Below are 144,179 nucleotides of genomic sequence, written 5' to 3' on the forward strand. Positions count from 1 at the left end.
AATCGCATGCCATTCAATTTATGCATCTAACATGTGGTCAACTATAGCAGGATTTCACTTTTTTATAGAATCCAGTTCACGCCTCTCAAATTCCTGGAAATGACGTGAACATAAAATATAGTCTATACTATGGCTTAACTTTTGTCCCCCTTTTCTTCTACTTCTAAAATCTATCTTGTGTCTGGTTTTTTTTATTCTCAGGTCGTGGATAGTTGAGTGCTTTGCTAAATGTTGCATCATTTATTTATCTACTTTTCCCGCTTCCAAGACTTTCTCAATAGATGGAGCATCAGTTTCCACTAATTTTTATGCTCGTTTGTTAATCATTTCTACTTTCGCTTTCCCATCTCCTATTTCCTGCCCTATGTTAGGCCACCTTTTAGTATTGGTTGTAGTTTTTGGAGTTAAATTTGTGTGCGCGTAGCAGATCAAAATCATTGGCTTTAATTGTGACAGTAGGGGGAACTAGAATGATATTTTGAGTGATTTTATTTTCTATTGATCATAGATGTGTACAGATTTGTCAAGATCTTTCGTACAAAGTTTAGGGATAATGACATTATCAAAACTTTTGTAAAACAAAAAAATTAGCTAAAAAATATTATTGTATACACAGAACTGAATACATCTCTAGGCAGATGCATGGTTTAGGTTCTGAATAGGGAAAAAATAAAAATTACATTACTATTTGAAACATTTGAGCTTAGTTCTAAAAATGCCACACCAGTGCTAGAATGGGCCAACTTTGCTACTTGAAAATTGGAAATGTTCCGAGTTGAAAGATTTTGAACTTTGTTCAAATTCGTAAATGTTTTGTTATTTGAAATTGGCTCGTAGGTGTGTTAATTTGTCATCTTAGTTTAAAAGTATGTTTGTTATTGATGGATATGCTGGTCCCTAGGACTATCACGGTGTATGTTGTTCCCTTGGTTGTATTTTACATATGTTTCTCACATTATGAAAATCATACCATTTTGTGAGGTGTCACCAATAATCGGCTTAAAAATAATGGCATCCCTAACACTACAAATTAATTTAGTATATAGCCCTAAGAAATCTCCAATAAATAATATGAAATAAATCATGTCCCATAGAGCTAACATGAGTGGAGGGTATCTTTTAACATAATGGCAACTAAAACATTGTCAAGAATCATAGTAACTAATAGATATCCCATTTACAGTAGCGGCAAGTATTTCATTTAAGATGAAATTCTCACAATCTCTTTAAATGTAATTTGTTGTAAGCCGCTCTAAAAAGTTGTGGTTAGAACAAATCTAAAAGAATCAGCCATTGCGCTCAAAACCCTAAGGAATCTTTAAGAGATTGTAGTGGATGGAAACCCCTTCAGAATTTAAGGTATTATAGTCGAAACTTCATTTATATATGAACATAGTGATAGAGTATCATTATTCATTTAGAAAAGAATTTTTTGGAACCTTCTTTAAATGGTAGTTAGAGATGCAAAATTAATTAATTAAGGTTAGAAACAAATGATTAGATTAAAGCAAAATGAATAAAATAGGGTTAAAAAATCTTCTTAACATGGTAGTTAGAGTAAAGTAGAATGAAACAATTAGGGCTATAAACAAACTGATAAAAGAAAAAAGGATCAATTAGGGTTAGAAACAAACAGTCAGTCATCGTAAAGTAGAATGAATCGATTAAGATTAGAAACAAGCAATCAAGAAATTAGTCATATTTGAACCAAAAATCCTAGGAAATGATCTCAAAAAGAAATCTCCAACTTTCACAACATATGTATTCAACTGCATACATTTAAAAAAAATAGTCCGTCAATGCCTGTTGTGAATGCTACAAATGTTCTGCAAACAACCAACAGAGACAATCCACAAATGGTTGTTAAAGAAAATAAAACTTTTAGTTATATACATGAGTTTTTGGACATAACACGTTTGTCCATATAATAGTATTAATTAATAATTAAGAATAATATTTAAACAAGAGATGCAATGCGTCAAAGTTCATATCAATAATTGAAAAAAGAAGAAAAATAAAGATTTGTAGATAGAAAGTAAGGATAGAAAGAGAATTGAAGGACAAGTAAAGGTAGAATGATATAGAGAATTGAAGGGAATTTAAAAAATATTAATAATTATATTATTTTAAGAAATATATAAATAACAGTAGAAATTATATTATACGAATACTCATTTCTACCAATTCAATTAGTTGAAATATTTAATTTTAAAAAGTATATTGTTGATTACTTAATTCAGACTACTAAAATCTAGGAAGTTTGAGGGGTAGTATTAGTTTAACAATTTGTAAAATGGTATTAAAAAAATTAAAGCAAGATTGTAAAATAGTAGCTAGTAAAACATAGTGTAAACTTAAAAAAATAACATTTTACAATTGACAAAAGTAAACATTAATGTAAAACTAATAAATATATTTAAAATAAGAAATATACAATATTTAACTCTATATTTGAACTTGGTAATAATTAATATTGATTAGAACCATTTTTTTTTGTCAAAGTGGTGTGAGGTGGACAATAAAAATATCACTTTTTCAAAATCTAATGAACTTGTCACAAATGTGGAAAAGATAAAGTTGTAATTAATGCATTTATGATAGAGTGTTACAAATGTAGAAAAGATAAAGTTGTAATTAGTGCATTCATGATAGAGTGTTGGAAAATATTTGTATTTTTGTTGGAGAAAATTGAACTTTCTCTTACCAAAAATAGAATAGAATGGTCCATTATGAATGAAAAATGTGATTAATAAAATAATGAAAAATTAGAAAAAGATGTAAACATTTGAAATTTCTTTTAATCTTGTAAATCTTATGAATTGATTGATCAATTTAATTGAAAAATTGAATTAAAGACAACAGTATTTGTTATATTTGTTAAATTATATTATATTATATTTTGTTTGCAATATGTTTTTGAGTAAATATTGAAACACTAGGGGCCCGTTTGGCAGCGGGCATAGGAATTGGGAATAGGCATCTGTTATTCTAGATTCACTATTCATGCATTTGTTATTCCGGATTCACTATTCTTGGTCTGTTTGGTTCACCCGGAATTCAATAGGGAATATGTCTATCCTCCATTTGGTTGTGCAATCCTGGAATTGGAATAGGCTTATTTATTAAGTTATTTTTTTGTTTCAATTTAATATTTATTCCCTTTGTCATTTACATGAGTTGGTTAATTTTTTTAAATTATTTTATAGAACGTAAATTATTTCGTTTTACATTTTATGAAGTTTAGTTAAAGAATCATGAATAGTTAGGCGCAATAAAATAATCATGAAACTAGTACAATTTCTTCATCGTTTAGTCATAAAACTAGTTATAAACATAATTTTGAGCCCACAAAAATAATGTAGTTTCCTTGATAAAAAATAAGTTCAAAACAACAAAATAGTATAAATCATACATTCTACAATTGTCCAACTTTTACGCACTCCTTCCCCATGCAAGTGAAACAATGCATAAACATGTTTTCAATCTCATTAATCTTGCACAATTTGCAATTATTTGTTTTAATTTAATATTTAATCCCTTTTTCATTTTATTGAGTTGGTTAAATTTTTTTAATTATTTTATAAAATGTAAATTATTTTATTTTACATTTTATGGAGTTTAGTTAAAGAATCATGAACAATTAGACACAATAAAATAATCATGAAACTAGTTCAATTTCTTCATCATTTAGTCATGAAACTAGTAATATACATAGTTTTGAGCCCACAAAAATAATGTAGTTTCCTCAATCAAAAATAAGTTTAAAATGACAAAATAGTATAAATCATACATTCCACAATAGTTTGTCTAACTTCTACGCACTTCTTCCCAATAGATTAGTGCGAGTGAAACAATTATAATGCACAACATGCATCACAAAAACATGTTTTCACTCTCTCTAATCTTGCACAACTTGCAATCATTACTTTCATGTGTTCTAGATTTGGCTACGAATGTTGTTAGGACATCATCAACCCACTGAAAGAAGTTGCAACCACCACCACCCTGTAATACCAAATCTATATTAGTAGTTGACATAATTTATTTCTTCCATAAAATATAAACATACATCGAAAAAATAGTAACAACCTTTTGACTATTTCGACAGCACAAAAATCTACATTCCAGATTAGTTGTTGTGTGTGAAGTCTTCATTGCTACGGGGCCAGTGCGACACTCACACATTGGCAAATTTAGGTCCATCAATGCTATAGAAATAATGGACATACCAAACACAAAAAACCCATTCAATTAGACATTCATTAAAAAACAAAAGCATTGGCAAATTTAGGTCCATCAATGACCATATCAAACACAAAAACCCCATTCAATAGACATTCATTACATTAACAAAAACATCAAAGTGCAACATTACTTAATTCATATAGTGTAAGTACATAAAAGTAAAAAATATCTTTTTAATAAGATTTTATCATAATCGAATATATATATCTTGAGTACATTTATAACCCTCATGCAAGTAGACTGATGGATGATTACTAACATTATTTAAAATTGGACTAACATCTTTGTCAATTCAAACTGCATATAGAAATTCATCTCCAACGAATAAGAGGACACAAACCTATGAAAAAAAGAATTTTAAATCTAAAAAATCTCACTACTAATCAACCTCTAACTAATTTGAACCTTCAAATGTGATATAGATTTATAATCAAAACCAATCAACTGAAAGATGAAAAACAATATTGATTATGGGTGTTTCTTAACAATCTATAAATAGAAAAATCAGTGCATTTATCCAACAAAACTGAACTTAACCAAACAAAACTTCAGTTCAGCCCCATAAAGAGATTGCCATGCAGCAATTACAATATATTAATAGGATGAGTAAAATCAGTGGTAGAGTAAATAGTCAGGAATGTCAAATGAAGATGAATGGTGGCCAAGAACAATGGGAAAAAGACTAGTGCAATACAACACACAACAACATGTGAAAAAGAATTTGGACCTGCAAAAAAACATGAGCTGGGAAGATCCTTGACTCAAAAGCATCAAATAATACTACAGTTGCTCCTTCGGAAATCATGAAAATATGAAAATAAGTAAAATTTTATAAGCTTTTGTAGTTAAATGAAATATTTGTTTATTTAGAAAAGTGTGCAATTTCAGGGACAGGTGACTACTAGCACATACCTGCCCAGTAAATCAGCCACTGATCCAGGTCTCCCTTATTTTTGCTTTCAATAACTTTAACTGTAGAGTAGACAGGAAGGAAAATTCCTACAAAATAGCTATACCGTGAAATAAAGATGAGAGCTCCCTAACAAATAATGTCATTCAAATGCATCCAACAACAAATTGAACACAATAAAAAATGACAACAGTCTAGTTAACCTTCTATTCAAAACATCAAAAATCTGTTTAGTAGTTTATTAAGAACTGCTGATTTAGACATCAAATAATTTATTCAACAAATTTTAAACTCAAATAATAACTTTCAAAAATTACATAGCTAAAGTCATGGAGTAAGTAAAATTATTTTACTTTAATGTGATACGGAACATATGTCGAAGAGGAACCTTAGAAACCTACAAAAAGAAAACAAATCAGTCCTTAAAATTAAGTCAATTCCAATGTAAATGATACATGATGGATGTTATCATTGTATAGAAGCTACGAGATTACCATGTATGCCTGATGTGCAGTAAACAATTGAAGATATTTTAATTTACATACAATAAAATACCAAACAATTAAAGAAAAAGCATAAAGGGGATATTAATGCAGGAAAAAAGTAAAGAACGAATCTGTGATCGACCTTGGCTGTAGATTTCACACTCATATGGATCAACCATGCATTGAACAATGTTTGGAATAATCATAATTGAATAAATATATTTTTAAAGAGTTTGACAAAGCAATAACAATATCAAAAAGGCTACAATATCAAAAATAAATTACAATATATCATATCTGGAACAGCAATTCAATAAAAATGTTTGGCACCATAACAATTGAAATAGTTAATAATAATATGTGGCAGTTAGCATAAATGTTGGTTTCCAGCAAAACATTATAGACTCGTTAAGAACTTCAATCTAACAAGGTTTAACATGACTCTCTAGCATAATCCAACACCTTTATATTCCTCCAAACTTATATCGAACATAATCCTCTCTCACCTCTGCATCCATTTCTAAGAACCAAACAACTCTTGTAGGTTCATTCATAAAAGTGTCACATGCCACATTCATAGTGTCACACCCAAGTTTGGGGATAGCTTTCAGGGCAGCTAACACATTTGTAACATCCTTCTTAGTATCCTCTTTATCATCCCGAATAGTGTGAGGCTTACTTATTCCCTCCTGTATCATCTAGATGCTTTCAGATATTGCATCCAAAGAAGCGGCCATGCTTGCCTTCTTCCTCTTTTGCCTCCTTGACGATGGTATGGAAGGATTGTTTCTAGTGGCTGTAGTGGATTGATTTGACTGAAGGAAATCTTCATCTAAATCAATAGCAACATTCACAGGGGTATGGAAACCCTCATCATCATCTAGATCAGCAGCCTCAGCAAAAAGATTACCATCTTCAGTATCTTGTGGTGTTGCCGTTGCATTTCCTTTCGCCATGTCATTCCCCACTATGACTGCTAGATCATTAAAATAGCTGAATGGCTGCCTTTTACACACTTTTGCAGTCTTGAACTCCTTTCTCTACACATTGGCATATTTAAATTATTAGATATTTTTCTAACATTAGAATTCAAAAATATCTTGAACAATACGTTACCTTCAACAACTCATCCCATACGCTTTCCTCAACATCCATGAATTGCGTTGTCTCGTTCCAAGCAAACCCACTTGTATTGCGCAATTCTTTCATTACTCTATACCCCGCTTTCCATGTTTTTAACTTATTTTTGAAGTTTTCTTTTCCAAGGTTTAACTTCAACTCTTCATTAAATTTCTTCTCTATGGCAGTCCACGCTTCTTTGCGAAAACCACCTTCAACTTTCCTTCCTAGTTGAACTTGCTCTAGGAGAAAATCCAAGAGTTTCCTTTCCATCTCCCTAGTCCATATCACTTTTGGACTTTTAGAAGTACCAACAACAAGGGTAGATACAGGGGTAGCAACGGGTGTATAAACAGGGTGCATATGAACCTCCTCATGTATGCTTGTCATTAGATTTGTGAATGAGATTTTTATGTCTGATATAAGCAATTGATATAATGCTGCAAAACTTACAATAAATAATGAGTAAATACAAACAACAATATATGTGAAAATACAAACAACAATCTGAATTTAGCAATCTCATAATACAAACAACAATCTAAATTTGGTATACGTGTAAATACAAACAACAATCTAATAATACAAACAATAATCTAACATAACAAGATAGTTATGGTAAACTAGATAACAGTAATAGATTGAATATCACAATATTACTGATAAGAAAATTTTAATATATTGAAAAACAAACTTCAAGTTTAAACATTTCTTGTACAATTTACTAATGCTTTTTATTAAATATGCATTTGCTATGGTTTCGAACATCATTAGCATTGGGTATGAGACCATCAATCAATGGTTTATTGGCTATTACCTCAGCCATTATATTCTACTATAGTAAATATTTTGTTGTTGGTACATATCACAATACATGTCAATGCATGGGTTATAGAAGTAGCCAAGCGTCCAAGTCACAAGAAATCAATTTGTAGAAAAATAATGCCTCGCAAGCCTCAAAGAACAGAGCAACGAACTAGAACATATGTCATGAATTGCACTTTCTTGTGTGTAGCCACTATTCTTTCCCAACACTTGATATATTTCTTTAAAATGTTTTACATTATGTTCCATAAAAAATGGTCAGATTGATGACAAGTTCAGAATTCAATGACGTGGAAATCTGATGACAAGTTCAGAGTTCAAAGATGTGGAAGATTTCAAAGACATGGTATTTCCACATGCCTATGACAGTTAGTTTGAAACCTTTAGATGGAAAATTGTGAGTACTCTTTTATAAAATTCCACTGGTCATACCAAACAAGATATGGATCACTTGTGACAAGATATAATCAATAGCATAACCAAGTAATAAAAAACATTGAAGACAGGGTACAATCAAGTTAAAGTTATTGTGTCTTATGTAAAATAAGCCCAATTACAGTGTCTACCCACACATTGTTATTATCATAGACTGGGTCTCTTTTGGTACCCACTTTGATTCCAAGGTAAATCAAAGTATAAACAATCTTATAAATTCAGACATAATATAACAAGGTACAATCATCTATCCTACTATCATAATGGCTGAGTTGAACTTTGGAGATACATGAAGCTCTTTAACAATATTAATAGGCTGAGAAAATTACCACTTCGATGAAGGTTGCAAATGTTCAAATTGAATCTTATTGGAGTTTATTTGCAAACAACAATATATGAGACCATCAACAAACAACAATGTATTGGAGTTTATTTGCAAACAACAATATATGAGACCATCAACAAACAACAATATATTGGAGTTTATTTGCAAACAACAATATATGAGACCATCAACAATATATGAGACCATCAGCAAACAACAATATATTGGAGTTTATTAGCAAACAGCAATATATTGGAGTTTATTTGCAAACAACAATATATGAGACCATCAACAAACAACAATATATTGGAGTTTATTTGCAAACAACAATATTTGCAAACAACAATACATAGAGAGAGATAACAACAGTTGATATCTTATATATATATAGAGAGAGAGAGAGATAACAATAAGAATTCGAAGACATCAAATATAAACAAATAGATAATAGTAGACTGAAACAAGACTTACATAGTTGAATGAAATTAACATTAATATTCCATTTAGAGCTTGATGCAAGTGATGACATAAATATATTTGATAAATACAATACAATACAATGTAGCATCATATTTGAGTCAAATTTAAGTCATATTCAGAGTATTCCAGCAATTCAAATTTGAAGTCTCTATGCAAGTAAAAATATCAACTAATGGCGAGATCTATAGTCCTCCCACATCCTTTGTGCTATTTCGTCTTGAAACTTTCCCCAATCATCTCTATCGCACTGAGTCATCCCATAAGTCTCAAGATTTGGCACATTTATCCCATCACGATCATCATTCTCTTCAATATCCACATCGAGTGGAACACCGTCCTCTATGGTAATGTAATTGTGTAGTATGCAACATGCTAACACAATGTTTGTTTGAGTCATGATACTATAGGACGTTGCATGCCTTAGGATAGGAAAACGTTGCTTCAAAATACCAAATGTGCGCTCAATCACATTCCTAAGTGAGGAGTGTCGGTGGTTATATAACTCATGTGCATCATTGATTGGATTTGCTTTGACAAAATCTTTTAGGTGGTACCGCGTACACCGATAAGGGGTAAGAAATCCGAGAACATTTGGATAGCAACAATCAACTAAATAGAATTTTCCTATATAAAAGGAAAAAGAAGTTAATAGATTGGAAATAACATACAAACTACAATTTACAATAGTGAGTATATAATCATTAAAAATAGATTTTAATATACCAGGGGGGACTAGTAGTGGATCTGCTCTTGATAGAGCTGAAGCAAGAACACGACTGTCTACAGCTGACCCTTCCCAACTAGCATGAACATATTGAAACTTGTAGTCAAATGAACATACACCCATTACATTTTGTGATAGGTTGCCCTTTCTATCACAGTATTTTACTTGGTTGTCCACATCAATGGTAACTGGTATATGGGTTCCATCAATAGCTCCAATACAATCCTAGCATAGGAATTATTATTGTCAAATATCTAACAATATGCTAAAGAGTCAACCAACAAAATTGATTTTAGTTTAGGAGATTTACCTTAAAGTACGGATCAAAATGATCCTTCTTAACTATTTCTAAAGGAGTAGTTGGAGAAGGGGGCAAAAATTAATTGCTGTGGAGTGATATGATAGCCTTCAAGACCTTGTGGAAGTAGCGACTCACTATCTCTCCTAAGTGACCAAAGTTATGGCCAATCTTACGATTCCTTAAATTGTGGCCGAGGGTATGAAGGAACATGACTAGTTGTTCTTCCATTTTCATGTTTATCGTATCTTGTATGCTCCCTTTCTCCCTTAGAATATTAGCGAGTTTGAAGAAAGTTCCTCTACTCATGCGTATTTGGTCATGGCAATCTATCTCATTGGAATATATAATTCGTTTATAGAAAAGACAAGAAGCTCTTCTTCGCTTACGCCTATGTATTCTAGCCTCTTTGAAAGACACTACTATGAATACTACTTGGGTGGCAAGTAGAATAGCAAGTATACGCAAGAGGGTGATCTTCCTATCAATGCTTCCCTGAACTTCTATATCATTAGCAGGATCCATTGAATAACCTGTAACAACAATTTGAATTTAGCAATATGAATTTAGCTAAGCAATTTTGTGAGAACTCAATGTGCATATTGGCAGAATTTTCAGAAGCATAAGTAATTCCTTACTAGCATACTAATGATACTTATCAAAATACAACATGATGCATGAAGCTTATAACTCCATTAATATATAGTTATAACTCCATGAATGCAATAATCACAATGTTAGTATCTGATACAACATATAATTATTTTCAAAAATATATATAAAGACCTAGATGATGCAAAAGGAATTGAAGTCTTTAGGTTGATCTACAACAACCCCAAATGTGAACCAATGATTGACATGAACTGCTCGTATGAATCACAGGCCAAAAAGAACCAGATTTCAGCTCCTAAAAGTGCATACAACCTGTATGAATGAGATGCAACCCTACTAGAAATTATCACATTGCCTATCTGAGGCAATTATAACCGTAAGTGGTTGCTATTATGTCGGCCTCTTAATGATCAAAAATCCTTGGGGACATCGCCTTCACCTCTTCCATTTAAAAGCCTTGGATTTTCTACTGACACAATGCTTCTTACAAGCTTATAAAATGAATTACAATTAAGTTAACCATTCCAACCCTCACAATTTAAAATTATCACTATTGTTACCAAAATCAATTAAACATTCTTTAGCATAGCCCTAAACCATAAGCATCAATAGTGTATACACAAAGAATACAATACCGTACATATCATATTGTAGCTTATTGACATATCTTCTATGCATATATAATCATACCCTAATATTAACATATAATTTTCTATAAATGTAACTCTTCCACCTCCTAGTACAAGTGTTAATCCTTGAACTTCAAAAAATCAAACAACCAAATTGTCATAAAAATTTGATAGATAGGAATGACTAGATCATATATTAATATGACAAGTACTCAAACAGCTCCAAATAGATCCAATTCAGAGGCATCCCCTCTCAATCCAAACTAAAATAGCCAATTAAAAAAACAAGATTTGTCCACGACTGGTATCCCCAAAAAGCAGAAGGCACTACACCAATTTCTTCTAAATACATGTAACTAGTGAGACTATGAATTCTAAGACTGCAATGAAGTGTTGAATATCCAAGAAACATTTCATAAGATTTTGATAATATAACTCATATAAATACTTTGTCTGACTAAAGATTATTGAAGGTGAAACTTAGAGAAACTATTAGGAACCAGATGGTGTGAATTAAAAGAAGGCAAAAAGAAAAGAAAACCATTATTCTACAATCGAGTCTTTTCCATCACTTCGACAAATCATCAATCTCCTTAAGTTGGACATATGGCAATCTACCTACACCTACGGTATATTAATTTTGGCTCTTTCTTGCAATTATTGTTAGGAGGCACATCTAAATTGTCCAATTCCTCAAAGAACAAATCATGTCCACACTCACCCATTGAACACATAAGACAGTCTGGTCTTCTCTTTACTTTTTTCTACTTTTCAGCAATAAAGAAAGTAATAATGCACATTAAAACCACAAGAGTCTGACAGCTACTAAGCAATCAGTAAAGTGTAGACAGTTGAACAACACACAAACTCAGATTTCGCAAATTGTTTAAATTAAATCTGAATGTCAATTCTCCTCTTCTTGCTTTTAAGGTAAGTTCATTCCTCATATTTTTATCTTGTACTTACTTTTATATATCAAATTTAATATCATATCTTGTTACTTATCATTTACTTTATCATTGCATAAGTTCCTTACATACATTTTACATTTTATAATTGCATTTTTGTTGTTAAAGGAACCCATCCCAAATAATCCTATCCTTTGATCTAGATCTTGCATAATTAGCATCTCTCTATCCTTTTGGATTATGTTAATCTAATTTGGGTTTGAGGGTGAACCTTCAAGGAGATGTATATGTGTATATGTACATATGTATGTATGCATGCATGCATCCATATATGTATCATTGGTGAAAGATGTTGATTTTCTTGTAATTGTATTAGTAGAGTACTCATTCATATTACAAATCATAATCATAATAATTATTGTTAAACAAAAAAATAAATAATTAAATATTATATAATATGTAAAATAAATAATAAATTATGCAATGATTTAATGACTTGAAACATAAGTCAATTAGATCAATTAGGATACAATTAGTATAGTTATAAGATGTCCAATTTTCATTGTCCATAATACAAAACATTATAGTTTTTAAGGTTTTGTTGTGCAGATTATTTTTTGCATCTATGGTTGAGTGATAAGGAAATAGAAAAAGGTTACTAGAAAACCGAGACAGAGTAATATAGGAAAGGAAAAATAAATGGTGCACCAAACAAGACACAACAATTATTTAAAAAGAAAAGAAAAGAATGGGGAACAATGAGATCACATTTAAGATTTCGAAACAAAAAGTAAAACGAAAAATATAAAAATATAATAGTTCATAAGAACAACATATAATGAAAATAAAAAATAATTAATATTGCAAATATAAATAATGCTATTAAGTTATAGATAAAAGGTTACCAATTTTATTACAATCTTATTTTAACTAATAAAAATTGCTACTTAAACTTAAACATTCTAATTTTAATCCTAAAATTCATTCTTTTAATCTATAATCTAGTACTAAATCTTAAATATAATTTTTTTATAACATCATTATGTCAACACTAAACTCTTATTCTTATCTTATTTTGCCATATCCAACTTTATACTATGTTTAAACTTATGCATGACATTTAATTTATTAATTTACATCTTCAAGAGGTTGTACAATAATTATAAATCTTAAAGTGAAGGTGATCTTTATTCACCATCCTTGGAAAGTGATCGATTTTTATAATAAAACATTGGATTGGATTAGTTTGGTTCAAATGCTAGGTTAGACATTCTAACCGCAAGGTACCTAATTTGGATGCATTATGTGTCAAATTGAAAATATAAATCTATTGTATCGTAAGGATGCCAAAATTGTGAGGAATTATTTTATGAGTGGGGAGAATCATGAATTGGAGGGACGTTAGGGCCCATTTAAAAGTTTGTAATTTCTGTGTGCTACAAAGCTCAAGGTATACATGGGTAGTTGCCACTAATGAAAAAGAGTTTTATTTGTTCAAATTATCACATTCCCAATTTCACATTGCAGTTGATTTGGGTAGAAAAAAGCCAGAGGAAAACTTAATTGATTTTTTGCCATGAATGCATGGATTTCAAGATGGAAAAATTAGAAAATTGTGTGCGCATTAGGGCGGTGAAGCATCTTTTAGGTTAGAATTTTACATAAACTAAACCTAATTGATTTTGTAAACTAAACTTTGAGAAATACTCTGTCCGACTGGGAGAAGTTTAGGCAACAACAACAAATAGGTAAAGGCAAGGATGTGCACTAGACATCTGCAAACGCATGTCACCATTCATGGCACCAATGAAGCTTTTCATTTAATCGTTATCATTCAAAATTTCAAAAATATCTGCTCTGATTCAAAGGAATTGGAGAAAATCCCAAATAACTATGTGCGATTACCTTGAAATCGTGTAAATTCTCAGACATCATCCCCCACTAATTTTGTTACTTTCCATTTACAAATTTTTCCAAAAAATGTTGTTTGATAACTTTCTGAGCTGGATTGAAGAGTAAAAATCTTGTGGAAAGGGATTGTTTACGGTTAGTTAGACATTTGTAATAGCTAGATTTTTAAAAATCAAAGTTACGTACCAGCTAACAAATTAAAATATTTATTTGCATCTAATGTAGACTGTGATCTTGGACCATTAATCCCAGAAAAGAAACCCAAAAATGTAGTTGTTGTAGCCCACCGGCCATCCAATCGAAAGTTTAATAGCTACCAAGCAACAATTCCGTTCAAAATAGATAAACTCAGAAAAAATGTTTTGAGTTCAGGTCCCTTGCCTTCCGGTAAAACCCAATAAAAAATCCCCAATGTTTTATCAACGGTGCTTAGCATACAACACAATGTAAACTAAAATGTTTTAAGTTTAGGTCCCCTGCCTTCCGGTAAAACGCAACAGAAAATCCCCAATGTTTTATCAATGGTGCTTAGCATACAACAAAATAAAAACTATGTACACAAATTCACAGAAGCATCTTGTACAAATCCCACAAATTTTCATTGTATGGAAATAAAAAAGATATCAAATCTTATGACTGCAAGAACATACTGCTAGATTCAGCGGGAAGAAAGGAATGCAATGGAGACTCTATGTAACGCGTCTCAAAATGTAACTCCGACGCAATCTGCTAAGCACGGTGGAGATTGGGGTTCTTCGACAATGGCGAAAACTCACTCCTTCATGCGAAATAAAGCCCAAATAAAAATGAGCGCCAATTTCCCAAAAAATGAACGCCATATTTTTTACTTTTTACGAACCCGAAATATTATGTTTTGTAGAAAAGTAAATAAAGAATAGGAATGGACATTTGCTATTCCACCTATTTGGGTGGAATGGCAAATGCCCATTTTTTGGACAAAAGTGGCATATATATTCTTATTCCGAAATCCCATTGGACGCACCCAAACGAGGAATTGACACTTTTTAAAATTTACCAACGCCTATTCCACTCCAATTCCGGGCGCCAAACGGGCCCTAGGTAAATATAAAACTCAAAGTTTCAAACGTAAGGATTGCAAAGTGAAGTGGGGTGGACGTACACAGTCCATAACCTCTGAGGGTACACCAGTAGTGGACGGCCGGGTTTGAGAGAGTTTGGAATTATGTAAAATTTCTACAATCTGCAGAGGGAGTGAATATAAGGATTTGATCTCTTGAATTTAACAGGTAAATAGCTTGTCTTCAAAGTCTGTTTTAATATTACTGAAAACCTTATTTTTTTGTGAATAGGGTTTCATATTACTTTTTTGTGCATAGGGTTTTGTATTAGTATTTTTTCCCTTTTGGATTGCTGTTGAAGGACTTTTTTTGAAAAATTCGGATTGCTGTTGAAGGTGATATTGTCCTTGGAAGGATCTTATCTTCGCCTGTTGCTGATCAGCTTCATGGAGGCTTTTGAAGATTATCGAAATCGCTCTGAGTGAAGTTTACAGTTTCGCTGATCAGCTTCATAAAGTGCAGCTTAACATTATCGGTATCGCTCTGGCCGGTTCCGACGGCTTTTGAAGATAAAATGATAGGACTTATGAGCCTTAAAGACGAGGAGCGCGGTAGGGCCGAGGGGCTGTTTCTTTCGTGCAACGAGCAGCGACCCGATGAACTTACGCGAAGGTTAATTGACCACGAGAATTCTCATGGCATTGATGTAATAGAGTACACAATACTGTTCAGTTACGTCTTTGATAATCTTCAGAATCTTGATCATTCGATCATCCAGCGAGAGCTGTTGCCTTTTAAGCTCAGGTTCGTGGAGTTAGGTTCTCCAATGAACAAGGAGTTATGTTCTCCAATGAAGAAAGATTACGCGCTTCTGATGTTTGCACAGCTACCTCAGGACGACTTTTTTGACGAGTCCAGGCAAAAGATAAAACTCAAAATTCTCTTTTATTGGTGGCTGAAGCGACCTGAACCCGCTGTGCGCGTTGCAGAGGCTTACGGTAATTTTGTCCAAGAAGTGCAGCAGAAGGCAGGAGGCGAAGTGCAGCAGGACCTAATCGATATCGCTCTGGCAGGTGAAGTTCCGGCGGCTTTTGAAGATTTAATGATGAACTTATAATGAGCCTCAAAGACGAGGAGCGCTGTGGGGCCGAGGAGCTGTTGCTTTCGTGCAAGGAGCAGCGACCCGATCAACTCGCTCGTAGGCTAATTGACCTCGAGAAGTCTCATGGCGATGATGTAATCGACTCATAGAGTACACAATACTGTTCAGTTACGTCTTTGATACTCTCGGGAATCTTGGTTATTCGATCATCCAGCGAGAGCTTTTAAAAGCCTTCCATGTTCAGGTGCGTGCAGTTTGGTTCTCAGATGGAGAAAGAGTACGCACTTCTGATGCTTGCAAAGCTACCTCAGGACGACGTTTTTGACGAGTGGAGGCAAACGATAAAACTCAAAATTCTGTTTCATTGGTGCCTGAAACGACCTGAACCCGCTGTGCGCATTGCAGCCGCACGAGCAACAGCTAACAGTAATTTTGTTCAAGAATTGCAGAAGGCAGGAGATGAAGTGCGGCAGGACCTAATCAATGTCGCTCTGGATAAAGATCCAGAGCCTTTTGAAGATTTATTGATGCAACTTATGAGCCTCCAAGACGAGGAGCGCGGTCGGGCCGAGAGTTTGTTGAATTCGTGCAAGGAGCAGCGCCCCGATGAACTTGCCCATACGCCAATTGACCTCTTTAAGTCTCATCGCAATGATGTAATAGAGTGCACATTTGTGGTGGAACTGTTCAAGAAACTCTTTGATACTCTTGCAGATCTTGATGATTCGATCATCCAGCCAGAGCTCTTGCCTTTTATGTTCAGGTGCGTGGAGTTCAGTTCTGCAGCAGAAAAAGAATATGCGCTTCTGATGTTTGCGCAGCTACCTTAGGACATTGTTTTTGGCGAGTACAGTTAAACGAATAAACTCACCACACTCCTTTGTTGGTGCCTGAAACGACTTGAACCCTGTGTGCACATTGCAGCCGCACGAGCAGCGGCTAACAGTATTTTTGTCCAAGAATTGCTGCCTCAAATGCTGGAGATGATCAATCACAATGAGGAGAAAACAATCGATTAGCTGACACTAAGCCATTGCTCTTGGTGTTGTCAGGAGATGAATTTGGCTCTGAGAATGTAGTTGGCTCCATCCTGCAGATAATCCGCGAATCTGTCAGAGAGGGAATAAGGGCTTAGAGAATAAGGTAATCTGCCAGAAAGTTCAGGAAAAGGTGATTAGCAATGAGGTTCATCGTCATCCTTGTCAATAAGCTCCCAGATATTGAGAAAAGTTTATATCAGAAGTTGTCGACGTCATCAATCAAATCTTTGAAATGTTAGGTACAGATGTGTGCATTGCTGCCTTAATAGCGACTACTTTCTTTGCCTATGGCCAGCCCTATGTGATGAAGGCCCTCACTGAGCAATGTTTACGGGCAGCTGAGGAAACTTAACAAGAAGCTGAGGTAAAAATACGGAAACCTGAGATGATGACAAGCCTGCCAATTTTGCAGCTTATTGAAATACTCTTCTTTATTTTGATGGAACTTCTTATTCAAGAAGTTGGGAGCTGCAGCAGTAATGATGTAAATCGGCTGTGTTTTTACCGGTTAGCCGTTTCTGTTGGGGAGAATACTATTATGCCTCTTGCATTTAAGTTCATTCCTTTTTATTCGGTCCTGTCTGATTGGCATAAACGCTGTGCTATTCAGGTCGCCCATGCCATTGGCATCGCTCTTACCGAAACTGCCAGAGGTAGTTTTGAGGTATGTATCAAGTCCTAGTTGCCTCATTGCCAGATAATACTCGCTGTTTATTATTTTACTGGTTAATGTTAATACCTTGGATTATTGCATGTTGCCAAGAGAGCTGAGTTTATGTGGAACAAAGCCAGTCTCTTATCAGAGTTCATTAAAAATAAACGAATTAGATTTGTTGAACAATCGTACCCAGTAGAATGTTGCCAATTAAATCATTGTGTCTTGTTGGTGCTTACAAACGAGCCACTGTATGAATAGAGGTATTCACAACCAATTCAGTGTACAAAATGTGAAGAAACCAAACTGATTGAGTGCATCAATCAGACAGTAGGCACTTTAATCAAACCAATTGCAATGGTTGGACTGTGTCTTTTAAGAAGGTATGTTACTTTAATCAGATCAACTGATGGAATATATGAGTTGGGCTTACTGAATTGACAAATTTAATTTAATGGTGCATTGCATCAGTTGGTTACCCTCACCTGATCCACTCTGTCTGTTTGGGGTATAGTGAACTGTTCCATTTCAATAGCATCGACTTTAAATTATGTCTGTATCTTGATGGAAAATTACTGCAATTGATTCATGCTGTATATACAACTTTTTTCGAAAGGTAGATGTTATAAATGGAAATCTGGTTTTATTTGTGTACAGGTGAATGTGGATCTTCAGCCAGTTGTCAGTATGCTTTTGAATCCTGTACCCCATCGTTATCAACTGCCAAAAGTTTCAGTCCTAGATGCGCGCATTGCGGCTACAATATTGACAACTTATTATCTCTATGATCAGACTCTTACGGTGTGGACCATTGCCAATGAATATTTTCTGACAATGGATACAATTAGACACAACGAATAGGATTACGAACGGCCGATTTGCCTCGTCAGTAGGAGGCTTCTATCTTGTCTGATGAGATTGCTTCTGGATATTGATGACGATCCTGCCTGGAGGGTAGAAAATGCTGATGACGAAGTTAATGGCTTGTCTAGCAATTATATACTTGGTCAGCATTGTTTGTTCCTGTTAGCTCAGAATCGTGAAAGAAACACATATTTTGCAAATTCTTTTGGTGATATATGTCCTATTTATTTGGCCGATCCTGATTGGCGTAAACCTCATGCTGCTCTCATCACTCTTGCCCAATTTGCTGAAGGTTGTGGTGAGGTAATTGTCAGAGAAAACTCGTAGTTTTAATGATTATTAAATATTTCATTAGGATGTCTGTTGCCAATAGAGAGAGTCAGCTTTATGTGTAACTATGCCAGTATCTTATCAAAGTTCATTCGTAAAAATAAAATGAATCAGATCTATGGAAAAGATGTACCATTTAGGATACCGATAACTGAATCAATGTGTCTTGTGGGCACTTGCAAATGAGCCACTTTATCAGTTGAGTTATTTGGTAGTACATTGTGTGAATCTCCCAAACTAATTGAGTGTATCAATTTTTACTTTAGTGCATTTTAATTGGATCAGTTGATAAAATATATGAGTTGGGCTACTTAACTGAAAAATTGTGTTGGGCATTCTTGAATGACGGATTGCATTCAGTTGGGTACCCCAGCTGATCCCCTTTGACAGTTTTGGGAATTCGATAAATTGTGTATCCAATTACTGCAATTTTTGTTCCGTCATGCAGTGTGCGCAATTTGTTGTCATTCTAGAATCAGCTAATAATTGCTACAATAATAAGAATTCTTTATGGGGCGAATGATATTCATATAACTGTATATCTGTTTTATTTGCATACAGGAGATGGTAAGAATTCTAGACCCTGTCAACTTGGGTTCTAACTCTTTCCGAATACTCAATGTCCGTGTGCAATGGGCAACCCTCAAACTTATCAGTCAGCTCTTAACAAAACAACACCCAGATTTATGACATCAACAACAATATTACCAGCGAGTTCGGCCTGTACTGATTGGAGCAATGAATGATGCAAGTGATACCGAAATTCAGGTCAAATCAAACCATATTTCTATAAACTTGTGTTTCTTTGTCTTGAAGCAGAAGAGCTTAATACGATACTAATGATGCCTTAATTAGATAATTAGTGCCCGAAGTTATTTGCGTGAATATGATTGCAATACCACCTTGTTACTATATACATAGCAGTCTGCAGATAACTACAGTGGGGGATATGTACGTTTTGATCTTGTCAATAATTTGTTGTACTTTCTATTAGTTAACGTAGAGCTTTATTGCTATAAATTATCATCTGGTTCTATTTTAATCTTGTAGCATGAAAATGTTTTATGCCCCTCAGAAATATGAAGTCATGTTTTCCCTCGAGTTAAATTTCTTCCAGTTGTAAAATATAATTTCGTTATTGCATATAATTGCCAGAGCATGTAGTAGTTACAGATTATTTTAGGATAAAACAATTACAAACATAACACTTGCATTCATATGTTTGTTTCTAGACTTTTCTTCATAGATTCGTAGGAAATAGGTGTCAATGAAGTTTTTCTGAACTGTAAAGCTATGTTCTGTTGTTGATTATATTTGGCCTGTGGCATCAGTGATTTAGTTTTATATTTCAAGCTTCTGAGCAAAATATTCGCAATGGTAGGTTTTTTGGCAGTAGTTCAAACACAATATGACCTATGTGAAATCCAAGATGTGCTGCAGTGAAAACAAGATTTCCCATTGGCTTGCAGCATTAGCATAAAGTAAGACAATTGAGTGCCTTTTTATGAATTGTTAGTGCTTTTTATGCTATCGATATTGTCTGTAAGATTCTGAGTTTTTATGGTATTCATATGATCACTATAATCCGATTGGGGGAGCTCACTGCTATTTTCATATCTAATAATAATTATTAATCCTTTTTTCTTGTTAAGATTATGTGTAATATCCCCTTTATCTAGGTTCTGAGGATTACATGATTTTCTATTATTATTTAATTGCAAGAGCCTTCTCCCTGAGAGATACTTTACTTCTAATTGAAGATTTGTGTTTTGCACAACATAAATTGGTAATATCCCTTATGTCAGAAATGATAACATGTATATAATTTAACCTTTAGAATGCCAAGTAATGCCAAGTAAGGATATTCAGGACTGCAACATATGAATTTTATCAATTTGATATGATGAAGCATCTCTCTTGGTGTCTCTGATACGATCATGAGAATCATGCAAAGGTGATCTCTGATATGTATGTTATACTTGATCTGCAATGTGATTAATCTTGTTGTCACAAATATAGCAGCGTAAATAGTACAACCCTTGCTGTTTCTGATGGCCTTGTAGAAGTATACAATGACAATGAGGTTTTTGGTCTGATCAGACCATCCACCTGAATTAATCGTTTATATATATGGCGATGTATTTGATGCTGTTCCTCAATGCTATCTTCGAGTGTGTCCCACCATCCAAATATGGATCAGTATAAATTATTAAATAGAACTGATTGGATGATGATCAATTCATAAGTCCAAGTTTCTTTCCTAGGGATGTTTCAGGCCTGATGTCCCAACTCTGCAATTCGCTGATTGAAATAAATAAATTTGATATTTGATAGATTGCCTTGTTGGCAGTAAAATTTGAAGGCTGAAAGACCTGCTGAAATGCTGATCATAAGTGTTGGCTAAGTTCTAGCTAAAATGTATTAAAAGTTGGCTAAACTATTTTGGTCAATCCCAATTTTTTAAGATTTATAGCATAAGAGATAGAAATCATGAAGAACAAATGTTGAGAATTTAATCAAAACCTAGTATATTTTGAATTTAACAAAAACTATATTTTGTGACCTGCTTCCATTCTCTCTGATCTTTTCTCAATATTGCTGTGTTAGTTCTAACATTCATTTTACCTTGTGTTATAATTAGTAACTTGTGGATCACCAATTCTTCGTGAACTTGAGTGGAAGCCGAGTTTCGTGCATAATAATGAAAGCGAAGCTGAGTTTCGTGTATAATAATGAAAGCTGACCACCGTTTTCTTCTACATCTATACGGTGATTTTATGTAAAGTATGCATTACTATGCAGATTGCATGATTATCAATGATTAATAAAATTTCATTGTTCAAGAGTTCTGTTTTTTCTTTTTTCTTTTTTAATTTGCAACTTTGTGTTCTTTCTTTACGCATGATCTTCAATTTATTTTGCAAATTAGTTGTGAAATTCTAATGATGTCAGAGTCTGTCAAGCCCGTTGTCCGCATAGGCTTGACTTATTGTGTGGGGGATGGATGAATGAATGAAAGATTTTAATAACGTCCACGAGGCCAAAACAGCCTTTGGGACCACCTAGAAAAGTCCAACGCTCGGAAAATTGGGTCTTCCAGAACTATTTCCTTAAGTCTATTCTTCGATTGTGAATGTTGACCACTAAGTTTGCTGACCCATCAAGCTTGTTAATTTATAGGATCGCTGCAAATGTACTAACAATTGCCATTGTAATTCATTGTGTTCCAAATGCAAATAAAGGCTTATAAATATGAGAGGAGGAGACATGTCTCATGAAGAGACATGTCTCTACGGTTAAACATCGCTAGTTAACATATTAATATAATAGTAATATAAATAACCATATGTAATATAATTCATATAATTATATATAATCTATAATATATATAATATATATTATATTATTATAATAATATATTATATTATTATAATAATATATTATATTATTATAATAATATATTATATATATATCTATATCTATATATATATATATATTTATCTTATAAATGATTTACCATCAACAAGGTATCTCATGTTAAAATCAATCCGACAGAAGTACAACCTTAACAAAGCTATGTTTCCTCGAAAGGAGTAACTAAGTTGCCCTTTTCTAGAATATCACTATAGTTGGAGTGGATGTCATCATAAAATGGGCATTCCATGATCAAATGTCGCTTTGTCTCTGTTACATCCCAACATTTTGACCTAACTTTAAACTTGTTCATAACCGTTGGATTTAACGAATTATTCTTTCATGATCATGTGAAATAGTTATTTATTTATATGTGTTGTATTAACTGTTATTGAAGATGGTTGTTAACCATTAACTGATATTAGATGATTGGCAGTTGCTTGATTAACGATTATTATGTTTATATGAATTATTATGGAATTATTATTATGGCAAAGTGTTTTCAGAGGTGATTGCAGGAGAAGATGAAGAGGGGGGAAGCATTGCTAAATGAGATCATCGGAATGGGATGTTCGCTTAGTTCAGTGATCAGGATTAGTAGGTATGACCTTAAACTTTTTTGGAAAGGACGCAACGACCTGATCACAGGATACATTTTTGGGACTGCATTAGCTATTAAGAAAATAATCTATAAGAAAACATAAAATAATCTAAATTAAAATATAAAACATACATCAAGAGATTTTTTATTGATCTTCATCATATTATTATAATAAATACTTACATATGTACATATAAATATAAAAATGAAATGACACCAATAAATTATAATAACGTAATTTAATGATGTCACCCCATTGATATGCTTACATGAATGTATATAAGTATATATTATAATAACAATTGAAAATTATAATCTTCCTAACTCATCAACTTTTTATTTTATTTTTCTTTCCCTCTCTTTCATAATTGATTTAATACTAGGAATTTTGAATCGGCTATAATCTTTTGTAACCGAAGTAAGCCAAGTAGTCCTAATTGCTCTCCATATATGGAAGATGTGAGGGAGAGATGGGATCACCTTTTCCCTAGTGCCTGAACTTCTTCCTACCGTGCTACGTTCTAGATTTCCCTTGTTTCATTAACCAATTCGACCATGCATTTTTACGTTTGCATCTTGCCATTTATACATCTGCAATTTGCCATTGAAATGTCTGCAATTGCCATTAATATGTTTGCAATCTGCCATTGATACATCTGCAATTTACCATTATTAAAACCTTGTTCAGATTGTGTGATTTCAACTTAGCCGAGCAAGTATTTCCGGCAAGGATACTGAGGTTAAGCACTGAAGAAATGAGAGGGAGCCAATTAGATTGCAAGTTCCCCAAAAAATATATATCAGGTCATGAGTTACCTTTCTATGTTTTTGCATTCATATTCTACTGCAGCCAGCTAAGCTTAGGAGTCTCTTTCTCTATGACTGTGATTATATTATGCAATTTGTTGAGTTTTCCCTGAGAATTATATTGAATTTTATTTTTATTTTTATCGTATCCTGAACCATCTTTAAAAGAAGTTGAGTAGTATCTCTTAAAAAAGAGTCTCAAAATGTGTAAAAACCTTCATGAAGTTACTGATAATAATAACAAGTCTTATGCCATCTCAAATTATGATAAAAGATAATAAGAGTGGATTGCTCATAACCTTTTTAAAACACCTGGGATTCACTGGCAATATAGCCATGATATGGTGAAGAGGTGTAAAAGGGTAGAGTGCTCATAATTTTAATACACTCCGGAATCACCAAATGTGTAGCCAACTATGGTGAAGAGGTGGAATAAATCTGCAAGAAAACAAAAGAGAAATTAGACAAGAATACCTCAAATGAAATATATCTAATAGCGCATGCTCATCTCTGTATTGAATCCTGTTGTCAAGTCGAGTGGTGGTGATTGGGTTGTTGAACCCATTGAAAATCCTTGGCCAAGGTAGTTTATAGGCATGTTTGCCGTTTAATGATCACTTTGTGTCAGTAGTGCCAGTTATGTAAGCATGTCCGTTTCATAATTGAGGGGACAATCAAAAAACCAGGATGCTCAGGTGGTTGGACTGAAGAACATCCCAAGCCTGATCTCGAGGTAGGGAGGGCCATTCTAATTTAATAGAATATGTGGGGATAAGTATGGTTTGAGGTTGGGTGGTTAAGCTTATGTTAATGCTTCTCCTCTCACCAAAGCTGAGGCTTGCACAACCAGCTAAAGACCCTCCGATGATGCTTGTATGTTCTTTTCTTTTCTTGTTAAGCATTTACTTTACTTGATTATTAGTTGATCATGAATACAGTTATGATAGTTAGTCGTTAATCTAGTTATTTCAGTTGAACATGATATAGTTTTGATAGTTAGTCGTTAATCTAGTTATTTTAGCTGAACATGATTATAGTTATGAATAGTTAATCACTGATCTAGTTATTTCAATTGAATATGATTACAGTTATCTTCTGTTATTTGTTAATCAGCTGATCGTGAATATAGTTATGATAGTTGTTAATCTATTTATTGCAGCTGATTATGAATTACAGTTATGAATAGTTAATCGTTGATCTAGTTATTTCAATTGAATATGATTACAACTATTTTTTGTTAATTGTTAAAAGTAGTTAATGTCATGTGAAAATGATTCAATTATCTATTTATAAATGCTGGGAGTTTTTAGTTTGTCACAGTCTCCACTACTCCTATATGACAAAATAAACAAACTCTCTCTTTCCACTCTTCTTTTGGTATCATCCATCTCCCAGTTTCATACCTCAACTAATGTGAGCTCATTCTATAAGTTGTGTTATGATCATTTTGGCTTTCTAGCTGATATTTTCTCCACTGTATGATTTCTCCCCATGATTTCGCGTTGGATTAAATTCTTTAATATAATAATCTCGTTTGCATCCATTTTGTTTTGACCATATGAGACTCCTAAATTTTTCTTTCGTAAAGATTTTTTATTCCACCAATATTATCTAGGCATTCATGTATACTAACGTTCCATTTTCCCATCCACTTAACATATTGTTTCATATACATGTCCTTTCTTCTATCCAGGTTTTCCTCTATGATAATTTGGACCAGCAAGGTTTTTCCATTTTTTTAATTTTCTTTAAAGAGCATAATAACCGAACCATAGCTGAAGCCTCTATAAGAAGCATGCCTGTTCTCGCCAATAGGATCCCATAGGGAACCGTTGATTAAATTTTGAGGCTACTGGTGATTAGATTCTTTTGGATTCTTTCTATTTGTCTCCATTTCTGATTTGACATGCTGCTGCCCCAAATCTTGCACCCATAAAAGGGTCATCGAGATGATCAACAACCTAAAGAGCAACCTTTTGGTTTTCTAGTCCCATAATTCTGCATTCCTGCATTGATTCTAAAGTGAGTATAATGCTTTCCATCCTCCTTGAGTTCTTCTTGCTCTACATGTTTCCTAGTTGAGCTTGTTGTGGAAGTTGATGCCAAGATACTTGTATTCCTCCACAATCTCTAAAGGACTACCCTAAAAAAGAGAATTGTGTCTTTGTTTCTTGTTTCCTTCCAAAGAGAAAATCATTACTTTTGTTTTGGTAGTGTTCACTTGCATCCCAATCGTATGGCAAAAGACGTCAAGCACTTTCAAGTGTTTCCTTAGGTCATCAACAGTTTTAGCAATCAGAATAAGATCATCAGCATATAGGAGCATCTTTATCACATAGTTAGCTAGTTGAACCCCATCACCATTATTTTTGTCTAGAAATTCCTCCAACTTACGATATATAGCCCAAACAAGGTAGGTGAGAGGGGGCATCCCTATATCACTACTAGAGCATTTCTTACATCCCCTCCATGGTTCTGATTTTGGTCATGACCTGCTCATAAAATCTGTGTTTCAGCTCTAAGTTCAATTGGGATTTGCATCTCTTCCATTCTTAGCCAAAGTTTGTCTCGTGGCACCATGTCAAAGGCTTTTTAAAGTCAACGAAGCATTGAAAAGTCTCTGCTCCTTACATGTTCCATATTTTTTCAACCAAGAATCTTAGTGTAGCAGCATGGTCGATCGTGGAATGCTTTGGTTTGAAACCGCTTGCCTCTTCACTCTTTTATGTTATGATTCTGCCCATTTGCTGATTTTGCATTCCACCATGCTGCCCAAGAGCTTCACCAAGAGGGGAGTGATCATTTTGGTCTGATAGTTTGATGAGTTATTTATGTCTCCACTTTTAAGGAGAGGGATCGCCATGTTAGTTGTCCAATTTTTGCGAAAGCCCTCTTTGTTGACTTCTTTGAAGATGTGACATATATGAGGTGCTATGATGTCATTTCCCCATTTTAGATATTTGGCTTGTAGCCCATCTATATCTTGTGCCTTTCCCCTTGCCAGTCTCTCAATGCTTTGGAGGATGTTGTAACAGCTGGACTTTCTACAACTACTTTTTTCATTTATCTAATCCGATTTTGAGTTTACATTGTTCAATTACATAATCAGCTGAATCTAAAATTCTAGACTAACTGTTGAGATCAATCTAGACTAAATACTGAAGTTAAACTGAAATTAAATCTATTCTATTTACTGAATTTAAATCTAATCTAAATTTTGAGACTAAATCTAATCTAATGCTGAAATTGAATCTAAATGCTGAAATTTAACCCTAGTCTGAATTATTGAAATGAGAAGTTGCATCTAACATGCTAAAAAAAAACTAATTATATTTCTATGATAACATCTATCTTTTTCCAAGAAAAATCTTTCAGTTGAAAAATAAAGAAAACTAACTTAAAAGCAAAGATACGTATTGATTTACTTGAGAGACTTTTCCAATTAATTGACCAAGCGCTGACTTTGGTGAGAGGAGAAGCATTATCGTAGGCTTAACCTCCCAACCACGGACCTTTTTACTTATCCCCACAGGTTCTAAATTAATAGAACGGCCCTCCCTACCCTGAGGTCAGGCTTGGGACGTTCATTGATCCAGTCATCGGAGTACTTAGGTGGGTTGAGGTCCCAAGAGCTATTCGGTTGAATAACTGAAGCATTAGGACAACAACGCAATCATTTTGTTGTGGCAAGTCTGCCTATTATCGCCCTGGCCAGGGATTTCAGAGGTGGGTTTTTATAACCCGATCTCCACCACTCAGCTTGACAACTAATTATCAAAGTGGAATTACATGAGTTATTTGCATTAGATTAATTTGTGTATTATTAATTATTGATATCATTCTTGTTTTTCTTTTATCAGATTCATCTACACCTCACACCATCAACAGATCTTCAGATCGGTGTCTCCTCAGTGCCTGAACCATTACATCTCATACCTATTTATAAGATTATGACTTTACATCCTATGAAATTCCTTGGTATTCAGAATTGATCATTATTACTGTATGTTTGTTTGAGAATAGAACATTTCAAGACAAAATCTATAGATTAAGACATATATGGTTTGATAATGGTATAGTCTATATTCAAAAAGTATTTTTAAAGTGATGGCAATTGGTAATAATAGACAATGAATATGATGAGAACATAAAAGCTTTAATACTTCCATAGTCGGCTTTTATTATAAACCCCAACTACTTCATTAGCAACCATGTATACAAGTTCTATTGGCATTCTCAAATAATCTGAGCGTATGGTAAACAACAAGACTCAATACTGTGCACGTAACTCTTATGTTTTGAATCAACCCGACTCAGAAAGGACAAAACGTGATTGAAAGTTGGAAGATAAAAACAACATAACACATCCTTACTTGGCTTTGGATATACAAACGGGTTACTGTATCTTGCTTGGTGGCCTCTTCAGATTTTAGCTGGAACCAATGATCAGTGATATGCAAAAATAATTTCGTGGGAGCTCAGAGGGTATAATACTGTGGCTAGACAGGGTAATGTTTGCAGGTGATAAACGTATTTGCAGGATGGTTGACGGATTTTGTAGGGTGATAAACATATTTGCAACAAGAGTTTTGAGACGGATATCTCAGGGTGCCTGAAAGACGACAAGGCTAGCTTATTTATTAATTCGAATTTGACCTTACGGCTTCTTGCCGTTACAAGACTCATTTCGACTTCAAGATTGGAAAAGAAAGAAAGAATTGAAAAGAGGTGGAAAGATGAATGGGTCAGTTTTAATAATATCATTTTATATTATTTCATTATCTTATTAAGGTTATAAGTATGTACACACAAGGTGGCATTATTGAACTATAATTTTTAATGTAAAAGTGCCATCTTGTGTTTATATATTTATGATTTTAATTAAGCAAATAAAATAATGTAAGGTGATATTATTATTATTTGATAAATTAAATTAAGGTAAGAATTTTGTTTATATTTATTATTATTTTATTTTAACTTTAATTTTTAGCTCATGTGGATTCCACTAAGAAATTTGTTGTCAAATTCAAAATAACTTGCCATAGCGATTTTTAGGTCAAACCTGTCATTTCTGATATTGGATCTTATGACCATTCCATTCCGATGACCTCATTTCGTAATGCTTCCCCTCTTTCTCCGGTCTTTATCCTGCAACCTTCAAAACAATCATTCTCGCCAAAACATCAATTCATGATTCATAATTTGTTAGATAATATCGTTAGGAATCTCATCATAAATACTAACTGAATGAACAACGGCTAAAACCTATCTTCATTTCACATGAACACAACGGCTAAATTTAATTGACTTAATTTCATATAGTAATTAGATTGATGCAACGTCTTAAGATAATTGCTTCAATTTCACATGAACATGAATAAATAAAGCAACGGCTATAACTACCATGATGAAACAACGGCTAACTTCACTTGAACATGAAAAAAATTATTTTGGTTCAATGGCTATATTTAGCTTAAAAAATTTTAGGGCAAAAATTGGGATGTAACAGATGTTTTCCATGGTGAAAATTTCTCTTGTGGTCTTAATTACCAGAGGTCTATGTCTGTCTTAATACAAGCCATTGGGACTCGGTAATGTTGTTATCCATTTGCTTTCACTTTTGCTGTAGCTCTTTCCAGAACTTCTTGGGATTTTGTTTACCTATGGAAATCAGCTCCATTCTTCACTTTCTCACATAGGATTCCTTTTTTCTTCTCAATAGTTCTCATACTCTTTTTTGTTTCTTTTTGCTAGCTTGGAATCTTTATCAAACCAAGGATTGGCAGGAAAGGCATTTAGTTCAAAAGTGCGCTCTTTTATCTCTCTCTCTCTTTTATTCTTGTGATGTAATCTTGAGAGCATTTAATATAATCAACGAGACTTCGCCCATTGTAAGTTTTGCATATAATAAATCCTGATTTTGGCCACATTTTCATACCGTTATGTATGGTCATGTTATGCAAGCTGCATAAGCTCAATAATTTTGTCCATAGTGATTGATATTGCCTTCGCTGCCCCCAGATGCTCTTCTCCAGTTCTGATCATTATCTTTCTCTAACCATAACGGATCCTTTATTTCCTTGTAGCTACTCCTCAAATTGAAGGCTTGGTTATTTGCTGTCCTAGCATTGAAGTCACCAATTAATAGAACTCTCCCCAGTGCATTAAAAACAGAGATATCCTTTTTCAGCGATGTGTAAGGGTTCTCGTGATCTAATTTTTTCTTCTTATATGTTTTTAATCCTTTCAATGCAAAGTAGCAAGCTACGACCCTAATTGTAGCCTGGTTTTCAATGATTTTCAGTCATAAATACTGTTTGTTTAGGTTTTCCTTCTCTAAACTTATGAATCTGCCCCGAGTCTCCTCAATTAAAATAGTGATTCCACCATGACCTTTGCCACTATCGGTTCTCTCGTTCCAAACTGAAATTTTTTGTATCCTTCGAACTTCGACATTTTACATCCATCATGTTTATGTGTCTCCATCCATCATGTTCATGTGTCTCCATGGGTAAGATAATGTCTTTTCCTTAAGGGCCCCAAACTAGGTCCTCTTCTCCAAGGGTAACCTCTACAGTTCCAACTGACTATATCTAAGTATTCTTGAGGGGCCCCGAGTTCCTATTTCTTATGTTCCACCTTTTCGCTGATACAGGCCTTACAATTTTGTAACCATGCCCACTTTTAATTCTCCCTTGCTGCCTTTATCTTTTTCCATTCTTTCCTTCTCTCTTCTTGCTAAACAATGGTGAGGTCTTTCTCGATATATACGTGTGCCTTTGAGGAGCTGTCTGTTTCTCAATATCATGTTCTTATCTTCTATATTCTTCAAACTGTCCCTCACATGTCTGCTCCCATAATCCTTTGACCCTTTACCAATCTTTTCTGCATGTTGGATTACTCCTTACCACTCTAAGTGATCTTTAAGGATCTCTTACCAAATCTTTTGTATTCTCCTTTTCCACATAGTCTTTTAGCCTTTTAATGATGATATTCATTGCCCTATCATTTTTGTCTTTCTCCTCTCGGATCTGCCTCCTCACTTGTTTTTCTATGAACTTGGTGTGCTTGATGGTCCATGATTTGATGATTTCTATTTGTTCTCTGAGCTGGTGACCTTTTTACGCATGCTTGCCATTGCGATTGTATTTCTTTAATTTGTGGATCCTCTCTTTCCTCCTTTACTTTGCGTTCCTCTGTTATTTTTATTTCATCAATTGCCTTTGTTAATAGGATCAGCTTGTATTCCCCCTTTTCCATATTAAATTGTATTTTTTGAACTTGTTCTCTAAGTGATTTGCTTTCATTTGTTAGCTTCAGATCGCAGTTGACAACTTCTTCCAACCTACTGTTCTCCACTTGGGCTCTTGATTCTAAAGCCCGAAGCCTCTCTTTCATGTAGTTCAATTCACTTATAAACAACTCTAGACACCATGTTAAAGATGTTGAAAACGGGCTATATGTGCTTTTTTGAGTCCTTTTTCTGCAGCTTCTACCCTATCTGCTTCCTAGGATTCTTTCTCATGGTTTTTTGAAATCAGTGCGACGTGGGGCTCATTGTTCACTTCCCCTTTAGCTTGTCTCCGCTCGTGTCGTTCAACCATCTCTAGTGCTTTCAATATGGTTCTTGGAATAATGTAAGCCAAATTTCCCCTTCTTGCCTGTTTGGTTAGTCGAATCTTCTTGCGTCTTAGGATTCTTTTGTACGACTTTGTGTTAACGTATACACATTTCTCTCTTGAATCTGGTTTATTAGGTTTATCATCCTAGCGGTGGTCTAGCCTACAAGATACCTGTGTATTTGCATGTGAGGCTTGAGTATGGAAAGTAGGGTTCCAAACCATGATTTGAGAAATTTTTGAAGGCAATCCCAAAAAAATAAAAGGGATCAGACCTGCTTTTTGTGTTAGCACTCCAAGCATAGGATTCTGTTCTAGTTTCTCTCCTTGAATCCCTGTATTAGGTTGTGTATTGCCTCTTGTGCTGATGTTTGCCTCTATCTTATATTTTACTCCAACTATTCTTAAATCTGTCTCTGAACCTGTCATCTCAATATGGTAATTATTGTCTATTGTTGCCGTTGTTTCCAACCCTATCACTTCAGTCTGATAGATGGTGTCCAATGTGAGTGCTGCTTCTAAACTTGTTATCGCCGTCTGATAATTAGTGTCCATTGTTATCGTTGTTCTTGAACTTGTCATCTTCATAGTTTGATAATTGGTGTCCATTGATGCTGCTTTGTTGATTTTATCTGTTAACTGAGAAAGAATCATTTCCCCCCTTTCTATCTTATTCTATGCAGGTGCTTCTCATCTCTACTGATTAGGTTTTGTTCACATCCGCTTGTTTTGTTTTAGGTTGATAATGCTTAATTCGTTTTTGAGGAGAAGTAGAATAAACCCAAAAACAAAAAAGAAAAGAAACGAATGCCAAATGGGAAACAGATTGGAACCTTATAGACAAACTCTTTCCTTGATGAAAACCCTTGACCCCTTGCCTACCAAAAACTTGGTTTTCCTGCTTGCTTCTGCTTGTTCCGGTTAGCCTACTTGCTTTGCTTTTGTGGGTTTGCACTGGTTCACCTACTGTAATGATTATCCCTTTTTCTGGAATATTGGCGACTATATCCCCATGAGATTCCTCATCAATTTCCAATGGCAAAATCTACATGCTGACCATTGCATGTTCTAATTGGATATCTTTTTGGACGATTAATTTTTATGAGGCAATAATGCCAAAGGCTTCTGTATTATACCTTGCATATGTGATTGTTGATTGGATTATAAACACTGAATGGATGCTTAACCTCGTAATTGTAGTCTACTTCCCTGTGTACATGTTTCCTGTAGTTATGAAGATAGATAGATAGATTTTTAACGTTTGCAAGGCTAAGAATAGCCTATTGGACAGCCTTCTGACTAAACCAGCTTTAGCAATTCATATCTTTTTTTGTCCAAGCTGATGATGAGCCCTCCTAACTTCTCATTGTACTCCTTGTTGAATAAATTGTGCCAAGAGCTTCTAGATATAATATCGACAAATTTGACCCTGATGTCCTTGGGTGCATCATATTCTAACATAAAGTGTTGTTCCATTTCCAACTTCCCAGCGTTGCAAAATGTGCGAATTCTCTCTTCCCAAGACTTTTTTAACCTCTTCCATTGATCGGTCTCACATCGAAGTTGATGAGAGTTGGTTTTGAGCTACGCAATGAGACTTTTAGCTCTCCAAGAAATGTTAGCCCCTATGTATGCCTTTCGGAGTTGATCACATGTGGGGTTGAACTCGCTGATATAATAAGCTTTTTTACTTCCAAGTCCATTACCCCGAATCTTCTTATAGAATTTGTCCATAACAAAGAGCTTTGGTTTGTTTATCATTAGCGGGACACATTAAAATGGATATTCCATTTGCCCATCCACTTGATTTTTTGTTGCATCTATGTCTTTTTACGTTTGCACAAAGTATCTTTAAAGACCATTTTAGGCCATCTATCTTCACACATTTTTTTAGTTCTTTTTAGGTAGCTAATGAGGCGAACCATAGCAATTGCCTTAATAGGTGCAGCCCCTACTTCACTTAACATAATATCATATGAGATGGTGTTCTTGATTTTAAACTTGTTTGTGATCCAACGCTTCTAAATCCTCTCAATTTGTTTCCACTAAGGCTGAAGTATTGATGGCCCATATTTCGCATCCATAAAGAACAACTGGTAGCACAAGGAGACCAAACAAAGTTTGATTAGTTTTCCAATCCAATATCTCCGCCTTCCGACACCTATTTTGAAGCGCATAAAATGCCTTCCACCCGCCCAATAATCGTTTCTTTCTACAACCTTCCTAACTTAGATTTTTGTTGAAGTCTATCCCAAGGTATTTATACTTTGTAACATCCTCAAGTATGCTGCCTTCAAAATAGAACTTATATTGATGTTGTTTTTTGTTTTTCGAAAAAATCATGATTTTAGTCTTGTTGATATTGACCTACATTCCAACCATTTTGCAAAGGTGCTCAAGAGAGAGTAGATGTTCTTGCAATCCACAAGTAGATTTCGCAACCAAAATTTGATCATCTACATAAAGGAGCAACCTTATTAAAAATTCACCTAACTGGATACTCTCGCCATTTTGCATGTCTAACCATTCCTCAAGTTTGTCAATATATAGGCCAAACAAAGTAGGAGATAATTTTGACTTTTACCTCTCTAGATACACTCTGAAATGCCATTTGAAGTTCTAATTTTGACTTTTACCTTTTCATACATTCTATGAACAACAGCTCTAAGATTCATAAAGATCCCCAATTCTTCCATCCTGAGCCAAAGCTTGTCCCTAGGGACATTATCAAAAGCCTTTTTAAAATCAACGAAGCAACAAAAAACCTCACACTTTCTCTCCCACATTTTTTCGATGATATGCCTCAAGGTGATACAGTGATCAATTGTTGAGTGCTTTGGCCTAAAACCAGCTTGCCCCTTTGCGCGTTTATGATTTTCCTCAGCCTATTTGCTGATTCTATTTTCTAACATGCTGCCAAAAAGTTTTGCAAGCAGGGGGTTGATCATTTGCTTCTGTTCCTAACTTCCTTGTTAATATTCAATCAATATTTTCCTTTGTTGTCTAGCCTGTATGCTCGAGTTCAATCGTAAATAAATTGGCGATAATGGTGAAGTAAAATGCCGATTCAGATAATATAAATTGCCACTCTCTAGTCTTCTCCATATTGTAAGCTTCTTTTCCCCATATGTAATATTTATTATAATGCATTTGAGTATCAGTATTAGGGATATTAAAGTTTACCATATATTCTTATTACATTATAATAGTATTTGATATATAATCAATTCATACATTTTGTTGATTTATTTATATAATATTATTATAATATTACTTTAATAATATATTATATTCATGTATTATATTATTATTTCAATAATATATTATATTAATTTTATTTATAACATTTTATATTTTTATATCTTATTTCTAAAAGAGGATGACCCAATAAGATGTATCTACCAAGTTTGGTGTCATTTAAAATTTGTGGGATTAATTGTAAACATTAGTTTTCCCTTAGTTGTCAAGAAGAGGACAAATATGAATTGGAATGAAAGTTTCATGTTGAAACTAAATGCTAATAAAAAACAATAAAATATTTCACGAACTAGGTTGCTAGCTAATTCAACACCTAGAATTAGGATGACAACAACCAAATTTAAATAATTTTCTATAAAAATTATTGTAGAATGATATTGAAATAGTATCTTGTTCAAATATCTTTCTAAATGTTGAAAAAATATTATCATCTTGGACTGCGCTCTACAACTTGCTTGGTTGTACGCACGGTCTTCGTATGAGGAGGTCTTTCGAATGGCGTAGGGCCATCCTCCATCTAGATGTTGAAACTAGAGCCCAGAAATCCATGAAAATAACCAACAAAAAAAAGAGACAAAACTGAAACAAAGAACACCAGAAATATCCTGGAAAACCCTTCGAGAATGAAGGGAAAAACTCAGCCACACAACACAAAAATATCTTTATTGATAATGAAAATAACCAAGTGTACAATGCCTATCGCTTAATGCGATATTTATAACCATACGAGAGACTCTTCACATTATAATCAAAGGTCTCTTGAGATTCTCATAACTTCTATGACTCTTCGAATATTCATGCCTCAATGCATGAGAATGACACATGTCATTTACATTTAATGTTAAAACTTAAGTGTCCTTTTCAGTTGAACGTAACAATAACGGTAATAACGTTCATATTTCCAGAGATAAAGATCTCTATTGCAGCTACTATCTTCAACACTCCCTCTTAGCCAGAGAGAGATCTTTAGCACACAAGACTGCAACCAAAATGTTAATGATAAAATCTTACAATATATCCTATAAGATTCATGAAAACCTGTAACAATTAATCACATTCATGGAATCACTCAACATGAAAACCTGTAACAATCAATCACATTCATGGAATCACTCAACATGAAAACCCGTAACAATTAATCACATTCATGGAATCACTCAACATGAAAACCTATAACAGTCAATCACATTCATGGAATCACTCAACATGAAAACTTGTAACAATCAATCACATTCACGGACATTCACGGAATCACTCTACATGAAGACCTGTAACAATCAATCATATTCATGGAATCACTCAACATGAAAAGATTTGCAAGACTCATAGCTAAGCCTTTGTTCACGGACTCTCTCAATGTGAACTGTCATGAAATCTCTCAACATGACATTCAACTCCCATCACGGAATCTCTCAATGTGATGACATCATGGACTCTCTCAACATGATGTTCGCTATCGCATAGTGAAAGAGTTTTCATGGCTGATCTTACAATCTCATTTATTCACACTAGAATAAAAACAAGACTTGGTTCCATTTAAGTCTCAAATTTTACATATACCACAAGCATCACAATTATAGATGAGAATCAAGAAGATTTCTTAAGCACTTCCTTTAATTATGAAGCCCCCCTCTAAAGCTGAAATCTCCCTCTAAAGCTCAACATCTCCCTCTAGAGCTATAATCCTTATCTTGTTGCATCCTGCAGTCAAGAGAGATTATTAAAATCAATTATCAATGCTAAAAAAATCTCTTTTGAGCAATATAATCATAAATACTCATCTCTTTGTGATCTAATTTCATACATTCACAAAGAGATTCAAGATACTGCTAGCATTATAAGTATACTTATCTCTTTAATTTCATGCAATACTTATCTCTGCCACCTCATGCAATTTCCTTTACTCACAAATTCCCACATGCCACTGTCAATTTGGGCATTGCACAACCCTCACAGAATTCTTCTTGTAACATCTGCGATGAACAAACTCATATAACATCAATGAAAAATAATAAAAATAAATAAATAAATATGACTCTTAATTGTCATGTACAGTAAAGAAAACACAATAGAGCCTCCTTGATGAAGAGGGCAAACGACCATGCTTCCCGCAAGATGAGTTTGAATAACTCAAGGTCGTTTCCCATTTGCATAAGCTTGAGATTGTGATCAAAATAGTAGACATGGACTCTGCCTCCAGAGCTCCTAGCATTGGAAAACAACTGCATCTTCTCCGTTAGCGTCTCTTGCCGCATTCTCAATTTCATCTTCTCTTGCTTTAAAAGATTATGACTTTCTAGTTCAACAGAAGAGCTTGATAGATAGCGAATCTCGGCATTATATGATGGCACCGAGAAAGACTTCACCTCTATCAACTCCAGTTTACCTATAATACAATGTTGATTGCATATGTAGACACTCTCCATAGCTCAATAAAACTTTCCGCCTCCTCTCCCTTTCGCTGAAGATTAGAAAAATGAACTTTTAATTTCTTTAGAGAATAATATTGCTTTTTTGTGAATCCCATCACACAAAATACTCCATAATTATGAGATGGGAACCACGTGGCACAGAGGAGCGATTAATAATAACCGTCTAAAGAAGTGATTGAACTTTAAAAAAAATATCCGACCATATATGTGAAAAGATAACGGAAGGAGAGTCAATGCATGAAAATAAAATAATGCTTGATGTTGCCACGAAAAATGTGAGTTGGAGATGACACTCGTTCATGCATGAGCATCCGCAATATGAATGCTGAAGAAGATAATAAAGAAAAACCATTACAGGTATGAAGATAGCAAAGACTAAGCCATTTCCTTGACATCCCAGACAAGGGTAAGGAATATCAAAATGAGGCCAATGTGACTCAACAGGAAGCAAACTAACACCATAATATACAGTGCATTTACATGTGAAAGAAGTTAATAAAGCTTCGCAAAGCCAATTAGACAATGCTATGCAGACACAGTTAGCAGCTTAGAAGATACACATTCAAGATCAGTTTGAAATAGAAATGTATGAATTCATTAAGGGTGTTGCATCTATCCATGATCCTATGACTATAACCCAAGAGCATGTCGAGTCAACTGTGCCATTGTTTGGCGTTGAGGTATGCATTTATCATGACAATGTGTAAGTTCAAAACCACCACTATGCCAAGATTGCACTATGACTAATCGCAAGTTACAGTCCAAAGCCTTGGGCACCAACTCTAAAAAGTATTAGCCTATACCCATAGATCAAACATCGGAAGCATTTACCCTAAAATATATAAGCGTAAGATCCAGAATACAAACTTTGTCCTGGCCTCAGAATCTCTTAATCGAGTAAAAATTTGCTTAAAATGACCTCTCTATACTTACAAAACATGGATGAAAAGAACTTTCAAATCAAAACACACAGCTCTTCGCACCAGAAAAACTACAGAGCACGAATTAGAGCCGCTGACCATTAAAATCCATACAAAAAAAAAAAACTGAATACCAAACCCAAATTAGATCACTTCGATAGCATTTTTAAATAACAACTCTGATACCATGTTGAAACTAAAGCCCAGAAATCCATTAAAATAACCAACAAAAAAAAGAGAAAAAATTGAAACAAAGAACACCAGAAATATCCTGGGAAACCCTTCGAGAATGAAGGGAAAAACCCAACCACACAACACAAAAATATCTTTATTGATAATGAAAATGTTCGAGTGTACAATGCCTATCGCTTAATGCGATATATATAACCATAGGAGAGACTCTTCACATTATAACCGAAGGTCTCTTGAGATTCTTGTAACTCCTATGACTGTTCGAATATTCATGCCTCAATGCATGAGAATGACACATGTCATTTACATTTAATGTTAAAACTTAAGTGTCCTTTTCAGCTGAACGTAACAATAACAGTAATAATGTTCATATTTCCAGAGATAAAGATCTCTATCGCAGCTACTATCTTCAATACTAGAGTGCTAGCTTGCAATAATTACAAGGACAATCCTTTTTTCACCTACCCATGAGAATTTTTTCACCCATAGGTACTTAACACAAGAAATACTCATTATTTATGTTCAAGACAATGCTCAGCAAGTTGCAGAGCCATCAAATTCCATTGTTTAAGCTAAGATTTCAACCTCCTCTGCTTGTGTTTTCATTCCTAATAACCAAATGGTTAAGGCCATAGAATAGGTAGGCTCAGAAACACGACCAATTTCTTGCAATCCAAGACCTAAAGAAACTCACAGTCAAATACATTCTCAATTATTGAATCCATAACAATTAGAATAGAAAACTAGGGTTTCGGTTCTCCTATATTAGGATGATCTAGAAGGGCTTGTTTATCATTTTCTTTGAAGACCCTAATGCTCAAAAACGAGTTGTAGAAAGACAATTTTGGAAAATTGGAGACTCCAATTTGAGAGCCATTCCTTGGCCCCCAGATGCTATTAATGAAGAGATCCTAGTGCTCTCATCGCCATGTTGGATAACTATCAGCAATATTCTACCTTTTCTTTGGAATCTCATTCCACAAGTGCTCAAACCCCTTGGCAAGGTTATTAGGATTGATAAATCCTCCACCCATCTCCCGCATATAGACAGAAGGGTTTTTATTGCAATTGATCCTAGTAAGGACAAGGACATTCCCAAAGAAGTCTCCTTAATTCAAGGACATAATCACGTCTTCTCTAGTCCTTTTTGGGTGGGCTTAATGCATGTTTCTTGTGTAAAAGAGGATATATCAGAAAAAAAATTCTCTCTAACCAAGAAGTTGTTACTATTTAATGGCAATAGAGAGCCCTTGCATACCAAAGACCCTATTTGACCTTTTTAGCATAGGGGCAAGGTTAATTAGCAACCTTAGGGTAATGTTCCTTCCTTAAATGTGGAACCTCTTTCCATATTTGATAGCCTTTGTGCTGAATTGGATGCTCTTCAACAAAAATTGAAGACATTGAGCATTAAAGACTCGAAAGATGCCTTTGGGGCACCCTTGGCCATTGAACTACCCTTGCCTAGCTTTGGGACCCACAATCCAAGCCTAAGCATCGCACAATGAATGCTCAATAGATTGTCTTGAAGAAAATTAAGAGATTATGAGGTCACAAATTTCATAAGAATGATGCTTCCCCTCCTAGTCTTCCCTCCTGGAGGAGATTGAAGCCATTTTGCAGACTCCGTGTAGCTTCAAGCCTTTGATTATGTTGGATCTTGGATCATCTTTGAATCCTCCACATATAGCTAATGACAATAGTCCAACCCTTAACCAAGAGCATGTGGTGAGGGACTAGATGCTATCAATAAAACGTATGATGTTGAAGACAAACTGAATAATTTGATATGGTTATCATCTCATGAGCTGGCTTGGACCTGCCCTCTTCCACTATTCCTAAGGCTGTTCCTTCCCCCAGAAAGCTTGCCTCAGTTATCAGGATTCCTAAATATGAGAAGGAAGATAGCCTACAAAGAGTGGTTAATGAGGACTCTAACTTGCTCCTAGATCTTGTCAACAAACAAGAAGAGGATGAAGTGTTTGTCTTCAATGCAAAAAAAAGGATCAAGAAACCTAGGAGAGGTTCAATTGGAAACTCGGAGATGCTCTCCAAAATGAAGGGGTTAAAGATGGTAAATCAGGTTTGTACAAGAAAGAGAGGAAAACCCTCCAATTCTTGCACCTTGAAACTCAATAAGGTGCAGAAGAGGAAGCTGTCTAAATGCTTTGAGAGTTTCAAATCCCCAATGGAAGTGGACCCCAATTCCTCTTGATTTGATGGCCAAATACATATCCTAGAATGCAAGAGGCTTGAAAACACGATATAGGAAGTAAGTCTTTAAAAGACTGCTTAGGAACCATTCAAATATTAATTTTTTGCTGCTTCAAGAGGTCAAGGCTATAGGGTTTCAACTTGATGTGGCTTTTAAATGCATTTGGAGAGATGCAAAATCATTCTCTACTAACCACACTAGAGGCAAAGGAGGTGCAATAATTCTGATCAGCCGTAGGTGGAAGAACTCTGTAACGGAATGGGGCGTATCACCATGTAATATAGTTGTATGAATCACCCTAAAAGTGAATGACAAAGAAATTGGAGTATGCTTTGTCTATGCTCCTAATGACTATAACAATAGAGCCATCTTGTGGAATTGAATGTTGTAGATGAAAGATAATCCTTGGATTGTGGCAAGAGGCATCAATATGGTTCAAGGCAACAAGATAAAGCTAGACGATATAGAGTATAGTGGAAAGGGGAGGAGAATTTTTTTGGCTCAAATTTATAAATAAATTTAAACTATATGATCCTCTTGCAGGAAGAAATGATCATAAAGGTATATGGTTCACCTGGACAAATTTCCAGAAAGGTGCAAAGAGAGTTTGTTGCAGATTAGATAGATTTTATGTTCATAAAGATACTTTCAGTTTTCATATATCTGAATAAGGTGCTCGTGTACTAGTATACCCCTTCACCCTTTCTGACCATCATCCTATTGTGACCAACATCTTCCTTGTGAACCAACTTGCACAGAAGCTCCAAATTCTCTAGGTTTTCCCTCAACACCTCCTTGCTTAAGGATGAGGATCTCAATGCAAGTATTCTTATGGTCAGGTGGTATAATCATTGTGTTGCTAATTACCCTGATGCCATTAGGACATGGGCCACCATGACAGAAAGATGGAAAAAATGTTCCAAATTGTGGGGAGAAAAAGAGCCAAAGATATGAGGAGAGATGAAACGGAATTGCATTGTGTGTTAGTAGAAGTTGCCATGCAAATTGATCCTTCTAACAGCAATACCTAGAATGCTTTAGTTGTAGCCAGAGACTCTTTGAGGAAGTTTCAAAACATCAGAATCCAGGGAGCTAAGACAAGAGCTAGGGTCAACTGGCTAGAGCATGGGGGCAAGGGGTCTAAATACTTCTTCTAATTGCTTAAAAGTAAGGAAACAAGAGACAAGATTGAAATGACAGCAAAAGATGGGAGGATGATTGTAGATCAAGAAGGGACTTTGAGAGTATTTGCAAAGTTTTATGCAACACTTTTTACTTCTAAGGGCAATAGACTTGATATGGAGACAGAGAGAAATAAGATTTGAAGTCTCATCCTAGAAAAGGCATCCCTGAAAGATAAGATGATGTTGGAGCCACCCATCTTAAAAGAAGATATTGTCAATGTAATTTCCCAAATGAGTAATTACAAAGGCCCTGGACTTGATGGGCTCCCAATTGAATTCAATAAAACACATATAGAATGGAATTAGCAGGACCTCCTATTGTTATACCAAGATGTTATTAAAAATGGTCATTAGGTACAAAAATCAATGCTAGGTTGATTTAATTAATTCCTAAGGATGGAGATAAAAACTGATTAAGAATTGGAGACCCATCACTCTCCTTAATGCATCTTATAAAATCATGGCCAAAATCCTAGCCCTAAGGCTTAAGGATGTGTTACCCAAAGTAATTTTCCATACACAAAGTGGTTTTGTAAAAGGAAGATACATCCTTGAAAATCTCATCAGTTACTGGGAAGCAATGGAGTGGGCTAAAGCATCAAGACAACAATCCGCAATGTTCTTGATAGATTATGAAAAAGCCAATGACAAAGTAGAGTGGAAATTCATCAGTATGATGTTTGGATGTCTTGGACTTCTTGAAATTTTCAATAAAATGGTCCTTACCCTTATGGCAGATGCCACAATAGCAGAAGTTAATGGAGCTAGATCCAATACCTTCCCTATGACCAAGTCTATTAGATAGGGATGCTTCTTGTCCCTATCACTCTTTGTTATAGCCGCTAACAACCTCTACTATATTATGAGAGATGATACCATTTCCCCCAAAGTCAAAGGCATTAGCCTCCCAAACTAGGAAGAACTCTCTATTGTCCAATTTGCAAATGATACTTCACTTTTGGTTGATTTGTCAGAAAGTAATGCATCGAACCTCATGTTCAGGTTGGAAACCTTTTGCTATGCCTCTAGTAGCAGGATCTCAATTGCAAAGTCTATTATCCTAGGCTGGAGTGATCAGCCTTCTTATTGGTTCAGTAAATTTGGTATCTCTTAGGGGGCCCTAATCAATTTGATAAGGTACTTCGGTATTCCCTTCTCCATAGCTCCAAATCTTAACTCTGTGGGGTTGGATCAAAAGTAAAATTGAAAATAAGTTAGGGAAACAGAACAATAATTATCTCTCATTTGCTGGTCGAATACAAGTATGCCAAAAAATATTGTCAGCATATACTATATGGCCTATACTACTCATCTTGGCTCTTCAACCAGGCCCATATTAACTATGTTCAAAATATTATCAGAAACTTTCTATGGTCAGATGGGAAAGGAAATAAAAAGAGACATCTTGTCAAGTGGGGTGGTGTGTCAAGAGAAAAGAATCAGGGGGGTTAGGATTGAAAGATTTAAAATGGCGAGGTATTGCTTTGGTTGTCAAATGGATAGCAAAGTCCACTCAAGGAAATGAAGCTCGAAATTTTTTAATTCGAAATAACATAGCTAGAGTCGCTCCTCAACTAGGTAAATCCTGAAAGGAACTACACATCCATGATCTTCTCTTGAGGGGATGGAAAGTAAAAGTGGAGGGACCTGCAGTATATGAAGGCATTTGGAAAGGATGGGAAAATGTAAGGCATTGGGTGTTTGGGAAATATTAATAGATGGTAAGTTTAAGATCCGTGGAGAGAAATCACCGTAGTGGAATATAGAGAGGGATGGAACACCTCTTGCATTCCTTTAAGGCTTCTCTGCTAAGTCCTAGGCCAGATTGGGAATTCCCAAATTTAGTGACGTTAATTGATGATAAGCTTATTGAGTGGAATGTTCTGGTAGGTAGACATATCTGCATGAAGAGTTGAAAGACAATTGTGTGGGGCTCTGTTATGTCCTATGAATTCTAGTTCATCATGGTGTTAGCAGTATAAGTAATTCCATTTACTATCCATATATGATTCTTTTTCTTCTCTCCCTCTTATTGTTTTGCTTTGTTAGGGTTAACAATCATGATTGCATAAGTAGAGATAGATTGTAGTTAGAAGCTAGATAGAAGTGTTGCAAGATAATTCATGACAAACATTCCATTGGGGGTTGTGAGTTTCCCAAATCATTTTACCTGAGTTGTTTGTGCCTACAAGCAATTTGGTTAGCCTTTACTGCGCTCAAGTTAAGAGCTTATTCTGTCATAAACTTCTGATCTAAGAAAGACATATTCATTGCACATCATTGCAAGTCCTAAGGGAGCTGTACCTTGTAATTCAAAAGGCAGTGATATAACACATACACTGATCCATTTGTTGGTGACGTCCTCTTGTTTCTCCAGAACATTGGGCATAAAAGAGTCAGGTTATAAACCTTAATAGGAGAACAAACTGTTAACCAACAGTTTTTTGATGTTTGACTTGTTTTGAATGGCCCGATTTATTAAATAGAAGATCTAAACGAGCCTCATATCGTATCATTTATACTACTACTTGGTAAACGGTTAGTTTGCATGGCACTGTGGTAATCTCATGTTACAAACTTATATATTATAGTTAATAGAAAAAAAATATTGTTTTAATTGTTCTTAAAAAAACTGGATTTCTTAGTTGGGAGCAAAATGCATGCTTGTCATCTAAAAATCAGTTTTTGTGAATTGCTTGTAATCTATATTACCTGAAGATGCGTGTCCACCCCTAAATCTCGGGTTTCAAAAACCGTCCTAGTGTCATGGACAGGGGGATGACAACAAACATTCCAAGTTGTCTTTGTTAGAAAGTAAAGTCCACCAACACAACTGAGGGGGTGGGGGAATTAATTGTGTGCTTAAATAACTTTAAATAAACATTATCAAAACTAAAACATGTAGCCAAAAGATGCAACAACCATAGAATGAGAAACGCACACAATAACACTAGATATGTTAACTAGGAAAACCTTTGATCAAAGGGAAAACTCTGGTGGGAATGATGTCCACAAGATAATGTGCTAATATAAAAGTTCCATGTGAAAGGATGGATTCTGTTAGGATCCAATTCAATACAATCAGTACATGAAGTTCTTGTTAGGAGATGTTGAATCCCTGTTAAGAGATTCCAACCAAATTAGGAGTTGTTCCAACTTTGTTAGGAGTTGATAGGAAGTCAGTTGAACCTACTGTCCAAATTGCTTTTGAACTGTCTTCACTAAACAATTCTTAGGTTAACATAACCAAGATGTGAACTGACTAAAATAACAACTTTGACAATCCAGTTCCTCTGAAGTTCCAATACATCACCAATACCATCCTCTTCTTTGATTTCACACAAATTCACATCCAATCTCGCATAATACATTTACATTACAGTGAGACACACTAGAAACTTAACCACAAGGAAAACATCTTTCCTTTATAGCAAGTCCTAACATAATTAATTGAGTGGGTCCTACGGCTTTCCCAATGTACAATGAGTAATATATTACCACTTTATAAAAATACAATACACGTTACATTATACTATAGACTTCCCACAAAGATATTAACAAAAGTTGGCTTCTTGGAAATAACATGCTAAATATCCTTCACAAAACTTCACAGAGTGAGAACTAGATTCTGTCATTTCAAACACAGCATCATGGACCTGTCTTCAACCAAAATCCAAGCCCGGTGAACAAGATTTGACCTTGCCAAACAGATACAACTCAAATATTAGAACTTCGTTTCCTGTAACTTGCTTTGATAATAGTTTTCATTGAGATATCAATAACTCATGCATATCTTCATAACTCTTTCCGCGAACATAGTTGTAGTATCCAAACACAGATTTAAATGCCAATCTAAGAGCGCATAACATAACTTGCTAACCTCTGACCTCATTGAACAAATCTTCCTCTGCAACTCTAACAATACCAACCATAAAGTTGATATGTTGACATCATTGACAAACCAAGTCATGAATGCAATACATAAGCACTCAATCATTTCTTCAACTGTCCTTACAATCTCCCCACTCAATCATACCATCAATATTCATGCTAGTAGTCCCACCCAAGCAAGCAAATTGGGTGGTCAACTTGTTTCCAATAGCCTTTGACTCTCCCAATGGCCAAACTGTCCTCCAGTCGTCTCCAGGACTGATTGAATTTTGTGGCAGAAAAAAAAAAATTAAATAAAAAAAGATTATTGAATGACAATTATTTTGCTGTTCGCAAGCCCCAACACAATGGAAGGAGGTTAATGTTGAGTACTAAGGGATGGATGTTTGAACAAAATATCAGATGGGCTTATAGGCATGTTCAAATGAAAAGGATGTTATAGAAGTAACAACACACTAAATTATTGTGTTCTTGAGCATCACTTAGCACTTTCTCAAATTCCCTAAGGCCTTGCACTCCCACATGTAATGAATTGTTCCCTAAGTCTTTGCACTTCCTCACGTAATGAATTAAATAATATCTGCCTATGGTTCAATTGCTTCTACTTCGTGTCATTCCTCTTTGAAATACTTACTAGATAAATTTGACAAATACAGCAAAAAAAAAAAGAGAGTTTGAGTTTGAATATTTCCAATGTTGAGGAAATCTTTTTGGACAGAAGATAAACGCTTGATGAGAATCAGCCTGAAATCCTGAATGACTGTCTTAATAACCAAAAACACACTCGCTTTTACTTCATGCCATTCCTCTCAGAAATATTTATTAGAAAAAATTAAAAAATACAGAAAAAACAAAGAATTTGAATTTGAATTTTTCCAATGTTGAGGAATATTCTTTGGATAGAAGATAAACACTTAATGAGAACTAATGATCAAATCAGTCCAAAATTCTGAATGATTGTCTTAACAACCAAAACCCATCTTTCATATCAGGATTACAAATTGATTTGATACTATGCTCGATGATTATTTGATAATTTCAAAATATGTTGCTATGATGAATGTAATGCTTACATTGTTATGAAATTATGAAATTCATGAGTATATTTGAAAATTCATATATATATAGTTATCCTCTGCTCCGACCAAACAAATATTTCAAAAACTCATCTCCCTGTCCATGTGTCCTGAATACTCAGGGTAGCATAGCTTGTAATTAATAATGGTACATATGAATTTAGAATCTTGATTGGTGTAATAAGGATCCCACTTATGAATTTATAAATCTATAGTATAATCACTATAATGAAGTATGTATTTAGTGTGTATAACTTGTTGAGAGCCCTTCAAAGTTATTGTGGATTGTTTTTGCTTATTATATGAAGTTATTTGATAGCAGCATCAACAATCATCTAAGCTTTGACATTATCATAGCTTTTAAATAATTTTTAGAATTTTATATTTATGCAGGCAAATGCAGTTTCATTAATACTTGACATCACTAAAAATTGCACACAAGATATTTTGAAACTTTACTTGATCGACGCATCATACAATCTGACTAACCTTTGGCATGTAAGTTCCTAAATATTTGTTTCCTTGGTTATATTTTTGACATTTTAAGTGAATATATAACAGTATTTGTTTTCTCTTCTCAGGACAGGAATCCAATGGTGCAAGATGATGCTTTGACAGCTTTATTTGCTCGTTCAAAAAAATAAGGTTTTATTTAACCTTTTAGCCAATGCATTCTATTGTCATTTATGTGTTGTCATTTTCTTAACAATGTTAGGGTCCTTGCAAAATGCATCATACTACTTAGAGAATAACTCTCCAAAATTATCTGATAGTCATTTGATTTTAGATTCCTTAAATACTAAGTTAACAGATTCTCTCCAGCAACCCCCAAAGTCTGGTTCAATTCTGTACAAAGTCTGGTCCTTGTCAAATTCTCTCCAAATTCTCTTGCAGAGCTACGAATTTCCTGCAAATTCTGTCAGAGGAACCCGGGCAGAATTCACAGTGAATTTTGAAGAATTTGCTGCCCAGCGGCCATTGTTTTAAAAGTTTTAAAAAGTGTTTTTTTTTGCCGAATTTGACCTATTCAATCCTACCAGCCCTAAAGTGACCGCTAAAAGGACCAAAAAAGATGGTTTCTATGTCATCTATGCATTTGTGAATGAAAATGAAAACTCACTTATAGAGGAAATCCGAATTGATAATATGTGATATCCATATTAACGATTATAGAGGAATGTCTTTAAAAATGATATGATATTTTTGAATCTAGGGCTTAAAGTTTGAATCTCAACTTTTGATCTAGCCTGGCTAGAAATCCTCTAACCAATACAAAATAAAAATTCAGATAACTGCACTTGTCTTTTGACAACTACTTTCATTCTCACCTATCCCCTTGATATGGAAATATGTTCCATGCATGTGACCAAGCAAGTATATCATGTCGTATGTATGGCTAAATGATGCAATTAATATCCTGTTGAACTGAAACATAGATATGGTTGTGTATTTTGCCATGTTGCTTTACTATTAGCATAGTGATGTATGAACTTATTTGTTGTTTCATACATATACACACTCATTTTGAAAAAACATATGTTTTTGTACTGAAGAACTCAAAACGAATCTGAACCCAACCCCCAAAAATTTTGGATGAATTTTGAACCCGAACCTCAAACCCGCATCCGTACCAGAATTCAAACTGGCAACTTAGCTTAAATATGTAGAACAGCTCAATATTTTTGTTAACAAAATACACCCATGCATGTATATAATAATTATCAAGGAGAGACATAACATGGGACTCATCAATTGAGTGTATATACGAGACAATGACATAATTGTGAATCATTTCAATATCTTCCCTTATGGATACTTCTATGCTTCATGGTTACAAGTCTTAGTCTTAAAGATGACCAAGTCCATATATAGCCAAGAAACAATGACATTATTGTGAATCAGATAAATACCCCTTCTCTGCAGAAAGAAAAGAAAATCCCTTCCACTTTTTCCCCTTTTGGTGATTTTTTTTTTAATATAAATCTCTTGCAGCCAAACAAGTTTCTCTAGCTTTTTCTCTCCAGGAGAGTTCCTCCCAGCTAGAAGCTCTGTATGAAATTCTTTGAGTTTTTATTCTTTCTTGTATTCCCCCTCAAACATTCCAGTATGAATAACCTATTCATTTAACCCTCAAGTTCTACATTTTCCTTTTCCTCAATAATGTTCTTACAAACTTCTATACTCTACATTCTCAATTTTTGTTTCAAAATAGTACCTTATAAAGAATTTCTTTCTTCCCACCAATCACGCGACTATCTACCAGCGAAGGCTCCCTCCACCACATATTTGAAAATCTAAAAGAAACCATTTTTTTGTCTTTCACTATTCTTGATTTCCAACATTACTGGATAATGGTCAGACAGAAACTGAGAGAATGTTTGACTTGCAGAAGATCTTATCCCTCATCCATTCTTGCTCAACCATAAAAGGGTCAAGCCTCTCTGCTATATATGCAAAATCCATTCTACATTTGTTCCACATAAACAACCTGTTCTTTGACATAGTCTACAAATTCCATCACAGCCACAAATTCTTGGAAGTCCAACATTGCCTTATTAATTCCAAACAAACCCCCATTTTTCTCCTTAGGATCTAATTAAGCATTGAAACACACCCTGTAATAACATTTCCTCCTACCAATTATTTTTTAGATATTATTTCCTGCCAGGTCTTCCACTAGTTTTGCTGATAAAAGAACAGAAAAATATATTAGAAAAAGGACAAAGACGAACACAAGATTTATAGTGATTCGCCCTATAATGGGTACATCCACTTTCAGGGATTTAATTCTAAACTACTATACATTCAAACAACTACTGAATTTATAATACAGTATCATCTCCAATAAAAAGGAATGTCTATCAAAAGAGGCAACTTCTAAAGTCAGTTGTCAAAGACATCCTTGAGAGAAACTTGCTAATATGGGCTTCGCCGAATCCAACAAGGAAACTTGCCAATTTGGGCTTCACTGAACCTAACAATCTCCCACTTGGAGACCGAATAGCTGCTCAGAGAGATTCCCCCACTGCAGGTTTATTGTCAAAGCTGAATAAGTCCAAGAGAAGATTTACAGAATTTAAACTTCTCCTTGGATAAACTTTCATCAGCATATCAGCTAGATTCTTCTCTGTATCAATTTTCTCCAGCTGCAGTTTACCCTTTTTGATAAATGACAAATAAAATAACAATACAACCATATGCTTTGACCAATTGTGAAAGGCAACATTCTTGGCTAAGTGAATGGCACCATTGCTAGCACACAACAGAGGAAAAATTAATGACTCAAACCATAATTCACCTAACAATCACTGCTACCATACCATTTCCTTGACTCCCTCAATGAGAGGAATGTATTCAGCCTCAGTAGAAGATTGTGCAACTACCTGTTGCAACCACGAGACCCAGCTGATTGCTGCCCTAGAAAAAGTAAACACATAACCGACAGTAGAGCATCATTTATCCAAGTCTCCAGCCAAATTTAAATAAACAGCCCCTGTAGTTGAGTATCCTCACCACCAAAACATAAAACATGATGTGAAGTAATTTTCAAATACCTGAAGATTCATTGTACTGCCTGCAAATGTGATTCGCCTGTATTACTCATAAATCTTCTCACAACTCCCACTACACAAGCAATATCTAAACGAGTACAAATCATGACATACATGAGATTGCCAACTGCCGATGAATATGGAGAGAACTTCACATGTTCTTGATCCTCTTCTATTTTAGGACACATAGCTGAAGATAAGCTGAAATGTTCTACCAAAGGAGTAGTAATGGGCTTGGCAATCCTCATATTGAATCTATCTATGATTTTCAAAATATATTTTTTGTGAGATAATTTGAGTTGTTTCTTATTTTTATTCCTGATTATATGCGTCCCAAGAATCCTCTTTGCTGCTACTAATTATTTCATGGAAAATCGTTGAAATAGGTGTTGATTCAACTCATGAACGATCCTCACACTAGTTCTGACAACCAACATATCATTAACATAGAGTAAAAGAGCAACTAACTCACCATTAAAAAGCTTCTTGTAATAACACACGGGTCTATTTCACAGCAAGTGAAATGTTGTTGAGTCATGAAGCTATCAAACTTAATGTACCACTGCCTCGGGGCTTGCTTGAGCCCATACAAACCTCGCATCAATCTGCTATATAAATGTTCTTGACCATGTTGTGCAAAAGCTTCAAGCTGCTCCATGAAGAAAAGCTGCTTTGACTTCTAATTTCTCAAGTTCAAGATCCCAAACAATTGCCAAGCCTAACACTACTCGAATGTTGTGCATTTTCACAACTGATGGAAAAAAATCTCATTAAAATCAATGCCTTCTTTCATGAGCAAAATCCTTCACAACCAATCTGGCCATGTAACATTAGGACGCCATCTTCCTCTTTTAGTGGTTTTGGATTGACAGAAGAACCAAATCCCTTGTTTTATTTGCACATAAAGACTACATTTCTTTGTTCCTTGTTCCCTGCCTCCATCCATTTCACTGAATTCACTTAGATGTTTAAAAGTTGCAGGCTCTGCCACATCAGAGAGCAACGATTCTTATTCATCGAATTTTGTTGGTTTCTTTCTCTCAGGTAGATCTTCTTAGTTGAAACCCATATTTGGCTGCAAATTACCTTGTTCTACATTTTCCTCATTACTTTGCCTCTGTATATCAGATACCTGTTGCAATTAACTGCCCTGCGACTGTCCGAGAGCTGGGAGAGGTGTAATTGAACATAAGTGAGGTTGCACAAGGTTTTGAATTGGCTGCATAGAGAGTGGAAGAGGCAACATGCAAGAAAGAAGAGGCTGCATGAGATTTGATGAAGGGAGCATATCATATAATGGCTGTGTAGACATTTTTAGATGGCTGCGAATTCACTTCAATAGGCTGCTCATTAACTTAAGGCTGCGTAATAGTGTAAATAGGGTCTCCTATGTTTGAAGGATGTACACTAAGAGTTTGATTTTGGGCAGGCTGAGTATATTATATTAAAGGCTGGGAGAATGAAATAAAAGTTTGCCTGACATTGCCATTATTAAACAAATGAACATCTAAATATTCATTTGAAGATGTTCCTGTTGCTGCAAACTTGGAAATTTGTTTTCATAAAACAGAACATCCCAGCTGCTAACAATCTTTTTAGCGACATGATCACATAGCCAAAAACTAAATTGATCTTCTCCACAATCTAGAAAATTACACCTCTTTGGTTTAAAATCAAGCGTCATTTGCTGTTCCTTATGAATATGCACAAATGCTTCACAGAGAAACACATGCAAATGGTGATAGGAAATTCCTTTCTCAAGCCATCACTCCTCTGGAATATCAAAGTCCAAATGAGATCAAGGAAAAATATTGATTAACTAAACAACAGTATTACATGTCTTTGCCCAAAACTCTCTTCCCGAACCAGCATTAGAGAGCTTACTGAGCTCTCTTCCAAATTGTCTGATTCAATCTCTCAGCTACTCCTCTGGCTCTTTGATTTAAAACCAAGCTTTGTTTTCTGTTCCTTAATAATATGCACAAATGCTTCACAACCAAACACATGCAAATAGTGATAAGAAATACTTTTCTCAAGCCATTGCTCCTCTAGAATATCAAAGTCCAAACGAGATGAACGAGCAAGATTTATTAAATAATCTGCAGTATTACATGCCTCCGCTTCAAAGCATTCTTCCCAAACCAACATTAGAGAGCTTAAACCAAGCTCTCTCCAAGTTGTCAGATTGAATCTCTCAGCTGCACCATTTTCTTGAGGGGTGAACAAAACCACTTTGATTCATCAAATGCCATTATCTGCACAAAAGTTGTCAAAGTCCAAAGAGCAATATTCGCTCCCATTGTCAGTCTCGAGACATTTAATTTTATGTTCTTTGATTTTCTACAAGAGTTTTAAACATTTTCAATTTTCAAAACACCTTTAATTTTCTATTTATGGTATAATTTTTAACTCTGTGAGTGCAACCATCAAGAAAAGTAACAAAATAATTTGCACCACCAAAAGAGGTTACCTCCTTGGAATTGAAAACATCCGAGTGCACAAGTTTTGAGGGAGCAGTTACCTTATCATGGCTCTCCCTCAAGAAGTTGGTCGGACTTTGTCGCCACAAGGGCAATGCTCACTCAACTCTAAACTGATTTCATACTTGGAAGTTTATCTTGTTGAAGCATAACTTCAAGCCCTTTCTGGCTCATAAGAGCAAGCCTATTATGCCAAATTTCTGAGCTCTTGTCCACAACTGTCATTTCAACACCCACTTCACAAAGCCATTCTAAAATGCAAAGATTAGCTGACTTCTTTCCCTTTGCAAGCACTGCAATTCCCTTGGTTACTTCCAAGTATCTAAAGTAAATTTAATATTACACCTAGAAGCAATGAGCTGGCTCACATAAATTAAATTTCCTTTCAACAAAGGAACATATTTGACATCCTCCAAATTCCGTTTACTTCCATTTTTCGAATACAAAATTATATCACCCTTACCTACGATTTCACATTCTTTATTGTCACCAAGAACAACCTTACTAAATATACCTTATTTGAAATTTGTAAAATCCTTCTGACATGAGTAGCATGTAAACAAGCACTAGAATCAAGCATCCACGAATCTGCAGTCATGTCACCAACAACCAAGACTAAAACACCATCATCTTTTTCAGCTATAGTGTTTGGTTCATCAGTAATGACTTTGTCTTGGGCTTTTTATTACAAGGTTGCATGGGATCGGCGGTACTTGGGTACTTAGGGTATGGGGACGGGTATGAGTATGACTATTTTTCAAAATAGGGGAGGGGGTACATTGGGTACATCAATTTTTTTTTTTAAAGTGTAATTTAATAATTATAAAAAATCTGAAAGTATGCATCATGATAATGGTTTTTCAAAACAAGAATAGTGATAAAGTTTGCAAATGTAATGCATTGTTTTTGGTTTCACATTTGCTATATGTTTGTTATAGTGATACATGATAAATGTTTAGATGTATAACAGAGAAGGTAATTTTTAAACATGAACAAGAAGATCATAAATTTTCTAACGACATATTGAAAATGATAAATTTCTGACTTGAACTCTGATAAAGTTTGCTGTTAATCAATATGGTATCAAAGTTTCTGATTATGTATTGAATTAAGCTTGATAAACAATAAAAAAAATTCAGAAATCTAAATCCACGTCCTTAGCTATGATGCGCTCCACTATGTACCAGGTACTTGAAGTATGTGTAGCCGGTACTTGGATACGTAAATACGCACCCCAGGAGTGTGGGTATGCATACCCATGCAACCTGACTTTTTAATAATTCCAACAATTTCTCTTAATGTCACCTGGTTTGCCACAAAACCAATTCACCATTTCTTCTTCTAGACTGCAATCTATGTAGATTTTGGCCTCCTATTATTTTTGCCTCTTTCTAGACTCCTCCCTCTATTATCAGTATCTTTGCTTGTCTTCACTTAGATTCACTCTCGATGTCTGGAGAATTGAGCGACAATAGAACATAAGAAATAAAATGCAGGGAAAAGAACTTGCCGCTTATTATTCATTATAAGAAATTACAAATATGTAGTAATTTGAATTCAACTAGATCCGATAATTATGCTAATACACATGAAACAAACTAATACAATCGAGAACAAATTATATATGACTGACAACTAGCAAGAACTATATGACAACTAATTGACATTTGTGGATAGATAAACATGTTGAGCAACTAATCCAATCTGGTGACTTATTCATTTATGTTGGAACATTAATTCTAACACTGGAAGCATCAACAACCATATTAAAATTATCTGTGAGGATAAAAAACACTCTCGCAGTGACAAGTTCTTTCATGCTGGGTAAGAGTATTTTCAAGTGCAAGTTATTGAATGCTGTTTCCTTAAATCTCGGTGTAGAGGCATATTCAATATGAATTTATGAGATAAGTGAAAACAAAAGAAGATATTAAGTCATGACATGATTCAGAGGACTGAAGTTGGAAATACAAATACTATATTGGAGTTGGAGGTTTCCGATGAGAATAACTCTGTTATCAAAATCATGGCTACTCTGGGTGGCAATTGTCGATTTGGAAAAAAACAAGGGAACACAAAAAAGAGATTTTAACACAAACACGAATGCTTTATTCATATCCCAAACCCATTAAATTATTGCAAGCATACATCCTGTACTTCATTACAACTCTTTAGAACTAAGCTATTCTCAAAAAATAGCTAGTAAATCATTCACTTTCATGCATCCAATATGAACTTGTATATCTCATAAGTAAACAGTCATAAACAATAGTAGCGAAAATTTGGAATTAATCGTGATTAATTTAGAGTTGTGCTTGTTGTTAGTTCCCCTCCCCCCCAACCTGAAAATCAGCCAAATTAGTCAGCAAAATTAAGTAATTTGTAGACTAAAAACACTTTTTAGTTGGCGAATAAACTGGGTTAAAATCATGATTAAGGCTAGGGTCCCATGGAGGGGGGCTTCCTTTAAAAATGAGCGGGTGGCCACTGAGATTTTTTAGGAATATTTAATGGCGAGGGATCCCATAAATATATAATTTTTTTTCAGTTTAAGAAATTTAGGCCCTAAATTTAAGGAAAGCTCGTGGTTCCATTAGTTTTGGAGTGAAAATACCCTAAGATTTTAAATTTATTAATTAGTTTTGGTGGAAAAATAATGAACAATTGTTGAAATGTGGCAACAAAATCCCTTAAGCTGGTTGGGCTATTTCAAGCCCCAACCCATTTCCACCCGCTCCCAAAAAATAGAGCCCAAGTCCCTTACAGGGTACCCCTACCTAATTGGTGAGAAAAACATGCAGCTTGCTGGTGGTACCAAAACACCTTAAATGGCTCCAAAAAATAATCTGTTTTTCCTATTTAGTAGTACCGGGTGACTCTGTAGTTATAAATGAAGAGCATTCGATTCAACTCAACATTCGACTCTGAGCATTCGATTTAGAGAATCAAGAAAGAAAGGCCCACTCATATCAGCTGCGTGTCATCATTTCCAGGCATTTTGTTAAAACTAACCCATCAAGAGCATTCTTCAATACTTCATCCCCTTCTCTTACATTTTGAAGTGTTACTTTTAGTCTTTTATAATGTGCTTCCGAGTCTCTTTGGAGACTCAGTAATATGTCTAGCCTTGCTACTGAAATTATCATCATTTCTAAACTTCCAAATAGCTCATAACAAAAGTGAAGAAATTAAACTCCAAAATAAATTACAACCTTTACTGCTATTGTGAAAGTATCCAGAAATGAAATTTATGATATGATAGTTACTAGACAATACTAGACCAAAGATCCCTCAGACTTCTTCGGCAAAAATACATTCAAAGAAAACATGCTGAATTGACTCCCAACATTTGCCGACAGAGCATAGATGGCATTCATCTTTTGGATCTTTGAATGGATGTTTATGGAGAGAAAACCGCCAAAGAAAGCACTGGGTTTTGGGTTCTATGGGTCTACACTATAGGTTCAGCAGTTGTTTACTCCAAGACTAATCATACAAGTTGAGGCCCCACTTTTTATCTAGGTGCTGAAAGATGTCAATGCTATGGGGAAGGAGGCAATACAAAAAAATATTCCTAGAAATACCACTTCTTGTCTCTTAAGAATCCTTCCATGCTAGGTAAGAGAGGGGAGTGCAACTCGAGACCTCATTCTTACAAGGGGCCCCAAGTTACCAATGAGGTAAGCACTTTATTTGTTTTTACTCTTTTCTTTAATTCTATCTCCTAACTCCCCATACGCAAATATGAACTATAGTCCCTATATCTGTAGTGACCCTCCCTATATCTAATTGGCTGTTGAAAAATATGTTTTTGATACCAAAAACTGCTGTAAAATCTTGTGCCCCATTTACTTGGGTTCGAAGTTGTTTTGTCCTCACAATGATGATGTGTTAACTGCATTTCTTCCGTCCTCCGTCTCTGATTACTCCTCATTGTGCTTCTTTCTAGCTGTTTGTGCAGCCAGAATAGTGCTCTACATCTTCGTTGATTTAGTTTTAATATGATTCACTCTTCTATGCCTCTTTTTGTCTTGATTGATTAACTTCAATTAGTCTTTCTTGCCTGGATTACATGATTCTTAATGTATATCTGCTTTCCTTCTTGTAGAACAAAGTGGTCTGGTGTGTTATAAATACTTAACTATATATGTATACCTACTCTTGTCAGGCTCCCACAAATTACAAGGGATCACAGCATCATTAAAATTAAAGATCACAGCTCTTGAACTTATACATTGGCAATTCAAATGATCTGAGAATTTGGAATATTTCTTCATGCTGAAAACTTCAAGATATAGTAACATGAATTTGAGATTTAGTAATTGTTGGTTCAAACAACATATCATTTAGTTATTTTGTTTTGCTACTATCAAATACACATTCTGTCTAAAAATTGGGGCCTGAAAAGATGTACAGATGCAGGGGTTAAATTTTTTTCAACAACACAACATAAATTTTCTGATGAACTCAATCAAATAATTGTACAAGTTAAGAATCTCCAATGTCGAATTAACCAGCAATAAACTTAGTTTAAAAATAACTTAACTTACTACTATTTTTCTACTCTCTTGCACTCTCCTTGATGATGAATCACTGTGTATGATCCGAAATGTTGATGATAAAAATTTCTACATAATCAAATTCCAAAATACTGTTTCTACTAGAGTAACCTAAATCACTGCGATTTAGGCGATTTGGCGATCCAACTAAGGCCAAGTGGTTCATGGTGAGTTGGTGAATTGGTTCACCAATTTTTGGCCCGGAAATTGCCAAAATCGCAATTCATGGCAATTCACCAAAAATCACCAAAAATCGCTCGAAACTGGCTTGAAAAATTGGCCACGGCAAGCATGAATTTGTAACTTAAAAACATAAAAATTAAAACACTTTTAAAATGTTTTATTGTGTCTTTCCTCTTTCTTATAACCCTAAAGGGCCTTCTAATTGTTTAGTATGAGAAGAAGAGAGGAAAAGTGAGAGACGAAGAGAAAAGAGGAACCATAGGGTTTCAAACAGCAAGAAAGAAGAGCATCAAGGAGATCTTGAATGATCTTGTATTTGTTCATTACAACCTCCGCATGACTCCTCTCTGATCATTCTAGAGGAGATTGATCCAGAGTCAAAGTGGCTCACTGAGGCTACATATGCAACAGTCTTCACTGAGGAAGACCATGAGTGGGTTGACTAGGTAGATATAGAGGCAGAGGTTGTGGCCATGGTAGAGGACGAGGCTAGAGCTCATTCAGGCAGTGGTAGATGCACATGTGCACGCACATAGCACGACACAGATACAGGCCCTAGTGATGTTCGTGCACCCATCTCACATGTGGGGGCTATGGCTCAGCGGTTCTCTAGGACCTACCTTAGACGCCTTTGTAGAAAGCATTCAGAGGCTGAGTCTGACCCTGAGGCTGCAGCTGATGTTGAGGATGATGATGAGCCTGAGGCTTGAGCTAGAGCCTTGTTTTTTCATTTTGTTTACACTTTGACTTAATAGATAGACATGTGTTTCCGAATTCTTCATCATGGATCTTTATCTTACATACATTATGATTTGATGTCATTTTGATTTGGTTTTATGTTTATTGTTATGGATCTTCGTCTTACACACATTTATGATTTGACAACATTTATAATTCTATAATCTATATATCTATGTCATGACTCATTATGATCCTATGATCTTTATTTACTTAAGCTACAATTTACATTTTACCTATGTGATGGATTTATCAATTAGGTTTCTTGTTTATGTATGTTAACTTCTATTTGATGATGTTATAGTGTTTTTTAGTTATATTTAGTTAAGGGTGCATGAAACAAGTTTTAAATCGTTAAAATCTTTAAATTTCAAGGGTTTTTTCACTTTACCAATTCATAGCGGTGATCAGACGATTCATAGGCGATTCATAGGCGATTCATGATTCGAACAAGCCTTGCCGATTCCGATCCGATTTCGATTTTTGGTTCTTTGGTTTCTACACTTTAATAGATTGTGGAAACCTAATTACTTTAACTTAATTTACCTTAATGCACATACACAAGACAGTATAGTTTAGAAACACGGTAGTTGCATCAAGAGCAACAATAACCAGCCTAGCAGCAGTAGTGCAATACAAAGAATTTAGTCAATTGTTGAAAATTTGGTGTGCTATTCACATGCAAATAGTTTATGCAAGGTTTATGGTGGAATGCCTCTCAATTAAAATAAAGTAATTTCTTGTTGTCTTACTTCAAGTTTTTATATTTTTTTGTAAATTTGATTTTTCCAAATTATCCTTCTTTTCGGGTTTGCCGATTTTTTCCCAACACGACTTATGCTTCTATGATATAAACTAGGCTATGCATGCACAACATCAAAATACAACTATTTTTCATTAAAAAAAACTTGGAATATTTATTTTGATGCCATCGAATTGCATGGGAGAAATTGTGGAGCAGAGTACTAACACTGCAAGTGGCGATGGGATTACATGTAGATTATCAAAGAATCAGTTATCTCGAGACTCCCCTTGATGCTAAGACTCACACTTTGATCCAATAGGACTTAACCTGACCCTGAAAACTCACAATGCAGCTTTCCATAACTAGAGTCTCATAGACTCAAATAGTGTACTTCTAGTTGGCTGTGAAATCGAAATCGTCTTTTCTTTGACGGTCTAGCAAACACACCCATTTGTGTTTATGGAGTCTTTGACAAGTTTACGCAAATTCTTTGTAAGGAGATTGCACACAAACAGTGAAGGTTAGCAAGATAGTCAACTATGTATCAAAATCAAGTTTGAAATTTGCATGGAAAGGCTCCTTTGCTAGATTTGTTGATGTATGTGCTGAATGATAGAGCGTTTCAGTGGCATGACATATTTATTGAATGATGAATCCTCAAGGTTTATAAAAACAAAAACTTTTCACCTTTAGAGAATGACGGATATGCCTAGGCGTATCCACTGAATGAGAAATGTTAGCTCCGCTTCATTGTATCTGCAAAATCAGTTTTGAACAACAACAACAAATATATCCAGGCATATCCAATGGATTTTCAATGTATTTGGTGAATGACAGAGCGCTTCTGTGGATTTTTTCGGCAAATTCACAAATTTTCTAGAAATTGTGATTGAAGCTTTCGGCAAATCTGGTAATGCAAGTAAACTTTCCGAGGCATATCTGTTGAACCACATGAAAAACCACTGAAACTTACAAGCTTTCAAAAGTGCTAAAAGCTCCAAATATGTTAGTTTCAAACCTGTTAAGTAGGTCTCATTGGGTGTGCCAAAATGTGTGCAAGAAAATGTGTAACAAAGCAATGGAAATAACTAATAAAAACACTTTGAACACAAGTTCAAAGAAACATACAAAATTAGATAGAAAGTGACGATAAATAACAAGCATGCAAACCATAATAAAACCCCATTGTAGCCTCTTTGTTGCAATGATTTGTCCAAGAGAGTTTGATGGTATGTGTGCTCACAACTTTGACAACATAACATTACCCATCTTTGCTCAAGCTTCAAGCAAGGGATAGTGGAAAATGGCTTCAAAAGTTCTATGCCAATGAAATCTCAAAATTGCACAATGTCAACTTGCATAATAAAAATGGAATTGTAGATGTATTAGTTGCAAGGATATTTTCTTAAGTCTTGAGGAGGTCAGGGAATTCACATTGATTAAGGGTGGTTGAGGGGATAGGAAGAGAATTGCCTCTATGGCAATTTATGTCTCAACCCCAGAGTCAAGTGATAGAAGGGAATAAAGAATATCAAATTCTTTAAAGGGGACAAGATATTAGGAGCATTTAAGGATGACCCATGTCATGCCTTTTGGGATAATGAACGAATGAGAAAAAGTTTGACTTTACTTCCCTAAGCCTTATATACCAAGGAATGTGCACATTTTAAGTGAAGGGTTAGGCTTAATGATTTAGTTAATTAGAGGGCAAGTGGATAGGTTGGAAAATGCAATTGGATGGGGAAATTTAAAATTTGAATTTCTTTAAATTCAAAACAGAGGGAAGTGTTTTAATTAAATAGATGGGTTTATTTAATTAAAAGTGATTGGACTTCAGATAAATTAAATTGATTAGTTTACCTAAAGGGATTGGAGAAATTGGAATTAATTAAATAGGCAAGCTATTCAAGTGCTATAACTTTAGACAAAATAGGAACGGAACATTAATTAAATAAATTGATATTAAACTAATAGGATAACTATAGAAGAATGGTTCAAATGACTTTAATATGATATTTTTTCTAATGATCAGATTTGGGTGTATACACTATGTCCAAAAGTCTTTTTGCTAAACATATTGGCGCCTGATCTTTCAAATCATTCAAGGACAGCATCTGAGTCTTGTCGATGTAAGTTTTGTTCGAGTTAAACATATAGAATTGAACACCCAATGTTTCTAAGTGAAACAGTAAATACACAACTCTCTTTTGAATAAGGTCATTTCTTATGCTAAGGTTGCTAAGTAAGATCATGACATGACTTCAAGGTTCCTTCTATCATAGATAATCATTAAGTGAAATGTGATTTGCTAGAATCACCAAGTGGACTAACGATATTTCTCAAGACTTGTCAATTTGATTTCTAAAGTTTTGGCTTAATAATGTGCACTAAAAATATAGTTTTTCAGTTTCGCTACCCTTGAACTCTCAATTTGAACTTAGCTTCTACTTTTTCTTCTAGCTATGAATGCAAGAAAGTGTGAATGACTCAAATGGTATTAGACATAACTTTGTTAGCGACTCCCCCCACTTGGTGCAAACTTTCAAGGTTTACTCATTTGGTTTTGAAATCAATATTTCCTCTTCAATCCCATCAAAGCCAAAGATTGGATATTAATTGAAGTTAAGTACTTTCAATTACTAGCTCACCACACAAGGCACACTTATAATCAACTAGAGGCTAGTAGCCTAGTTTTGTATTTGAGTCTTGCAAATAAACATTCACAATTTTTTCATCTAACTAAACATTTTCTTAAAGAAAATTCTATTCTATCTCAACAGCTTGAAACTAAATCTATTCTAAGTGAGGATGAAGCTAACCATGCAATAATTCAAACTTGATCACAACTAATCACCATGCAAATTACAACAATTACAAATAGAGGAAGCTTTGACATTATCTTTGCAACAATTCTCTAACAACCTTATAAATAAGAGGAGCAAGCCTTATATAGGGAGCTCGAATACAATGGATGACCCATATCAAATTAGAATCAATGACCCTTATTGAATCCTACAAACCCTAATTAGATTGTCACCCCATTGGCCTATGAGATTCAAGTATCCCAAAATGCGGCAATAGAAAAATTACAAAGTAGTGACAACCTACTAATTGGCAGCAATAGTGAGCCAATCCGAATTAACTATCTAAATTAATAACCAATGAGAAATATCAAATCATATTAATTTACAATAATTTGCTAATCACCTGGTTTTACTGTTGAACACCAAAGCCCGAATTTGTTGGCTTGGAAATCCTTTTTGTATACTCTATCACTACATGAAATTTGTTCACCCATACTTGTCATTGTCTATGGGCTCATATTTTGTATCATTGTCACAAAATTATGTCTCATGGCTGGATTCTTCATTTGTTCCTATGTTTCTGTAGACATTTCAAGCATGCTTGAAAAGATACACTTCAATTCGAACTTTCTTGTGAGTGACCAATCTTATTGGAACTATTCTGAGACTTCAAAATGTCTTCTTTAAAAGATTGTGAAGTTTGGGAACTCATTGAAGTTCTTGTATCCATGTCATCAAATGGAGATGATGTAGCATGATTTTGGGCGCAGTATGTGGTAGACAATTTAATCATTTAATGGAGAGTTCATTGGGTGACATCCTAGTAAACATGTAAGATGATGTCTTGTCCATTTCAGGAGTCATTTCCCTCTGCTTAAAGAAACCATGGAGTCTAGGGATGTTGGTCATCAATCTTTGCATGTTCCTGATCATATCTGGATTTCCACTAAAGATCCTCAAAATTTCAGCTGTGCATCATTGAAGGGAGCATTATTTGCAAGTCAATCTGTAGAGAAATTGTTTATATCTGACTCTTGATGACCAACATTATTGTCTTTTGAAATGAAATTCACTAAAGGAGCTGATTGTGGAACCTTTATGTAATTTTTTGTCGACATTTGGGCAGCTTCTTTCTTCGTTATCTCTTCAATATGAGGCCCATTTCTATTAGATTGCATTTCCCCTTCCACTTCTATATCTGCTCTAGCTTCTCTCAGAACTTGCGCAATTGTTTCGTCTTTAGGAGAAACCTCGACTGCTTTGCTCAAGCTAAAACTGCCAATGGTCTCTACAACAAAGCACCTTTTTCATAATCTCTCCTATAATGTCGACTATTTGGGACTACTGAAACTTCAGATTCAAATGACCCTGAAAATATCTCCCACCAAGATTGATTCCGATTCCCTATGATTTCTTAGTCTGTTGCCTACAGCCATAGAAACACCCATTTTCGATTGCCAATCAACTACCTTATTAGCTTCTTTATAGCAGCGACTAATCGTAAATTCTTTGAATCGTAAGAGGAGTTTCCAAACATCCCCCAAAACGTATTGAAGGTTCCAGACAACAATTTTTTGGGTCAACAAAGCCAATGTGATTAGTTGAGAATCCCCTTCTCTATGAATTCTTTGGATCCCAATTTCCACAACCATTTTTATACCTTTAGAAAGGGCCCAAACCTCTACTATGTTATTTAAACCATCCGACAACTTGCAATAGGCTACTTTGATAATATATTTATTCCAGTCTCTCAACACATACCTGACCCCTGATTTACCTTGGTTGCCTTTAGAAACTCCATCGAAATGAAGTTTAACAAAGCCCACTTCTTACGCCTACCACTGAACGTTTATTTTGAGATCTTGTTTAGATGGTTTCCCAACCAAGGCACTCTTGAATGTCATTATTGCTGGTTTCCAATCATTTAGCATGTGGTTATCATGTGAAGTATAAGTGGATGATAATGATTTTGACCTTGAAACATAGGCATTGACCATTTCTAATGTATATTTGTCAGCCACTTCACACACTTGATGAAGGGTGCTCCCCTTAATACCATAAACACATAATAGAAATAAAGGAACAATAGCAATTGTGAGAAAAACATAGGGGCTTCTTACTATCGCCGCAAATGCGAAATTATAGAATTTACAATTGCAATATGCTAACCCACATGGGCACCTTCATTACAGTAATCTGCAAGACAATGTTGCGAACTAACACCCAGAGTTGTCCTAGACAATGTTTAGGCCTTTCTTAGATAGGCAATTTTATGCTTCCCGGGAAGGTTCTAGATACTCAAACTTAATACTTAGGGCCGACTGGCCCTAACAATACATATACAGTAGGCCAAATACACTTTTAACAAATTATTTTAGAAATTTCGGGTAGCCCAACTTCAGAAGGCCGTAACTCTCGAATTGTTGCTTTGATTGGCTTTTATAACCACTTTTCGAAAACACCAGCTCTTGATCTACAGGCTCAAAATTGCACAAGCACCCTTTCCATTGAGTTTTCAGACCTCATCTGGGGCCTCTAAGGCCTTCAAAACTGAGTTCAAATATTTTTCTCCAAAATTTTTCACTGAAAATCCGCAATAACTTCTCTAATACTTAAGTTGGAGCAATGTTATTTTTATGGTGGGCTTATAATTCTGAAATGAATCTTCAATGTAGAAAGTGAGAACATTTCGAGCTTGTATGACAAACTTACTAAAAATAGCAAGCTCCCAGAAATAGTAACCCCCTGTCTACTAGTCCTAATTAAAATAGAAAAGATTAAAAAGAAATATTTTTGGGTGATGCAAGATTGTCCTCACACCCAGGATTCTCTTGCATCAGACACCCAGGGTAATTTGAGAAGTGATTCTGTCACATCTCATGTGTTTAGAGGAAAACTAAGATGGTTAACCTCCTCCCTTGCTAGCCATGATGAATCCTCTACTGGTCTCCCTTTCCATTTCACTAGGTATTCTTCATAAGTTTTGTTCTTTGTACTTTTGCCAACACGACTGTCCAGTATATCCTCAATCTCCTTTGTAGCCGAACTAGTTGCTGAAATACTCCATTGTGCTTCTGTAACTTCATCTCCATCACCTCCTTCATAATACTCTATCAAATTTGAAATATTAAATATTGGTGAAATATTCAATTCAGCAAACAATTCCACGTCATATGCATTTCTAGAATCATTCCTTTTCACTATCTTGTACGGTCCAAACTTATTCATCTTCAACTTATTATATGTACCCACTGGAAAATACTCATTTCTCAAATGAACCATGACTTCATCTCCAATCTGAAATTCCTTATACCTCATTTTCACATCTGCCTTAGCTTTATACTGTGTATTCATATTTAGAATGTGCTTCTCACCTCCTCATGGATGTTCTTAAAATGTTCAGCAAAATCTTCTGCTTCAGCACTACTTATCTATCCTTTATCTAACTGTCACAATTCATAAGCATTCCTAGGACTGCTCCCATATACAATTTGGAATGGTGACTTACCAATAGTCCTATTGATAGAATTATTATATGCAAATTCCGCCTGTGGTAGAATCATATCCCATCCTTTTGGCTTGTCTCCAACCAAACATCTCAGCAAATTTCCCAAAATCCGGTTCACAACGTCTGTCTGTCCATCAATCTTTGGATGATGCGATGAACTGAACTTCAAATCCATCTTCAATTTTTTTCCACAATGTACTCCAGAAATACTCAACAAATTTGGCATCTGAATCTGAAACTATACACTTTGGCAGACCATGTAGTCTCACCACTTCTCTTAAAAACAACGTTGCCACATGAACAACATCACTATTGTTCTTGCAAGGAATGAAATGTGCCATCTTTGAAAACCTGTCAACCACCACAAAAATAGAATCATGCCCTCGCTGAGTTCTTGGTAATCCAAGAACAAAATCCATGCTGACATCCTCCCATGGCTTCTCTGGTACATGTAATGGCTGATACAACCTTGTATTCTGCATTACTCCTTTTGTCATTTGACGTGCTCTGCAACTGCGGCCAATAATAATTCTCAGCAACCAAAGCAATGGTCTTATCTCTCCCAAAGTGTCCAGCCAATCCTCCACTATGCTTATCCTTGATGAGATTCTCTCTCATTGAACTTCTTAGAATGCACAACTGGCTTCCTTTGAACAACATACTATCCTAGATCATGAAACCCAACCACTTCGTCCTGTCAAGTGTAATAGGTTTTGTACAAGCCTTCCACGCTTCACCAAAATCAGGATCATCTGGATACAAATTACTAAGTTCCTTGAACCCAACCACCTCAATCTGCATTTTTGTCAGCAAAAGTTGTCTTTTGCTAAGAGCATCTACAACTCAATTAGACTTCCCACTCCCATGTTTAAAAAAAATGTATAACATTGCAAAAATTCAACCCTCTTCAAATGCTTTTGGTTTAATTTTCCTTGACTATTCAAATATCGCAAAGCTTGATGATCAATATACTCCTTAGGAAGAAGATAGTGTCTCCACCTCTTCAATGCTTGAACTATAGGATAAAATTCCTGATCATAAACAAAATATTTTCTTTTTTCATCATTCAACTTCTCACTGAAATAAGCAACAGGTCTACCTTCTTGGCTCAAAATAGCTCCTATTGCAGTACCACTAGCATCACAATCTACCTGAAACACCTTGTTAAATATGGAAGTGCTAAAACTCATCCCTAAATCGGTCAGTATATTCTCTTGTATCAATTAATTGTAGTCGAATGAATCCCTCACTCATCTTGAGCGTAATTAATTAGTCGTAGATTAATTTATAGGAATTTCTTTAAGACAAACTTCTCATGATAAACATTTTTAGAGCTTCTCATTTACATGCAACACTAGTTACATTTATTTTCCTTTTAAGTAGATATATGGATTCCAGTTGCATTCTTACATCTTTCTTCAGATCTATCAGCTTGACATTGATGCACTAAAAGCATCAGCAGGCTACTCAATAACTTTTTGTTTCAACAGATTAAAACTCTTATATACTCCTATAGTCCACTTAAATTCTTTCCTATCCCCTCTCATTGTTTCAATCAAGGGTCCACAAATACTGAAAAAACCTCTTATGAACTTTCTGTAAAAACTAGCTAGTCCATGAAAAGATCTTACCTTCGTTCTACTCCTTGGAGTAGGCCATTCAAGGATAGCCTTCACTTTCTTTGGGTCCATTTTTAGACCTTCTGCTGAGACTACAAATCCCAGGTACACCAACTCCTTCACAAAATTGCGCTTCTTCAAGTTTATCAGCAACTTCTCTTCCCTCAACTTATCAAACACTTTTCGAATATGAATCAAATGCTCTTCAAATGTTTTACTAAATATCAAAATATCATCTAGGTAAACAATGACAAACTTATCTAGAAACTCCTTCAGTACCTCATTCATGAGCCTCATGAAAGTGCTTGGTGCATTGGTTAGCCCAAAAGGCATGACTAACCACTTGTACAGTCCTTCCCTGGTCTTGAAAGCAGTCTTCCATTCATCTCCTTCTCTTATGCGAATCTGATGATACCCACTCTTCAGATCTATCTTTGTGAAATACTCAACCCCAATCAAGCAGTCCATAATATCATCCATCCTTGGCAATGGAAATCTATACTTGATTGTGATTTTGTTGATAGCGTGAGAATCTGTGCACATCCTCCATTCTCCATTCTTCTTTGTTGCTAATACTGCTGGTACAACACATGGACTCATACTCTCTCAAATCAACCCCTTCTGCAACAACTCATGAACTTGTGTGTTCAACTCTTCACTTTCTGTTGGTGTCATTTTGTGCACTGCCTTGTTTGGAAAACTGGCTCCTGGAATCAAATCCATCTAGTGATTGATCTTCCTCATTGGAGGTAATCCATTAGGTAGATTATCCAATACAATGTCAGAAAACTCTCCCAACATATCTGCAACTTCTGCAGGTACCTCCTCTACATCTTCTTTACCATCTTTTGGAATTACATCAAAACACATATGCTCATGCTTCATACCTTTGAGAAACTCCTTTACATCAACGAAACATATTTTGGCAGCACTACATACCTTTTCTTCTTTCTCCTTCAATGGCTTCAACTTATGTTTCACTCCATCCTTGGTTAGAGTGTAGGTATTTGCTCGCCAATCTTGTACAATATGTCTGTCAAACTACCACGGCCTACCCAACGACATATGACATATGTGCATAGGTATGATATCACACAATACCTCATCTTGGTAGCTTCCAATCTTGAACTTCACTGAACAGTGCTCATTGACCATGACGTTATGGTCATCTTGCACCTAGGCAATACGGTATGGACGTAGGTGTTTCTGCCTCTTTAGCTTCAACTTTGTGACCATATTTTTTGACACTAGATTGTCAGTGCTTTCACCATCAATGATCACATCACAACACTTATCTTCACATTTGCACCTGGTACGACACAAACTCTTCGTTGATCAGGTTCATTCTCACCACTCAGTATGACTCTTCTATTGTCTATGATTTCTCCTCTTTCAACATCTTCAGAATGTCATGATCTGGCATCTTCGATCTGTCCTTCCTTGGCACTGGGAACATTTAAATGCTCTATCCCGTTCTTCTCCGCAGTGAAAACATTTCCGATGGAAGCCTCCTCTTCCAGATCCTCGTCCTTTTCCTTTTCCTCTCTGATCTCTATTGTTCTGATCATGGAAATGATTGGGATTATTTCCCCTCTGGTTGTGATTGCTACCTCCAGCCTCAGCCTTGTTCTTTTGATCATCATTTCGACCGCCATAAGATTGTTCGCTAGATCTTCCAACATGACCTGTTCCACTATTCTTGTTGTCAAACTTCTTGCTTAGTTTCTCCTCAATGCTTAGGGAAAACCGGTATGCCTCTTCAATACTGGTCATTCGAACCAAACTCAGCCTGTCCTGAATATTTGGCCTTAATCTATTAAGATAACGGGCCACTTTCTCCTTATCAGCTTCTGCATGGCCGGTTCTAATGAGAACTCTGCAGAGCTCTTTGGTATACTCTTAAATAGATTTTTCCACTTGCTTCAACCCTTGCATTTTCTTCAACAAATCAAGTTCATAATCCACGGGAATGAATTGTGGCTTCAATTTAGCTATCATTTGATCCCATCTGATGATTTTGTCCTTTCTCCTTATATTTCGCTCTAACTAAATCTCCTGCCACCAGATCTTTGCATGTCCCTTCAGTTTCACCTTCGCAAACTTGACCCTATCAGGATCCTCAATATCTTCATACTCAGAGTACTCCTCCAATTCATTGATCCAATCAATTAGCTCCTCTGGGTTAAGATTTCCCCAAAATGTGGGAACCTCAAACTTAGGTCTTTTTCCAATCTTGGAAATGGCCTTAAAAAACCTCTCTTCCTCTGGGTTTAGACTGCCTCTGCTTCGGCATTTTCTTCTACTGCGTTCTCATCCTCACTTTCATCTCTTACTGCAAGATTTATTCCTTTACGCATTTGTTCTACCAATGCTTGCATTCGTCTTTGGAGGGCTCTAAAACCCTTAGGTGTAACACCTACAGCTCTTTCGCTACGCTCTTTTCGTGGAGGCATTTTCGCGCATCCACTGAAACCTTAGTGCAAACTGCCTCACAATCGGCAATCTGTCTACACGCTCAGCCCAAAACATGGTCCTGGTGCAAACTGCCTTACACTCGGCAATCTATTCACACACTCAAGAACTCTAGCTCTAATACCACTTGATGAAGCTACTCCCCTTAATACCATAAACACATAACAAAAACAAAGAAACAACAACAATTGCGAAAGCAAAATAGCGGCTTTTTATTATCGCCACAAATGTGAAATTACAGAATTCACAATTACAATATGCTAACCCGCATGGGCGTCTTCATTACAGTAATCTGTAAGACAATGCTGTGAACTGTCACCCAGAGTTGTCCTAGACAATGTTCGGGCCTTTCTTAAATAGGCAATTTTATGCCGTTTTGGAAGGTTCTAGACACTCAAACTTAATACCTAGGGCCGACAGACCCTAACAATACATATAGAGTTGACCAAATACACCTTTGACAAATTATTTTAGAAATTCGGGTAGCCCAACTTCGGAAGGCCATAACTCTCGAACCGTTGCTCCGATTGGCTATTATAACCACTTTTTGGAAACACTAGCTCTTGATCTACAGGCTCAAGATTGTGCGAGCGCTCTTCCATCGAGTTTTCAGACCTCATGCGGGGCCTCTATGGCCTTCAAAATTGAGTTCAAAGATTTTTCTGCAAAATTTTTTATCGAAAATCCGCAATAACTTCTCTGATACTTAAGCTGGAGCAATGAGACTTTTATGGTAGGCTTATAATTCTGAAATGAACTTTTATGTAGAAAATAAAAACATTCTGAGCTCATATGACAAATTTACTAAAAATAGTAAACTCCTAGAAATAGTAACCCCCTGTCTATTAGTCTTGATTAAAATAGAAAAGACTGAAAAGAAAATATATTTGAGTGATGCAAGATTGCCTTCACACCTAGGATGCTTTTGCATCAACACCCTACCCACAAATAAAAACTCCCTTTGATGTAGGAGCATCCTGGGTGATAGTGCAATCATGCATCACCCAAAGATGTTGCTATTTTTGACTTTTCTAATAAGGTTGTTTCAGTTAGAGTTTCTATTTGTGGAAACTTACTATTTTAAGTTAGTCATTTGAGCTCAAAATGTTACGATTTCACAGGGGGTGGTTCATCTTGTATATATCGGCCTGCCAATTGTGTTTCATCACAATACCATTTGAAAGGACCACAATGCCTTTGACAACTTCTCAAAACTTCACAAATGCTCCAACCTCCTTCAAAGATTCTGAAGGCTAATAATGGTTTGTATATGCAAATACAAGACTCAATTTCCCAAGGTTCCTACTAGGGGTTTGAAGGCCTTTAAATACCTAACCCAACCCAAAAAGTTCACTCGCCAAGATTCAAAAGCCTATCTCATTGATAAGCTTAAAATGCTGATCAATCAGGCCTGATAGCAATTACGTCTGTAGAGAGGGAGATTAAAAAATTTCTGAAACGTTTTCCCAATGTACTCTAAAACAAAATGCAGATTTGCACACCCATTTGACCCCTCACCAACATATCAAAAAGTTAGTATGTCTTGTTTTGGACCAACCTACTCCATTGGCTGAATGTGATAGTTTTAAGGCCTAAATAAGGCCACTGTTACAAAGAAGCTGTGTGCAAATCTTGTCACCCAACTGTATAAATTGGTACAAAATCTTGTTTTGATCCGAATTAAAGGATTCCTGCATCAATTTGAGCCTACTAGTTGTCTAGACCCGAAATCCCCAAATGAACCTTCAAACCCTTCCCAAATCTATGGCTTTTTCAATCTCACCCTTACCAGACAAATCTCAACCAACAAATTGTGAATTCATCTTCTCCTTGGCATAGAAGGTCACTTGCAATAATAGAATATAGGCCTCCAATGGTCAAATATGCTACTGCTACGACTATATAAAATTTTTAAAATCAAACTAATAGGGGATGTAATATAACTTGTCATAGGTGCCACATCATAAAGTACCCTCTCATATTCACCAAGTGCAAAATCCACAAACGCTTGCTCTCCATTCAAAATGTTCTGGCCATCACTCACCAATGTTGCTCTATAAGGCTTAGGGTGTTCAAATGTCTTCAAGTGTAACTTCCCAACCATCTCCCTTGAAACAAGGTTCTCAAAAGACCCCGAGTCAATGATCGTTTTGCCAATCTTTCTTTGGCTTAGGCAATTAGTTCTGAAAATGGAAATCTCTGGCTTACTTTGCTGCAATGTTTCTCCATTCCTCATGATAAGGAAATCTCCTTCATTATAGGGATCTTCCTCACTGTCTTTACCCTTATTCCCATTTCCCTCGCTTCTTCTATTGATGCTTGTGCCAAAGCAACTTTTTTATCAAACTTTTTGGTGTCTTTATTAAGGCATTTGTAAAAAGGATGCCCTTTCTCTCCACAAGAATAGCACTTCCCACTGAAACTACTGGTTCCTCTACCAATACCAAACCTACTGCCACCTCTTTGTCCACTTTTTGACTCAACCATAGGCTCCTTTCCTTTGTCTAGGTTATTCTGACCCTGATCTTCATGAAACTTACCACCTCTACCCCTACTTGATTGATTTCTTCCTCCACCTTGCCTCGTCTTTTCCTTAACTTCTCCTCATCCCTAATGGCGAATTTATAAAACTCCTCAATTAGGGGAATTCTTAGGGGCATTCATGTACCTTGTTACCTTTTCTTCTTTCTCCTCATCATGAGCAACTCTTATATCCAATTTGTGAGATTATTCAGTGTACTTTTGGATCCATGTCGTTTTGTTTTAGACTTTGCATCTTCTTATATAACTGGACCTTATAGTCTCTTGGAAGGAACTTTTCCCTCATCCTACTCATCATTCTCTACCATGAAGTGATCTTTGACAACATTTTCTTCCGCCTTTCTACCTGTAAGCAATCCTACCAAAGCAAGACTTGACCATTCAATCTTGATTTTGCAATCTTAACTTTGTGCTCCTCCTTCACATCCTCAAAATAAAAAAAGTTCTCCATTGCACTAAATCAGTCAATGAGCTCCTCCTCCTTAATTTTCACATCATACATCGGAATGTCTGATTTTCCCTTGCAATCTTCTGCCTTATTGGCTCTGATCAACTTTGCCATCCTAGCATCATCAGGATCCAACTCCTCTCTAGGTGCCCTTTCCTCTTCTTGATCTTCATTATGATTTCACTCCTCCTTCCTTCTCATTTCTGTCCTCATATTCTCCATTTCTGCCTTCATCTTCTCGTTATCTCCGGCCTGCTATGCCACAATTTTGGCAAGCTCTATATTGGTCATCCTTGGAGGGATTTCTTCAGACTCTTCTCCCAATGTATCAAAGTCTTCTCTCTTACACATATACTTTATTCTTCTTCCCAAAGATACAAATCTGATACCCAGTATGATGCAGAGTCAAGATTGAAAGGACCACAATGCCTTGACAACTTCTCAAAACTTCACAAATGCTCCAAACCCCTTTCAAGCTTCCAAAGGCTACTAATGATCTGTATATGCAAATACAAGACTCAACTTCACAAGGGCCCTACCATGGTTTTCAAGGCCTCCTAATACCTAATCCAACTGAAAGACTCCACTTACCAAGATTCAACAGCCTATCTCATTGATAAACTTAAAATGCTGATTAATTAGGCCTAATAGCAATTAGGTGTCCAGAGACAAAGATTAAATGTTCTCTCCCAACTTTTTCAAAATGTTTTTTTAAAAGAATATGCAGATTTGAACACCCATTTTACCCCTCTCCAACAGATTAACAGCTCAGTATGCCTTGTTTTGGACCAACCTACTCCAATGGCTAACTGTGATAGATCTAAGGCCTAAGTAAGGCCACTTTTATGAAGCAACTGTGTGCAAATCTTGTCACCCAACCCTATAAATTGGTGCATAATATTTTTTTGATCTCAATCATATATCCCACATCAATTTGAGCCTACCAGTTTTCTAGACCCAAAAACCCCAAATTACCCTTCAAACCCTTGCCAAATCTAGGGCTTCTTCAATCTCACCTCTAAAAGACAAATCTCGACCAACCAACTGTGGAATCACCTTCTTCTTGGCATATAAGTTCAGTTCCAATCATAAAATATAGGTCTAATATGGCTAGATATGCTACTGCTGTAGACAAGCAACCAAAACGTGTTCGTTCAAACACATGTTCATCATGGTGATCAGAAAAATCTTCACACTTTCCTGCAAATTTGTGTTATTCTGACATCACACATGTTAGGACATGACCATTTCATGGGGATCAGGCTATTACATCCATGAAATGATCAGTCTTCAACGAAAAAATTCAAAACTGGTTAGAAAATAAAGCAAACTCCTTAACCCTGTCAGCAACTTATTGAATAAATGCAACAACAATGATTTAAAATCATCCACAAAGGTTATGTAGAGACTTATTGATGTCTTTCAATAACTACTAATGTAAGGAATGGGAAATCAATTAACTACGAACAAGGAATTTGCAAAACAATCAACTTTAATTGCAATTTCATGAGCCTGTCCATACAAATGCTGATTCAATGTAATGTTCCCGTTATAAAATAAATAATAAATTAAACTTTGTAACGGGCTGATTGATTTAATTTATCTTGGACCCATTTTTATTTTGTTTTCATAGTTTGTGTCGCTGTCGGCTATCTTTGTACACCCTCGAAAAGGTTTCTCCGAAGGGTATTTAAGCACGGCTTGTATGAAGTCTGTAGGTATGCTTTGAATTGTATTTTTTTGTCTTGCGAATTCGTGTTGGGGATTCTCTATTGTTTGCCATTTCGGAAGTGAAAGATCTTTCCTATTTGGCTCGTGCGGTTTCGGTGGTATTCAATTCTCACCCTATTCCGTTGTTGCATTGTACTTCTTCGCTCAAATTTGGAAAGCCGGAGCACCATCATATTGCGAATAACTATTGGTTCGATCTATTCTTTGTTTTGTGCACTTCCATTTTCGTGTCTATTGTTTGTGGGTTCCATCAACATTTTGTGTTTGTGTATGAGCAACATCGTGTTTCCGCACTGCTCATTCCTCACCCAACCATCCATCCATGCTGTTCTTCGCCTCCTTGTACGGCTTGGGCTTTCAAATCTCCCATTTGGGCCATCGTACAGCCGATTACAATCATCGTACAGCCTACGGACATCACCGTACGACATTCCCTACTAACCGTACGAGTCCCTAGAATCACTGTACGACTTCCTATATACCATACGACATTCTCCCTTACCCTATACGGACTCCTGCTGTGCACCACCGTACGGATTCCTGCTGCTAGCTTCATTTTGTGTACCGTACGACTAATCCAGCGTACGGCTAGTCGGCCTACAACCAACAAGACACTCACCATACGGCCATTGACTTTGCCTCCGTACGCTGTTTTCCTATCACTGTAAGCCATCTTCCAATTCACTGTACGACCTGCATTGTTCAAGCAATCTCTAGAAGTAATGCACGTTTTTGGAATCGAAGGGACATTGGATTATTACAGTGGTATCAGAGCGCTTTGATCCTGCTAGCTTGTGGACGGTGAATGAGAGTTTATAGCCGGAAGAGAAGGTCACATTCCATTGATTGAATGGCTGATGAATGGGAACCGGTCGGTGCTGAACTTGTGGCACTACTGAGGGTACTTGCTCGGAATCAGGCACAGATCATTGATATGCAATGACTCATGGAAGAAACTCTCAAGAAGTTGACGGAGAACAAAATATCTAAAGAACAAAATGATCACAGCGTGGACTCGGTGTCAGGTAAATCACACCCTCAGCCAGTACGCTCTCGTCTTTCCATGCCGACTTTCCCACCACGGATAGAGGCACATCACGGAGAGACAACCAACCTTCGAAGAGATGAGAGAAGACTGGAAGAATGCAAACCTTGAAGAAGACATTTCCTACAAAGATTACACAGATTTGAGAATGAGATATTCGAGAGGTGGAAACAGAGGGTACTTTAACGATGATTTCAGGAGAAAGTTGAGTAAGGTGAATCTGTCTCCATTTGACGGATCGGGTTACATATTAGCGAAAGCGTGGGTAATGAAAGCCGATACCTACTTCTATCTGAATCTTATGCCAGAAGAAGCAATCAAATTTGCCACGTTACACTTGGAGGGAGTTGCGCACTTATTTTGGCACCATAGCACCATCACATTAGGGCATGATCAAATAAAGACTTATGCAGAATTCACGGAGAGATTGATAAAACAATTTGATGGTAAAGACCCGGAGCTCAATTTCAAAGATTTGGCGCAACTGAGACAAATTGGATCGGTAGATCAGTTCATTGCAGAATTTCAAAAACTCTCTGTGTTGGTCACAGACATTTCCGAAAGAAGGCGGGTAGTGCTCTTCATGGACGGACTGACAAAACCTCTGAAAGGTTGGGTGAAGGGGTTCAATCTTGCTACCCTGTAGGAAGCAATCAATAAAGCATGAAGTATGGCATTGTCATCGACATCATCCTCATCCTCTCGAAGCTACTCACATTCTAAATTGCTGATGTTCCTGAGGGACAAACCTCCGCCCAAGAAGCCGTCATTGGATGAAGCTACGTGACAAGAACTCCGAAGGAAGAAATTGTGTTTCAATTGCAAGGTACCTTGGGAGCCTGGCCATCGATGCCTCGGGAAAGGGAAGATCCATTATATTGAGGTTGTATCTGATGATGAGGATGAACACGAACATGAAGAAATGCCGGTCAAAGATGTCCAACCCCACAATGACACCAACGTGGTCAATCTAAACTGTACAAAGAAAATTGCCGCTTTGGTACAGTACAGAGGATCCATTGCCTTGGCTGGCAACCCAAGGTGCACAGTTTTTCGTGTACAGGGCACTTTTCAAGGACAAAGAGTTACGGTTATGTTGGATAGTGGAGCTACTCTAAACTTCATAAATTCATCCTTGGTAAAACAAAGAAGTCTTCCTACGGAGGCACACGCAGGCTTTCAGGTCAAGGTAGCCGGAGGGACTTTCTTGCCCTGCATGCACCTTGTTCCTTAGCTGAGTATCACAATGGCGAACCACACGGTGACTGAGGACTTCTTCATAGTTGACCTGATTGACATGAAAGTTATTCTTGGCATACAGTGCATGGAGGCCCTTGATGAATACACTCAAAGTTTCAAACGGATGGACTTCACTTTTGTGGTTGACGGGAAAAAGGTTGTCCTCCGAGGAATGGCTAATGAAGGTCCGAAGGAAGTTTCTGTGCATTGGATGGAGGCAATCTTGCGGCATGATGATGTTGCATGGGTTGTGCATTGTTTTATCTCGGCGGAACCTATAAAAGGGCATCGAACACCTCTATAGGATGATGAACTTTAGGATATTTTAAGGAGACATGATAAAGTTTTCATGGATATTCCTCTTGACGTACCATCTCATCGAGGGTTTGAACACACTATCGACTTGGAATCAGGAGCAAAGCCAATCATAACCACACCGTACCGCCACCCCAAGAAATTCAAAGATGAGATCGAAAGGATGATTCAAGAATTACTTGAGAAAGGATGGATCTGTCCCAGTTCTAACCCATTTGCATCATTTGTGGTGTTGGTCAAAAAGGACGGAATGATGCGCATGTGTGTGGACTATCGCGCGCTGAACGAAAAAACAATAAAGAATAGGTATCCCATTCCAAGGATAGATGAGCTGTTGGATGAACTGTATGGTGCGATCTATTTTTAAAAAATAGATTTCCATTTTGGATACCATTAGATCCGCATGAGGGAAGAAGATATGGAGAAAACGACATTCCATTGTCACTACGAACATTATGAGTTTCTGGTCATGCCATTCGGATTGACCAATGCACCTGCTACATTTCAATCGTGCATGAATCGTATCTTCAACAAACAATTGCGTACGTATTTGTTGGTATTCTTTGATGATCTTATTTGTAGCAGGACATGGGAAGAGCACTTGAAGCATCTAAAAGAAGTTCTAAGTATCATGGAGGAACAATCCTTGTTCTCCAAGTAGTCCAAATGCGAATTTGGTATGACAAAAATATTGTATTTGGGGCATGTTGTTAGTAAATACGGGGTTCAAGTGCATTAGGAGAAGATTCAGGCTATCCTCGATTGGCCTCCCCTGAAATCACTCACAGATTTGTGAGGATTCTTCGGACTGTGCAGTTACTACAAGAGATTTGTTAAAGGATTCTCTCAGCTCAGCGCACCTTTGACGGATTTGACAAAGAAGGGGTCATTCCAGTGGAACAAGAAGGCACAACTCATCTTTGATAAGCTGAAAGAGGCCATGAACACTTGTTCCGTACTTGCACTACTTGACTTCACTTGGCTGTTCATTTTGGAGTGTGAAACGTCTGAGGAAGGCATTGGAGCGGTATTGATGCAAGATAGACACCCCATCACTAATGAGAGCAGGGAGCTTAGGCCAACAGAACGCCTGTATTCCATCTATGACAAAAAAATGTTAGCCATCGTACATGCACTAACCAAATTCCGGCAGTATCTGGTAGGTGCCAAGTTTGTCGTTCGTACGGATCACAATACTCTGAAATATTTTTTGGAGCAGCGAGACTTGAATGAACGGCAACAAAAATGGGTAAGCAAAGTTCAAGCTTTTGATTTTGACATTGAGTATGTGAAAAGGAAAAACAATGTAGTTGCAAATGCCTTGTTCAGAAAACCCACCATTTGTTCACTAGACTAGATTTTAGCTGATTGGAAGGCACATCTGCTAGTAGAATATTTCAAGAATACATTTGTTTGTGAAATAATGGATGGCCACACCCATGATGATCGGTACAGAGTGGTGGATGATATCATCTACTATAAAGACTATATATACTTGGTGCCAGAATCCAAATTGAAGCAGAAGATCTTGAAGGAAGTCCATGACTCACCTTTGGTTGGACACCCTGGTTTCCTCAAAACTTATAGAAGTCTTTGGGAGAGGTTTTCATGGAAAGGACTAAAAGGAGATGTGTTGCAGCATGTAAGAGAATGTATGGTCTGCCAACAAAACAAGTCCGAACATACTCTTCCTGTCGGGCTGCTACAACCATTGCCAATTCCCAAACATAAATGGGAAAGTATATCAATGGACTTCATAATAAGTCTTCCCAAGGTGAATGGAAAGGATTGTATCTTCATGGTGGTTGACAGATTGACAAAGTATCACATTTTTTCGCCATCCCCTCGGACCTTCAGGTTGCACAAGTTGCCGATCCTTTTTTTAGAGAAGTCTTTCGTCTGCACTAGTTACCTCAAAACATCGTCAGTGATCGGGATGGACGATTCGTCAGTATCTTTCAATCAGAATTTTTTCGGATGGCAGGGACAAAATTATCCCCAAGCACGAGTTACCACCCATAGACGGACGGTCAAACCGAGATTGTGAACAAATGGCTTTGAAGGCTACCTTTGGAACTACGTCTCGGCACAATGACGAGTGTGGGTAAAATGGATCCATCTGGGGGGAATATTGCTACAATACCACTTATCACATGTCTATCGGAATAACACCATTCAAAGTTCTGTACGGGTACGAACCCGTTTCCTTCATCGACACAGTTTTAGGTGACATTCGTGCTCTAAGGGCGAAGGACTGGCTTTAGGAGGGATAGGACATACTGAGGAGCTTGAAAGAAAACCTACAACATGCACAAAATCAACAGAAGATGTATGCCAACAGACGCAGGATAGAGAGGAGTTTTAAAATGGGGGATCTGGTCTATCTCCGGCTCTAGCCATACTGACAGTCTTCATTGAAGGGAACAAGAAAGGAAAAATTGAAGCCACGATTTTATGGTCCCTATCGCGTGGTTCGTCGCATTAGTGAGGTAGTGTACAAACTAGAACTTCTGGAGGGGAGCCATATTCATAATGTCTTCCATGTTTCTTGTCTGAAGAAAGCCATAGGGCAAAACGTCACAGTTGCTACCGACCTTCCGCCACTCAATGAAGAAAGGAAGCTCATTTTGGAACCTGCCGAGATCCTTGAAGTACGTGAAAAGACCCTATGGAACTGCACTGTGAAGGAGTACTTGTTACATTGGCGACACTTACCGTTGGACGATGCAACGTGGGAAGGCGAGCACATCCTCTAGCACTCGGCATTGCATTTGCTTGAGGACAAGCAAATTTTGGGACGGGAGGACTGTAATGTTCTTGTTATAAAATAAAGAATAAATTAAACTTTGTAACGGGCCGGTTGATTTAATTTATCTCGGACCCATTTTTATTTTGTTTTCGTAGTTTGTGTTGCCGTCAGCTATCTTTGTACACCCTCGGAAAGGTTTCCCCGACGGGTATTTAAGCACGACTCGTAGGAAGTCTGTAGGTATGCTTTGGATTGTATTTCTTTGTACTACGAATTCCTGTTGGGGGTTCTCTGTTGTTTGCCATTTCGGAAGTGAAAGATCTTCCCTATTTGGCTCGTGCGGTTTCGGTGGGATTCAACCCTCACCCTATTCCGTTGTTGCATTGTACTTCTTTGCTCAGATCTGGAAAGCCGTAGCACCATCATATCGCGAATAACTATTGGTTCGATCTATTCTTTGTTCTGTGCACTTCCATTTTCGTTTCTCTATTGTTTGTGGGTTCCATCAACATTCTGTGTTTGTGTATGAGCAACATCGTGTTTTCGTCTATGTGTTTCCGCACTGCTCATTCCTCACCCAACCATCCATCCGTGCTGTTCTTCACCTCCTTGTACGGCTTGGGCTTTCAAATCTCCCATTTGGGCCACCGTACGACCAATTACAATCACCGTACAACCTGCGGACATCATTGTACGACATTCCCTACTAACCGTACCGGTCCCTAGAATCACCGTACGACTTCCTATATACTGTACTACATTCTCCCTTACCCCGTACATACTCCTGCTGTGCACCACCATACGGATTCCTACGGCCAGCTTCATTCTGTGTGCCGTATGGCTAATCCAATGTATGGCTAGTTAGCGTACAACCAACAAGACACTCATCGTACAGCCATTGACTCTGCCTCCGTACGCCTTTTTCCTGTCACCGTACCTCGTCTTCCAGTTCACCATACGGCCTGCATTGTTCAGGTTATCTCTAGAAGTAATGCACGTTTTTGGAATCGAAGGGACATTGGATCATTACATTCAATCCATACATCCTGGTGCCCCTATTCCTTGACCAAACTATATAGAGTAAATCTCAACCTCCTTGACGGATCCTTGTCGATTGGAAACCATTAAAATTTTTTTAAAGCGCATAAATCTTTTTTTCTTCCAAACTAATTAGCCATTAGAATTTGAAAATTTAAGTTTCTAACTCTTAGTTCAAGGCTTTATTTGATTAAAAACTTATTCAAAGTGCCACTAATCTTTGGCTAGGAGCTAATTAGCTCATCTTAGACTCTTCCGGCCAACTAGAACCCAATTAGATCCCATTTAGGAAATATTAACCTCCATTACAATCAAATTGGTCATAAGGTCCTTACAAAGACCTTTAGGACTTTAGACCTTTCTATACAGCTCACCATTACAAATAGCCATGACAGGCCTTAAAACATCCCAATTTGAGGTCTATTTCCATGTCCTTTTGACTTCACGTGATCAAGTGCCTTTCTAGGTGCTCCTACACCACTACTCTATGTGGTATCCTTAATGGATTTAAGATATCTACCATTATGGCATGTCCTCGGGCATCACTACACTCCACAATGAATTTTTGAACCATCATTGTGAGATTGTCACCTCACAAAGAAGGTAATAGTGTACAAGTGTCTTATTATTGTGAGATCATCACCTCACAAGGCTATTCATATCATAAGTTCAAGAAAAATCACCATAGATTATCTCATGTGGTGTTATCATGGTTTCACACACATAACATCCACCATGAATCATATTAGAGGGTGGAATAAGGGCTTTCACCTCAAACTTCTATCTTACAGAGAAGAACTCATTTAGATATCAAACTTTTGACCTCATTCAAGTTTTCTTTAGATGAAGTGTTAGACTCCCTCTGACTCTGATATTGACCTTTTGAAATATCTGGCTCCCTGAAGCAATATGACCAAAATTCTTGTATGATAGATCCTCTAGTTGCTCCCTCTGTCATGGAAGAATGTGCTGCTTACATGGTCCCAAACATGGAATATATTTTTTAGTCAATAAGAAATTCTGGGCAAATGTCCTCGATTGAGGATCATAATGCAAGAAAATAGCAATTGAGAGACTCGTTCAAACTTGTAAGTTGCAAGAGGATGCAATAGACTCTAAAAACAATGTCCTAGCATGAGCAATGCAGTTTATTTTGATAACAAGAAGCCGCAAAATAGTGGTGTTTGCTCTTGGAAAGGCTTCTAAGCCTTTGCAACAAGTGTGAGATTTGTATTTGCTTCAAAACACACATTTTTTGCTGTATATAGACTGTGTATTGCAAAAATACAGCTTAGAATTTCGTATAAGGTATTTTAACTCCCGATGCAAGTGATGGAATTGCTGTTTTTGACAAAAATTGTTTTTTTTTTTAATTGCCCATCTCAAGTCTAAAAAGACATTGTCTCCACGTTGTTTTTTGGTTACGTATTAAAATGAGCTTTGGAATAGCCATTACACATCCATATGGGCTTTTGAAAGCCACATGCAAATCATATACTATGCTTTAAAAGAGTTGTAATGTCTCTCCAATTCACCGCCATACATATTACGGGCTTTTAAGGCATTAAAATGCCATATAGAAGAAGCAACGAGCTATTTAGTTCGATGTGCATATGCAATATTTAAAAACCTTTGCTTATTACTAATGGGCTTTTTTGACATATTTACAAGTTGAGAATGCTCAACCATGCCCTTGACGGGCCTTATCATTGCCTTTGCAAGTCAATTAATTGTTACCCATGAGCAATGGACAAACTTCTTAGAAGCAATGACAAGTCATTTGAAATATGCAATGACTTCTGAAATCACCACTTTTCCTCTTTAAAGTTATTTGTCTCTAAAGTTATAATGATGGGATTTTAAATTACATATGCAAGTCAAAAACATTTATAAACTCGTACTTTGTAAGTGAACTGAAAAAGCCCACCAATAAGTATATGTTTAAAAACATCTCTCTGACGCGTATTAAGCCTTATAAAGAAAAAACATCTAATAATACTTAAAAGGCCCAGTAAAATATTAGAATCTTTATATAAATTCAAATATTCTCTTGCAAACATGGATGGTGGAGTTTTAATTCCAGATTGCATGTAAATGATATACAAGATGTCCTGTAAAGACCGACAAGAAGCCCACTTATGCAAGATATTAAACAAGGAATGAAGATATGTGGTCAGGCTCATAATGCTGACCTTAAATATACTTAGTTCTTCAAAAGCTCTTGAAACACAACTTTGATTAACGTCTAAGATAGCTCAAAATGAGTGAAATGCAAAATGCAAGGGCAAAACCAAAACCAAAAGCAAAACAAACAATCTAGAAAAATCAAGAAAAGAGTCAAATATTACCAAAAATCAAGTTCTTGCAATTAGCGAAGAAAAAACTGTCATAGGAAGAAAGATGAAGGAAAGCTTGACATAGACCTTCTAAAACATTGTTCGAAAGACTTGAAGTTCAAGACAGTGCAAAGGATAACTGATTGCCTTATTATATTGTCATTTAGAATATCAAAACTCAAAGGAAACTCCTACAAATTCATCAGAAAATTGTGTAGGGTTATAACTTATACCTCAATCGCCTCCAATTCATGATTTGCAGTGGTCTTGAAATCTCCTCTAATGATGCTATTATCTTCTTCCAACTGATTAGGAACTTGGATTTGCTTCCACTTGTATTTTCTTATGGTGTCAACTATTGATCTTGAGTACATTCTCCTCCTGATTTACAAATCATGCTTTGCATCAGCCCTATAGTCTGTTATGTGGGATTTGGAGGTATCTATTTCCATGCTCTCTCGATCTTCTACTCAGGATCAAAATTTCCTCTCGCCTCATAAGATTCTAATCCATAGTACTCAAATTATTCATCTACTAGTGATGGACAAGTCTCAAATTATCTTCCTTAATACCTTACTTGGATAACTTAGCCTCAAAATCTTAGAGTTCCGAATCCTCAGTTCAACTGGCCATTCCTTGTCCATCCTCGTTCAGCAAGCATTCACTTGCTCTTCATTGTGTTTTAAGGCTTTCTCTTTGGTGACATAGGTTCCATCCTTATGAATTGGTATTTACTATTTATAAAGCATCCCTAATAACCTTTGCTGATAGTACAGTTATGATCCTCTTGTCAATTGTCTTTTTTTGAGGATTGTAATTCTTTGCACACTCAAGGACCACTCAAGGACCAACTCAGTATGCCGCAAGGTGGCAGGAAAAGAAGCTGCTTTGCAATTCCATTCCTAACCATCCTCCTCGTCATTCTAAATGGGCTGCCTCTTGACATTCTCTCTTTTACGTGGAGCATGTTGACAAGTCCAATATAAGTATCCCCAATCTGCTTATGCTTCCTGGTGAACTTAGACTTTGGCATAATATTTCAGCTTCATTCCTCACTTGCACTTGTCTTTCTTTCCTTGAATTTGCAGCCTTAGCTCCTGACATGCCTCCTTCCATCAAAATGAACAAGTAGTTTTGCTTTTAAAATTTTGAATGTGTAGAATTCTTTCTTTGAAAAGTGTCCCACCTAATCCTAAGTTGATCAAAATTCTATAGCTTTTCCTTTTAGGATGCCCTAACTGCCCAAAACAACTTGAATCGACATACACTTAGAATTTTAATCCTGAATTCCTTTTTCTCGCAAATTTGATTTGTTAAATTAGCTTTAGGTTGAAATCAGATTTTATTCACGTGATGTTGATCATCTTAGCAAAATTGTCACTTTGGATTATACAGAATCTTGATTGTTGCATCAAGATCTTGAAATTAATAGACATCATGAATTAGAATTGAAATGCAGCCATGCAAAAATCTGGAAGAATGACAAGTTTGATCATACATACACTCAGATTTGATGATCTCTACACCTTCCACACTCAGAAAATTGGATGAGAAAAATCTGCATTTTTAGCCCGGAATTGCTGCTTTCCGAGAAAGTTTACCTCTTCCTTATGATGACCTGCTGTGATGTAAAAGACTCACTGCCTTTGTATGAGAAAAAATGCTGCTCAATTTGATGGAATTTGCAGCTTAATGAGAAGAACATCATTGAATACAGCAGAGGTAATTCGCTGCTATTTTGCAGAGCTAAATTTGTTTTTGAAATGATGTTGAAATGAAATGATTTTGTCTCCCTTATATAAGCGACCTAGGGCTGAAGAGGCATGTTTATAGAGGGGAGCGACCTAGGGCCGAAAAATTAATTAAATTTGAATCCTCTTACCTCCTACAGAGGCCAACTTGGATAAAGTGGTGAAATGACTTTGTTTTGTTTAATTAAATTTCATCTTTGCACCCCTTATTGCATGTACTGTTAATTTCTATAACCCAGATACAGACTAACTGCTCAGCATATTACACAGAATAGAATGAAGAATATTTATTATATATATGATTTGTAACAGAAAATACTCTGGGTTAATTAACAGAAACAATGGAAGCAAACTCTGAATCTGAACCATTAATGAATAACATAAATCTGCATAGTTAACCCATCGTGGGAAAGCCTGTAACTGTACGTTTATTCAGCTTCAAGAGCAAAATCTCATACGATAAGTTACAATATTGTGATATTGCTATCAGGTTTTAACTGTGTAGTATTTAGGTCAAACTCATTGACCCATGTATCATGAGTAGTGATTCACACGTGTGAATCACTACTCATGATACATGGGTCAATGAGTTTGACCTAAATACTACACAGTTAAAACCTGATAGCAATATCACAATTTGCCTTGCTGTGGAAATATCTCCTACTTATCAATTACAATATTACCATAAATTCTTTCAGCCTTTCATTCTACTCTGTCATAACACTTACTCCCCCTCTTAAAGTGCGAAGGAACTCTCTTCCTCTCAATATGCCAAGGAACTCTCTTCCTCTCTCCTCCTCAATATTAGTCTAGAAATCATCTCTTCCTCACAATTGTATCAAGGAACACTCTTCCTCACAATTTTACCATGGAACTGTCTTCCTCTTAGTATGTCAAGGAACACTCTTCCTCAACACTCTTCCTCACCCTTGACTTAGGGATGCTTTTCTAAATTCAGACATTATGTCTATATGTAGACATCTTGCATAAATTATGGCTACTAAAAACAAGTTATGATTTCTTTCTAAAATAAGGGAAGAGTAAACTAAAGTTTGAACTTCCTTATGCATTCTAAAAATAGAAGTCAAGACCTAAAGAAAGAACTCTAATTGCAAGTAACATGCAGACAGCTTTGAAGCTATAAATTTTTTTTTAACACTATCTCTTAGTAAGGAAGGCGTTCTACACAACACCTACTTATCCCTAATATATAAAATCTTGCCCTTCATCAGAGCCTTAGTCAAAATGGCTGCAACTTCAATGTTCCCTTCTGCACACAATCTCTCATGAAGTAGAACTTGATTTTCTTCCCTATTTGGTTCTCCACTATCAATATACATGAACTCGAGAGGTGGAAGATGAGTGAAAAGTTGGAACTCAATGTTGAAAAACGAATCAGTATTGAACTGAAACAAGAGAACTGATAGCACAGTGATACAGCAATGCAACAATAAATAGGTCATTGGCTCAACTCCTAATTGGTCCATGAAAAATGTAATGTAGTATTGAAGTTCAGACGAGTAAAGCCATATTAAGGTAGGATCCCCAAATTCTAGAATGTGGCTCACAAAGAGTTGTATATGGTTATCGATTAACTATACTTATTATATAGAAATCTTTGAAAAGTTTAATATTCCCACGTATCTAAAATGTGACTCAGAAAGACGTGTATTAATAGAAATCTTTAAAAAGTTTAATATATCCAAACATTTAGGGAGTGGCTCACATAGAGGTGTATATGATTATCAATTATACTTAATTATGTGGAGATCTTTGAAAAGTTTAATATATCCAAATATTTAGAGCGTGGCTCACAAAGAAGTGTTTATGATTATCAGTTGTACTTATTATATAGAATTTTTTGAATAGTTTACCAGATCAACAGAACCACGGTAAGCTAAGATCCTGAAACACCTTCACTGTTGCTAGAAAAGAGGTTTGTATGGTTATGAATTGATGTTGTAGAAAACGTTTTACAAAAAATGAAGTCACAATTGGTTGTTATTCCTCTTCCTTAGAAAGCCACATTGATAACGTTTCAATCAATTCATCTTTCGTATCTTCATAGCTACTTTTTAGCTCCAAGCCAATGGTAAGGTTTGTACTCGTATTATCGTGTGAACTAAATGATTTTGATCCACATAAAAGATTACAGCGAATTTAGTGGAGTTGTTTCCAATTCTATCAAAGCAGATAACATGATATTGGTTTGAAGTTGCATAATTTTTGTTTTCCATACTAACATGTGATCTAATTGATTCAAAAAAAAATCCAGCGAACTTAGTGGAGTTGTTTCCAATCCTATCAAGCAGATAATATAATATTGGTTTGACGTTGCATGATTTTTTTTGGGTATTCTTTCTATACATGGTAGGTGCAATAGAATGTATTTGGAGCGTAGTTGTCAGCCCTTTCTAAAATACTTAGTTCGACATCCTTTGCCAAATCATTCGTCTGACATATATGAAGAATTTATAAATGACTGCCGCCAATAAATGTTGATTATTTTTGTAAGATTAATTTTAGCTGATTGGTATTTACAAATAACTACAATGTTGTATTATATGATTTGCAGGCCTTTTATGGTGCTGGCTATATACTGATGGCGCGGACTGGAGATATACCACCAGTAGCTCGGATTGATACAATTGATCTTGGAAGAGAATGTGTTATCTGCATGTCAAAACAAAGGGACATAGCAGTTGCACCCTGTCGACGTATGTGTTAAATATTTTTAGCTTCTTACCAGTAGAGCGGCATAGAAATAAATGACGGATAAAAAGAATGGAGAATGAAGAATGAACAAGTGATTGTAAAGATGCGTCCTAGAATAGAAAATCAAAATTATCAAGATTTCATATTGCTTTCTTCTTTGCCGGGGAGTAAGACTCCAAATTTTTGCACTCACAGATTTTTTATTCTTTGTACACATCATATAAGCTTTTTACAATTGTCTTATTAGTACTTGCGAGTAGGCTAAGTACTATTGTGACACCTTTCATTTTAAAGTTCTAGTATAAAATTGATAAATTGTGTATAATATAGATGACGTTATTTTACTTTATAATTTTTACAAAATAATTTTCTATAATTTAATTAGAACCGATTTCACTGACAGGATTTTATATATTTAAAAGCATGAAACTTTTTAAAAGATACTTTTTGAAAGATATGTTTTTCTATTTATGATTTATTAATGTTAAATAATTTTAAATATACTATAATTTAGTTTAATGTAATTAATGTCATTCAATTAAAATGGTAAAACAATAATGTATACTTTAATTTAATGACATTTTAATAAATATTATTTTATATTATTATATTATAAAAATATTATTGTTTTGATCTTATAAGTTCTTTATAATATAATATTAACATCTGAATAGAAAACATATATCAATAAGCATATTTATAAACAAAATTAAAATATAAAATAATATTTCTTATAATTAACAATTGATAATTATTTATATAATAATAATAAAAATATATTTATTACTATTATGATCAAAACAATAACTATATGATACTTTTATTACTTTAAATATTTAATATATTATAATAATAAAATAAATTAAAATTAAGTTTATCATAAAACTTAAAGGCAAGTACTAAGCCACTCTTTCTCATATTATGAGTGGTGTAAAACTTGTGATATATTTGCATGGTTTGCAAATGTTTTTTAATTTTTAATTTTATTTTGTTAAAGCTGTTCAATTTTAACTCCCATTCAATCATATCTATTACTGGTGGATGTACCCATAATCTAGTTATAGATAAATGTCATGAACCTTAATAATGATAGATATTAGATAAAGGCTATTAGATATACACTAATATGATCTTGTAACACCCTTTCTAAATAATAATATTTAATATTAGATTGGAATATAAATACATAAACACCACGTTGATCTTTTTTATGAATAATAGAAATTGTAATAGATAATAATTATAACTAATTAATTAAATAAGGGAGTCCTATGATAATTATAATATCTAATGTTTGTTAAATACATTGATAATTATTTAATATATATAACTTAAATATGTAGTAAATATAAATGATAATATTGAATATATATTCTTTTATTTTAATACTAAAACAAAAATACTCATTCTAATGTAGCTAACAATAAATATATTTTAAACTACTATTCTAATACAAAAATAATAGTCATAATCAATTATATTAATAAGATGAGATAAATTTATTAATGTCCAACGAGAGACCAACAAGGGTCTATGGGACCAAAAATTTACAGAACAAGAATCAAAGAACTAGCAGGCCACCAACTAGTGGTTGAGAAAGCAAACAAAAGAGAAAAGAAAATCAGATACCAGATGTAGATTAAGGTTTCTTCCTAGGCTGGAAGAAGTCTAGCACTGAAGGATACAGATCTAGACCCAAGTGAGGGAGAGGATGTAGTTGTGTTTTTGATCTATTGGTTGGCTGACGTTGAAGAAGTTGAAGATGAAGATAAGCCCTGCAGGATCACATAGATCTGGAGTGAACAATGGTGGTGGTATCTGAGGGCCACTTCACATCCCACCCAGAGGGCAGGGGTGAGAAGAAGTCTGTAATGAGTTGCTTTGCGGCCAACTTTATGGGGAATATAAGTTGCAGGGTGTGAGCATGATGTTGCATCGCCTCCCAGAGATAAAGTGTCAAACATCTTTGATCTGTATAGATGAAGGAGGTCAATGAGCTGCACGCTTTGAATAAACAATAAAATCTTCCTATGATCTTGTAATAAATAGGGCAATGGAAAATGAAGTGTAACCTAGTCTCGGTCTCGGCCAATGTGCATAGCCTACAAATACGGTCCTCTCTATCAATGTGGTCGTCTGTTTGGGCTTGCAGACAGTGGGAACCAACCCTGAAAGATCCTAACATGAACCAAAGAGCATGCCACTAACTCTGAGATAAATATCTATGTCAAGCAATAATCCCATCCTGCATGTCTAGAAAGTGCTCAGCATAGAAAGCCATCCTCAGGCTTAACCCCCCAGGTGGGTTAGTCCAAGTCGTATCAAGGTACTATTTGTAGATGTCAAGTCTGACCTGCTCGTTCAACTTATGTCTAGAAGGGAGAAGATGAGCAAGAGAGTCTAACGAGAATCAAAGTGGGGTAGGCGATCAATGTCTATCCTGGAGCTTAGAAGGGATGTGGCCTGGGCATACCAACAGTGGGCTCTCAAAGAGGTGTCAGATCTGGCAAGCGCAACTGAGGAGCAATATGCAAGGTTAGAGTATCTGTCCCGACCATCAGTGGAGTCCGCAAAGCAATGAAGATGGTGGAGAAACCATATCAGGTCAAAAATAGCCCCCAACCTAAAATCATGAGCTCCGAACTCAGCTAGAATGATACTATGGGAGATGGAGTGATGACATCTGATAATCCATTGAAGAGAGTTTGAATACGCTCAATGGAGGCCCAATTCGAATCAAGTAGTGATGGTCCCCAAATGATTGAACCATATAGAACAGTAGGTATGACCAGAGAGTCCACGAGGGATAGCTTGGACGAGGTGTCCTAGAAATGGTGTTTGAAGCACTGTCTCTCAATCATGGCAAGGGAACCCATCCCTTTGTTGATCTTGGGTTGAATGGTGGGTCTCAAACTAAAACAAGGATCATAGAACTTTACCTTGAGGTAAGTGTATGAGGAGGCGATCTCAATCTCTTGACCTTGGAAGTAGAAATGTTAAGTGTGAGGTCTTCAAGAAATTGAAGACCATGACTTGAGTCTTCCCCAAGTTAACCACAAGTTGTCTTGAGTCACAAAAGGAGGCTAAGCTCTTAAGAGTTCTTTCGAGGCTCTTGGGTGAGGAGGCAAGAAGAATCACACCATCCACAAAAGAAGGATGGAGACTAAAACCCAATGTAAGTAACAACCATCACCTAGAAGGGACGAGTCTCTAATAAATCCCTCAAGCTTGTCGATGTAGATGCCAAAAAGAGTGGGGGAGAGGGGGCACCCCTACTTCACCCTGATAGTGCTCCGAATAGGATCAAAGAGCCCTGCTGGAGTCTTGAGTCTTCCCTCAATCCGCTCATAGAGTCTCATAATGGTCGTCAAAAGAATCTTTGATATCCCAATGTCTCTGAGCCTCTAAAAAAGGGCTACTCTATGTACAGAATCAAACACCTTACGAAAGTCCACAAAACAATAGTAGACTTTCGTAGAGTGATGACAAGCCTCCTCAATGACCATCGATAAGGTCAAGATATGATCTATAGTATGATAATCCGCTCTGAAACCAGCTTGACCTCTAGCCCTGTAGTTCATCCTGTCCAGTTCCCCTGAAAGAATAGTATTCAGTGTTGTAGCATAAATTTTGGCAAAGGTATGCCCAATCATGATGGTCCTATAATTGTTGGGGTTAGAAATTGACCCCATCTTATAAATCAAATGGATCACATGCCTCAACCAAGCCTCTAAAAAATTGGTACAAACCACTCTATTAAAGAGATAGGTGAGATAGGAGCCAATCACTGGGCTATCGAGCTTGAGTAGTTCCACCTAGAAGCCATACTCATCAGCAACTCTATTGCATCTCAAAGTTCCGATGGCCTTGTAGATGATGGAAGCGCTAATGATATGGCAGTGAGGGGGTGAGATGAGGTGGAGAGGCGGCTGACCTAGGATGTTGTAAAGGGTGACGATGTGGGAGATGAGGGAGCACAGGTCAATGGAGGAAGGCGGGGGTGGATATTGTGGGAACAAGGTGCACCAAAAGAGCTTCAAATCTTGGCGAAACATATCTATAATGATCTACATTGTGAAGAAATTTAAGCGCGTTTCTTTGCATGAAGATACTGACAATAGGAATGCCAACAAATCAGCGATAGCTAAAGGAGAGGTCTAAAAGGTTAAAGTCAAGCAGTGGTAAAAGGCTTTGCAGTCGGCATCAAACCAGGGGTTCATAGGGCGCTTGGATCTAAGGATAGGGTGGTGGGGGGTGGAAAGGAAAGATGACTCCTAGATGGTTGTGGTCAAGAGATCAAACATGGAGGAAGCATGGTTACACTTAGAGAAACGTATAGGCAAGAGGAGTCGACATAGGTGGAAAATGAAGAGGTCCCCATCACCCTCAGCAAAGCGGAAGTGGAAATGGCTAGGGGTGCGATCCAAAGCGATCAGGGGGTGGAGGTGTGGGTAAAGGTGTGGAGTGGCCTTCCCCATATATATTAAATAATAATAATGACATAAATAATTATCCAACAATGAATTGCAAACTAGTAATATTTAAATTAATCTCATCTATAAAATGGGACCACCCAAATTTAAAATAAACTATTCAAGGGGTCACATCCCTTTTCCTACAACACACACATCAAACACATATAAATATTAAATCACACAAAGTAAGAAATGTGTATTGGATATTACATGGCAAATAGAAAGAGTGAGAAAAAGTTAAAAACGAAAATTAATTAATTGCCGATATATAAGAAAGATGAATATTAAAGTCAAAGTCATTTAAGCCATAAACTACACCTTTTAAGGTATTCATCATCCTACATGGACAACAATGTCTTATAGAAAAGGATTATAAAAGGGTTAATAAATGTTAAATTTACATTTTCTATAAAAGAGAGCCATATGAGTTTTAGAAAGCAATTAAATATTGAATAAGAAGGGGCACACTTGGAAAATAACAAAGGTTAAGCACCTTATGGCATTTTTTGTCAAAAAGGGTACGTATATTCTTACTATCGCTATTTAAGTTATTAAAATTTCTTTTTAAAACTAACATAAATAGTTTTGATTAAATAAAAATAGGTTTTGAAAGGACCTAAAAACTTGTACAAAAAAATCAGAAAGATCTAACAATGAAGGATCTTAATACAACTGTGGAACACCATCCAACAAACTAGAGGGACACACCAAAGTTCCCAACAAGAGGGCTAAAAACTAGCCCAAAAAAAACCAAAGGCCATTAAGATTTACATCTTGGTCCAGTCTTTTGAGAATGTAAAGACATATCAAACAAAGGTTTGGAGGATTTGACTTTTTTTTTCCCTTTTACTTATGTCCATCCATCCTTCACCTTTTCAGGAGCCAACTGCGAATCCAAAGATACACTTGAAGAACTAAGGTAACTGCAAGATTATCCATAGGGGCAAAGGGGTAGCACCACTACTAACCCCCAAAATCCTTGCAGAAGAAACATGGGCCTCAGTACCCACATCAACAGGAGATAAGACAACTAAATCAATACCAACAAATAGTTAGTAAAAAGGGAATTTTGTCATATATATTATTTATGTTATAAATGAGTATGAGGTGTATTAATATTATTATTGTAAGGTAAACAAGGTAGTTAAATAAATTGGTAAATATATTTAATAAGTTATATGGTGTACAATCATGTGTATTTGATGTTAGTATTGGTAGCATGATGCATATAAAATATTGATATTATATATTTTATAAATACTATATTTTTATGTGTAATAAATTTATAAATATTTTATAGAACTATCAAATTATGAATGTAGATATGAGATCACGTCTTACCTATTATTAAGGTATCTTAAGGTGGGAGTTTGTGAAGATAGAGTAATTCGAGTACAGTAGGGAGAAGATTCCCAAAATAGGCTTTGTTTATGAGGGAGCCTCTTGGAGTTTGTTTCTATTTGATCACAATAGTTCTACCATCTTAGGAATAAACTTAGTAATAGGGAAAATGAATAGAATTTCTTAAAATATATATGATAGAGATCTCTTGAAATATTACATATAAAAACCTAAGTATGTTTGAAACCATGAAAGAGAAGTTCTAGAACAAATCAAGTAAAGGTCCTAAAAGGGATCATTACAATAAATTCTAGAAAGAAACTCTATCTATTTTTTTACAATCAATACCTTAGGTTGATTAATATAAACTAATAATGGATATAGAAGCCAATCACATATATACAATACCTAGGAAACTCCACTACGAGGAAAAACTTGTAAATGTTGGATCTTCTATTCAACCTAAGTGAAAACATTCTGTTCAAGAATATAATGGAGTTCACTACAACAATTTTACATATATAGAGCCCAACTTCTTTACCTAATTTGCAAGAAAATAAACTTCCATTGCCTTTGTTGACTTTAAATAATATAAATTTACTCTTGATTTTATACAACCTCACAAACTCATAAATATCTCATTAAAGAATAAAAATATTATAGTTATTGCAAAACATCCCATTGGAGTTGCTTTAAAGAAACCTCACTTTCCTACCTTAAGAAAATAAAAGAAACTCTCTCTCTCTCTCTCTCTCTCTCTCTCTCTCTCTCTCTCTCTCGCGCGCGCGCGCGCGTGCACACACACACACACACACACACACACACACACACACACACACACACACACACACACACACACACACACACACACACACAGAGCGAGGAAGGTGTTCTACACAACACCCAATTTATCCTTTAGGAACACAAACTTATTCTTCACCAAATACTTTGTCGTTTGCTCTTTGTTTGTTTGTAGAAATGTGTGAGAGTGTCATTGTCCCTTTTTTTCACAATCTTTGACGAAGTGGTACTTTATCTCAATGTGCTTGGACTTGTCATGAAACACTAGATTCTTGTAGAGTTTGATGCAACTTTGAGTATCACAATAAATGACTATAGGATCTAGCTTATGGTCAAGGAGCTCACCTGAAAGTTTTTGAATTTAGATAGCCTCCCATGTAGCCATGCTATATACTAAGCGTCTGCAGAACTTTGTGAAACTACTTTTGTTTTATGTTGTACCAAGAGACAATCCCTGATCCCAAACTCAAATTGCACCCTGAGGTGCTCTTCCTATTAACGATACTATCTGCCCAATCTACATTAGTAAACTCCTCAAGCTTCAATCCATCAACTATAATAAATTGTGCCTTAGAGGTATCTCAAAACATGCTTTACATCGATCTAGTGCACACATTTAGGTTCCGCCATAAACTGACTCAGAGATTTCACTACAAAACTATTGGTAAATAGATTTTTCACTACAAGTGCTTCACAAATGACCATGCTCACCTTATGCGTAGTGACAAATGCTCCAATAGTTGGATAAACTGAAACAAATCACTATCAGATTATAATCTTCCTTTGTATTTGAGAGGGGCAATTCCCTCATATGATAGAGGTATTTGATATTTTTGCATACTTTTCACAACAAGTACAAAAGAACATAAAGCAAAACTAAAGGATAGAGACGAAGGAAACCTCAACACTAGACATACAAATAACATATGAGATTCCTAAGGACGAGAGTTTTAACGTGGTTTTTAGCACATAACAAGTCTCAATATGCAACAATGAAATAAATATAGCATATCTGAACACACGAGGAGACAAGTTACTATCATATTCAAGCCTAGGTACCAGGACACGATTACTTTAGCAATTACAAAGTCATTAAGATTATAAACTAAAGGAATGCATGCATACAAAAACATATCACTAGATTGACATATGAAAAATTGGCAATAATAAGTTTGTAACACATCTTAACATACGAACAAAATGCGTTCTCTTTGCAAATATACAGGTTCAAAAAGCTTGAGTACAACATATTAGATCAAAAGTTTCTCTAAACTTCTCCATAGTTTCCCCTTGAAAAATGTTCTTCCCCTATTACATTACATAAGCCTTGTTACAAACTTTACTATATAACTATGTCCTTTATGGGTTAATATCTAGCTCTTTTTTACATGTTTTGAAAAGATTAATTACCTCAAGTTTTTATGCAAAAAGAATTGACCTAGACAATTTGAAACTCATACATTTTGGAAAGATAGACAAAATAATTTATCTTGGGGAAATACTAGAAAGACTTATTCATTCAATAACAAGAACATGTTCTTGAACTATATCTATATCTGATTAGTCTTCCTATTCTTTTGTTGCCATAGTTGTCCCTTGACAATGAAGAGGTTTGCAAGATGGTAGGATTGAATCTTGCACACTTTTCTTTGACAACATACTTAGTCAAATATACAAAGGTGGTGTCTTTATTAATTGACATCTATGGATAGTTATCTATCTACAAGCAATTTGAATTTTAGAAAGAGTGACTTTAAGTATTTTCAATGGTATGAAGACTATGTTTTCCAGTTCTTTTCTTCATTCTAATACATCCCATCCAGAAATAAGAAATCTCCTCGATATTTGGCATCTTTAACATCTTGAATATTGAAACTTTCTAAAAGTATTATGTAATGACAGCCCCTGCAAAACCAATGCCATGTCAGCAATCTCCATAAAATGCGAAAAATTCAACTTGAGTCAAAGTTAAGGAATATTGACCAGTCAACAGTATTTGATTAACTATCATGAACTTTAACAAAAATGATACATATACATATATGCTCAAATATTAAAGAAACTATAATTTTGTTACCATTTTGAAAGAAGCTCCATAACCTATCTAAGAACACAAGGGCAAGAATATTGTAGGAGTGCTTTACCACCCTACCACAAAGTTTTTAAGCTTCCCCGAAATCTTTCCTAACATGAAAGATACCCAGCCTGACATCGAGGGAGACTAAATAGGTAAAACCAAGAAAAATAATGGAATTGTGCAACACATTGTCTACAATTCAACTAGACAAATAACACATCTTTGCAAGACAAGTAACACAAATTTTGATAACCAAATGCAAGATGATATATTTTAATCATTTACATAGGAAAATTAATTAAGCTTAATAGGTTTCTTCTTATAAATCCATTAGGAAGGCATATCACACATTAAGGAAAACTCTTTCCAAAAATTAGGACTTCACCTCATAATCGTAAGGTAGTACAAGCACTCTCTTAATGACTTATAACTCATTTCAATTAAATCATGTCAGAATAAATCTAAATATTGGCTACACTATCAATACGTAGTTATCTCTATGTGCAATATTACTAGATATCTAATCCAATGTAGGCAACCCTCTCAAAATAATTATTTATTTCACATGAAACCAGTCAAGTACCTAATATAAATGTGCATCCATAATGCTCAAGGTGCACCCATTATATAATATTTTTAATCACATAAGATCATATTTGTCCTACATGTTCTCCTCTAAATGAAAGGTCTACTCATTCAATACTTTCCATCTAAGTGGAATTTTGACCAAACATAGAAAATAGATATACATAATAAAACTCAGCCCAAAGCAGCTTAATGACCATATTACTGGCAGGTAGAAAAATACATCAACCAAAATATTATTCCATCCTATTTTATCCTACAATAATATCATAGTTGATCACACATCATCAAGGATAACTATTGCAAGATAATATAACTTTCACATATTACATTGTCACAGAAAGCATATCATGACACAATCACATTGTATTAAGTAGACAATACAAAGACATTCTTCATACACATGCTAAGATAATTTCAATATTCATTTAAGATTACCAACACCACTTCACTAGTGTAAGGAAATACACAACTTTCTCATTGAAATGTGTATAATTTAACAAAATTTCCAATTCATATCCTTGGAAGACAAAAGACCACACTTTTTAAAATTACAATCAATCACTTCAAAACCGAATTACATCTACAACCCTCATAGCTCTTGCTAACTCTCTATAGTTTAATGTTGTTTCAATTTTATACCTCTTGGTTTGAAAAGAAAATGTCATCGGTGTGCATATACTGATTACAATTCAGCCAAACATCCATCACACAAATATGAAAGTAAACCTTCCATTATAGGATAAGATGTGTAATAGATTTATTCAGTGCCTGAGAATCTCAATTTAAAAAACCACATTGTAGAGAAGAACTTCACATTTCTTAAAAGATCTAAGACTTGGAGTAAGATAACTGCAAGACAATATATTTTGAGTTCAACAACATGGATGATAATTCTTAATTGTCACGTTATTTATATGAAGAAAATCTCAGACTGTAATACTCGTCAAAAAAACAAAACCAATGGTTCTATTTAATATAAGTTTCTTTGTGTTTATTGGTGGCTGACAATATCTAGAGCCCAAACAACCATGTATTACATTCTACTATAGAAAGATCACTATAGAAAGATCACTATAGAAAGATCACTAGTAGAGAATTTAGTCTGTGCACTGAAGGTTGTCATTTTTCCTTTAAGAAGTAAGCTTTTAATTAAGATTTAGAAAATTATTTTATACAAAAAAATTGTATTTGGCGTGACACCTTCACAACACCGATGCCTCAAATAATAGTCAACACAAATGGTCATGGTCAAAAGTTACATTAATTTTACAACTTCTTAGCACAAAAGAGAGAGCTTCAGACACTTAGACAATATTGAGAAGTTAGACAATATTGAGAGACTATTCATCCAATGGTATTTCATCAACATTTGAATGAAAATGTTTGCAAAAGGTCCTTAGCACAACCCTTACCAAACACAACACCAATAACTAAATTAGAACATCTCAAGGGCCAGACTTCCATTCTAGTTAATGCCATGGAATAATGGCTGCAATTTTCCACTATATGAGGACCTAAACATTTGGAATGCAGAGGTGCTTATTACATGCAAGCATCCATAAATAGAATCAATCGACATCACGTATCATTAAGTGAGCTCACTGTAATTTTGCTAAGGCAGGGTGCAACGTTCATTCATACCTCATCTTTCTAGAAGTTTTGTGGTTTAAATGCGCATTGATTTTTCAACCATTAGAATCGATTCCTCAAGGAATAGGTGAAATTGCATACAAGTTGATAGAATAAATGAAAAGATGAAAGTTTATAACACATGCCACTCAAACCAACAAGATTATCAAGATGGGTCCTCACATTCAATTGGAGTTTTAGAGATAAGCATAAAATTTAAATGCAAAATGTCAGATATGGGAACCTGGTATGACCGACGGTAACAACAGCTCAAGTTCATTTGCCCTTCTTCTCCAACTCTCTAGTTCCCAGCTATCTGTTTCCCATGATCATATTCCATAACCGCAGATCTTTCCTATAGATGGTGTTTTTCCACTGCACCCAATTCTCATTACTCTGACCTTATTGAAAATATATTCAAATAACTACCTTTTCAAATCCCCTACTTGATTCTCCAAACCCACGCTATGTTTGGGTAGTTTTCGAATATGTAAGACTGCAAATGACGATGAGGGTTGCAAGCATAACAAAGACTCGCTCACCCATTGTCCCAAATTTTGATTGCCTAAGAGAAGCGTACCGATACCTGCATCAACAGGCCTACAGAGAAGCGTATTAACAACCCCTTTCGCATCTCCTTGAACAAGCACTAGAACAATGACAAAAACCATTTTGTTAGCGTATCGGGGGTGAATAGGGTTGCCACTTATTCATCAATGACTCTTGAGTGAAGTGGAAATGGTGAGATATGGAAGTTGGGAGGAAATTTCTTGCGCTTTCTTTTCCACAATGAATTGAACACATTTTGCATGCGAGCAAGAAAATTTTTCCACCTAAGAGGCCTTTCTTCCCGCCTTTCCCTCTCCTCCGTTCACTGCCTAGGAAAACCCCCCAATTATAATAGTCTGTGAGATCTTTTCATTTAATTTTTTTTAACAATATTTGTAACTGTTTTTTTAAAACTTCTATTATCGGTTTCATCAGTTGTAATGCATACCTAAATTAGTTTTGCTTGAATCTAATTTAAGCAATAACTTAGTTGTTTTAGTCGAGGTTGCAGTTCAATACCGAGTTATTCGGTATGTGATGGAGTGGGTTGTGATATATTATAGGTGCTACCCATGGTACAAACCCATCAAATTCTATTCTTTGAATGATACATCTCTCCCTTTTCTGTGCTTTTTGATTTTCCTAGACATGCTTATGAGATTAACTGCAAACCATCATTTATCATAAAATGACATATAAGTGTGACATTGTGTCAAACCTTCAATTGCCTTTTCTCCAATTATATACTCAAACACATGTTCACTGGGATAATTTGTACCAAAATATCTGACTTAGATGCCTTGTGCATATCTGCTTTGATAGATATAAATAACTTGTCTAAGAGCTTCCATATGAGACCATCATTTCACTTTGTCCCTTTATGTTATCTTCGAAGTTCTCTATTAAACAACTTGAGTGTACTCTCTAAAATTCTACATTTTGCAAGCACATCAACAAGGATATTTCTAAACCTTGATGAAGATTTGTGGCCTATTTCAAAACTCCTGTGAAAGATATTATTGATGAGAGATTCCCACTCACATATGTTATTGAACTATGTAGTAGTGTCATTTTCCCTAAACTCTAGTTTCCAACAATGCTAATCTCTCTTTCAAACATAGATTGTAGAAATATAACGGACACATGTGGGACATGCTACTAGTAGATGATTAGATGAGTTAAACGTCACACACAAAGCTTCATTATGTTGGAATAACAATAGGAAAGCTAAACTTTTGAGAGGTGTGCAGGGGGGGGGGCGGGGGGCATGCGCGTGAATCAATAGTTTACACTAGGACCCATAAAACTTTCACTACACATCCATCTCATACATTTAATCAAATAAACTAAAATACCATGTAAAGAATGTATATCTAATGCATGTAAGGAAGTAAACATTCACACATTTAACACCAGATATGATCACCCATAAACCCTCCAATGAGAAGGTAAAAATGAGGTGGGGATGACACCCACAAATCTTCACTACTGCAGTAATAAAGTGTATCCAATGAAGGTTACAATGTTTTGACCATAAACATGATCTACCCTGTGAAAGATCTGCTCTATTAAAGGCTTACAAAGACTGTTAGATCTTACCTTGTTAAAGGATTTCAACACCATGTTAGAAGTGTGCCTGGTTAAAGGACTTTAACTTACAATTAAGTAAGCACCTTGTTAAAGGATTTCATATAGCCTATTAGGACTACTCTGTTAAGAGATTTTGACTGAAATCACCCGTTAGAATGTCTCAGTATTGATCTTGTGGTTAGCACTTGATTTCTTGATAATAGATCACCTATAAACTGATGTATCTTCGATCCTTCTTGATTAAATGTCTCTTTGCTGTATCCTTTTCCTTTCCTCTATTATGCTCTTAACTGAATCCAAAATGCAATCTCACTTCATAAGTCCTTAGCCACCATGAATGCTCTGTTTGCACATGCAAACTATTCTCCTCGCAACATAGATAGTTTAGGGTTTGTACTCTTTAAAAAGACTTTGGTGACTTAAGGTTAGGTATGAATTTACGACTGTGATTCATCCATGTTTTTGCTTAAACCTTCACTTTTTCTAATTGGTTGCATGTAATTGCATAGGGAATCCAACTTGAGATTCGTCCTTATCTCCAAAATACTGAATTTCATCTTGAAATCGGCTCAAAAATGGTTTACATAGTTGTTTGTGCCATTACAAACAAATATGTCAAAAAAATGTCACTTGGCGTTCGAAGTCTCTGATGCTCAACATATACTAATCTTTCTGCTATGACTCAGCATCTGTATTAGTCAGCATCCATTGTTTACTCGGCTCCTGTGTTACTTGGCATACACTGTCTACTCGATACTTGAGTGACTTGGTACACAAGTGGCTCAACACTTACTATTGACTCGACATGCTCTAAAACATACACTTTGTGCTCAGCATTTCAAGGTAAACTTTAAGAAACCCCCCTCCAGAAAAAATAAAATATTATTGGCAAATCTCTAATTATTTTGAAAAACCAACTTATTTTTATTGGTGAATCTCTCAATTTTTTTATTTTAAATATTATTTATATTGGCGATTATTTTGGAATCATAAATTTTTAGTAGAAAATATTGGTGAATCTCAATAATAATAGGAAGTTCGCTAATTGTCATGGAATATTACAAATCAAAATTGAACATATTTTATCTCATTTAAATTATGAGGATAATTACATTATGTTTTAAATCAATAGTGAACACTAAATATTGGTAATATATCCCTAAAGTAACTAATAATTGTGATAATTATTGGTGAATTAATTTTAATTTCTTCGATAATGTATAATATTTAGGTGAATAAAATCTAATCATGTATCGAATATTGTGGTGAATCTTTGAGTTTAAAATTTTGAATAAAATAAATTATTGAGCGATTTTAAATATTTAAAAACTCAATTCAATAAAAATGTGGCGATTTAGGTTGCAATAAATATTAAATTATTAGCCAATTAATGGCAATTTTTTTTTAAAATTCATAAAATTACGAATATTCACTACTAAAAAATACCCTACAACATGTACTCTTTGTTTGGCATGAACTAAGTAAATAACTTAAGTGTGTTGATACTCACTTGTCAAAACCAATCTGATATCAACAATCTCCCCTTTTGACATGAGTATCAAAAACACTTGAGTATACATTAATATCCTTCTCCTTAGGAGCATAATCATATCTCTAACTTGACTTATATGCAAAACTTCAAAATTTCAAAATTTTGTAAGAACTTAGATACCTCAAAATCTGATAACTTCCCCTAAGTTGATATGTTTGTTCTATATCCAAAATTTTGTACCCCTGCTGAGTAAATATGCCTCAACTGATACCCTTTGACTTCATACAATTTTGTGCTTGCTCTTCCCTTAGCTTATTTTGTCTTTACTTTGTATATGCCTCAACTGATACTCTTTGACTTATGAAGTTTTGTGCTTGCTCTTCCCTTAGCTTATTCTGTCTTTACTCTGTCCTTTTTCTTGCTTTTTCTGCCATTCTTCTTATCTCCCCCTTTGCTTGTTCTCCCCAATTTCTCATTCGCCTTATATCTCTCCCAAAATATATACCTCCCCCTTTTGACACTTATGTCAATGGGCTATACACTTATTGTGTGTTTGTCCAAAAAGCATTTATGGACATCTAGAATTATCTTGAGAGCTGCATCCTAGTTCTCACATGGTACATCTAAAGACTTGATTTGGATGGCCATCTCGACAACAAGGTGGACTAGGCCATCTAATGTAGAAAGATTGGGGTCTTACTTCAATAGAGTTTCAACATAACCTAGTTCCTTGTGCAAAATTTCCATATGGGGGGTCAAAGTAGTCTGAATGCTAATCAATTTGGACCTTATATTGGCCTCATCTACTGAAAATGCAGCTACTTGCCTTTGGGTTTGAAGCAATGTCCTGAAGTGCTTCTCACTCTGAGCTGGTGTCACTGGAAGTTTTGCACCTAATGAACTTATCTAACTTTCTAAACTTAAAATGTGATTTCTGGTTTCTTAGGTGAAGAGTGTTGGATTACACAATTTAGTGTACAATGAAAAAATATTCTCAAGTACCTTCTTCACATCCTCAACCTTAGTTGCCAATGCAACATGTGTTAGTGCTATGTCACTTGATATCTTTTCATTGAAATTTCTCTGAAATTTCTTTTCTGACCATTCTAGCAATTTTACATTTGTATCTAGGTCAGCATCACTCACCTTTTCCACTATGTTTGTCAGCTATTCAATTAGTTTCTTGGTCTCATTTGGAGTCAACAAACTGAATGCATCTAAAAAGATGTCTTTAATATCCTTTAGTGCTTGCTTTTTCCTGTTCTCCCTTCTAAGCATTTCTTGATGCTTTTTCCTTGCTAGAGCTTGAATATGCCCATTTTTTCTATGGTCATTGTATCATAATCATACTTGGGAAAAATTATTTCTTCATCAAGGCTCACATCTCCATATTGAATTACCTCTTCAGCTTTTGATGAACTTGGGCTTAGCACTGAGATCTGCAATGGGGTTGCATCTATGCTCAGCTTCTGAAGAGTTTGAGTGGAAGGAGTTCTGGATGATGGTAAGGTTACCAGGGCTTGTATAGCTTCTTGCTCCTTCATTCTAGGTGTCTTCTCTATCTCTTTAGGCTTGCCTCATTTTGTCACAATGACTTGTGATGCACCTTGATCTTGTGTTGTAGGTGCAGATATGTCTATCTGACCTATTCCTTACTGTTCTTCAATAGTGGTTTGTGTTTCCACTATATCCCTTGCAATTTTCTCAACCTTTTTAGATGTTGCATCGTGTACTTTTTCCAAAGGTTGTACATGAGTGACTTGAGGGGGCATTGTAGGTGGTTCTTGTGTATTCACCTTCTCCCTTTTAATATCAATCATTGTCTTCTGTAGCTCATCCACAATTACCAATACAATATTAGTACATAATTGTGCTTGCAGTATAGTCTAATCAAGTATTTTCTTAAGGTCTTCCTCTACGAGGGGATTGATGTTCTGAGCTGTGACATTATAAACATCCTTAACCGTTACTATTTGAGCGTTTTCACTTGTCACATGTTGAGGGTTGACACTTGGCAATTATGTGTCTTGTACACTTTGTTCTTCATGCTGCTCTTCCGTAGCTATTTCCTTGTCATTTATTTGCATCTCTATTCCTTCCTCAACAATGTCACCATGATCATCTTCTTCATCATCCTTCACTTCAATGGGTTCTTGTTCACCTTTCTTGACTGTAGTCAACCCATAGGTGAGCTTCCACATCTATGTGGACTCCTTAACTACATCCTCAATATTATTTTGTAAAATGCTAAAGGCTCTATATCTAGGTGTAAACTTAACATCATATTTCTTCATAGCCTTAGCAATCCGTGCCTTAGTTCAGGCATCACTTGTGCTAAAGATGTTTCTCTAATTTGTCTTTCCAAGTTTAGACAATAGCTCCATTTTTGCTCAACTTTGTCATATAAACTCTTAGGCATTAAATTGGTAATTTCTAGTGGGGTAGTCTTAAATTTTTCCATCATTGCATATATGGCCTCTTTGACTTGTAATTTTTCTACTTTAGCAAGATTATCAAAGTCTATATGTGAAAATCTTGATAAGTCTGCACTATTCTTAACATTTTCACAAAGGTTTTCAAGATCTGATAAAAGGATTATGACTGACCACTTTAAATTGGCTGTTATCATCTGATTCTATTCTTTGCTCATCAGAATCTTCTTGTGCCACATATTTCCTTCTTGGGCTTTTTTGCACTTGGCCTCCTTTCTCTGCTGGTTTGGTCTTTTCTTTAGCCTTTTGTGTTGTTGCATGTGTAGTAGCTCTTTTAGTAGGTGCAATAGGCTTGGCTTGACTTGACAATTTTCTTAGCCCTTTCCATAGGTTGTGCCTTAACCTTTTTCTTCTTTTTTTTTAGTGGGATTAGGTTCTTCCTCGACTTCTTCTACCTTGGTACCTTCAGCTACTTTAGTCTCCTCTTCCTACTGGTCTTCTCCCATACCTTGTGTCAAAGCTAGTGGTGCATGTGCTTGAGAATCTTCTTCCTCTTCATTCTCTTCTTTATCTTCTTCTTCTTCCTGCTCGGCACCCTCTTTGAATTTAGCTTTTAGCTTCTTCACTATCTTCTCCTTTTTCTTTATAGTAGAAGCTATCTTTAATTCCATGGTAATGCTGAACTTTTCCAACTCATAATTTCTAAATGCCTTGGAATTTGTGTCTACCTCTTTTGAAAGTAAGACTATAATAGCTGCAAAGGCTTCATCCACATTTATTTCATAACCTAAGGGTCTCAACAATCTCACCCTTGGTATAGCAGCTTGTACAAAAGTATAGTTAGCGTCTACTAGAAAACAAATATCATCATAATGCTTTTCTACTAGAGATACTAGTATTCTCATTCTCTTCTTCATTGATTGTTTGAAGTCTTCAAAGTAGCTAGTCATCATAGATTCAAAATCATCTCCTAATTGCTTAATATACTCACCAATCTGCACTACTATTGACTTGTTTGCTTTCCAAGAAACTATTCCAAAAGTTGGAAAAGTGTTTTGCACATAAAAGAATATGCATATCAATATAGAACCAAATTTACATTGTGCACTCTTTGTCTTTCTGATGGCTCCAAGGTTCTTAACTAGCTATTGTAGTTTTAACTCTGCTAGATCAGATGTATAATCTTTCTTTACAAATTTATATCCCACATCTACAACTATATAGGGCATACTATTTAATCTACTAGATTGGTAAAACTTCTTTTAAATCACCTTGATAGCAAACTCAATCAATGGATTAGTAATTGTATCAATGGTCATGCCTCTCTTGTTCCACATGGCTCCACTATTCTTCTCAATGACCTCTTTAGCATCACTCTCAGTGTCTTAGGCTGATGTAGGGTTGGGTAACTAGTAACCCTATTGATTATTCTCTTAGTTGTCTTTATAGGTCCATTATCGAGCCATAATGAACTATCATGAATTTGGCTAGGCACTATCTTTCTCCATTCTATCTTAAACACATTTGGGAAATCTAGTGCTCATGTCAATCCCTTCTTTTCTACGATTTTGAATTCTTCCTTTAGTAGATCATTTCGACAGAGTCTATTGTATGCTTCCCTAATCTCCATATCCCCAATGCTACCAATTTTTCAATTAGAGCATTTTCTAACATCTTGAACCATTAAAATGTTTGGTGGTATCATAAATAACACACCTGAGGGGTCTTTCTTTTAAGAAATATCAGGAATGGCTTTGAAAATGGGCTACTTGACTTCATTACTCACTAGATGAACATTTAAAACCTCCTTTCCCTCTACATTCTTTGAACTGGACACCATTCTATGAAACTAGGGTTTACAAAAATAAAAACTACGTAGCTTAGCTCTTGATAAGTACCTTGTAAGATTAGTTGAAACAATGTTGAATCATAGCTTGAATCTTCTACAATCACTTTGGATGATTTTTTTGATCACCTTCTACTCTTCTCACTCTTTCTCAAATTTGAAATGATGAAAAATGAGTCAAAAATTGATAAAATACCCTTTGAAACCTACAATTAATGCTGAGTGCTTACACAATTGTAAGCTTGACATAAACTAATTTTGGATTTACTCGAAATCCGTTGACATTTCAATCACTCGGTGACCACTTCGAGCTTGATATCAACTAGCCATTCTGTTAGCTCAACATCTTCTAGCATTCCACTCGACATACATAGGAAGTGTTTCACACTTGAAAATAACATGAAAATCTTGAAGAATTATTTTGGGGTCGTATCAACATTTTGCATCCTTTTTCATGCTAATGTAATATTTTTAGTACTAAAACCTCTTGGAACTAATGTGTGATATAGCTTTTAATATATCAGTCCCACATACTTCTTAAAGGCTTAGTTTGATGAGGTGTGATCACCTATCCCATTGGTTGAAGTGACCCCTTCTCCATTTGATGTGCTGCAACCATGCTTTTTCTTCCATGTCTTGGTCATTACATCTCTGATGTGTTCAACATTTGCCTTGCCTTTGCCTTTATCAAACTCACAACTTGGTGCCTTTGACCTTTTTGGACAATATCTACTGATGTGACCAATCTTCAAGCAGTTAAAGCATGTGGTTTGACTTAACCACCTTTTGTAGTGACCTCTAAAATGTGTCCTAATACAATTCTTAGGAATGTCTATATTCTTGACAATAATGATAGCTATACCTTGTATTATAATCCCAGTTATAAGAGTCGCCATTATTCCTTACCTTTTCTTGCCTATTTGATGACCACATGGATTTGGATCTACATTCAAAAAGTTCTATGTCCATACTTCTTATAGTTGTAGCAATATCCTTCAAATCTCTATGTATGCATGGTCTCGATTCTGCATTCATGTGCCTAATAACCTTGCTTGTTGCACTATTGGCATTGAACCATGTTCTTATATTTGACATTCTAATTTACAGTCTTTCTCTTGCACACATTAGCAGTATGCCCTTTCTTACCACAATTGTGACAAGTACGTTTAGAGTTCTTACCTTTGTTGTTCCTTTCTTCAACATTTTTGGATGACTCTCCTTCAGTACTTGTGTATTCTAGTCCAGATGTATCATTATTGGATCTAGGAGATCTCAACAATTGCTCAAAGCAATTGATGGCTTCATTTGGTTGTTGAAAGTTTTAGTAGATTCCTTTTCCCTTTTTAGATCATTCTGCAATTGTTCATTCTGCAATTTCAATGTAGTTATCTCAATGTCCTTGAAATTCAATTGATAGTTGGCATTCATCATTGACTTAGAGTATCCAATTGCATATTGGAAATCTTGGTTAGCTCTATTTACTTCTCTTCTAGTCTATTGCTTAGAATTGTTTTGTCTTCTTCAATCATGGCTTTCTCTTACATAGCTTTCTTCTTCTGTTCAATCCCCTCACATAGTAGTATGGCTTGTGACTCTTGCTCTAATTTGAGATTTCTAATTTCTTTAGCTTGGGCTTTGTTCTTTTCTATTAGATCTGCAATTGCTTCATCAAATTCATTGGAGTCTCCATTAGCAAATAGTTTAGTGGTGTTTATCTCTTTGTATTGTGTGTCATTCTTTGCAATAGCGATTCCTTTCCTTCTCTTCAAATATTTCTTCAATTCTTCTTTTGCTTCATCCAATTGATGTAGAATGAGTTGTATTTCAATTTCCTAATTCTCAATAATCTTTCTCAACTTGTAGACTTTCATTTCAAGATCTTTCCTCAATAATCCAAAGCTTCTCTTTTAGAGGATAAGGCTCTAATACCAATTGTTAGAATTACAATAGGAAAGGTAAACTTTTGAGAGGGGGGTGAATTAGTAGTTTACACTAGGACCCATAAAACTTTCACCACACATCCATCTCATACATTTAATCAAATAAACTAAAATATCATGTAAAGCATGCATATCTAATGCATGTAAGCAAGTAAACATTCACACATTTAACACTGGATGTGATCACCCAGAAACCCTCCAATGAGAAGGTAAAACTAGGGTGGGGATGACACCCACAAATCTTCACTATTGTAGTAATAAAGTGTATCCAATGAAGGTTACAATATTTTGACCATAAACATGATTACCCTATGAAAGGTCTGCCTTGTTAAAGGATTTCAACACCCTGTTAGAAGTGTGCTTGGTTAAAGGTCTTTAAATTACAATTAAGTAAGCACCCTGTTAAAGGATTTCATATAGCTTGTTAGGACTACTATATTAAGAGGTTTTGAAAGAAATCACTTGTTAGAATGTCTTATCATTGATCTTCCACTTAGCACTTGATTTCTTGATAACATATCACCTCTAAAATGATGTATCTTCAATCCTTCTTGATCAAAAGTCTCTTTGCTATATCCTTTTCCTTTCCTCAATTTCGCTCTTAACTGATTCTGCAATGCAATCTCATTTCATAACTCCTTAGCCACCATGACTGCTTTGTTTGTGCATGCCAACTATTCTCCTCACAACATAGATAGTTTATGATTTATCCTCTTTAAAAAGACTTTGGCAACTTAGGGTTCACTAGTAAATTTGAACTCAATTTTTAACGAAGTTTGGTCAAAATTTTGACCAACCTGCAGGTTGTTCAAAATTTTGACCAATACATTCGTCAAAATTGTTTAATTTTTTCTAGTTGTGATTTGTTATTGTTGGTCAAAATTTTGACCAATGTTTGGTCAATTTTTTTAAAGAATTGGTGGAAATTTTGACTAATTCTTGGTAGAAAACTATCAAGAATTGGTCAAAAATTTCACCAATGTTTGGTCAATTTTTTTTTATGATTGGTGAAAATTTTGACCAACTCTTGGTAAAAAACTATCAAGAATTGGTCGAAATTTCCACCTATGTTTGGTCGATTTTTTTAAATAATTGGTGGAAATTTTGACCAATTCTTGGTAAAAAACTATCAAGAATTGGTCAAAATTTCCACCAATGTTTGGTCAATTTTTTTTTAATGCTATATCAAGCAATTGTTTCTTATCCAAGCCATTTAATTTGTAACCTTTTAAATCTCTGCAGAGATAAAGTTGGAGCAGGAGAATTTTTCTTCTCAAAGGTGTCCTCTGATTGTAAAGCATCCATTCCATTATCTATTCAAAAAACACAACATATCTAGTTCAACAGATAATGGAATGGATACTTTACAATTAGAGGAGACCATTAAGAAGAAAAATTCTCCCGCTCCAACTTTATCTTTGTAGAGACTTAAAAGGTTGCAAATTAAATGGCTTGGATAAGAAACAATTGCTTGATATAGCATGGAACAAATGGACATTTATGCATAGGGCACCATCAATTATGTGTGTGATGCAAATGTAGCCAAATTTTTTGGGGTCAAAGCCACCAATTAATATAAGGTTCCTAATCTCTAGGAGGTTGACATTATGGTTGTAAGGGCTATGGAGAGGGCACTTCATCATTGTCCACTTCATCACTAATTAACTTGCACCACAGACTGACGGTCTTCATCTTTGTTGTGGGCTCCTATGTCCTATGTGAGTGTTGATGTAGAAGCCAAAGTAGAAAAAGTAAGTGAAAGCATGTTGAATAAGGTTTCTAATCTTGACTTGGTCAACATTGTTGATTTAAGGGCTATAGATTGGGAAGTTCTTCAATGTCCAATTAGGGGTAACATTGCATTCTCTTTAACTGTTACCTGTATAGCCCTATGAGGAAATAGATTGTTGGCTACTTCTTCTAGCTTGCACTTTCTTCTTTGTGGGTTTTTCTTAAACACAACTCTACATCCATCCCCAGTTTCAAGCGATTTGGCAATGCGTCTACTTGCTGCAAAAAATAATACCCATTTCTTGTTTTAGTTTCTGATAGGTCTTGCTCAACTCTTTCATTTGGAGAGAAGGTTTTTGTCATGGCAGCAGTGCATAAAACATCTCAAGGTAAAACTAAAGATGAAAATGAGTACAAGCATACAGTTGACTTACCTCAAACAAGCTTCACCCTTAGAGAAATTCAACAACATGTGAATAAAAAATACAAAAGTTGTGGGATGAGAAACATATATTAAATAGTGTAAGCAAACTCGACAACTATGCACAACAAGTAATATGAATGGTAAACTTGACAACTATGCACAACAAGATGAAAGGTAAATATGCACAACAAGTTATATGAAAGGTAAATAAAAAAACTCGACAACTATGCACAAAAAATTATATGAAAGGTAAATATGCACAACCTGATGATTAGTAATCATCCATATGAAAGCCTGATATTAGAATATTGGCATTGATACTAAACCTGATCCCTGATTTGTATGTTGAACTATAATAGATGTCTTCAACTTGATATTAATCAATAGATAATATAATAGAGATTCTCAATAGACTTGTATGCATATCTGTATATATATGTGTAACAATTGTATATCTAGTTTGATATATATCAAGCTTTCAATTAATACACAGGTTAGGATGAGTTCAATTGATCATTGGACAATAGTCTACAATTGGATGGATTGAGTAGAATGATAAAAGTGGCCAGTTGACTTATCAAGATGATATACATAATGAATATGATAATAATGGAATATTGTGTAAGGAGGAGAGACAATCCATAGCTATGATTTGTTTATAACAAACAATAGCAGTTCATATATTAAGGAAAGAATCCATGATTTCCATTGAAGGAAATATAATTAGTTGACCAAATTAACAAGTTTGATTAAGTTACATGAAGAAGTGTGATTTGTTGTATGAGAAAAAATGGTTTGATGTGACTTCTGCCATCATGCCTTCTCAAAAAATATTAAAGAAGACTAAATTACTTCTCAAAGGACATTAATCACATCTATTCATATTTACACACCATAATCAAGCCCTTAAGGAGCCTTGTCATAACAAGGAAGGGTCATATTGATCCATAATTATCAAGATAAAGAAATGGACGTGCATCTAGACTCAAACAGACATAGTGTCACAACAAGATCATCACATAAACAAGATGGACAATAATAAGAGATGGCGATAGTCATATTTGCAGATTCATAAAGAGATTGCTATAAATAGCGATTGCATCAATAATTCATTTATTATCAAGTTATAATAGACTTCTCTTCAGATCAACCATCATATCAGGATCACTGTTTGGATAAAAAATTGTACTCATCCAATCCATACAAGATTGATTCACAAACATATCCAAATATCTGTCTTACAAAATCAAATATTGCATTTGTAACTCATTCAATCTATAAAGAGATAGAATCATAAATGTCAAAATAAATGCCTTCACCAAACACATTAAAATAAATGGTATGATCTCCCCACTCATCCAAAAATGTCAAAATAAATGCTTGCACTAAACACATTAAAAAACTGTAGCTATCACAAAAGGAAAACTAGTAGAACCCATGAAAGCACATAAACATTGCTAATGATCTCTTGAGCCAATAAAACTTATAAACTACATATGTAGAAATTATAAAAGATTTGAAAAAGGTTGGATTGCAAAGATGATGTTAAGTTACAAAAAATGTGGAGTATATAAATCACATCAATAGAGACTAAGGTAAAAAATATTTTAAATAATCCAAAGTGCCATGACAACTCAATTTCATAGAAAGTCTATTAAAAATGATCCTCTAGCCAATTGATATCAAGATTTCATAGTCTAGTAAAGAGAGAGAAAACACTAACATACCTCCTGCATCTCTTTTTTTGTGAATTCTTTGGGTCTAACCTCCAGGAAATATAAAGTAAACAAAAGCCAAAAAAAGAATATAAAACTATAAAGAGACATCACTTGTTAACAATCATAATATAATGCCATATATTAGCTAGTCGAACATGACCACCACATACAAAGGAATAAAGTCTCCATTTATCATAGGATGTAAATTTTGCTAGATGAGGTATTCTACATTCTGAGAAAGAACGTGAATCCAAAATTTATCCTTCTTAATTTGCTTAAGATCATAAATCAGTCAAAAAGTGTAGTCACAAAAGCATTCTGACCAATTTCTAGCATCAGTTTCATTTCTGACATTTGATGGAAAATGTTTCCTCTATGATTATATTTGTGATCCTCTAACACCCAATGCATTCAAATGGAAAATGATGATGAATACCATAGGACATAGGTGTCTTAAGATTTTTGTAGGAAATATCAAATAAGTAAGGAACACAGAGTATGCAATCAAACAAACAATAGAGAACTAAGTATCATAGATCTTTGGATGTGGTGAGGTTGTAATTCAAAGCACTAAGAAATTCTAATATGATAAAATATTTAAAAAGCTTTATGCAAAAAGAAAGTCAAATAGAATCTCATCAGAATAATATGTACACTTCCCTACCTGTAGTAGCACTATTTGTGTGCTTCCTTGAGATCAAATTTGGAACTATTCTCCTCAATCCAGTTGATAGCACCTTCACTCACAACATCATACAAATTAAATCAATTCAGTATTTGCTCAATCCCAACCCCATATGAACGAGACAAAGATGTCTTTACCAAAAGCACTTCCATTACAAACACTATATTCCAAAACTAAAGCCAGAAATATACAATGCTAGAGCAACTATCTTATTTATAGTCATAACAATAAGTGCACTAAGAGCACTAGACAAGACAATGGACTTTGGATGATGCATTGCCATGAGTGCAGCAATAATGAAAGTCTCATCTCCAATCTTGTAGGGAAAAAATATGTAATCAACATACTAGAATTCTTAAAAGTCATACTGCAAGAAGCAATTATGGTGCAATGGTCCCAATAAATTCAATTTAAAAGCAAAATGTTCAAAAAAAGAATACTACCTCACTAACAATGATCATAGAAAAACTTACAAAAAAACCATCAAGAACACCTAGTCCAAGGGATTCCAAAGCATCGTTAATTATATCTGGCTTCTCCATAATTGAGCCCTTTTGCATAAAGTCTATATCCAACTGCAAAGTATCCATCACAAATCACATTCAAAGGAAAGAGCAAAACAATGGTTTTAGTATATCATCAACTAAGATATGAAGGTAAGAGCCTTGAGGGAATCCACTTGTAGGCTATTTCATGCCCCCTTGGCATAGTAAATACCATAGTAATAACACATTTTTGGAGTGGTTTTCATCTTGTTGATTTTCTTAAAGTTATTACGCGACTTACAGAAATTTGGAGTTGGTAGTACCATTCTTGAAAATCTTTGCTTGTTGTACTGGGATTGAGAACTCAGACAGTAAGAGGTGTTTGGACTCTGGAGTAATCCACTAAGAGGTTTGTACAATTTAAGAATGGGATAGGGGTTTGTGCAGATTTCTTGATCAGTAATTGACATTAGCAAATTTGAGATCCATTAGGCATTAGGAAGATTTTATGGTTCAACTTGTTTAACACATTGAGGAATTTCCATTTTAATTCAATAAATTTTCCTACAAGACAAGCATAGCGTTTAGTAATTCCATTGTTCCTTTCACCATTATATTAGTCTCATCTTCAGTTCCATTTCAGATCAATTGAAGACCTCTCTATAAGGCAATTGTGTTTCCTATTTTTCTTATGTTCTTTCTATTATTGCCTCTTGCATGAGTACAGGCATAGAATGTATTGAAACTTAGATACAAAAAAGATTTGAGTTTAGAAGCATATTTTAGGACTTGTAACAAAAAGATCCTTTATTTTCAACAAAAAGCAGCATATTTCATCTTAAATTGTCATGTTCTCAGTTATATTTGTTTGAATTTTCTTTAACTTCTATGGTTTACATGCAAGATCTATAGTTTTATCTCATTCAAGGCATTAGTTCACCGCAATAAATTTGACAATTATACAAATCTTAAGTTGTGCTATTGGTTTTCAATTAATTGAAATTGTGAAAATCTCAAATTTTCCTTTAGACAAGTGTTGAAAAAATGTACTTTCATTTGAAAAAAACACATGCATGGAATGTTATGGTTGAGTTGTTAACAAATACAACTTCATTTGAAGATAATGTTCATGGTAAATTGAAGAGAAAGATAAATGGACACCCAATTACTTAGAGTCAGAAATATGAACAAACCTGGAAATCTTTGAGGGGTGAAAGCAGGTTGCATATTTTGCCCAAGCCCTAATTGAACAACACTTTGTAGTTCATCATCCCATAGATTTTGCATTTGAGAGAAGTCTAGGTTAGAAAATGTTCATATTAAAACTAGTTAAGTGTCTCTGTACCTATTAAAAAATCCATTATCAATGTATTTTGAATGTGATTGTATAATCTTATTTTTTTTTTGGATTTTCTTGTATTTTTTTAGCATCAATGTTTCAGATCATATTTCGTGATCCAAAACATTGATCACAGAGTGTGATTCAAAATTTCAATGCTTAAAAAACATACACAATCAAATCTAGAAACAAAAAAATTATATTTCAAATGAAATGTGGAAATCAACTTATGGATGATTATTTATAATGCAATGTGGCAATCAACTTATGAATGCATGATCAAGTGAAAAAATGCCATCTTCTATGGTAGTAGAGGAAATTTTTTTTTCCTACTTAGCACTGCTATGTAAATGTCCTTAATCTAGAAATACCCTACCTTCACCTACCCAGTGAATCTCTTGGTAATATATCATAGCTCTCTTGTGCTTATTGCCCAACTAAGGTTGGTCAAATACTCATAAACCTAAAAACACCCCCACGAGCACCATAGATTTGATTAGCATCTTAATGATTTAAGTTTAATATGTCATTTGAGTTACTCAACATACACAAGAAGCTCAACTCCCTCAACTACCATAGATTTTATTAGAATTTTACGATGTCATTTGAGTTACTCAGCATACCAAGAAGCTCAACCGCCGCAACTACCACAGATTTGACAGATTTGATCACACATCTTACTGATGAAGTTTAGGATGTCCCTTTGAGTTCCTCGTCATAGGAAAAAGCACAACCATTCACACAATGAGTTACTCAGCATAGGGGACATCCACAACCATGCACACAATGAGTTACTCGACATAGGGGCTATGCAATAAAGGTCATTTCATGTGGTTTTTAAATACCAACCCTCATCCTCTAAACATGAATCCTCTTGTGCTTGTGGACAAAATGATTTAGCATTTGAAACTTACATCACCTGCCCAATTAAGCAATGCGAAGTACTCAAAAACCTAAAAAACATGGCGTGCAATAACCACAGGTTTGAATAACATCTTAATGATTAAGTTAAAGATGTCCTTTGAGTTACTCCACATAAGAAAGAAGCTCAAACCCCACTACCACGAGTTTATTAGTATCTTAATGCTTAATCTTAGGATGTCCTTTGAGTACTTAGCATACACAAGAAGCTCAACCATGTCAACTACTACATAGGTTTGATTAGATTTTTACTAATTATGTTTAGGATGTCCTTTGAGTTTCTCAACATAGGCAAGAAGCTCAACCATGCACACAATGATCAGTTGTAGGGGTCATTCAATAGAGGTCATTTCATGTGTGATTTAAATAGCAACCCTCATCCTTTAAACACTAATCCTCTTGTGCTCGTGGATGTAATAATATAGCATTTGAACCTTACACCACTTGCCCAAATAAGGCAATGTCAAATACTTGAAAACCAATAAACACACCCATGCAACTAACCACAGGTTGACTAGTATCTTAATTATTAAGTTTAAGATGTCCTATGAGTTACTCAACATAGGCAAGAAGCTCAACCCCAACTACCACAGGTTTGATTAGCATCTTGATGATTAAGCTGAGGATGTCCCTTGAGTTACTCAGCATAGGCAAGAAGCTAAATAAAGGTCGTTGGATAAAGGTCATGCATTGTAGGGTTGCAATTAAGGCCATTTAATGCTATTTAAATAACAATCATCACCTTCTAAACCTAATTGGCTGCATACACATAGAACATAGATAATTCTTATAATTGTGGTATATATTCTATAGTGCTACATTAATACAAGAAATTTGATTACATAGTTGCACCAATTGGTACACAACACATCCATACCCTCCTCCAAATCTTTCATTCTCCACAATCTGCAAGAAAGCAAACAAAGGTTGTAGAGTTCATCTTTTACACTAGTCAATAATTGCATTTTATTGATCATCCCACACAAGGCCTACATTAATACAAGTAATTTGAGCAAAGTTGCACCAATTGGTGCACAAAACATCCATACCCTATTCCAAAGCTTCCATTCTTGACAAACTGCAAGAAGTAGACAAAGGTTCTAGAGTTCATTTTTTACACTAGTCAATAATTGCATTTCCTTATAAGTTTAGCCTACACAAGACTATGCACAAAACATCCATACCCTATTCCATCCACAGGCTGTTAAGAGGAAGACAAAGGTTGTAGTGTTCATCTTTCAAACCTATCAATTGCATTTTCTTATAGAATCCTAAAGCCCTTTCAAGTTTTAACATATCCATTTAGTGAATACCCAGCAAGCAAGGCATTCTGTTAGAACAAATTTTTTTGAAGCATTTTTTTACAATAGTTCATGTGCGTTGTCTTAAAAACTACAATTTTCATACATGTCAAATATAATTTCTAGCAACATCTGACACAATTACAAAACCCTTAACATTTAAATCAATTTTATGTTCCCAAGCCATTTTGCAACAAGCCATTGCTATTATGAATGGTTAGATGCATAGTTTGACTACTCTTGAGGTTCCCATTTTGCAACAAGCCATTGCTACTATGAATGGTCAGATGCACAGTTTGACTACTCTTGAGGAAACCTACACCTTCATATGCCTGCTTGTAATGTAGCAAAGGAACTTTCAGATATGACACTGAGGTGAATATGAGACAATTGTCAAAAATATTATAGTTACAGCTTAAATGGAAAAAACAACAAAGAGGTGGGGTTATGACCACTAGAGTGTGCTCCTTAATCCTGGCCATATGAATCATGTTTCTTTATGGATAGATAATTTTTGGATATAATGTATATTTCATTATTACTTTAACAACTCCAAACTTAAATGTTGCAATGTACTAAAGATAATAATGTAAAAGTTATCAAGCCTAGAAAATAAAATTTCCACGCATCAATGGTAAATTTCTCAAAATATTCTTGATCTAAGCCAAGACAATTCTGATGGCGTTGGATGATGTCTTGGATTGGGACATTTTTTTATCTTAAGAAAAAGCATAAAAATCTCTCTTTAGAAAGCTAGTATTATTTCATTCATCCAAAACATTTTTCAAGTTGACTACATCAACAACCACTGCTGGAGCTCCACCATGACCTTCTCTTTGCTATTTTTAAAAATTTAACTTACCTTGATACCAAACTCTACAGAAAAAATCTACTTAGATAGGCATAATTCCTTGTGATGTATTTTTGCACTTCATAATCTTGTTGGCTTGGATTGGTCATTATTGAATATATATGACTTAATTTAATTTAGTTCCAATAATTGAATTTTGATAAAAGAGTGCATTCTTCTGTGCAACATTAATTACCCCTCCCAAAATTCTCTAGAAAGTGTCCCAATGGTCGCAATATGACCTCGAGGATCCTAGGTAGTCCTCCAACATAATAGGTTAAACTAAGTTATACAAATTATTATTACATCCACAAGAACAAGAGGATTAATGTTTAAAGGATGAGGGTTGCTATTTAAATCACACATAAAATGACCTCTATTGCATGACCCCTACAACTGATCATTGTGTGCATGGCTGAGCTTCTTGCCTATGCTGAGCAACTCAAAGGACATCCTAAACATAGTTAGGAAGAAGCTAATCAAACCTATGTTGTAGTTGATGTGGTTGAGCTTCTTGCCTATGCTAAGTACTCAAAGGACATCCTAAGCTTAATCATTAAGATTCTAATCAAACCTATGGTAGTAGGGGTTGAGCTTCTTGCTTATGTGGAGTAACTCAAAGGACATCTTTAACTTAATCATTAAGATTCTATTCAAACTTGTGGTTGTTGCATACCATGCTTTTTAGATTTTTGAGTATTTGGAATTGCTTAATTGGGAAAGTGATGTAAGATTAAAATGCTAAATCATTACATCCACAAGCATAAGAGGATTCATGTTTAGAGGATGAAGGTTAGTATTTAAATCACACATGAAATGAACTTTATTGCATAGCCCCTATGTTGAGTAACTCATTGTGTGCATGATTGTGGATGGCCCTTATGCCGAGTAATTCATTGTGTGCATGGTTGTGCTTTTTTCCTATGTTGAGTAACTCAAAGGGACATCCTAAACTTCATCAGTAAGATGAGTGATCAAATCTGTCAAATCTATGGTAGTTGTGGGGGTTGAGCTTCTTATGTATGTTGAGTAACTCAAATGACATCTCAAACTTAAATCATTAAGATGCTAATCAAATTTGTGGTAGTTGTGGAGGTGTTTTCAAGTTTTTTAGTATTTGACCAACCTTAGTTGGGTAGGTGAGGTAAGGTTAAATGAAATTATTACATCCATAAGCACAAGTGAGCTATGATATATTACCAAGAGATTGACTGGGCAGATGAAAGTAGAGTATTTCTAGATTGAGGACATTTATGTAGCAGTGTTGAGTAGGAAAAATGTTTTTTCCTTTGCTACCATAGAAGATGGAATTTTTTCTCTTGATTATGGATCCATAAGATGATTGCCACATTGCAATAAAAATAATCTCCATAACTTTTGCAACAGGATTGGTTGAGAAAAATGTAAATACTTCCGTCATTTTAAAAAGGGAAAATGTGTTTTTGAATATTATTGGAGAATAAATCAGGTAACTCAAATTTCTAGAAAGCTAAATTTGGTTGTGTTTTTGTTTTTGATTTTGATAATAACAACAATTTTTCATAAACCTATCATGGGTAATCATGCTTAGGGTCGTTCATGTGCCATTTATCCATAGATTTTTCACTCAATAAATTTTGACCTATATAAGCATATACCTAGGCTGGTACACCTTATGATTGGCCTTGAACATATATCAAGATGGTTTTTGAATAGTGAATGCACATAACCTTGTACATCCAGCCATATTGATTTTTGAATTGTGAATGATAATATATTGAGACACATTTTGCATGCTTTTTGCTAGTCTCATTAACACACTATATTTCAATGATTCCTTTTTTAGTTCACGATCCATTTAATGAATATATTTCAAGTGTTGGAAGTGGCTTGATTTGAATAGGTCCTAAGGGATTATTATAGGCTTATAAATCATTTGATATGATAGACAGATCCAAAACTAATCATAGTCCAAAGTTTGGTTTTTTAGAATTCTTGTAAAAGCAATTATATAAGAGTTAGAAATTTAAATTTTAGAAATCTAATGATTAGTTCAAGATTATAAGAGAAACTTGATTTAATGCCTTTAATGATTTTGTAATGAATCAAAACATACATGGATTGGTTGGGACAATTGAGAGACACTTAATATTGTGTGGTCAAGGCATGGGATGAAGGGGAGTGTAGATTGGATTGGAATTCAAATACAATATAGTAATTGATTTTTGAAAGGCATGGGATGAAGGGGAGTGCAGATTGGATTGGGATTCAAATGCTATAAAGTAGTTGATTTTTTCATTTTTCCTTTGTTATTTTGATTGCTTGTTTGTTTCTTATGAACTTCTAATGATTAAGGAATACTAGCAGAATTTCCTAGAAGCATTGCATGATTTGAAGACACTTTAAAAGCATTTTCCTTTCACTTTATATTGACAGGGTTAAAAGCATTGCATTTTAATTTTTTTTTTGAGTTTTTATAGAAAGCAGTCATTCCATGATTGTATTGATATGTTTGTCATGGAATGATCATAAAATGATATGTATGATATGACACTAATTAAGTTTTGCAAAGTAGTGTTGTAAGTTGGTGATCACTATATGTTATCTAAAATTTAAAGTTCAAATGTAGTCAGGAAATTTATTGTGATATGGGCTCTTATAGGGGTTAAAATGCAGTACCCCAGAGTCCTAGTTGAGCGGTTATGAAAAATTGTTTTTGTTGAGATAATTCTCATAAAAAGCTCTTTTTTAATACCATTTATTGATGTTCTATAAGCCATTTGTAGATCCATATGCAGATCATTGGGTATCGTGAACTATAAAAGATTCTTCCGTTTTGATCCCTACAATTTATTATGGTAGTAAATATTCAATAAATGTAATATTTGAATCTTTTTGCATATACAGATGCATGAACCATCAAGTATGCCATTTGCTTTTGACTCAACACTTGCATATCCACAATTTCCCCAGTTAGAGTGGACACAAATGCAAACAAATTTGTCCTAAAATATGGAGGAAGCTAGAGAACATTCCCTAAAAAAAATAATAAATGAACACTTGGACCCTGTTGAAGGCTGTAGAGAAGCCAATTCTTAGGTACCTTAAATCACTTTACTACAACCATGTTAATCTTATCAGATTTCCACATTTCGTTTGAAATATAATTTTTTTGTTTCTGGATTTGATTGTGTATGTTTTTTAAGCATCAACATTTTGAATCACACTCTGTGATCAATGTTTTGGATCATGAAATATGATCCGAAACATTGTTGCTAAAAAAACACACAATCAAATCCAGAAACAAATACAACTATACAATCATGTTCAAAATACATTGATAATGTATTTTTTAAGAGGTATAGAGACACTTAACTAGTTTTTATATAAACATTTTCTAACCTAGAATGCTCACAGATGCCAAATCTATGGGATGATGAAGTACAAAGTGTTGCTTAATTAGGGCTTGGGACAACTATGCAACCTTCTTTCACCACTCAAAGATTTCAAGGTTTCTTCATATTTATGACTTTGGGTAATTGAGTGTCCATTTATCTTTGTCTTCAATTTATCCCTATGGTATTTGCACCTACAAAATAATTGCATAATGGTGGGAACATCCAAGAAACAAACTAAAATGTAAACAAGGAGGAATTAAGGTTGGGGTTTAGTGCAGTGCATCAAAGTCTCTAAATCTATTTATTCAAAACACTAATCTCTGTCACAACATCAATAAAATTGAGGCCCACTATATTCTTCAATCATTCTCTATCATTTTAAATTTTTGAACACAAGTACTTTAGCAGGTTAAATGTTCTCTCAAACATTAACTTTATTGTTTCTCTTATAAATTCACTCATCTTTCTTTAACCATTCCTATTCGAAGCCTTTGTCCAACTATTCCATCAAATCAAATAAATCAAAGAACTAGCCATGGTCTTGACTGTCATCACTTAGAAGAAATTAGAAAACTATTATAGTGTATATTTATATAACTTTACAAATACCTCAATATCTTCCAACCCAAATTGAATTTTCCAAATTGCTCCAATGAGATTGTGCATACTTAGGTTATGCAAAACATGTCCAAAATGTATAAGAACCCAACAATGCAATTGGAAGATATTTGATTTGGAAACCCTCACAAGGTGTACAAATAGAACAAACCTTGACCATGAGTACAATACCTATTATTTGGAGAAGACTCAATGAACTTTACCAAGCCACTATCAAATCCACCTTCCTCTCCCATAGTAGAGCTTGTCCATCAAAATAGAGGCTCTCTCTACTCTGTTGGAGATGTGGAGGTGAATTTCTCTGATGAGCCAACAAAATTTCACATTTTAGATGACTATCAATTTGGTTGTTGCTGATTTTGGACTTTGTTCTTTTATTTTGAGATTTATGTAGAGACAACCTTCTTTTGGCTTGATATTGAATGGGCTAAATCTACCTAAACTAATCTAACTTTCCCTATAGCTGAATCTTTGGATTTTGGATTTTTAATGTTTATTTTCAACTTAGTTGCAGATTGTAATTTCATAGCTCAAAATGGGAAGCATCTGTGTAACCATTAGAATCTAACTTTTTCCTAGAAGGGAGTTTTTCTTTTTTAGGTTTTTTTCCCCCAACTCTCCTTGGTAAGATTTACATTTTGGTGGCTTGACAGATGCTTCCATCAAAATGGTCCACAATTTTTTGGGCAATAATGCCTCTTTCTCATTCCATGGACACCTTTACTAACCCAACCACAAGCCAGATCATAAATGTGCCCATCTAAAATAGGGTTTACAATCTGCCTTTGGTTATGTGAAATGTTGATCGATCAGAAACTCAATCAATCAAATGGGTTCCTTTGTTAGGCTAGATATGGAAGAAGTGGTTGTTGCATGTAGGTTAATTAGGGCTTGTGCTATCATAGACATTTCAGGTTTATAAAACCCAAAACTATCTCAAGACCTTATATAATGCAGCCTATGGAGTCTTTACCTCTAGTGCAACCTACAAAGGGTTTTCCTCTAGTCATTCCTAATCATGATAACATGATTGATATTTCATATGAGATTAACAAGGATGGCTTTGAGTTGGAAGGCACCTTTCCTTTCATGTTCAGTCTAGATGATACAAATCGTGATTATTTTGATCATGACATTTTGTTGGCCCCTCCACAGAAATGTGAGATTTCTTAGACTGTGCTATTGTATATATTTCTACACCTTCTATCTAGATTCACTCATCTTTTGGTTATTGGAATCAAGCTTTAAAATTTGAAGGGCTTTCATTTTGATGCTTTTTCTAAAACAAGGAGGGTCAAAATAAACACCTGCACTTTCTAGTGCTTGTTTAGCACCAGGCATGTTAGCCTCAAAAAATAGATTAAGAAGTCTGAAATTTTGGATGTTGATTTTCTTTGGAGAAATCATGGCTTATAGAGCCAAAGCAATCTCAAGACCTAATATAATGTAGCATATGTAGTATTTACCTCTACTGTAGCCTACAAAGGATTTTCCTCCTATTATTCTTGTTCACAATAACATGACTGATATTTCATATAAGCCGAACAAAGATTTCTTTGAGTCAGAAATTGCCTTTCCTTTCATTAGGGTCTGGATGATACAAATCTTGATTATTAAGATCATAACATTGTGCTAGCTCCTCCACAAAAATGCAAGATTTCTTAGGCTATAAGGAGTAAATCACAACCAGATAGTGGTGCTTTAAAGATGTAAAAAGAAAGGAAGTTAGAGGCAAAAAAATTGGGCATTAAAACTGAGGAAGCCGTGGAGGAGGGTTTAATGGACCAAGGATGCTCTTATTTTTTAGAATAATAAAAGAGTTTAATTTTGTGTTGGCTTGGATCCTTTAGCTATTTGGTTTATGTAGTTGAGTCTTCTTGTGGATTCATGTCTTCCCTTCTTTTCATTGTGGTTCAATTTAGGTTTCTCTTCTTCTTCTAAGATTTTTGTTCTCTTTTGCTTATTTCCTTCTTGCATGGTAGTATTATTGTAACTTGTATTCACTTATGTTTTAATAAAGATGCATGGGATCTCATCCAACAACTAACAGATTAAAGGGAAAAGAAATTGAGTTGATACAAAATTGAAAAATAGACAAGAATTGCTTGACAACTTCCTATACATCAAGCCCTAGGTGCAAAAAAATATTTCCATTAAAATGAAATTTGCAAGTTCCTATTTTATAATGTATCTAATTCTTCCAGAGAATGAGAATAAATACAATTAAAGATGAATACTTTAGGAAGTATAAAATAAAAATAAGTTGGTCATTTATTATCGAGTATAAATGAAATATACATATAAGTTTATAATGTATACACTAGCAACAATTTAATATGAAGAGAATAATTACTACAGAAGCCCAGATGCTCCCTCATAGAACTGCACTATGTACTTTTACTAGCTCCTCCACTTGACTGACTAGAACAGTATACTACATAGGAAATTAGAAGTAGTGAAAAAGTTGTGATTCTAGAAGGATGAGTGGGTCCTTCCACACCATTGATTTCTCATGGTCTATTTTTATAAAATTGAGATCTAGGAATTAGCCATGTGATAAAGAATAATGTAAAAAAATTAAGAGACTGATTTGCTTGCATGATCACCTCTACCAAATTCTACAAGGCAGATGAAAAACTTTAAGAGCATCTAGGAAGACAATCTAAAGCACATAGAGGAATCTTCTTTAGTCATTGTTACAACTACTTATAAATTGACCACTTTCAACTTGCTAGAGGTTAGAAATATTAGAATCCAATCATGCTTTTCCCTTTATGAATGCTCACGAGACAACACATTCTCATCAAATATGGGTTTGTAAAAACTATTACTCATGAAATATGGGTCAATGTGTTTGAATGAAGAGCACTGAGTTATATAGAGAGGTGGGTTGATTAGCAAAATAACAACCTTTTATTCTTTGAGAGCACAATGAATGAAAAATACGATATTTAAAAACTTAGACATCCATAGTAGTAACATAAATGAAAGATTTACCAATTATAAACACAAGATGAACACAAGGTTTACGTGAAAAAACTTTGTGGGAAAAAATTGTGACAAAATAGCTCATTTGTATTTGAAACTTCTTACAATCTTTGTAGGCACAAATTCACTAGAGACATTAGTCCCCTTTCGATGATTCGTAGGCACCAGTCCACTACAAGTACCAAACCCTACAATCAAACACCAATTTAGTAGGAGACACCAATTCCTTTGAATGAGGCATCAACCCCCAAAGAGTGATGTGATAAGTACAAACTTGCCTCTTGAGTTAGACCTTACTCTCCTCTACAATTTTTCTAAAAATGCTTCCTTAAATTTGTAATATCTCACACAAGGTTATAGTTTCAATTCTGATTTGGGTTTACAATGTTGAATCTTTGACATTTTGTCAATCACTTTAGTTCTACCCCTAAAAACCCAATTTGACCTATTGACATTTCGTCAAATAGTTGCCATGCAATCCTTAAATTTTGATTCCTACATATATGTGTGTTTCATTTTGTTTGTATTTGATTGATTTTGTAATTTCTTAACATATAATGATGCATGAAATAAACTATTTTCTTTCCAAATCCAAATAGCAGTACTCCAATTTATTCAACAAGAAATTTGATTCCACTCAACAACAATTATTGGAATCTAAAAAGATGAAATTAATCAACAATTATGAAAACTTGGAATGACTAAATTGATAAGTATTGTAATCCTCTTATAGATATTTCAGCTTGCTTGAGAATTAAGAATCTTTGCCATTGATGCTGATATAGAATTGTTGGCACCTTCAAATGCAAAATGAGCCCTCACCAATCATACACGGGCTCTCCAAATGATATTGCAACCCCTGAAATTGACTAACGCTACCATCAATATACATATGTGGGCCCTTGGAAATGCATTACTAGAGGAAAATTTGTCCATGAAACCCCAATTTTGCTACTGTCCACATGAATGAAAAGGTTTACAAATATATTAATGCAACATAACCAAAGGAACCACCTGCTATTATAAGGCCCTGCTCAGAAGAGTGCTTGTTATTGTGAACCCCTATGTTATTGTGAATGAAGGAAAGAAGTGAGTTAATTCATTATAACATTATGAAAAGGTTTAGAAAAGGTTTTTGTTTTAACATTATGAAAAATTTCAAGTTGGTCAAAATTTTGACCAATGTGGGCATATTATTTTTATTTTTGACTAACATAGGAATGAAAACCAAAAAAGAAGGATTCATAGCTTTGGTCAAAATTTTTGGTAGAAAAACAAGTGCAAATGTACTACATTAGGTATGAATCTATGATTGTGATTCATTCATTTTGTAGCTTAAACATTCCCTTTTTCTGATTGGCTGCATGTAATTGCATAGGGAATCCAACTTGAGATTTTTCCTTATCTCCAAAATATTGAATTTAATCTTTAAGTCGGTTAAAAAATGGTTTACATAGTTGTTTATCCCATTACAAACAAATATGTCAAAACTATGTCACTCAGCATCTGAAGTCTTTGATGCTTGACATGTACTAATCTTTTTTCTATGACTCAGCATCTGTATCACTCAACATCCACTATTTATTCGGCTCCTGTGTTACTCGACATACACTATCTATCCAGCACTTGAGTGACTCGGTATATGAGTGGCTTGGCACTCACTATTGACTCGGCATGCTCTATAACATACATGTTCTGCTCGACATGTACTCTTTTTTTGGCATGAACTAAGTAAATTACTTAAGTGTGTTGACACTCAGTTGTCAAAACCAATTTGAGATCAACAATTCTAACACTAAAAGTCTTAAATTGTCAAAGTTGACATATTTTTTCTAAGCTTAATTTTCTCCTTAGTGTGTGATGTTTAAGAGTGGCTATAGATGACCATTGCATGGAGATTGTAGGAGGTATTTGAGGATATATTTTCATCACTGGTGTAAATTTAATCTCAGTGACCATTTGTAAATATTTGTGATTAGTTCAATTTTTTGAATGTAATGAATGTCCTGTGACTTTTAATTATCTAAATTTAGTTTGAACATTCCTTTATCACTAGAGCCCCTGGATGTACTAAGTTTGATCATGTTTCAAAAGGTTTGTCCCCCAAACTTATATCAATACTTCCAAGAAGATTGATCACTACTTGTACAATTAACTATGCTTTAGCATCACTTGTAAGATTAACTATGTCAAACAGTGTGTGATGAAAGCATTTCTACTACATCCCATTATTTATGGTTCCCTCGTAGAGGTAGTATAGTAATATTGATACTAGATACAAATTATGATGATGGAAATTGTTAGATTAGGGGGGTGAATTAGTTATCCAAGGTCCACATGTACCAATCTGACTCTTAAATTTTTTTAGATCTTATTAATTCAATGCTTAGTCTCTACTATAAACTTAGTAACAACATAAGCTAGTAGTCCATTGTCCTAAATATAATATACTTGTAGAATGTAAACATTAAAAATAGTATAACACTATATTAACATTCAACATAATTTTGACTCTAGAATTTAACATGGCAATTCAATTTGGGAAAAATCACCAATAACATGTCACCTATTTTCACTCTTCTAAAGTGAACCTTGTTAGAAGCCAACCCTATTGAAGGTTACAAAACACACTATTAAATGTGACTTAGTTAGATTATTTAATCACCCTATTAAGAATGGCCTTGTCATATGTCTTTAGAACATCCTATTAGAATGTCACCTAGTTAGAGGATTTATATAGATTTTTAGGTCCTTATGACTATTAGGTCAATCTTGATTAAAAGATTTTAAAATACTATTTACAATAATTATAAAGTAACAACAAGATTTGATCTATTTAAGTACAATTCACTTTCCAAATTTAGATCTATGTTTTGTTCACATGTTGGATCCTTGATAAGTCCTCATTCTCATCTTTGTGCTTGATTCACTTGGAAAACCTTCAAGCAATCACTCTTCTCTTCTTCTCAACTCAATTAAACTTTCTACTTGGATTCACTTATCAACAACATAAAAACATTTGTTCCAACTCTCTAAAACTTTTTCAAATGCATATACAATATCCTCACTTGGATATACTTGTTCACTTCTTGATCATCCTCTTGACATAACTTGATTGTTTTGATAGTATATTGAAAGTTCACACTTGTACCTCCTTAAATAGGTAATTATGACCATTTTCCATTTTCACCATCACCATAGATCTTAGGGTTCATGATTAGATCCATCAAATATAATGTATCTAATCTCCATTTTTTACCTTCTCTTCTAGAAACTTCTAATGGAATCTATACATTAGGACATTTACTTAAGCCTCTTGAAATTAAATGATCCAAATCATTGATTCTTATCTTCAACATGCTTTCCATATCCCAAGAAATCAAGTTAGTTAGCTAGAAATCATGATTTTTCATAAATAGTTACATTGTTATCACTCGACCAACATTGTGTTTTGATACTCAATCATCACTAGATTTCTCAGTCATAATTAGATTTTTTCTTGGTACATACACTATCATTCAGTCAATATTGATGCTTAGTCAAAACTAAGTTTCTTTGGCTTGTTCTAGTGCTCAATCAAGACTAGCATTACTCAACATGGACTTCAATTTCCTTAAACTTCTATAGTATTAATTGGTCAAGCCTATACATTTGTTTTGTCTTTGATCATATCTTCAAGACTTTAACATTATATCTTCTCCACTTGTAACATGATTTAAGCAATCAATTTATCTTTTGAAAGTCCAACTAATCAAATGACCATTTTTAGTTTTCTTATCATAACTCAACATTTCCTGCATGTTCTTTTGTTATGAGAAAATTCTCAAATCATCTTCACCAATAAAATAGATATGAAACTTACTAAAACTCAATCATCACTAGGTTACTCGGTCATAATTATATTTTTTCTTGGCACATACACTATCACTCAGTCAATACTAATGCTCAGTTAAAACTAAGTTTCTTTGGATTATTCTAGTGCTCGATCGACACTAGCATTACTCGACATAAACTTCAAGTTCCTTAAACTTCTGTAGTATTAATTGGTCAAGCCTATACATTCATTTTTTATTTGATCATATCTTCAAGACTTGAACATTATATCTTCTCCACTTGTAACATGATTTAAACAATAAATTTATCTTTTGAAATTCCAACCAATCAAATGACCATTTTTAGTTTCCTTGTCATAACTCAACATTTCCTATAGGTGCTTTTGTTATGAGAAACTTCTCAAATCATCTTCACCAATCAAATAGATATGACACTTAGATTAGAAAGAAAAATATCTCACCATTAGGTTTGACATCAATGCCAATCTAACAATTGTTCCAATTATAGTTTCCAACAAGTTGCAATGAAAAAGACTTGTTGAGAAAATTGAGAGCAAGCACAATTCTTATATATAGCAAAAAATAATCATAAAAAATTTATTATTAACACATTTTTAATGTCATTCTGTAACCATCTCTCCATTATTTTGAGGCATCTTATCAAACTAAATAATCTCACTGTCTATGCTTTCATACTTTTCATGCATCTTTACGTATTGAATTTTTCTTATATTGTACTAGTTGCATTGGTGATTTTCCTAAATTGGGTTTCCAAATTAAATCTTGGTGTCTCTTGTGCTCATGTTATTTGATTTAAATATGCTTTTGAAACTAGCTTACTAAAGGTTAATTCACATTAATATCACAATACTACTTTATTAATTGAGTGATAGTGAAATATCTACTTCTATCTGAGCAGTGTAAGGGATTGGTTTATCAAGTGAGGATTTTCTATTGACAACTAAGGTACTTGGAATTTATTTTGTAGTAGTTGATTCATCCATCCCCTCTCTGTGACTCATTACATTTCTAACAATTGGTATCTGAGCTATTGGTGCTTGTAGAAAAAGGTTTCAAGGACCTAAGCTAAAGATAAAGATGCCTTATAGAAGGGAGATTCCAAATCTTAACCAAGATAACTTTTTAGCATGGATGGAATTCATGAAGCTACATCTAACAAAAAATAGTGATTTTGGTTTATTCTATTTGGAAAATAGATATGAGCCACAAACTAAGCCCATGACTATGATCAAATGAGGAAGGAAAGGATCACAATACAATGATGATTGGCATTGCATCCTCTTTGAACTATTCTAAATTTGATGAAGTCAAAGATTTTCCTACTACATTTGATATGTGGGAAAAGCTATAGAGAGACTATGGAGGTTATAAAAATGTGCAAGAGCCCAGGCAAAAAATTAAAGAGGTATGTTTGACCAACTAAAAATGAAAGAAGGTGAAAACATTGCCCAACACAATGAAAGAATCAAAGAAAGTGTAAGTGAAATCAGAGTTGTAGGAAGAAAGTTGAGACAATAATTTGCAAGGTTAACATTAGATGCTCTTTTGGGAAGGTTAATTACTTTAAAATTGGGTAACTTTGATAACTATGCTCCTACTTCTAGCAATGTTGAAACTACATTTAGAGCTAAACTAACTCTTGGAAGAAAAGGAGGAAACTCAAAATGCAAAAAAAGTTAATAGTGAAGAAGAAGATTATTCAGATGAAAACCTTAAAGTCATTGAATCCCTACTTGCAAAAAGAATAACAAAAGGGAAAGGAAAATGCACTGGTAAAATTTCATGGATTTTTTTCTCATGTGAAGGGGTTGGTCACATTACTGCAAGGTGTCCAAACAAAAAAGATAAAGCTGAGAAAATCTCCAATAGGTTCAAAGGCAAGAAAGACTTCAAAGGCTACAAGGATTGCAAAGAAAAAGGTAAGAAATCATGTAACATTGAAAAAGATTTTAATTGTGATAATGATGAAGATGAAGTAATCTATATTGTTGTTAAAAATGAATCTGTTTATGAGGAAAATGAAAAGATGACACTAATCTCTCATGTTAGCAAAAATGATACATGTACCATAGATAGTGATTTTTCTCACCACATGACTGGTGATAAGACTAATTTTGAACATTTGGAACACTATGATAGTGGAAGTTTTGGGTTTTGAAACAATTAACCATGTTTTGTAAAGGGAAAGGGGAATCATGGCACTAACTAAAGGAAAAAATCTCAGAATTCCTACTATTAGGAATAATAGTTGACCAAGATAATTGAGAGGGTGGGGGTGAAATAGTTATCCAATAATTAAAATACTTATCAAACTAAAACACTCAACCATTCAACCAAAGTAATCAACAACCATAACAAGATGCACATACACAATTACACCAGATATGTTAACTAGGGAAACTCTTGATCAAGGGGAAAACCCCAGTGGGAATGATGCCCAAAAGATGATGTACTAATATAAATATTCCTTGTTATATGATGGACCCTATTAGGAGTTTATTACAACATTTAGTAGAAATGAATTCCTATTAGGAGACTTTGAATCCTTGTTAGAAGATTCCAACCCTGTTAGGAGTTGTAGAAGGCAAAAGGACCCACTGTCCAAACAACTTCTGGAGCAAGATCACTGAACTTATTTTCCAACTAATCTCTCAACTATTCCTTGTAGAATAATTGTGTGCTGTACTTTAAATTCTCTTTCCTCTGTCCTATCAACTAGACAAATCATTATCAGACCTTTAACCAGTTCACAAACCTTAGATCCAAATATCAAACCTCAGATCACAATATAAAATTGTGGCAACAAAATTTCCTTCACCTTCGCTCAACTTTGCTTAACTTTTGCATTCTACTCTTTGTGTTGCTTAAAATCATTTACACATCTCTCTATCCCATCTTTAATAAAGGAAAATGTCCTTCCTTTATAACAAGTCCATAAAATAATTCCCTGAGTCAACCAGTACACCTTCTCAATTAATAATTGTAGGACCACATTAAGAACATGTTACACTTAGCAATAACATTAATCTTTTTGCCTTGCAACTTGAATATTTTTCCATATGTATAGAATTATGATTGTTAATCTAAGAATGGTTTTGACACTTGAGTGCCAACACACTTAACCACTTTCTACATTAAAGTCGAGTACACTATGTATGCTGAGTCATAGGTTGTGCTGAGTCAGGAAAGTTATTAGGTGCCGAGTGATTTTCAGGTGCAGAGAAGCCTTTAGGTGCCGAGTGACTACAGGTGCCATGTATGATCCAAGTGCCAAGAAATATTTAGTTTCCAAGTTATAAATAATGCCGAGCAAGAAATGAATGATATAGGAGCCAAGTTACATAAGGTGTTGAGCATCAGAAAGCAGTAAGTGCCGAGTAACTCAGAATCAACATATGAGTTTGTAACTTCACAAACTCAGATGTAAACCATTTTCATAGCTAACAAATGATGAATCTCGAAGGATTTAAGTAATAAGATCAAATAATTTAAATTTCCTATGCAATCTACATGCAACCAATAAGAAAAATGGAGAAGGCATGCAACCAATGATAGAAGTATAAGGAATAAGCAGAAACAAAGATTCAATATGGACCGTAGATCCACATCTAACCCTAAGTCTTCAAATGTCTTTATAAGGAAGACTAAGTCTCATTGTATGGAGAGGGATGAAGGAGTGGAAAGTAAACTATTTTCAAAGTGAAGTATAAAAAGACTTAGAGGAAGAGATTAGTAGAAGAATATTTAGTTAATCAGAACAAAAGTAGAGGATACAAATGAATATTAGATCTCAGAGGATCAAGATCAGAAGAAAGTAGATCAAGTGCCTGTATTCAAAAATCAAGGATTGCAAGCTATCAGGTTTATTATACCTAATACTCTTTAGTTATTGTATTAGAAAGGAAATCCTATGATGATAGGTTAGCTTAACAGCTATTTTGTAGATCCTTTAAATAGGTGATTAAATCCTTTAACAAGGTAGCACTTCATGTAAAGTATTTTTAAATCCTCTAACTAGGTCACTATTGATATAGTGTAAAGCCTTTAATAGGGCAGACCATCAGAAGTGGTTAAACATTATTGCTACAGTAATTTTTGTGGGTATTATCCCCACCCCAGTTTTACCTTTTTATTCCTAGAGGGTTTCTGGGTTACCAAAATCTCAAGTGTTATGTGGTGATGCATATTTGTTTCTCATGATTGCTTAATGTTTATATGCATGCATGTTCATTTCAAAGATATGTTATTAAGGATTTAAAATAGGTCAAAAGCTAGTACTTCTGATTCACCCCCTCCTCTTAGAAATATTCTTTCCAATAAGATATTACAACAATTGGTATCAAAGCTACTTTCTCTCAAAACAAAGCCTAACATCTTAGAGGAAAAGATCTAAAGATGGAAGTTTTCAAACTTGGAAAGATCATTGAGAACCAGGAGATAGATGTGTATCTCACTCTACAAAAACTAGAAGAAGCTAGAGTGGAATTAAGAAAATCCTTGAAAAGAAGAAAGGAGATATCCATAGCTGAAAATGATATACACTACAAGGAGATTGATACCACACAAGTGTTTTCCAATGGAGACACTAAAGAATTTGATGCAGCAATAGCAGAACCGATGGAGAAAAACAAAGTTCAAGCAGAAGAGATAAGATCTCTCAAGATGGAACATGAATCACAGGCCATAATGTTATGTGAAATCACTGAACAAAAGAAAAGAGTAGTTGAGGATAGAGTCATGATGGAAGATGACAAAATGAATCTTGCAAATAGACTGGAAGAAAAATGTACTAAATTAACAAGGATCTCAAACATGCAGATGGATACACTTGCCCAAATAATGAACCTTCATCATGAAATTAATATGAAAGATATTGAGATCTCTACTTTGAGGATGTAGAATGAACAATTACAAAATGAATTGAACAGAGAAAAAAGAAATGGCAGAGAATCTCAACAAGTCAAGTGAAGCCATAAAGTACTTTGAATAGCTACTTAAATCCCCAAGATCTGCCTATGATACACCAGGACTTGGATACAATAGCACTGAAGTTGGTGAATCATCAAAGAGTGTTGAGCAAAGAAGTGACAAAGGTAAGGATTCTAAACCCATTTGTCATTACTGTAATAAAAAGGGGCATACTACTAATGTTTGCAGGAGTAGAAGAATCAATCAGCATAACACATCCAAGAGCAAGAATTCCTGTCACAAGTGCAACATGCAAGGAAATATGACACAAGATTGCAGATCCAAAGTCCCAAAGACACAAAGATTTAATGGACATTGTCATAATTGCAAGAAATATGGACATAGGGCATTTGAATGCAGATCAAAGCCTATGTGGACAATAAATCATCCAGCAAAAGAGAATGAAGGTCACTATCATTGGGATTATAACACCATCTATAGTTGTCACTATTGTCTAGAGTATGGACATATACCCTAGAATTGCATAAGAACACATTTCAAGGGGAACTATAAAAGATGGCTGAACCAGACTACTTGCTTCAGTTGCTTGAAAATTGGACATGTCAGTAGAAATTTTCCAACAAAGGCCAAGGCACCCAAGATTGAAGTAAATAAGGGAAAAAAAAATATTGATGTGGAACACATAAGAAAAAACATGAAGAAGACATGGCAAAAAAAGGATGGATCAAGTACATCCTATGAAAGGGTCACTTTACCCATGAGGTCAAGTGATCGTTTCTCATCTAACTAATCACAAGATAAGCCTATAGGGCTGATACATAAGAAAGTATCAAACATCAGCCCTAAACCATGAAGAAGCACTACAAAGTATAAATTTACATGATGCTAAGACTAAACTTGAAAGATGATGCCGAGTTGTCTTTGGATGCTGAGTTATTAACAAAATGAGTAGATGCTGAGTAAGTATAGCTACCGAGTGGATGTTGAGTTGAAAAACATTTGGAAGCTGAGTGACAAGTGTAGGTACTAAAATGCATTTAATGCAAAGTTTCTTTTGTCACTTAAAAGTAAAAATTGATTCATTCTTGAGCCATTCAAATGAAGAGAAATTACTTTAAGCATATTTGAGCAATTTTCAAGCTTTCAAACTAGTGTTTTATAGTGATTTAGCATCTAACCAAGCAATCTAAGCACTTATCCAGGTATTTCCTTCAGGTGCTGAGTTTTATAGTTTGAGAAGTTTGCTTTAATCATTAAAACCCTAGTTTAGATATAAATGGCATCTAGTTCAAAAATGATCGAAGGGAAAATGAGCCATGAGATTCAACTTGTCAGCAACAAAGTTAAGCAACCCGAGTTTAGACCTATACTAGAGGTTGCATGCAAAAATGATCCCACTGGTGCCCTATCTGCCATCCCTAAAAAAATTGTTATGGTTCAGGATGTGTGAAAGTGCTATAATTGTAAAATAGGAGCCATAGGAGATTTGTAAATCTTTAATGCCTATGACAAATCTTGAAAGATGAGTTTTTTGTTATAGAAAAGAAGGGTTTGACCAAAGCCCTAGTTTTCCCAATCATATTAAAAAATGAGTGGATACACATAATACTCAGCAGAATCCATGATGGATCATTCTGGCTAGAACAAGGACAAGTCAAAATTACTAAGAAAATAGTTCATAGGGTTATAGGTTTTCCAACCCTAGATTAGCCAAAGATATTAAGAAGTGAAAAGAAGGAAATAATTGAGAAAAAACACAGGTGCAAAATGGAACAATAGAGGAATGACCATAGATACCATTACTGATCCCCTTCTAGACTTTTCTGTAAGGATCATATCACATAAGTTTTACCAATCCAACAGGTTAAATAGTGTACCATGCATAGCAGTAGATGTGGCACATAAGCTTGTAAAGAAAGACCACACCTATGACCTTGCAGAGCTCTTGTTGCAAGAGATCAATGAAAATCTTGGAGCTATCAGAAAGTCCAAGGGAGAACAGTGTAAATTTGGTTCAATGTTGGTTTGTATGTTCTTCTATGTAATGAAGGAATTCCCTTCATTTGGCAAAATCAACTGGAGTCAGAATAAAACCATTGTTGATCAAATTAATGATTTCATTGCACAAATGGGAGATAGCTTTGATGATCAAATGCCTATCTATTTTGAGGATTTCAAAAATGCAATGAAGAAAAGAATGAAAATACCAGTTTCACTGGTAGAAAAGCATGTAAATGACATGTTTTCTTGTTGATATTGATTATACTTACATTCAAGTAGTCTTCCAAGAACAAGATGGCTTAGACCATTGGGATATGAGCTTGATGTTAACCAAGCTTCTGCAGCCATCACAACATTACTTGCTGAGGAAATGGATAAATTTGCAAAGGCATTTGGGACATATGACACTGTCAAAACAAGAGTTGTTACAAAACTCAAGACAACCACAACAATTAAGAAGAAGGACAAGCTGGTAAAGCAGATAAAGAAGAAATTTGGTGTTGGAGAATCAAGTGTAGCAAGCAAAGTAGAAGATATTAATGAAGGAGAAGAAGAAGGTGAGCCAGAGCAAGAGCCACTTGAATTGCCTCAAAGTCAAGGTGAAGAGAAAGATGAGAGTGGTGAGGAAGGAGAAACCAAGGAAGCACCCATCAAGGGCAGAGTCATCAAAAGAAAGAAAAAGACACCTCCTGCTTCTCAGCCTTCACCAAAGAAAGCTGTCGTGCAAATGCCTAAGAAGCCAACAACCAGAGCTATAACAAGGGCCTCTACCCAAAAGGCCAAAGAGGAAGCCACAAAGAAGAAGAACACAAAGGCATAGGAAGAGCCAAAGAAAAGGAAAAGATATGTGGCCCAACTTGATACTGATGAAGAAGATCAGACTGAAAGGGTAAGTCATCCTCCTAAATCTTCAGTTGATATATTATGTGAGAAGATTAGGAATGGAGACTTAAGTGAAATGAAAAAGATTGATTCCAATAAGTTCAGTAAAGAGGAACAAAATAGCATAGAAGAATCAGTCGATACATTAATGGTATAGTTGAAGTATACACCTCTTGAACTAGATGGACAATTTCCAAAGGAATTTTCTAAAATTATAGAAGATAGATGACATTTCTGTCTAATGATGGAGAAGGGATGAGGAAATCAACCCTAGCAAACCTACTGCCTGATTTAACAAAATAACAGGTAACTCAAGCAGTCAAAAGGCATAGTAAAAGGTTTACACCTAAATATAGGGCATTCTGCATCCTGCAAAAAAAAATTGAAGAAGTTGAGCAGAGAACTACAAGAGTTTGGAAGAACTTGTACAAGACAACTGAAGATGTCCTTGAAGAGGTATACAAAGAGGAAGATGCTGCTAAACCTGAAGAAAGAAGGAAGAGGAGAGAAGAGAAACTAGAGGAAGAGAAAAAGGTTGAAGAAGAGGAAAACAAGAAAGAAAGAGAGGAGGAAGGAAAAGATGAAGACAAAGGAACTGATGAATAACAAAGTGTGCAAGACACACAACTTTCACCTCCTAGTCTGCCTCACTCTACAACCACACTTGCAAAAATCATAAAAATTAAGGATTTTTTTGACACCACATGTCAAAACATCAATCCATTAACTATAGTGGATCTTACTCAGTGTGGATAATCTTCAAAAGTCAGTAGATAAACTCAAAGAAGCCAAGGTGTTACCACAAGAACCACCTCAAACCATTCAAACTACTGAGCTTACATTTCTACCACTGTTGTCACCACCAAGATTAACCACTCAAACTCATCAGGAGCCAAGTGCAACAATAGAGGTAGTCACAAGGATAATAGTTCAGACAATGAGTACACCTCCAAAAGAAGTAACACAAGAAGAAGCCAAGCAAGAAGAAGAGGACAAAGAAGAAACACAAGATAAAGAGGAGTCTGCAATACAAACTTTGGTTGAATTACCAAAAATAGGAACTCCCACCAAACCCAGTCATAAGTTGAGTACTGAAATGATGAGTTTACATGTCAGTACACCAAGTTCAAGTTCTACTAGGGTAGCCAGGACCATTCATTATGGTATTCTTGAGCTTGATGAAGAAATTAAAATACCCTATTATGATTCAAGCACTCTAAATGAGGAAAAGATGAATGAAACACAGAGTACATTGGATAAGAGAAGGAGGCAAGAGGCAATGCGGAAAGACTACAAATACAAGCAGGCAAAGAATGAGATAAAAGATATATTTGTGGATGCTTTTAGTCTTCAACCTCCAGATGCAAAAAGGCCAATACTTGGGCAACTATCTAATATAGTTGACCAAGTGAATAATGAAGACCATGATACTAATGTAAAACTAATGGAATGGTCAAAAAAGAAGTTTGTAGGCAAAGTCAACCAGAAAGTAGCTAATAACATAATTTTGGGGCAAGTTGACCTAGCCAAGAAATTGGAAAATGTAAAGAGTGTATTAGGGAACATATTTTCCCTTTATAGAAAATTGTGTGATTTTTCCAGGTTCAAACAAGAAATAAATCCAAATATTTTGAACCTTGAGAATAAATTAAAGCTCTCCAACAAGAAACTACCCTCAGATCCTACACAAAGTGAAAAGCAATTTGCTCAAACACTTCACACTTAGAGGGAATTAGCTGCATTATCAACAGAAGAGGCCACTATCAAAGAAAAGCTGATGCAAATCCAAGCCTCCATCACTCCTCACTTAGAAGTATTACACAAGGAGAAAATAAATGTAGAAATAGTCCTTAAGAAGGATCCAAATATTTCTACACATGAAGGACTAGTTGATCTAGTAGAAGAGCTTGCAATCCAACAAAAGTAATTGCATATTGCCTTAAATAATTGGGATGCAGCTCTCCAAATACTCCTTGAGGTAAATAAGACATTTTTGGACAAGCATGGCATTACTGTTTAGGACCCTTTGACATCTGTATCAAAAAGGGGGAGATAATGTTATAAGGGGGAGATAATATTGAGAATATTGTGAGCATAATGGCACAAGACATCAGAATCCATGACATGACAAGGTATGATCAACTCAAGGGGAGTTATAATAATTTTTGAGGTATATATTGTAAGTTACAATATTTTGATAAAGTCATTCAAACCTCTGTATATATACCAAGCAGATCAGTGAGTGTACTCATAAGATCAGACATAATGCTTAGTTAAGTGTTTTTGGCACTCATGTCAAAGGGGGAGATTGTTAGTCTAAGAATGGTTTTGACACTTGAGTGCCAACACACTTAACCACTTTCTACATTAAAGTCGAGTACACTATGCATGCCGAGTCACAGGTTGTGCCGAGTCAAGAAAGTCATCAGGTGCTGAGTGATCTTCAGATGTCGAGCAGCCTTCAGGTGCCAAGTGAAGATCAAGCGCTGAGTGACTACAGGTGCCATGTATGATCCAAGTGCTAAGAAATATTTAGTTGTCAAGTCATAAATAATACCGAGCAAGATAGGAACAATACAGGAGCTGAGTTACAGAAGGTGCTGAGCATCAAGAAGCAGTAAGTGCCGAGTGACTCAGAATCAACATATGAGTTTGTAACTTCACAAACTTAGATGTAAACCATTTTCATGGCCGACAAATGATGAATCTCAAAGGATTTAAGTGATGAGATCAAATCATTTAAATTTCCTATGCAATCTACATGCAACCAATAAGAAAAATGGAGAAGGCATGCGACCAATGATAGAAGTATAAGGAATAAGCGAAAAGAGAGATTCAATATGGATCGTAGATCCACATCTAACCCTAATTCTTTGAATAACTTTATAAGGAAGACTAAGTCTCATTTTATGGAGAGGGATGAAGGTGTGGAAAGTAAACTATTTTCAGAGTGAAGTATAAAAAGACTTAGAGGAAGAGACCAGCAGAAGAATATTTAGTTAATAAGAACAAAAGAAGAGGATATAAAGGAATAGTAGATCTTAGAGGATCAAGATCAGAAGAAAGCAGATCAAGTGCCTGTATTCAGCAATCAAGGATTGTAAGCTATCAGGTTTATTATACCTAATACTCTTTAGTCATTGTATTAGAAAGGAAATCCTATGATGATAGGTTAGCTTAAAAACTATTTTGTAGATCCTTTAAATAGGTGATTAAATCCTTTAACAAGGTAGCACTTCATGTAAAGTGTTTGTAAATCCTCTAACTAGGTCACTATTGATACAGTGTAAAGCCTTTAATAGGGCAGACCATTAGAAGTGGTTAAACATTATTGCTGCAGTAATTTTTGGGTATCATCCCCACCACAGTTTTACCTTCTTATTCCTGGAGGGTTTCTAGGTTACCAAAATCTCAAGTGTTATGTGGTGATGCATATTTGTTTCTCATGATTACTTAATGTTTATATGCATGCATGTTCATCTCAAAGATATGTTATTAAGGATTAAAAATAGGTCAAAAGCTAGTACTTCTAATTCACCCCCCCCTCTCAGAAGCATTCTTTCCAATAAGATATTACAGCATATGATGAGAAAGGTTAGCCACACCATCTTTAGAATGCCTTCTTCACATCCTCAACCTTGATTCTAAGAATAATAATTCTATTAAGAGATATAATAAGTTTACTGGAACATGCTTCTCTAAACTGTATCTCAGAATAATTATCACCAAAACTTACATAACTACGTTTAGACTTAATATTTCTTCAGCCAACATTAACTACATAAACTAGATATTCAAAAGTATCTCCCATAACTTTTCTTAGTGAAAATACTCAACTAGCCATCCATACCAACTTGATCTTAATCTTTGTTCTTCTGTCAGATACCATAGAGTACTACTATATTGACATCAATGAAAAAATCAGTCATGAACGTAACATATCATCATCTACAATATTTTTTCATAGAAATATCATCAGCATTCATGCTTCCAACAATCTCCCCCTTTGGCGTTGATGGAAACATAGATGAAAAATATCTAGTTCCAAGAATACCAACTGCAAAAGACTGTTAATCTTTCTTTTCAAATCCTCTTCATCAATCATTCTCCCCCATTAATATACCTCAATGTGATTTACATAAAACTATCTTTCCATGTTGTACTTCTTTTGAACATGCTATACTTTTTCTTACTTGTTTTTCATGTTGTACTTCTCCCCCATTGACATCAATGTCAAAGGTTTCACCAACCATCAAACTCTGAAAAAATTGATTCTTACTAGTTCAAGTGTCCAAAGAAATTTTTCAAAAACAACATCCAACAAGAGTCCTAGATGACTTTGTCCATCATAGATACTCCCCCATATAAGAAGCATCAACATTTAGTCCAAATAGATACTAGTGCTTTGTTACACTGGAATGATGCATTCTTGTATCTTTGACTCTGATGTAGGAAGGGGCATAACCCCTAGCATACATTGCAAATACTCAAAAGTCTCTTTGGGAAGAGGCTTAGTGAAAATATCTGCAATATACTCTTTAGTGCTCACATACTCCAATCTAATTTCCTTTTTTACAACTTTCTATCTCAACATGTGATACTTCATAGAAATGTGCTTGGTCTTAGAATGCAACATTGGATTCTTAGACATATTTACATATTTACTGTGCTTGTGTTTTCACAATGTATGAAAACATGTTCACTAAATTCTATCCTTATATCCTTCAGAATCTGCTTCATCCAAATAACTTGATTACAATTATTTTCTATTGCAACATATTCTGCTTATGTTTTACTTTGTGAGGTACAATCCTACTTCTTGCTTAGCCAAGAAACTAATTTTCCTCCAAGAAAGAAGGCTCCACTATTGGTTCTCTTTTTGTCATCCATACTGCTTGCCTAATCAACATTAGTATAAGCATATATAGTGAAATTATCAAATTTATCATACCATAATCCAAACTTTGGTGTTCCTTTTCAGGTATCTAAATATCATTTTGACTACTTCATAATGTGGTTCTCTTGGATTAGCCTAGAAGCTTGCAACGATTCCAATTGCATTTGCTATATCTAGCCTTGTGTGAGTTAGATATTGCAATCCTTCAGTCATAGATCTGTACTTCTTCTGCTCAATAGTAGGTATCTCATCCTTTGTATACCATAGGTGTTCCAATGGGTTTACATGTTTCCAAACGAAACCATTTCAGTAAATCTTTCAAATACTTAGTCTTAGAAATAAAGATTCCTTCTTTGTCCTACACAATCTATAATCCTAGAAAATATTTCACTTCTCCTATCATACTCATTTCAAATTCATTCTTCATTTCTTCTTCAAACTTGTCACTTTCATCATCATTTCCTCTAAATATGATATCATCAACAAATATTACCAAAATCAATAATCTATCATCAATTTCTTTCCAATAGAGATTACTATCTACTATACCTTTTCTATATCCAAGCTTTGTCAAATGCTTGTCTAACTTTACATACCAAGTTCTGGGTGCTAGCTTCAAGCCATACAATGCTTTCTTCAATTTGCATACTACATCCTTGTCATATGTTAAAGGAAAACCTTTAGTCTATTCAATGTATATCTCTTCTTCAAGCTCTCCATTTAGAAATGTTGACTTGACAACAATGTGATATACTTTGAATTTCTTATATGTTTCATATGCTAAGAATAACCTTACTACTTCTATTCTTGCCACAGGAGCATAAGTTTCATCATACTCTATTCCTTCTTGTTGTGAGTAACTGTTACATACCAATATTTCCTTGTTCCTTACAACTTCACCTTGTTCATTCATATTGTTCTTGAATACCCATTTAGTTCCTATCACATTCTTATCTGCCAGTCTAGGGACCAATTCCCATGTCTCCATTCTTTACTATCTGATCCAATTCTTCTTTCATAGATTGCTTCCAATAGTCATTTTTACATGCTTCATCTACATTCTTAGGTTCAAATTGAGATATCAAGCATAGTTCTTCATTGATTCTACTTATTGTTATCACACCTTTATCTCTTCTTTAGATGATCTACTTGGGTGGATGATTCTTTGTCATATTCTTACCCAAAGTAGGATTTGTTATCTCAACTCTTGGCTCTGCTGAAGGTTCCAAGCTTTTTTCTTTCCTTAGCTCTCCTACATTTTGTAAATCATTGTTAGTCTCAAAGAATACTTCATTATTCCTTCATTTAGTAATGACATCATCATCTAAATTATAATGAATTATTCTTTCTTGTATCTTGAATTTCTCATCAACTCTCACATTTGCACTTTCCATAATAGTCTTAGTTCTCATATTATAACATCTATAATCCTTTCTTTTCAATGAATAACCAAGAAACATACCTTCATAAATTCTAGCATCAAACTTGCCAATATCATCATCTCTTTTGATGTAACACTTACTACCAAAAATTTTGAAATACTTAACTGTAGGTGAGTGACCAAACCACAGTTCATAAGGGGTCTTGTTTGTGTCTTTTCTAACTTGCACTTAGTTCATAGTGTAGACGACTATATTCACAACTTCTCTCCAAAACATCTTGGATACATCATTCTCATCTAATATAGCTCTTACTGCTTCTGTTACTAACCTATTTCTTCTTTTAGCTATACCATTCTGTTCAGGGGTTCTCAGGGTTGATAACTATCTTTTGATTCCATTAGCTTCACAAAAGATGTTAAAATCATTTGAAGTAAATTTTCCTTCTCTATCTGATCTTAAACATTTATTATTCATGCCTAATTCATTCTAAACTCTATTCTTAAATATCTTGAACTTATCAAATGCCTCAGATTTTCCTTTAAGAAATGCAACCCACATCATTCTAGAGAAGTCATTAACTAAAATCATGAAATACCTTTCACCATAGAATCCTTTAGTCTTCATAGGACTGCTGAGATCTATGTGTACAATTTGCAATTTTGTTGTAGTAGCAAACTTCTTGCAAGAAAAAAAAGTTATGTTATGCTTTGCCAAAACACACTCCTTGCAAATTGTGTTAGTATGTTTTATAATCTTAGGCAAATATCTAATTGCAAACACACTACTAGTCTTCACAATACTATCAAATTTTATATGAAAAAATATCCTATGCCATAACCAATTTTCATCTACCTTTGCAACCAAACATGTCATTTCAATAGGATTCAAATGAGATACATTACCTCTAGATTTGGTTCCTATTCCAATTATCTTTCCATCTTTATCTTTGATCATGCATGTCTTTTCTATGAACTACAATTGATAACCTTTATCCACTAGTTGTCCAACCCTCAAAAGATTGTGCTTCAAACCATCAATAAAATATACATCCTCAACATTAGTTTTACCATAAATAGTTATAGATCCAATACCTTTAACATGGCATGCTGCATTATTTCTAACTCTGACAATGCCTTCATACTGACTTTTGAAGTCAACAAACTTGTTCATATCACCAGTCATATGATGTGAACAACCACTATCAATTATCTAGTTAGATTTATTTTCAACCTGTGATACCAAAGCTACTTTTTCTACTTTCTTCTTTAATTACTACAAATGCTATTTAATCATCTCTAGCACTTATTGCTTGTTCATTAGATTCATCTTCTTCATTTGCATACAAACACTCTCTATCTTTTATAGGTTTGAAATTTCATTTATACTTTTTATCTTTTTTAGGACACTTAGATGCATAATGACCAAATTCATTGCAAGTCCAATATTTAAATATTTTCTTACCATCCTTTTCTCTTCTTACTAGAAGGGCTACTCCTTCAATCTTTCTATCCTCGTCAAATCTGCTATTGCTAGCAAAGTCTCCTCTAGCACTTGTGCTCCTTGATAAACTTGGTCGAATATTCAAGGCACTGAAAGTTGTTTTTTTTTTGGTCAATTCTCTAGACTGTCTATGCTCATTCTCAACTGCTTCAAGTCTCCCAAGAAATGTCTACTTTGTGAAATCTCTGGTACAAGATATCAACAACTGTATCATTTGAACTACTAACTTAAAGAGTGGTGTTAAGCTCTTCAATATTTTCCATGTAGCCTCATAATTTTCTTTGGTTCCTTCTTGAGATCTAATATCTGTAGTGATTTTTGATATTCTTCATACATATGTTCTTATGATTCATCTTCCATCATTTTAGCATCTTGAAATGCACAAATCCAATTTTGTAGCCTCAACTTCTTAGAATGTTCATCA

General features: G+C 35.0%; 2 protein-coding genes across 6 annotated transcripts; both read left to right on the forward strand.

Annotated features, from left to right (window-relative positions):
* Positions 1-14,961: 14,961 nt before the first annotated feature.
* LOC149558003 (uncharacterized) lies at positions 14,962-16,063 on the forward strand. The gene is made up of 2 exons (XM_089832446.1): positions 14,962-15,174; positions 15,342-16,063. The coding sequence occupies exon 2, from the start codon at positions 15,521-15,523 to the stop codon at positions 16,061-16,063; it is 543 nt and encodes a 180-aa protein (XP_089688572.1). The 5' UTR covers positions 14,962-15,174; positions 15,342-15,520.
* Positions 16,064-17,354: 1,291 nt separating this feature from the next.
* On the forward strand, positions 17,355-87,438 carry LOC149558004 (uncharacterized). 5 transcript variants are annotated; one of them, XM_089832447.1, is made up of 6 exons: positions 17,355-17,752; positions 18,401-18,910; positions 19,499-20,418; positions 46,940-47,044; positions 47,128-47,191; positions 86,974-87,438. In XM_089832447.1, exons 1-2 carry the CDS (start codon positions 17,474-17,476, stop codon positions 18,602-18,604), a joined length of 483 nt encoding a protein of 160 aa, XP_089688573.1. In that variant the 5' UTR covers positions 17,355-17,473; the 3' UTR covers positions 18,605-18,910; positions 19,499-20,418; positions 46,940-47,044; positions 47,128-47,191; positions 86,974-87,438. The 5 variants fall into 5 exon arrangements, with proteins under 5 accessions (XP_089688573.1, XP_089688576.1, XP_089688574.1 ...); XM_089832450.1 differs by having other exon boundaries at positions 19,499-19,705; XM_089832448.1 differs by having other exon boundaries at positions 19,499-19,705; positions 47,133-47,191.
* Positions 87,439-144,179: the final 56,741 nt, after the last annotated feature.

Source organism: Cupressus sempervirens, chromosome 5, assembly GCF_028749045.1.
Source record: "Cupressus sempervirens isolate cs-2001-9-10 chromosome 5, ASM2874904v1, whole genome shotgun sequence".
Taxonomy (NCBI): domain Eukaryota; kingdom Viridiplantae; phylum Streptophyta; class Pinopsida; order Cupressales; family Cupressaceae; genus Cupressus; species Cupressus sempervirens.

What these genes read in the sequence shown, in the direction of transcription:
- LOC149558004 (XM_089832447.1), top strand. Translation starts at nt 17,474, where the DNA reads ATGATGACAAGCCTGCCAATTTTGCAGCTTATTGAAATACTCTTCTTT. An exon ending in CTGCCAGAGGTAGTTTTGAG is followed by an intron (nt 17,753 to 18,400) that starts GTATGTATCAAG and finishes ATTTGTGTACAG; the next exon opens with GTGAATGTGGATCTTCAGCC.
- LOC149558003 (XM_089832446.1), top strand. Translation starts at nt 15,521, where the DNA reads ATGATAGGACTTATGAGCCTTAAAGACGAGGAGCGCGGTAGGGCCGAG.